Source organism: Trifolium pratense, linkage group LG7, assembly GCF_020283565.1.
Source record: "Trifolium pratense cultivar HEN17-A07 linkage group LG7, ARS_RC_1.1, whole genome shotgun sequence".
Lineage (NCBI taxonomy): Eukaryota > Viridiplantae > Streptophyta > Magnoliopsida > Fabales > Fabaceae > Trifolium > Trifolium pratense.
In genome coordinates, this window is record NC_060065.1 from 4,474,191 (window position 1) to 4,583,115 (window position 108,925).

Here is a 108,925-nt window from a genome sequence, read left to right on the forward strand (position 1 = left end):
ACTTATCTTGGGGAACTTTCTTCGGCGTTCTCATTTTCACGGAGAAAATGTTTCCATCTTCGATAACCGAGCATTTGGCAGCCCAAATTTAATAGATTATTTATTATTTTCCTATACATATTTTTTTTTACGGTTCATAGACACTTACATTTCATAGACATATTGTATGAATAATACTTTAAAATCAAATTGAGAAATATTTAATGTATAATGACAACCTCGCGTTTAAGAACTTTATTTTTGACATAACGTTTTTTAGCTAAATTTAACTAAATTTATCAAACACTTTACTTTTTTTTCGACGGACAAACAATTTACTTTTATTCAACTAGTTTTTCAATTATTAGTTAGTAGAAATTAACTTACCAGCTATTAACAAATTTTTCAGCTATCAGTTAGTTTATAACTTAATTTTATCAAAGTCTGAAATTAAAATAAAATAAAATAAAATATATACACACATATGGGCATTAACTTTAAATAATCAATTAGTAAAAAAAAAGTAAATAATAAATAGAATTGACAACAAAAAATATATATATATATATATATATATATATATATATATATATATAAATATAAATAAAAAGAATATAAGCTTAACCCTTTTTGTCCAATGAAGGCTTATTAGGGCTGGTTACTGTTGGATTAGTTGTTAGGGCTTTAAGTACTGTTAGGGTTAAGCACGTAACCGGGTCGAATATTTCCCGAACATTCTGATCCATTCTCATACGGGTATTGTGTTGTATGTACCCTTCTCTCTCTTTTCTAACTCTATTTCTTCTTTCTCCTTCTCTCCCACCATTCTCTGCAACACAATCCCTATACTTTCTTCACACCATTACCAAAAAAAAAAAATCAATAGCTAAAAACACATATATATTCATATAAAAAAAATCAACAATAATCATAATTCCATCATCATTATTATCATTATCAATAAAATTAATTACACGTTGTGATTCTGAGTAATCCTAATCTCTGTGTCGCCTCGCCGCCGATACGATACTCATATTCAATGGATAATCAACCGATTCAAAATCAAGTTCAACCGCCACGTGACGAAGAAGAAGAAGAAGAGGAGGAAGAAGATTCTTTGAAGATGGAAGAAGAAGAGTTGATTTCTAAGGTTAACAAACTCATGGATAAAATCACTTCTTCTCCCGATAACCCTAAACCTAATGTTCTTCATGCTCTTGCTTCAATTCTCGAAACTCAAGAATCAAAGTATGTTCTCGCCATTTTTTATTTTTTATTTTTTAAATTTCTTTCTTTAACGCACGTTTTATTTTTAATTAATTAATTTCTTAGCTGTTGCTATATGCATGTATGTATGAATTTTTATATTTGCATTGTATATTGTATCGTATGAATTGTATTCAGAGTTTAAATATTGAATACTGCACTTCATTTTTTTTTTTTGTGTTTGTTGTTAATGATAATATAATTTTTGAAATGTAGATACATGGATGAGAATGCTCATTCTTCTTCCACTAATGCTCGTGCTGCCCATAACATTGGTCGCCTAGGGAGTATGCTTCGGGTATTAATATACTGTCCTTTTTGTTTTCGGGTGTAGTTTTTTATTTATTAAGATTATTGAATTATCGAGGTAGTAATTCGGCTCTTGTTACATTTTACACAGGAGAACGATGATTTCTTCGAGTTAATATCTTTGAAGTTTCTGTCAGAAAGTGGATACTCGACTTCGGTTAGAGCTGCTGCTGTTAGACTTCTCTTATGCTGTTCTCTAACTTGGATTGTAAGTTTATTTTTCCCACTTTTTTCTGGCTGGCTTTGTGATTTTTTTATTGTTTTGTTCATTCATTGGGTATTATTAGTGTCTCGTGAATTTGATAAATTTTAATTGGACAGTATCCTCATGTTTTTGAAGAACCGGTCCTTGAGAACTTGAGAAATTGGGCGACAGATGATAATACTAAGTTGTCTGCTGTGGAGAAAAATCCAAAGCAGGGTCCCGAGAGAAAGGAGGCCTCAGAATCTGAAATGTTGAAAGCATATTCTACTGGACTGCTTGCCGTGTGTTTGATTGGGTATGTTATGCTGTTCCATTGATAAACTGTTACCTGTTTTAGATGTTGGGAACAGACATTTTTGCATCATTTTGTGTCTTTATTTTTGCATCTAGATGTTGCTGATGGTCTTGCTTATCGCTATTTGTTTGAATCTTATTTTTCTTTGTTTTTCTTGTTAAATTTGAAATGAGTTCAGGGGAGGTCAAATAGTGGAAGATGTATTGACAACTGGCTTGTCAGCTAAGCTCATGCGTTATCTTCGTTTGCGCGTGCTGGGTGAGACAAGTGGCAGCCAGAAAGATATTAGTCATTTATCAGAGAACAAACATTCATCTGGGAATAATTCTGTGAGAGGTAGAGAAGATGGCCGTGGAAGGTTTCGCCAGCTCCTGGAATCAAGTCATTTCGATGATACAAGAATGGTTGAAGAAGGATCTTTAGATGACCAAGCTCCTGAACGGGGTCAGGAAGATCATTGGATAGATGGTGAACCACCTGATGGACTCGGCGAGAGTGCTGATGTCTGTGAGGTTGATTCTGATGGGGAGGAAAGATGGCACTGTAGAGATATTCGTGATGGAAGGATAAAATATGGCGAGCATGAAGACAGTGCTAGAGACGAATCTTCAAAGCGGCGTACTAACCGTGGTTGGGGAAGATCTAGGGGAAAAGGAAGGGTCAATGAAGGGCCAGTAGAAGGTGAACCCGTTTTGTCATCTGCTGGTTCTGCCAGTCGATTAGGACAGGGGCGGAGTGTTAGAGATAGGAGCTCGTTGAGGAATTCTGAAGTTAAGCGGGTACCTGATTCTAAGAAGACTCTTACCAGTACCATTTCGGAGGCTTTGATTTCCGAAAGAGAGGATAACGATGATTGTTTCCAAGAGTGCCGTATTGGAAGTAAAGATATCTCAGATCTTGTTCGGAAAGCAGTCCAAGCTGCTGAAGCTGAAGCTAGATCAGCCAAGGCACCTGAAGAAGCTGTTAAAGCAGCTGGTGATGCTGCTGCTGACCTTGTTAAAACTGCAGCTTCAGAGGTATGCTGAAGCTCATTCGTTTTTTTCCAATATAAAAAATTATACTTTGTCCAGTTTGCGTGTGTCAGTACTGCATAACATATAATCAAAACTCAAACAATAAAATATTTTATTGCATTGTATATATTCAGGAATATAAATCCACCAATGATGAAGAAGCGGCTGTTTTAGCTGCTTCGAGAGCTGCCTCAACTGTTATCGATGCTGCATCTGCTGTTGAAGTTTCAAGGTACGTAAGAATATAATTACAAACAATTTGAGTTCTTAGACAAACAATTGCCAGATAGGGTGTTTTAGTCCTATTGACAATGTTCTTATTGTGTTGGTCGCAGGAGCTCTGGCTGCATCAATACTGAGACAGAGAATGTTAGTGGCAGAGAAACAGAATCTAGTGAGGATGTTGAAGATTATTTCATCCCAGACACTCCAACACTTACACAATTGAGGGAAAAATATTGCATTCAGTGTCTTTCGTTACTTGGAGAATATGTTGAAGTTCTTGGACCTGTATTGCATGAGAAGGGGGTTGATGTTTGTCTTGGACTTCTGCAGCAAAATTCTAAACATCAGGAGCCATCCAAGGTTGCTTTCGTGTTGCCTGATGTCATGAAGCTGATATGTGCTTTGGCTGCCCATAGGAAATTTGCTGCACTATTTGTGGACCGCGGGGGAATGCAAAAGCTTCTTGCTGTACCTAGAATGGCTCAAACATTCTTTGGTCTTTCTTCTTGTCTGTTTACTATTGGTTCCCTACAGGTATTCATTGTGTTTAACTTTCATAATCGTGATGTGAGATATGTAATAGTGATTAAGTGTCTTCTTCCTTGTTATTAATCTTCCTAAAATGCTATTACATTATTTTGACTCTAGATGATTATGTCAGGGTATAATGGAACGGGTTTGTGCTCTTCCATCCGATGTCATTTATCATGTGGTTGAGTTGGCTCTCCAACTCATTGAGTGCAATCAAGACCTAGCCCGGAAGAATGCAGCATTGTTTTTTGCTGCCGCATTTGTCTTCAGAGCAGTTCTCGATGCTTTTGACTCTCAGAATGGGTTACAGAAATTACTGGGCCTTCTCAATGAAGCTGCTTCCATAAGATCAGGAGTAACTTCTGGAGCCTTGGGCTCATCTAACTCAGGGTCTCTTCGAAATGATAGAACTTCATCTGCAGAAGGGCTGACATCATCTGAGAAGCAGGTCGCCTATCACACTTGTGTTGCTCTGCGGCAATATTTCAGAGCACACCTCCTATTATTAATAGATTCTATTCGTCCAAACAAAAGCAATCGTAGTGCTGCTAGAAATATTCCAAGTACAAGGGCTGCTTACAAGCCACTAGATATTAGTAATGAGGCAATGGATGCAGTATTCCTACAATTACAAAAAGATCGAAAGCTTGGTCCTGCATTTGTAAGAACAGGTTGGCGGGAAGTTGAAAATTTCTTGGCGTCTAACGGGCATATTACTATGTTGGAATTGTGTCAGGTATGGCATATTTAGTCTGTGTTCCCTTTGTAGTGTACTTTATTTATGAGAAAATAGTACATGCACAGACAGTGTAAACTAATTTTACACTGTCATTTAATAGCAACCGTGTATTCCGCCAAATCACCCCACTATACCCCATTTCAATTGTATGACATGGAGAAATGCTTGATTACTATTGGATGTCAGTGTAAAATTAATTTACACTGACAAAGCATATCCATTAAACTCTTTATTTATTTTGTTCATCTTGTTTTGTAGGCCCCACCTGTGGAGCGATATCTACATGATTTGCTTCAGTATGCATTGGGGGTTTTGCAAATTGTTTCATTGGTACCTAGCAGTCGTAAGATGATTGTAAATGCAACATTAAGCACCAATCGTGCTGGTATTGCTGTAATTTTGGATGCAGCAAATATTGTCAGTAGTCACGTGGACCCCGAGGTAAGTGTCTCGTGGTAGCAATTGTAGTGCTTGCCAAACTTCCGTTGTTGTTTAAGGGAAGTCTTTTACATTTTTGACATGCTGATATATGGTATTCTTCATTTCAGATAATTCAACCAGCATTAAATGTTTTAGTAAACCTTGTTTGCCCTCCTCCCTCAATCAGCAATAAACCACCTGTAGTGTCACAAGGCCAGCAAATCTCTAATGGGGCTCTCTCGGAGACTAGAGATAGAAATGCTGAACGTAATATCACAGATCGATCTGCTCAAGTCTCCGGCCATATTGATCCCAGGGAGAGGAATGGAGAGCCCAGTGCTGCTGCACTTACGACCCAATCTGTGAATGCTACTGCCCAGACTCCCGTTCCTTCTGCAAGTTCAGGCTTGGTTGGTGACCGAAGAATATCTTTGGGTGCAGGAGCACGCTGTGCCGGTCTGGCTACACAGCTGGAACAAGGATATCATCAGGCAAGAGAGGCTGTCCGTAATAATAATGGTATAAAGGTTCTTCTGCATCTCCTCCACCCGCGTATATATTCACCTCCTGCTACTCTGGACTGTCTTCGTGCTCTAGCTTGTCGAGTCCTGCTTGGATTGGCCAGAGATGATACTATTGCTCATATATTGACTAAACTTCAGGTGAACAACTTTAACTCTCTTTGTTGAACGTGGTCATTCTTGAACTGGACTCCATCCTTGATATGAACCTTGTATTTTAATCCAAGGTGCAGGGATAAACTCTCTAATTGTAGAAATGTTGCAGACATTTCAGGGTCTGCACCGCCATAGTCAAAGGCCCATTTATCTCATAAAATGACAATGTCCCTCTCATCCCCTTTTATTTATACGCTGTGTGCCTTATATGGCCAGCAATTACAGCCTAAAACTAACTCATTTACTAGCAGAAATTTAGTACCAATAGACACGCGACACCTAACAATTATTTCGATTAACTAAGGGGGTTGCCTAACAACTATTTAGTTGTATACCAGTCTGAATACTGTTATTTATGATGATGAGTCTTGAAACACAAGCATTTTCTATTGTCATTGGAATCTAATTTCCTGATATTGTCTGTTCCAGGTTGGGAAAAGACTGTCAGAACTAATTCGGGATTCAGGCAGTACGACACTCGGAACAGAACAGGGTAGGTGGCAAGCTGAACTATCCCAGGCTGCAATTGAGTTAATTGGGGTGAGCACTTCTTCTCTTTGCTGAAGCTGAAGTTTGTGTTTCAGTGCATCTAGTTGGTTTAAGTGAACTTGCTATGGACTAATGCTGTGTGCCTGTTTGGTGTCTGAGTTGCGTTAAAAAACCATAAAATTGAGGCTTAATTTTATTCGCTAGAAATTTTACTATATTAATGCATGGAACAAAACCCAGGATGGAATTGAATGGTATTAATGTTTTTTGTTGCCATGTGCATATTTTATTATTCTATACAGTTATATGCTAGCTAGACTAATATCATACAGTATAATGAGTAGGGTTTTTTTTTTTTTTTTGTATTTTCTTTTTCCTTGGAAATTTTATTTGTGTTATGATTTAGAAGATTAGTAGATATACATTATCAATATTTATTGAATTCTAAGTTGGTTCATTTAGAACCTTTTTATTTGAGCTTAAAAAAAAGTTAAGCTTTGCTTAGAAAGTTATTATATTTAACTTTCTAGAAAAACAAACTTTTAAGTATTAAATTGTTTACTCGGTAAATAAATCTTTGATAAACATGACATAGTGAAAACAGTGTAGTAATTTGTGATTAAAGCGCCGAAAATCGGTATCAATTATACTGTCCAATAATCAGTGATCTTGCTTAAATTAAACTTGAGTTACATAAATATGCTCGATAAAGGCTATTGATACTTATGTTGTAATTTCTTTGTAGATTGTGGCTAATTTAGGGCGTGCAAGTACATTAGTTGCCAGTGATGCAGCTACACCTACATTAAGGCGCATAGAAAGGGCTGCTATAGCTGCTGCCACTCCTATTACTTACCCTTCAAGGTATCCAGTCGCATATATTTTCAGTTCTTCCACCAAACCCCAATCTTCACTGTGGTATCCCTTCTGATGGCTTTTTTATTTGCTGTCTGTCTTATGCAGGGAACTCTTGCTCTTAATTCATGAACACTTACAGGCATCTGGATTGGGACAAACTGCTTCTTTATTGCTTAAAGAGGCTCAGTTAAATCCTTTGACATCTTTACTTGCTCCATCTTCTCTTGCACAACAACCCACAACACAGGAAGCTTCTTCAACACAAATTCAGTGGCCTCTTGGTCGTACTCCTGGTGGGTTTCTCACTAGCAAATTAAAGTCTAATTCAAAGAACGAGGCTGCTTGCTGGAAAAGCGATCCCGTCTCTTCAAAGAAAAAGTCACTAACTTTTTCACCATCTTTTGGTTCCCATACAAGACACCAAGTTGTTGAATCTCGGCAGTCATCATCCAAGAAATTGTTACGTACTGGGAAAGAGTCTTCAGAAACAAGTATAATAGAAGATCCATCTGAATCTTCAGTGAAACATAACGCTGAAACTCAGTTCAAGACTCCAATCACCTTGCCGTCCAAACGAAAGTTGTCGGATTTAAAGGATATATCAATGTTTTCATCATCTGCAAAGCGACTAAATGTTGGGGATCAGGGACTTCGCTCTCCTATTTGCTCAAGTACAGTTCGTAAAAGCAGCCTTCATACTGATGCTATTGGGCTTTTCACACCAAGTAATCTGAGGAGTCAACAAGGTCGTTGTCCAGCTGACTATGTGGATGAGAATCAGTACTGCATCTCAAATCTAGGTCAGATGACACCATCCTCCCAAGTAGTGAATGACCTTCAGCCCAACAACCCTGAGCGCGTGACACTAGATTCTCTAGTTGTTCAGTATCTGAAACATCAACATCGCCAATGCCCGGCCCCCATTACCACCCTTCCTCCAATATCTCTTCTGCATCCACATGTTTGTCCTGAACCCAAGCGAAGCTTGGATGCCCCCTCTAATGTGACTGCCCGGCTTGGTACCCGTGAATTTAAGTTTTCGTATGGTGGAGTACATGGTAATCGCAAGGATCGTCAATTTGTTTTTAGTCGGTTTAGGCCGTGGCGCACTTATCGGGATGACGCCGGTGCGTTATTGACGTGCATTACATTTGTTGGAGACTCTTCTCATATTGCTGTTGGTAGCCACACTGGAGAACTCAAATTTTTTGATTCCAACAACAATAATGTGGTGGAGAGCTTCACAGGTCACGAGGCTCCTCTGACCCTAGTTCAGTCTTTTGTTTCTGGCGAGACACAATTGTTGCTTTCTTCATGCTCTAAAGATGTTAAGCTCTGGGATGCAACATCAATATTAGGTGGTCCCACACGTTCATTTGAAGGGTGCAAGGCTGCCAGGTTTAGTAATTCCGGAAAATCATTCGCTGCCTTGTCATCAGAATCTGCAGGACGGGAAATCCTGTTATATGATATCCAAGAAGGCAAGTTAGAAAGAACATTGTCAGATACGCTCGCTACTTCTACAGGACGGGGTCATGCTTATTCTTTAATCCACTTTAGCCCTGATGATGAAAGGCTACTTTATAATGGTGTCTTATGGGACCCACGAAGGTCTGAGCCTGTTTATCGCTTTGATCAGTTCACTGATTATGGAGGTGGAGGCTTTCATCCTGCTGGAAACGAGGTATTTGAAATCCTGCACCTGTCTGAACATTATAATTATTTTATAGATAGATTTTAATTTGAATTGACTTCCAGTAAAGATTTATAGATATACTATTCATTACTCGGCAAGTATATTGAAGTGAGATGATGTTCCGAGGTTCAAGTATTTACCTCATTATAAAGAGTATTTCTTGTGTATCCATTAAGTGGTTGACTTGAAGATTGTGCAAGTAGGGTTCTGATTTATGCCCAAAATTCCATGATTGTTGAGTCTGACACCAAGACATCAGTATAGTTTGCTCATATTGTTTAAAATTGTTAAATAGGTTTTACATATGTCACATTAAAAATTTAAAATGTTTGAAGTAATATTTTGATTAATATGGTGAAATATGATTGCAATTGCATATTTTTGTAATTTATGTTTACAATGTCAAGGTGTAGTTATTAAGGGTTTTTAAATTTCAGAATTTGCACATTTCTAACCTTGGTTTTTGTTTTCCCAGGTTATTATAAACTCTGAAGTCTGGGATCTGCGCAAGTTCAGACTTCTACGTAGTGTAGCATCATTAGATCAGACAGCAATAACATTCAATGCTCGTGGTGATGTTATTTATGCAATGTTAAGGAGAAATCTTGAGGATGTAATGTCAGCAGTGCACGCGCGCCGCGTTAAGCATCCACTTTTTTCAGCTTTTCGCACAGTGGATGCAATAAATTATTCTGACATTGCTACTATCCCTGTGGATCGTTGTGTTCTTGATTTTGCAACTGAACCAACAGATTCATTTGTTGGTTTGATTACCATGGATGATCAAGGTGAGATGTATTCATCAGCCAGATCATATGAAATTGGTCGGCGGCGGCCAACTGATGATGATTCTGATCCTGATGATGCCGAAAGCGAGGAGGAAGATGAAGATGACGACGACGATGATGATGAAGATCCTCTTTTAGGCCCTGGTTTTGGTGGGGAAAGCGATAGTGATGCTGATGACATGAGCAACGACGATGATGATAGTGTAAGTGATCCCGATGATGATGATGACGATGGAGGTTTCATGATGAATGGTTTAGACTCTGAAGGAAATGGCTTGTTCGATATTATGACCGATGATGATGATAGTCAAGGACTTGATTCTGGAAGTAGTGATGATGATGACTTTTATGATTGATAAATGTGAGAGGCTGTAATTATAATCTCTTCATTATATTCATTTTTGGGCGAAAGGTATTTTTTTCTTAAAATTTTGTAGTTTTTCACATTTAACTCTTCCAACTTATCTGTGGTATAATCGAGAAGCATAGTTGTATAATTTTAGGAAACTGCATTTTTACTCGGGGCTGCGATATGGCTGAAGTATGTTTATGACTGACATCTTTTAAGTAGAGATGTCAATGGACGTAATAATAATGTCACACTGAAGAAAAAGAAGGAGGACAAACACCCTAATTGAGTTTTGTAAAACAGTTTTTAAATCTTCTATTCTTAAAACAAATTTAAACGCAGTACCCATCATTTTCTAACATAAAAGGATGTTACCTTGTCTTTGTTTGATATTTTAAGTCAACATTTGTATAACGATATCTGCACATTGTTATTGTAGTGTTGTCTTAAGACGAAACTTTGATTGGTTCATACTAAGCAAAGACAAAAGACCAAAAGTAGAATGTGTTTGTCAGTCATATTCGCAATTTCTTGTTGATATTGATTAGACTCACAACCTTGGCCTTTATGTGTTGTGGTTCATAGTTTTATAAAGTGTATAGGTCTTTTAGTTGAATAATTAAACTCAACCATGAGTAATGATTAGACTCACAACCTTGATAAAGAGGGATTTGGATTCTCTAAAGTCACGGTTTCCTAAATTTTTTATATTTAGGCAAAACTTTAGTGCGTTTTGGTTTTTACAACATACATAAATGCATTTAGATATGCAATATTTTTTTTTTCTCTCTCTCTTAGTTCATTTTTACTTGAATGTAGGTAAATATAGAGAAAACAAATTTAGAGAATCCAAATTTGATAAAGAGTATACAGATCTTTAAGCTACATCATTAATTAAAAAACATTCCAGTTGAATTTGTTATGAGACAGCAAGTATGACTGTTTATAAATTACTCCTATAATAAAAATAAATTTGTATTAACATTCTGGTTCTTGGGAAAAAGAATATCAGTAATTTGGAGTTCAGTTGAGATATAAGTAATCAAGAAATTTGTTTTTTCCAAAATTTGAATACGGATTCTTCTTGTATTTTTATCTTATTAGACATTTAGTAAGTATTGCATTTTTGGTAAAATATGAAGGCAAAGCAAAGCTTCCCCAACAAGCACAATTTTTTTCACATTGTTACACTGACACAAATATTCTTAAGCATGTAAATTCAATATCGTTAAAAAGTAAATTCTCTAAAGATTCAAAAAAATATTAAACTGTTAGCTGTATTTTAGATTTTCTTTTCTTTCAAATGCATGATGATTATGATATACATTTTAGTTATAATCTATAATATAAATACATTAATTATACCATAAAATTAATTTTTTTTTTATACTGTAATAGAGAATAGAAAGGGGTAATAATAAGTAACACTTGACAAGAAAAAAGAGACAGTAATAACGACGATAATGCTAAAGGAATCAATTTTTGGAAAAAGAAAATTAATAATTTAGTACTCTCTCCGTCCCAAAATAAATAACTTATTTTTGATTTTGTATACTATTTATATAATCTACTTTGACCATATTTTTCTACTAATATATAAATACAAATATTAGTAAATGAGATATTTGATTTGTCTCGATGAATATTTTCAAAATATATAATTTTTATAATTTTAAATAAAATATAATATAAGATATTAACAATAAAAGTTGTAAATTGGCAAACGCGACAGGCCAACTAGGTAATTTTTTTTTTTGCAATAAAAAGGAGCCTAGACCCAAAAAAGAAATTACACGAAGATAATACTAGGAGTAGGAACTGCCAATGCATTTGCCGAGCACAATTGCTCGAGATTAAAAGATGATTCTTCTACTACACTATACTCCTCCAATGAACATCCCCTCGTAGCCAAAACATCTGCAACACCGATAATGTTAAACCCAATTGGGTTGGTTTGATGATATTGACTTAGGACCTGAGAGTCTGCTTCTCCTTAAGGTTTCAGGTTTGATTCTCTAGTGCCAATTTGAGTAGACTAATTTAGCTTTTACTTATAAAAAAAATAATTAATAAAAAAACATGTTGATGGCACGTGGAAAAATGAGTTAAAAATAATTTATACTATTATATCCCTGTAAAATCGTAAACCCTTGTTTTTCATATTCTTTCTCTGAGTTCCTCACTTCACTTCACTTCAACTTGGTACTGCGCCACTGTAAAGCAATGTTGGGAGGCGCAGCAAAAACCTTCGGAGCTTCTTTCCCATTCTTCTCAACAACAAAAACCGAATCCAAAATCAAACGGCTACCAACCAACCTCTCATTCCCATCCAATGGCTGTCGTTGCACCACCATTTCAGCCTCGTTACAGTTTCCCGACTCAGTATCTCCGGGTCAATACCGAGTCGACATCCTCTCCGAATCACTTCCCTTCATCCAAAAATTCAGTGGCAAAACCATCGTCGTCAAATACGGTGGCGCCGCCATGAAGACACCGGAGCTTCAAGCCTCCGTCATTAACAATCTCGTCCTTCTCGCAGCCGTCGGCCTCCGTCCCATCCTGGTTCACGGCGGCGGTCCAGAAATCAATCACTGGCTCAACCGTCTCAATATTGAGGCCGTTTTCCGTGACGGCCTCCGTGTCACCGACGCCGAAACAATGGAGATCGTTTCCATGGTTCTCGTTGGTAAGGTTAACAAAAATCTCGTCTCTCTAATCAACAAAGCTGGCGCAACCGCCGTCGGTCTCTCCGGTATGGACGGAAAACTTCTCATCGCAAGTCCTAAATCCTCCGACCTAGGATTCGTCGGTGAAGTCGCGAGAGTAAATCCAACGGTTATCAGATCTCTCGTCGATAGTGGATATATTCCGGTTGTTACATCCGTTGCGGCGGATGAATCTGGACAACCGTATAACATCAATGCTGATACCGTTGCCGGAGAAATTGCGGCGGCGTTAGGAGCAGAGAAATTGATACTGTTAACTGATGTGGCTGGGATATTGGAAAATCGGAATGATCCAGAGAGTTTGGTGAAGAACATTGATATAAAAGGAGTAACGAAGATGATGGAAAATGGAAAAATTGGTGGTGGAATGATTCCGAAGGTTAATTGTTGCATTCGATCATTAGCGCAAGGGGTGAAAACTGCCAGCATTATTGATGGTAGGGTTCCGAATTCGTTGTTGCTTGAGATTTTAACTGATGAAGGTGCTGGAACCATGATTACTGGTTAATTTACTTGCTAATCATGTTTTGATACTTTTTTATTTATAAATTTGTGAGTTTCTTCACAATGTTAATTGTACCTTCAAGTGGCTATTGCTTTTAATTTGAGATCGGGAGTTGGTGTCCAGTGGCGTCGTTCTAGGTTGGGTTGGCTGTGAGCTGAGGGGTGTCTGTCTGATTATGGGATAATGAGGTAGACCTCGTTTAGGTGGTATTTTTTCAGCATATATACACCTTGTTATGTAGTTTTCTCGTTTAAGCGGAAAATTGAACATGTACTTTGTGATAGACCTTTGTAGTTTACCAAAACTTTCTGGTACAAGTGTACAACAATAAGAGTTCTGAAAATTTCTTTTTAAGAGCTTATTTGACCTCTTGTGTCACTGCTCTTTCTTTCTTATAGTATTAATTTGAATGTGATTTTACTTCATATCAATTAAGATAACAAACAAAGGTGATAGGTGTTTGTGTTAAAAAACAAAAGATGATGATGATATTCCACTTGAGATGCTCACACCTGTTAAAAAACATTTCAAATTTTAACCGAATTCGTTGTTGCTTGAGATTTTAACTGATGAAGGGGTCAAAAAAATTGTACTTTCAAGTTGTAAAACTTGGTTTTTGGTTGTTAGAATTTGGGGATTTTGATCCTACAAAACCTAAATTATTGTCAACGTTTAGGTGGTAGAACTAAAAATTGAACATGTACTTGTGATAGACCTTAGTACAACAATAAGAGTTCTGAACATTTCTTTTAAGAGCTTATTTGGCCTCTTGTGTCAACACCTTTTGAAGCCAAAATTCTGTCAATTGGAATAGCATCAACACTCTGATTAGCATCATCCTCTAAAATTAAAATAAATATACCATTTGTGTCTATTTCTCTCATTAATGGATCAAATGATACATGAATGAAGTAAATCTGAAGTTTATTACTGAAGCAACTACCAACCTGCATAGCTGAATATCTCAGTCACAACTTAGTGTGAAAAAACCATTGAACAGTGGATGGAGAATACTGGGTTGATTCCATGCATTTAATTTGTATATACTACTAGTATAAAGTTTTTCTTAAAAAAAATTACACTATCAATCAATCACTTAAACTTTTATATTTTTAAAAATGTTTTCACTTTGTGGTGAAGTTGATAAAACATCAAGCCAATATAGTTGATCATACACTTGCTAAGGTGGTCATTTTTTGATCTAGTCGGTATACTTTTGATTTGTTGCCTCTTTGTATTACACTTTTTTTGTTTTGTTTTGGTCTTGGATGGAGTGATAATCCACTGAAATTATAATTGTGAGATTCTGGGTTCGAACCCGGGTCACGACGTCCGACCTAACAATTTCGGCCTCTTTGTATTACACTTTTTTTAAATAATGAAATAATGAGTTTGTATTACACTTTTTTTGAATAATGAAATAATGAGTTGTTTGTAGAAAAAAATCTGCACTTTAATTGCAACTACTTATCAAGTCTCACTTCACTACACTTTTTTTTTAAACAAACAAACTTAATGCATTTCACTAATCAATAAAGCTTCAATGGCATAACATCAATATAGTGGTGACTAGCCCAAGAAATGGCCGCCCTCGCTAACGAATGAGCAACCATATTTGTTTGTCTCCGTACAAACTTTACCTCAAAGTTGGAAAATGATATTAAACTATTCTTAATACTAGAAAATAAGGGAGCCAATTTCAGTCTCTCCCACATTATTGGAATTAATAGCATGAACTAAGGATTGGGAGTCACTCTCAAATATTAGACAATCTCTTCCCTGTTGAATAGCAAATTGTACTGCATTGAACAGAGCTAAGCCTTCCCCTTCCAGTGTTGATAACTTCATATTGTAATGACTGGTCTGTGCATGTTGGAGCTCCCCGTTACTATTTCAAAAACAGCAAGCTACCGTTGTGATGCCTCGATTATTAAAGAAACCTGCATCTACATTACATTTGATCCACCCTTCATGCGGCTTCGTCCATGTTGTGATATTATGTGTCTGCCGACTCTGTTGGTTGCTAAACTGCATCTGTTTTGCATCAAACCACTGCTGCCAAATCTGATGTGATTTATTCCTTGCCTGCTCCGGCGACAACTTGGAATTGTTCCATACTTCCTCATTCCTATTCTTCCAAATATTCCATAGCACACTGTTGCTACCCGGCCTGCAACATTCTTGTCCTCTTGCCTGCAAATATCAAAGATCAACTCTGCTGCATTATTGAAATTATTCAGTTTGGGCATAATAATATTATTAAGACCAGCTGCTACCCAACTACTAACAGCATAAGGACATGTAAAAAATGCATGATAATCATTTTCATCATCCTCATTACACAAGGGACAAATCGGTATACACCCCACATGTTGTGATAACAACTGACCCCGTGTAGCTGTGCATCCATGACAAATTCTCCACAGCATACGACGCGCCTTGGGAGGAGCATTTGGTGTCCACAAGCTATTCCAGTTCTTGCGCCCTACCCCTTGGCTCCATTTTTCACTCATGAGCACACGATAGTCTTCTTTAACCGAGTACCTACCTTCGTTATTACCATCACATATCAGTTTGTCTTCCTTAACAGTTTAAAACAATGGCATAGACATAATTACTTCTACCGCGCCATTTGATAATAAATTTTGAATTTTATTTAAATCCGGTTTATAGACGCGGACAAGGTCTTTCATACATGGAACTGCCTTAACATGTCCCAGGCCTCGGCAGTTCCACGAAATAATATTCATGACTCCCGACAGGCCTGGGAGCCAGGCTCTGGCGATAAAAAAATGCTGCAATAGCTTGTCCTGATTTGTATTAGATCCTTGAACATCTTCCATTGGAGTGGGGGTGCAATTAGCATCATGAGTAGTTGTTCCATGTGCACTATGCATGACTTTGGAATCTTCACTTGACCTTTTCTTCTGTGTAACAATAATGTCTTCATTATTCTCTGCATTAGAATGTCTCTTCATGATTGGAGATTTTGTTGTTATCATTTGTAACCTCCTCATGATTGCTTCCTTGATGGTAGAATTAATTTTGGATTTCTCAATAACTCTGCAAGAACAGTTTTGGTAGGTTTTGATTGCACCATCAATGCCTTACTGTTACCATCATAATTTCTGCCGGCATGCTTTGTAACGGAAGCTTCAGAGGATGACGGCTGCCAATCCTTCCCCTCCTCTCGCAACCACCGTGCACCACTGCTGCCCTTGTTCCTCTGTCTGACATGCAACTCAGGTCCCCAATTACGAATGCCGTCATCACTCATCAGATTGGAGGGAGTAGAGCTTGTTGCAGTAGTCCTCAATATGTCCAAGCATTCCACAGTAATAACAGAAATTTCCCAGCCTTTCATATTTGAACTTAACCACATATGACTCGCCTCCAAGAACTCGTAATCTCATGAAGATTCTCAGGTAGTTGGAGTTGTTTTTGGTATCATACTCTAAAAACTCTCCAATAAAATTTGCAAGATCTTTCCCTGTCCTCTCTGACATACATCCTATTGGAATGTCATGAATTTGGATCCAAAATGGCACTGAATCGAGAGCAACATGTTTAGGGATTTGATTTTCCACAAGAACATCAAGGATCAGAAGATGATTATCAAAGTACCAAGGAAAGGACCTTTTGTGAGAATCCTTTGCATATCCAACGGATGGAAGATCTGGAAGGTGAACAGTCCCCCATCTATCTCTTTGATATCAACACCTCTAACCGGACACCAAAAGCCTGCTATGATATCCTTCATCATATACCCACGAACCGGTTTATTAGTAAGAAATAGTAAGTGCGGATCAGCTTGTCACCCAGAGTTCTCCTCGATTTGTATATCTAGCTCTTCTTCTTCATCACTGAGGGATAGTTGATTGAAGGAAGCCATGAGAGGATGTAAGTTATAGCTTCTCACAGTGGAGAGAATAGAAAAAAGACAATGCTTCTCACAGTGGAGAGAATAATAAGTGTTGTTAAAATACCTTAACTTTCTATTGTTTTATTCACCTATCCACCTTTAAATTTGAAAACTAGAAATTGTTCAATCATGAAAACATATAGGAACGTAAGAACGAAATTTGAGCTACAAACTTGCATGCTAAGCGAGAAAAGACAAACTATCACTCCAGTACACTTTATTACCACTAAATCTCAGCTTCACATATGTTCTTTTATTTTCTAACATTTATTTTTTAAACACAAGTTTGAGAATGTGACTTTCCAAACATATGTTTAATACTTGCAACATGTGGCTCTAATATGCAACTTTCAAAGTGATTGTAATAATTACTCACAAGTTCAATTTGACATTATATTTACAATGATTATGATTTTACATTTGCATATTCCACATTCCCTTTCAATCTCTTTACCTTCAAAGTTGTAAAGCGTTTGTTAGAATCAAGATAGTTGATTACGTGCACCATGAAATGCTTGAACAGAGCTGATGCATCAAGCAATGGACAAACAATCATTAGCCATATTATATATACTTAATATTTCAAAAACTTCTCGGATCATAACACCTAAGGACAGGTACAGGTTCATGAATTCCAAAAGATTAAATCAAACCAAAAAATATGTATACGCCTAGAATGAGGGATGTTTTCTAATAACCCCAAATTTTGCTGACAAACATTCTACACCACTGTGCTAGATACTTCCCCGAAATGTAAGCTAAATACTAGGCCTAACTAGACTCTGAAAGATCTGTCTTTCCTTCATGTTCTTCATCCTCTGAATCAGGTATCTTTTCTTCATGTTCTTCATCCTCTGAATCAGGTACAACAGTATATTCTATGGCAGTATTTCTGGTTGGTCTCTGTCTCACTCTTTGCTTTGCAGCCAAGCCCATGCTTTCTGGAACAGTATGGCCGGGGACTCCAGCTAATCGCTTACTACTGCGAACCCCCTTAGGATAAGAAACCACATGGCTTGAGTGTTCTTCTGAATTATCCATCTGATTCTCATGTTCATCATTCTCCTCACTACTGTGATTTTCATTTTCATAACCGGAATCGTCACTCTCAGATAAACGTTGAACGTCCCTTTCAGAATCATCACTCTCCGAGGAAACATCTACGTTGGAGTCATCTTCTGATCCTCTGTTTTTATCTTGGTCGGCAGGAGTGGACTTTTTTCTTTTGCTACACATCAGTTCAAAAGAGGATATCAGAGATTATAACAGTAAAGTCAGACTCAAAATCCAAAAATGTATCAGAGAATAGAAATTATTAACTTTGGCATGTTATACTTATGCAGCAAAGATATTGTTAGGGTAACCATTGTTAAAAGTTATCAACATTATAAGTCTCAGGAACATCCACTTTCATCTCAGCTTCTGTGTTTCAGCATGTATATCAGAGAGCAATGGTGAGAATAAGTAAAGTATTGTAGGCTTAAAAGTTTTACTTGCTCATTTTGTTTGGAGGAATTCAACGCCATTTGATAATAACAAAAACCTATAAACATTTTCCACAACGATAATGCAATGTGGCAAAGGCAAAATATAGGACATGAAGCAACGAGATAGAATATTAAGTAAAACATACTTCGTCAACTGTATAGCCTCCTTAATTGTTCGATCATAAGCTTCTGCAATATTTCCCAAAAAGAACTTGATTAATGACAAAATCCAACTGATGTCATAAAGAGGCAGAAAGAAGACAGAAATCAAAACAGTTCATATTCAATTGATTAATTGTGAGAAGCATCAAACAAAATGTGGTTACATACACGCGACGTGTCTAGTCAATGTTAATTTACTCAATCTAGTTTTCACTGTTAGACCTTTCATTCAGAATTACTAGTAAAGTCAGTTTTGTGACAGGTATGTTATTATGTGTGCAGTTTTTATTAATTATATGTTGCCAGTAATGTGTGTTAATTGTAATAAATAGGGGACTTGGAAGTTGTGGCAAAGGGAGGATCGTTGGGTTAATTGGATTGGGAACTAGAAATGAATTTATTTTATCGGATAAAATGTAGACAAAGTAATACTGAGCAATTCAAAAGATGGAAATATCTAATCACAATTCAATCCCTATGGATCATAATGCAAAATGAAGGGCACCTCACAAAGGCACAAACATCCTCATCTGCTCAATTTATATGGCCCAGGATCCTAACAATGCAAGTAATACACAATAGACAAAGAACAAAGCACAGTAAATTCGAATTCATTATATGCAAGAGAACATTGTCTTGTGAATTGGAATTTGTAGGTGTTGGAATACACTAGGCATATGCTACAAAATTCAAAAGATGGAAATATCTAATCACAATTCAATCCCTATGGATCATAATGCAAAATGAAGGGCACCTCACAAAGGCACAAACATCGTCATCTGCTCAATTTATATGGCCCAGGATCCTAACAATGCAAGTAATACACAATAGACAAAGAACAAAGCACAGTAAATTCGAATTCATTATATGCAAGAGAACATTGTCTTGTGAATTGGAATTTGTAGGTGTTGGAATACACTAGGCATATGCTACAAAATTGAACATAAAGCACACATCTTACCGAAACTGTAATTAATAGGCCTTCGAGTGCGACAAGAGCGTGTATTTCCAGAAGACTGGGAGTTCTGGAAATCTTTCAAGAGCTTATCCTGTCTCTGTTTCTGTTTCAATGCTCTTTCTTTCTTCTGCATGATTTGAAAGTAATATTACATTATATTAATAAATAAATAAATAAATAAAACAAATAAAGGATGTTCCATAAAATTGACATTTAATGGAAACCAAACAAAAGGATTTTGTACCTTTTGAAGTTTCTCAAGAACAGGAATAGCATCACTTTGAAGCCTGTTGCCAATAAAAGTTTCCACAGAAGATTTGCTAGATGATAATTTTTCCTGCAAATAACATTCAAAGACATTTACTTGAGGTTTCAAATAAGGGTAAATAAAGGAAGACAAAAGAGAGTTAGCTTGTTCTTACAGCTACTTCTGAAAATTCTTCAAGATTGGAGGCAAGTGTTTCCCATTGAAAGTTGACAATGGGAAGTGATAAACGTCCCTTGCCCTTACGGTTTGGAGTTGAGACTGTTGTGATTGTTTCCTTGTAGAATCTGTGACACTGTGTTTTTGTGTTTGCATTGTACCTACAATAGACATAGTCAGACGGATTAATAATGAACATTTTAACATTTATGGTTATGATAATCATGAGGAGACTGGAACATATTCAAAAAGTCACCAATAGGATGTGCCAGTTCCATCTCTTCCAAAGGCATCTTTACGAAAAGAAGATATCTCAGTTCCTTCTTTTAGAGCATCATTAACATATGATATCACATCATGTTGCTGAACATAAACAAACCATCAAAATAATCCATATCATTCAATATTGAAACATCAAAACTCAAAAGGGATTAAATAATAAAGGGAATGTAATCATGTGACTGTCAGACACCGACACATTTCTGACACGGGACACGCCTAATCCGAGGAGTGTATGTGCTTCATAGATCAGGAGAAAGCAGAACAGAAGTATACTATTGCATATATTAAAGAAACAAAAAAATGAAGGAACTAAACAGGAGGTCATAATACATCAGCTCTAACTTCACAAAGGGATTTTAGCAGTAGTAAACGATCCAATGGATCAAGTTCCTTGTACTTCGATATCTCCTCTCTGCATAAGCAATAATGACATCAGTTCCTTAAATGCCATATCAATTGTTATTGGTAAAACATGATCAGTTCATCTTGGTACCCTTTAGATGGTACAAGTGGATTCTTCCCCTCAGCAACCTAAACCAAAGAGCCAGCCAACAGAACAAAGCAATAAATCCTATCAGTAATGGGAAGGAAAAAAAAAAACCAAACTTAGCAAATCAATCGGTGACTCACCCATGGCCACCACGTAGTCAGTTTCTTAGAGAGAGCAGTCACCCATTTATCAGAATCATCCAGTGTCCTACTCACAGGCGGTATTCCCTGGTAGGAATAAAAATGAAACTTAAATTTACAGAGAAACTGAGGATGAACCAATATCTAAATAATAATGGATAGGAAGCCATCAGCAAAAAAGTACAAAATATATGAATGAGGATGATGTTTAGTTTTATTCAACCTCCAAGCTAAAAAAGTGCATTTGCCTTACATATTTTGGGCTTTCTTAATAATTTTACATTCAAAAGAAAAACAATTCCTCCTCTACAGTGAGATGATATGCACTATAGGGAATTCAATGTAAAGAATCAAACAATGCAGTTCATGACAGTTTTAACTTACAACTAAACTGTGTTTCTTCCAAATAAGATGTGAAAACAAAGTCATTAGTATAGTGCTACTGTAGTAGTTATAAAGTGTCTATATGTGGTGATAGCGACACCCACTCTAACACTTTCTTTCCAACACCCACTCTCTTATTAGGTGAAATTCATGCGGATTTCACCATTTTAGGCGGACCTAATAAAAAATTGAGTTTTGATAACATTCCTCATTCTCATTGTCTATAAAAAAATTTATAAATTGTGCAAAACATTACCCTAGAAACAATTAGATCAACATAGTGATTTTTACCCTCCAGTGTTTCTTTGCATGCCATATATTACAGACAGAGCAATCATAAAACTTATCCATCTTTTTAATAGTCTTTAATCATATCACACTCAACAATGTTTTACAACAAGTAAAATTCTCTGTACACAGAAAATATTTCATTTTAGGCATTACATTTACACAGTTTTAATGCGCAATCCACATCAATCAATAATATCCATCAGAGTAATAAACTAACCCTAACCAAACAAACGTAAACAAATACTCATTCGAAAAACAAGTACCTTCAAAAGTTGAATATGAAGCTTAGCAAGTAAAGCATTAGGCTTAACAAGTCCGATCTCAATTTCTTCAGCTGAAACCTTCAAATCCTTACCAAGTAATTCACTAAACACCTAAATCACATCATTACAAAATCAATTACAAAAATCGTAACCTAATAGAAACAAAACATCGCGCTATACGAAACTAAGCACGAAACTATAACCGAAAGAAGAAAAAAAAATCGAATATCTTACGTCAAGGAAATCAAGAACGGAAGCGAGTTCCCAACGTCGACGTAGGTTGAAAATCTGTTCCAAAACGCGTTCGTTTTGGTCTTCGCTACCACCACCTTCTTCTACGGCGTGCATTGTTATGGTTCGTTTTTCGTCGTAACCGTAACTGAATGGTTTCACGGTTAACGAAGGAAGGAACGAGTGAGAGATTAATTAGAGAGAAAAATGAGTTTTATTATGTGGTTATGTGATGTGATGTGATTAATGGGGTGAACTTTCCCGCCCAAGAAGAAGATGATTAGTTTTTAACAAGTTGAGTTTAGAATTGTTTAGTTTCTTAATTTTTGTTTAGTTTAGTTTAGTTTCTAGGGTTAATAATTTCAGGATCGCGCCTTTTCCATTTCCGTTTTTCCCCTTCCCTCCTTCCTTACTATAAAACGCAGCGTTTCATTGCTTTTTGTCTTTTGTTTTTACTGTTTACTGCTCACTCCCGCAGTGAATTGCGGTCATTTTGGATCTTCAACTATCACGTGTCTTTTTTTGTTTTTTTAATTATTATTACATGTTTTTTCACTTTTCAAAAATGACTAAAATAATAATGGATCGGTCTTTGAATATAAAATTTCATTCATGCTGTCTAAATAAATTGTTAGATAAAATCTAATGGCAAAATACACTTTTAACATGTTTTCTTGCATTTTGGGAAAGGTTTTTTTGTTCTCCTTACCTTTTCAACGAGGCTGGTATGTCTTGACATTAGTTATCACTAAAACTAATTCTTTTTCGTTGAAAATTACATAAAATCATAATAATATTGCTAGATGTACAAATACATCAAAATGACTCAAAACATTTAACGTTTTGACAGGTAATAATTCAAATATCAAATGCCTAATAACATCACTTAAACTATGCATCAATGAATCTAACAATAGGTTCGGCCAGCTAATAATAAAAGAAATAGAGAACTAACTAGCCACAATGTGAAAATTGAGCTCTTTGTAACTTTTTGAGAGTTTAGACCATAAAGCCTCTCACAAATTTGTGTACAGATATAATAGCAACTCCGCAAGAAGAAATAATAAGAAATTTTACAATGAGAAGCTGCAATCTCTTGAATATATGGTTCTAAATTTCCCTTTAACTATGTTTTAGCAGATGCTGCAGATGAACTCTGTTGTTCATATACAAATTAATTCTAAGATTTACCAATTATCTTTTAAGTATGAACCTATAACTATCTTAGGTGACAGTGGTCGTAGTGCACTCAGCAGCATGCTTTTACTATTGGCTAGCTTTTCAATACAAAATACCTGCAGAAACTTGGATCGGACGTCATCAAGAGAATTTTAAAGGGAAAGGTGTCTGGGTAGGCTACACCTATTCAATGTACTGGTCAATTGTGACACTTATTACAACAGTTGGTTATGGAGACTTGTACTCAAAGAATACAGGAGAAAAAACTTTCAACATATTCTATATGCTATTCGACATGACAAATCTCATAGTTCATGGTGCTGTTAGAACATCTATCATGCTATCACTTGTTCTGCTCTTTCTAGGTTCAAACATTTAAACTTTTGGCTATAACCGGAAAGTGATACTTTGATATCAGAAATATAACCGTGAAAATCTATAAGATGAGCCTATATGACTATATATACTGGCACTAAAATTTACACTACCTCATTATACGATGACCTTGCATAGGGATGCCATCAATGAAATATTACACTAAAAAGTTCTTGAAAACTTCTGTCTAGTAATTTTTTTTTTCTCCCCTTATTTTTAGAGATTTGATTTTAATTAATTACTAGATTTTTTTTTTACTAAATTACTAGTAATTATTTAATATATTAATTATGTGTAATTATGTGATTGGTTGTGTTTAATCATTAATTGTTAGGTGTAGACTCACTCAAAAATTTCTCGAGTTTGTTAATAAAAATTTTTTATTGTTAAAAAGAAGGTGTGTCTTACGTTATGGTGAGTTCGTTAATAAAAAAAATTGTTGGTACTAAAAACTCATCATAATCACATTTCACATGCACACAACACAATTAAGGATTAAATTTGCAGTGTATTTGAAAAAAAGGTTACCCTAACCCTAATCCTAATCCTGCTCAATTAGGTTGCCGAAATTAAGTGTATGCAACCGTAAAATTATTATCTCATGATGACAGGTATTTCAAAACAACTCCAAATTTATGCCAGCAGAAGAAGACCACATGTTGATAATAAGTTTATTCTGTCTAATAATTTTAAGCCTAAATTTACTAGCATTCCAATTGTTAAGAGTCCCACATCGGTTGAGAGATGGTCTGACTAAGTGTTTATATACTAGAGGCAATCCTCACCTTACAAGCCGGTTTTGTAAGGATGAGTTAGGCCCAATTTTTAAGATGGTATCAGAGCCTCTCCACGTTCCGTTGGGCCACCTGTTATCAGGTTTCCGCTATCGGACCACCTCCACGCACCAAGCCCAATAGTGTTGGGCGTGAGGGGGTGTGTTAAGAAGTGTTTATATACTAGAGGCAATCCTCACCTTACAAACCGGTTTTGTAAGGTTGAGTTAGGCCCAATACTCATTTCTAAGATGGTATGAGAGCCTCTCCACGATCCGTTGGGCCACCTGTTATCAGGTTTCCGCTATCGGGCCACCTACCGTTTATATCCACGCACCAAGCCCATCATTCTGTTATCAGGATGTTCCAATCTTTCCAATAAATTTACTAGCATTCCAATGTTGAATAATAATAATAATACTTGTTTTAGAAGTTGCTCAATATCATCATCTAATAGTAATAATCATCGATCAATAGTTCATTCATGCAGTCATTTGTATCCAATCTGCAACCTTTTTGATGATATTCGAAAACTAGTTTCTAGAATGTTGGCATCATCAGTATTACTCTTGGCAGTTATGACCTTGTCTCTGCTCTGTATACAAGTAGTTCCTGCAAGTGCAGCTTCATATGGTAGAATGGGAGGCGGTTCTGATGGATCATCTCGGTCCTCCTCCTCGTCGAATCATTATAGTTCAAGCTGCAATTGTAAAACACCAACTAAGAAGAATAGGCGGCCTAGGTCTTGTACTATTTGTGATTGCTATAAAGAAAAGAATCAAGGCAAGGGTAAAAGTTGTGCTGATTGCAGTTGCTATAAAGAAAAGGAGTGTAGTAGTAGTAGAGATCAACTTTTAACTTCTAATTGTAATTGCAATTGCCACACACCTTGTGAATGCTCTTGCCACATTCCGGAAAAAAACAATTGCCATACCACTCCTTATCATTTTTTGCATTGGTACAGTAATATGTGTAATTCTCGAGGAAGATAGAATTGGCGACAAACATCCAACATTGATGGATGAATTCAGATGGGGAAGTGTAATCATGCTTCAGGTTTGATAAATAAATTTTAGTATATAACTAACAATATTTTTTGTGCTTGTAGAATGTAGATATATATATGGATAAATTTTTTGTTTTCACTTCTTTTATATGTGTGTGTGTGTGTGTGTAATCAAGGTTGGGTTTTGAATGTTTAAGAACTTTTGTTGTTTAAAAAACTTCATTCTGTTGGTGTTTCTTCAGCTGCCCTCTCAAGCTTCACACAAACATCCTCAGAGTAATCATTATGAACCTACATGTAAAAGCCAAAAGCATTGGGACATGATGATTTCTCACTATGTACATTATATATCAAAATTGCTAACTAGCATATGGGTAAAACGTACCTCCATCAACTTCCCAGTGCCAAATTTCGGTGCTTTGAGGTTCTTAACTTTGCGAATATAGACATTTTGGAGTAGGAAAATTTTACAAGTAGTATTCTCAATCTCTCTGATTCCTCATGATTTTTAGCCTTTTGTGATGAATCTGCAAACGTGATATTTCATTATTACATTTGCCACTAGCTAGTACTTGAAACTAGCCAAAGTAATTATAAACAAAGACCAACCTGGTGAATCTGTCTGGACTGATATAGCAAGGCTTTCTTATTACTTTCAAAATGAAAATGGCTTGCATATATACTTGATCAAGAATGTAATAAGCAATAATTAGCTTATGATTTGGCAACTGTATCACACTAAATTAAGTCAATGCAAGTACATATACCTCTGCTGTTCACATTTTGAGCAATGTGGTTGGTTATTAATGGCAAGGAGAAATGTACTAGTGTAGCCATCAGTTTGTTGAGTAAACCTGAAGGTCTCTGGACTAATCTGTTATGGTCAATCACTCAAAACCATTTTCATTCTTGATCAGAATGTAATAAGCAATGAAAATGGCTTGCATATATACCAGTTTACTTTCTAAAGGCTGCTCTTCTTCAACTGTTTCCAGCCCTTGATTAGCAACTTGATTTTAGCACTTTCACTAAATCACTTCCTCTTTTGCGATTTTGTATAATGAATTCGTTTAGGCCTGTAACTTCTTCCCGTTTGAACCCCTCGATATATATAGTACTTCAAGTGAGAGCAATGTCTTATAATGAGAGATGAGAGGAATAAAAGATATTCATTAGATTAGATGTACGGTTTCGATTAGATTTATAGCTACCACCTTGAATAATCCTAAATAAACATATTGGGTCGTGCCATCGTCTATCAACATCCTTACTTCAAGACGTACTACGGTCTCTAAGTGTATAGATCGGCTAATACCTTAAGATTAAGTTGATTTGCTTCACGTAAATTTCTTCCATCAGCTCCATAAAGAAACCAATTATCATAATAATTATCCTCATCGGTCAAAAAAGTGTTATGGAGGGGGAAGATTGTCATTGCACATCCGGCTACCTGAAAATCACCATGCACGCCCAATGAAATTCCACGAATCAAATCATCATGAAGCTCAACTAAATACATCTCAGCCCGATATATGAACTTCTGCAATATGTCCGATCGGATGAGTTCATATATCGGACCCGATGTTCATATATCGGACCCATATCCCCAAGCTCAACCTGAATAGCATCTAAGGCCGCAAGATCGTTCACATACCGATGGTAGGCAAAAGTAAATAAAACATGCTCAACCAACGCTCTAGCTACCTCATCATAATCCATTGTTTGGGCAGATCTACATTGAAGTTGAACCGATAAACAAAAGTAAAAAAGATAATTAGTAAATCAAATACTAGTATTTTATTAGTAAATGGAATATACTTCTAAAAGAATATAAAAATCTAAAACAGTAAAAAGAAATATTACATATAATAGTCGTATATTTTAATTCAAAGACCAACACATTACACATATCTTACTGCTACACTGACGGATCATATATAATCTAAATGACAAGAATAAACTAATTAAAGAAAGATGGGGGGTGCGACATAAATCTGGGCGCTGAATTAATAAAGAGAGTATGGGCCCAATACAGGGAGGCCCAAAATATTTCAACAAAAAATACAGTCAAACAAGAACCAAGATTGAATCAGTGTTGTCGATCTAAAAATTCTAGGTAGTGTTATCGATCTAAAAATTCACAAAGAATCAAACAATCATTAGGTAGTGTTATCGATCTTCGAAATTATGAGTATTCAAATCGAAGCTTGTGATATGTTTAAAGCAAAATATTTAGTGTTTGATGAATAAGTAACTAAAAGTTAATGATTAAATTACGAGGGTAGTGTTATTAACATATATGTTTAAAGTATTTTACTTGGACTTTAAACATATACGTCAATAGATATCAAGTATACCATATCAATAAATTTTACTTGTACATTAAACATTCATGTCAATAGATACAATATACATTAATAACAATTTTACTTGGTTAGAAAATGTGGCCGAAATTTTGGCGATGATGAGAATTACATCATCGATCAAACAAATTTCTCAATTTTGAACTAAGGGGGTATTGAGGATAATTCAAAGTTGATTTGAAATTTTGAAACATATGTACTATTACTTCGTGATTATCGGGATAAGTAAAATAAGTTCAAATGATAGGATAAATAGGTTAATAGTGTATGTAAGTTTAGATTGCATTTACCACTTGTCTACTACTAAAAAGGTTAAAAAAATTAAATAAGGCCAAATTACACTACATGTCCATAAAAACGCGTACGAACCTCTTTATTTTGAGACATTATGTAGATAGTAATTTGTAGATATCTTGTAGGCCAATTCTTTTGTAGATAGTTTTGAAAGATCTCTTGTAGGCCATTTTACAAGAAGTAAGGACTTTGCATAATCTTGGCTTATCATGTGTAGCCAAATGCTAAAGATATATAGTGAAGCTCTTTCATCGAATTGCAGAGATATTGTTCAAATGATGCAGGTATACGGTCCCTACTTACCGCCAAAGTTTTTATTGATTTATTAATTCTTCCTATGATCTTTAAAGGTTATCCAACTCAAGTGTTATGTAAACTTCTGGAGCTTACGTGGACTAGGTTCGTAAATTTTCAACTTCTAATATTGAACATTTAACCTAACGTAAAAATAATATTAAAAAAGCAAGGCAGTTCCATAATAAAGCAAGGTATAATAATTAAATGTGAGTACAAGTCTTACGCACAACAATTACGCACAACAATAACAGAAGAGCACTATATGAACAGTTACATAGACAATATAATTAGTCCAGAAACAGAGCTGGGATTGGCTTGTTTTGAGTAGACAGCAAAAGCATGAGCATATTCGTGCTCTGGGACGCGGAAGAATGTTGGAGAGGGGTGACTGTCTAATGAAACAACATAAGTGCGGCAAGGGGATTCCCGGAAGGGAAGGAGGGTTTTTGTGAAATAATTTAAATATAATAACCTTAGATCAATAGATACAAGTTATAGCATATTGTAATATTAGAGAATATATGGGAACGGTTTACCTAGAATGGCAGCGGACCTGAGAGAGTAAGAGAGTTGAGACGGTGTTTCTACCTCTTACTGATGAGTCCTTATGCGTGTTATGTTTTCAGTGTGTCTAGCTTAATGGGATGGCTAGAATATATACTCATCAGTGGAGGCAGGGACCTCTCAATAGGCTGACTAGAAAGAACGGCCCAACTCATCACGGTCCGTTCAACATTAAGCCTTATAATAATGACAAGATAATATATTTGATTTTATACACATTTAAATTATTTTAATAAACTATTTAAAGTGAATCCAAAATATTCAACAATCTCCCACTTGGATTACTTTAATCAGTGCGAAAGAATAAAGCATCGAAGAATTCTGTTAGAAAGAATGGGTCACCATCTTGGTGATTGGGGGAGCCTTTGAGCTCTTGGGGCTGATAGCTATTGTTATCAGTTTGTTCTCTCTGTTATTTTACATTCCACCATTGCAGTACTTGTAATTGTTCACAGATTTCATTAATATAATTGCAATTTCCTTTTCATACTCAATTTTATTCTGTTCTTTGATCTGAATCCCATCACATAGCTGGAAACACAACACACCTACGACCCTAAACCCAACAAATACATATTTAATCGGCATTGTACAAACTTCTGTCCAGTCAGAAGATCGGAGTATCTATCAAGATGGCCAGATGCAGGATCAGATACAGGAGATCTCCCAACTGCTTAGTCAACACAAAACAATGAGATAACCCAAAACAATATGGAAGATGTGCTGATTATATATATATATATATATATATATATATATATATATATATATATATATATATATATATGGAATAAAAAAACAACTACAATACAACTGATTATATATTCCAATAATCAAGTCTAAAGATAATATATATCCAATGAAGTCACTGCATTTTGTTCAGATCGAAAAATATATATCCAATAAGCAACAAAGAAATTAACAACTTGTATATATAAATCATATAAGCAATCATTCACTTAACTATCAGAAAACTGGATTAATACATATAGAGTTTGGTCGAACTGGTAATGCCACTCAAGGTCAGACAGATAGACTACGGGACTATTGCCTGCAGGACAATATAGGGTTCTTAAAGATAATGTGAATAACTGTGCAGGACAAACTCACTTAGTTTTGGTATCTGCCCGAGCCTTTTTCTTTGGGTTTCGCCTGGTCGGAAAACTAGCCAGAGAATCACCTCTCTTCCTTGGTAACTTACCTTTGTCTGGTGAATCCAGCTTTTGCCTGCTGTAAATTCGCGCGAGATCTACTTGGGCTTTTTCCAAGGCCCCTGGCTAAAGACATGACATAAACGAATATTTAGAGGAGCTAGCCACTATCAAGAATCAAAATATAGGATTACAAGAAACACAAACCTTCATGTTTTTGAAGAATTTGTCAATATTCATCCGCACACCACAAATAGTCATTGTGAAACTCGAGTGATGAGCAAGCAATTTTGGCTTTACATACTATTTCATCCGCCGTAAATGGGTTAAAAAGTGCAAGTGAATAACAATGTTCACCACCATCCATCGCTGGTGGAAGATATTTAAGCAGGAAGTCTATCAATTCCTTGGGCACTCTGTCTACAAACAACATAAGCATTGCTGCCTAAATACAACAATTTATAAAAAAAAATAAAAAAATAGACAGTGTGATTACGAGGCTAGCTAGCATGAGTTACTATAATCTCTTGGGATATTACAAAGGTAACTTTAACAATTTTTGAAATATTTATATCATTAATTAGCGGTCAGTAGGATAAGAAAGATTAGTTCAATTACTTGGGATGTTGAAGATACTAGTGATGTTATTAAAAGTCATCATTGCTTTGCTGCTATCTAGGAAATTTGTAATTAATATGTCTTGGCCTAAAAAGGGCATACTTGTGTATTTAAAAAGTATAACCCTAAGAAATTGTATCATTTTTTCTACATATTATTTTATATATACTTTCTTTCATCTACGAAAATCAACAAATGCTTTCAAGAGCCTCAATGATCTTTAAAGGCGTATGAAAATTTAATAGGTATGACCTGCAACCATACATTAATTTTTTCTCTAGTTTTCAATGGTGAAAATTACCAAGTAGGCCTATCAAATGAAAGCTTTGTTGTACAACCTCTTCTTTGATGCCGAAAATTACCAAGTCCAGACTGTCAAAATGAAAACCTACTTGAGAGGCAGGGTCGGCTCATCCTATAGTAGTATTATAATTTTGAAAAATTAATAAATGGTAAAAAGAATTTACTTTTATTATTTTTTAAATTGAGAAACATTTTTTATAATCACATAGGCTATAAATGAGATGATCCTAACATTTGAGAAACATACCATTGCCGTCAGCGGTGAGGTACTTCAGAGCTTCCTCATCAGACAAAAAAGCATGACAAGCAACTAATTGAAAGAATTCATCAAATCTTTTGATATACACCTCAGAGGCTACATAATTTCTCTCAACGTTATACACGTCAAGAGCTCGGAAGACAAGGTATCCGCATGACGATTCAAACAACAAATATACGGGCAGGTTCTTCAAAAAAGAATAGTCAGATGGTTAAAGTCTAGGAAAAAGACAAAAATAATGATAAGAGACGAAAAATTATGAAGTGAATGAAGTACATAAAATTCGGTTAACCTTAAGCTGTTCATAAAGACAAATACGCCCCTCAGGACTCCTACAATCATAAATTCAAGAAATCAAATAAGCCAAATTTCAGTTAACTCACTTTTCATTAAGAACCAAAAGTTGGATTAGCGAAAAAATGAAGAAAAAAAAGGTACCTATGTAATTTTTTTGATGTCCAAAACTCGTCGCTCACTAGACAACTTTGATCAATCTTAGCAATCTGAAGTTGGATAAATAACCATATAAGACTACTTTTATTTCAATGATGATTAAACAAAGGTGAAATTGGACAAAGGGTTTGGAGAACCACTCATTTCTTCACAATCAAATCAATTCAAGTTCTTTTCCTACCAAAACAACAAAACGTTCTCATTGCTCAGCCATTGAACTACACATAATTAGTTGACCAGAACAACATAAAAACGATCTTTGTCAAACAGTTGTATCAAAACTTTCCACAAAAACATCGATGTAGTAGCAGGAACATATCTTCACAAGACAATTCAACTTGCAAAAAATTTTGGGTTAGGGCCATTAAATTTTGACGATTTAGGGAAACAGTGGTATGTATATCATATATGCACCTAAAAAACGATGGTATTTGGTGGTGCATATTTCTTATAAGATACCCTTGCTTCCCCCCTGTTACTTAGATTAACAAGATTAACACCACATCCCGACTTAAAATAGAAGTATGACCACTAATATGAAAATTTAAAACTTCAACCACTTTCTTAAAGTTTGGCCATAGAAATGCAATAGACTGAGATATATTCTTAGACTAATTGTTGGCACTAAACCAGCCTTGGCAAATTGAGTCATAGATCAAACACTCACCTCCAACGTGCGAAAAACACCACTAACATACGCATGGTCTCTATCAAAAGGTTCCAAAGTGACTCGCTCCATTCGCTGGAACTGAACCTGTTGCCCTTCGGTCAGGGAACTAAACACACCATCACCTCGGTTTGTTGATTCAATGCAATTGCCCTGTCATTTACACTGGTTTGTAACATGGTTCACAAAAAGTTCATGAATAAAATATTATCAAAAGAATACATCAAGATATAATAAGAAAAAAAACCTGGACATAAAGCATATAATGTCCACCAGTTTTAAGAAAAAACATAGCATTTGAATATGCCGCATGGACCTGACAAATGAAGACAACAGATGTAAAAAGGAATCAAACTTTAATGGATATCAAATGCACTATATATACAGTCAAAAATACAAATACTGTAAGACTAATGAATTGAGTCATGTCCTCCGTGTTGTCAATAGTTGGGTTCTATACTTTCTCTTATTATTTGGCTCCAAAATGATTTCTAAAAATTTAAGAGACACAACTCTTTCATTTTAAGGAGTCTCTCCTCCATCCTTCTTTCAATAAAATTTAAATTTTGCAGCAATGTTTCTGTGAGTTTTTCCTCTTTAATTTCAATCAAAGTAAAAAGTCTGAAGATATATTTATAAAACATCATGGACTACTTTTTAAGGCTAATCATTGACTTGTTTATTATATTGGTAACACATAAAACTGATAGATAATATATATATACATATATATAATTAACTCTAACTTTAAATTAAAAATTACATAAAATAATTTAACTTATAGTTTAACAACTAATAATCAATATTTTATTGAGTTTCACTAATTGAATTTGAATGCTGCTACTATTCTCTGATGAAAGGAAAAGATGAGCAAGACAAAACTTTGTAATATAGAAAATAATAATGATGAAGATTCAAAACACAAGATTAAAAGAGAGGGGAAAGTAACCTGTATTGGACGATCAAGAGCAGCAAACAGTACATCCACAATATTAATCAGCATGCGGTATTGCCATGGAGTCGGACTAGTATAAACAATTGGTACAATATTGAACCGTTTGTTTTCGTCTGCCATGTCTAGAAGAGAGTTGCCATTGGATTCCTCTACTACATACACCATGCCTTGCTGTGGCATACAAAACATAGAATAAGGCATATATAATAATAATAATAAATCGACAAAAATGAAGGGAAATATGTAATATAGGAATGAAGAAGAAAGAAGACTGACAGGGCCAACAATATCAGAGATATGTGATATTGTGATTCCAAACTGTGCATCATCTCGTGAGCGGACTACGAGTACACGTGAACCAGGTTTCTGCAAAACATATGGATAAATCACAGAAATGAGTGGATCTGGATAGCATAGCTAGCACCCTAGAAACAGTACTGCAGCAACTCAACTTACAATCCATATATTTTGTGAACCAGAAAGAATAGCAGCAGCCAATCTGGATTTAAATGGATCCCATTCTCTGTACTCCACTGTGCCACCATCCTCATCCTGAACACAATTGCATTATTATTATTAATATCTATAAAAAAGTAATTGCATTAATTAATTAATTGATTATTATACCTGAACAGAGAAAACCACGTCTTGGTCGAAAGATTTAACACCAGGTACGAGATTTCTAGTATAAAGGAAGCGGGATTCATGATCATCATCATCATCATGATCTCCAGCAACATAAACCCCTGGAATGCGTGGATGTGGGAGTATGATACAAGGTTGAGGCTTATAGGGTCTTTGGGGAACGTTAAAAGAGGGAGTAGGTGGAGGAGGAGAATTTCTCAAAAGGAATCGCAACAGAACCAGGGTAAGATTTCCCGGTAAGGAGGCGGTACTGCAAATGAATTTGTTCGATTGACATTTGTTCGATTGACATGATTTCTACTCTGATTAATGTTCTTCCGCGCCTAACCCTAGGGTTCCGACCCCTTTTTTCCTTTTATATTCAATTCAAAAATTATATTTATTTATAAAAATTCAAAATCTTCAATATAAAATAATCCTTACAACTTCAGATTATTAATAATAATAAATTATCAAAAATAACAATTATTATTATTAATATATAAAAAGTAGAATAAATTTTATTATTACAGTTTAAAATTAATAAATTTATTATGAAGAAAAATAATTTATAAAACATTCGTGCTTTTTATATTTGGAAATGGCCTCCTCGTTGTCTTTTATTTGACATTATCATTTTTGTTATAACACTCCAGCTAATTTGTCTAGAATATTAGCCGAGAAGTAAATAAAAGGATCGGGATATGTTAACATTACTGAATTAAACTCGTTGTATATACCCATAATGCATAAAAAAGCTTTGTCATTATACAAGTATCGACTAAACTGAATGATAACATTCCTGTCATAATGTAACTTAAAACTTACATCAGAGCCGTAAATAAACAGTCAATACTATGACACTAACTTATACAACAACTTAATAGAATATACAAATAAACAATGACAATAACATCCAATTCCACTTCATTTCTTCTAGTCCATAGCTCTCTACACTGCAACCTGTTTATCTGTATCAAAAGGGAGTGGGGTGAGACAGTCACTTTGTCTCAATGGATTCCTCGCTACCCAACTATCTCTTACGAACCATTTTGGAATCGATCGTTAATGCACTACATTCATAAAAATGGCTTAAACATAATAATAATTCTCTTAATAGAAACTAAAGATGTATCACACAATAGTTATCTTGATTCATTTTACAGGAAGCTTCCGAGGTGAGTATATCTCGAAAGGTCCACTAGGATGTTCTCCTCTTAGGATGTTCTCCACTACCCGTTGTGACATAGCTATGCCACGTTGGTCATTTACTCACATTATTTCCTTATCTTAACAGATTCCTACTAATGTATGGAAATCTTACTATAGTTGAAATTATAATGATTTGTGGTTTGGGTGTTAACCACTAATCTACTTGACTATTCTAATTTCTCAGTGTTCTTAACTTAACAACCATCCCGGGGTAATTCTAACTATCCTGAAGATCCTGATTCAATTCCTAAGTCTAACTGATTTCAATACATGTATGAAAGTCCGTATCGTGGAATTCTAGTCACTTATAGTTTTTATAAAATAAAGTTCATAGTTGAGGATTTTCAGTTGAAATAAAACAGTCATTACACCTCTCATATATAAGCCAAAAGGTTTTTCATAAATTATCTTTGCTTGCACCGGTTCAAGGGTCCTATGCATCGATGCACATAATCCAGTTTTTAAGAAAACAAGACATCTGACTTATATGCATCGACTCAAGTTTGCCTTGTACTGATTCAAACTCACTCAGGCCATGCTTAAGCCGGTTAACACAGCGTTTGTACCAATCCAACGTTTCCCAGATTTTTAGAAAACACATTTTGTGCTTACGCACCGGCTCATAAGGTGCAGAAAACAGATTTTTGCTTCACATGGAACCGATTCAACCATGGAATCCTGCATAACTCAGAATAGTGTTCAAGTCCAATTCAGCTTATATAATCATAATTCATACTGAATTCCACATATTACAGTAAATTCATCATGCAGGGCTTATTTAAAGTGATTAATTAATCAGTTAATGAGTTATCCTAGTTTAATCCTAAACATAACGTAACTTAAGTTGTCATGCATAATTTATATTTGGGGATAACTATGGAACTATTCTATTAAAGTGAGAATTTACTTAAAGGAACCCACCTGATATGGTTGATGATGAACTTAATGATGATTACTCAAAGATGCAAACTTTTTCTGCATGAACTCCTCTTAGCTTCAAACATCCAGTCATTAACTTCTTAAGATTTAGAAGCTACAAGTTGTACACTATCAAAAGACATCATCACCATCCTACAATTCTTTAAACGAAGCTCCAATCTGCCTCTTGTATCCTTAAACATACATATATGCAGCCCTTCATTTCCAAGAAAAGCAAAAAACAGAGGTTTTTCCCTTTCTCCCAACAAACCCATTTCGGCTAAGCCATGGAAAATGGAAAGAGAAATTGGAATAGTCACTTACTTTGATTCTTACACACCTAAAAGCTCAAACCCATAAGAAATTTGTGCATACAAGTTAGAATTTGAACAACATGAATTTAGGGGTTTAGTTTGGGATTCTCGTACAAAAGTGAGGGATAGAAGAAGCTATAACTGAAATTGGGTCTTCCTTGGGTGATATTGAAAAGGGCTAACATGCATTGGTTTTTCTTTTGAAGGATTAAAGGAGTAGAAACTTGAGTTGGTAGATAAGAGAGTTGGAAGGAATTGTTCTGACTTTTTGTTTTTTTTCTTACTAGACCAGGTTGATTAAATAACTAAAGATTCTTGACTTTTTCTCTAAATGGTGTCTCTAATTAACATTGTTATTATTAATTAGAGTTGGGTCGTTACATTTGTTGTATCAAATATCGATAGGCAAGGTGACCCTCTCTCACCCTATCTTTTTGTCTTATGTATTGAACGTTTATTTCAATACATTAATCTAGCCGTGGATCAAGGCGGATGCTAGCGTGAGGTAGTAGAGCATGTCTCCCACCAATGAGTCATGTGTTATGTGGATCAGATTGAATGTGTACGTGATATTATGGTGTACTGTCAGTATTATATTATTTTTTATTTTTAAAAAAAAAGTTTCCAATTTTTTTGGAAAAAAGTTTTCGATCTTTTTTGTGGAAAAAATTTTCGATTTTTTTTCGGAAAAAAGTTTCCGATTTTCGGGAGAAAATTTTCGATTTTAGATAAAAAATAATTTCGGAGGTTTTGTCTGAACAAAAAAGATTCCGTTCTTTTTTCGGGAAAAAAGTTCCGATATTTTATTCGGAAAAAAGTTTCGGATATTTTCCGGAAAAAAGTTTCCGATATTTTTCTGGAAAATTTCTAATATTTTATTCGAAAAAAAAGTTTAAAATATTTTCTGTTTTTTCACTCTTTTTTGTATCAGCAATACTTTTTCAGATGAACATTTCGAAACTATTTTCCCCAAAAAATCGTAACTTTTTTCCGGAAAACATCGGAACTTTTTCCAGAAAAAATCGAAATCTTTTTTTCAGAAAAATCCGAAATCTTTTTTTCGGAAAAATCCGAAACTTTTTTCCCAAAAATAGAACGGGAACTTTTTTTTCCAGAAAAACTCCGGAATTGTTTTTATCTGAAATCGAAACTTTTCCCCTAAAAAATCGGGAACTTTTTTCGGGAAAAAAAATTAATAATTTTTTCCCGAAAAAATATCAAAAACTTTTTTTTCAAAAAAAAAAAATTTAATACTGACAGTACATCATAATATCATGTACACATTCAATCCAGACCACAGAACACATGACTCATCGGTGAGAGACCTATCATGGTCTCCCACCCTAGAATCCGCCGTGGATCAAAACAAACTATCTCCTATCAAGCTCTCTAGAGGTGGTCCAAAGTTATCTCATTTGGTTTATGCAGATGATTTTATTCTCTTTGGTGAAGCTACTGATAGTGTATGTTTGGTTTCAATTCTGGAGCAGCCAGAATTGATTCTGGACTTGTAGAATGAATTCTGACTTGTTTGGTTCCTCAAAACTAGAATTGATTCTGCCTCCAGAATGGATTCTACTTGAAGCTAGAAATTGTAGCTTCTCATTCTAGAATTGATTTTTACACTCAAATTATTTGTTCAACTCACTTTTGTAAGAATATATCCAAACATAAATCAATTCTATCAAACTCAATTATATTAAAATCAATTATGTCAAACTCAATTATATCAAAATCAATTCTGTCAACCGCAGAACCAAACACATACTTAGTCGAGCTCAGAACATAAAGGATATTTTGGATACCTTCCGCATAAGCTCCAGTCAGAAAGTCGGTTCGAAAAAAAACTAATATTTTTTCTCCAAGAATGTGGGGTGGCATGTTCGTCAAGAAGTTAGTGAAAGATGTGGATTTGGTTGGACAGACAAGCTGGTAAGTACTTAGAGGTGCCGATTCTTCACAACAAAGCGTCTAGAGCAACTTTTCAGTCATCATGGACAAAGTCAGTTAGCAGTTGAGTAATTAAAAAGCTAAAAATCTTTCATTTGTCGGGAGAGACACTTTAGCAAAATCAGTAATCCAAGCTCTTCCGGTGTACACCATGCAATCTACCCTTCTCCCGAAGTAAATTTGTGAAGAGATCGATAAGAAGTGTAGATATTTTATTTGGGGAGATACAGATGAAAGTAGGAAAATACATTTGATTTCTTGGGACAAAATTGTACATGTGGGAATCTTGTGATGTCCAAAACTTGTTGCTCGTCAGACAACTTGGATCAATCTCAGCAATCTGAAGTTGGATAAATAACCATATAAAACTACTTTTATTTCAATGATCTTTAAACAAAGGTGAAATTGAATACAGGGTTTGACCGGTAAAAATGCTAAAATTGTTAGGTTTGACATTACGACCGAAGTTCTAATCTTATTTGTGTGTATGAGTTTATAATAATTTTGTCGTTTCGTCCGAATTTTCCGCCCTTCCACTTTCCACTCGTGTGTTCTAATATGCTTAAGGGGACCAATACAAGGTGGGTTGTCCACTAACCATATGCTTAAGGTGCCCAATACCCTTATCAATATTTTTTTTCCATAAACATGAGTCAGGAATCAAACCCTTAACCATATGCTTAGATCATCTTCAATAAGGGTATATAAGTGAGTTTCATAGACTAATGATACGATGTCTTGTTTTTTTTTATCATTTGATTCAATGACGTGACACATAGAGTATCAAAATTGATGATATCGGTACCTTAAATAAGGTATTGTATCATCAATTTAATGTGATTATTAGCTTCCATATATGTCAAAATATTACCATTGACATTCAATGATCGTATCTTCTTTTTTATTTTTTTTTACTATAGGAAGATTTTATTTCTTTGTTGCCTTTCATTTCATAAGTTTTCATTCAATTTCGTTTCTTCAACAACCGTGCAAAAAAGAATTTTTTTCTCCTTGTAGTTGGATGTTAATTTGATGATATTTCATATTATTTTATATATTACACAATTTTTATTTATTTTGTTCTCATTTCATATTTTATTTGTTTTCTTCACCATTTTTTATTTATTGTCATGTATTTCTCATTATATTTAATTATTAATTTATTTATCTACGTATTTATTAAATTAAATAATTTGTATTTTTATTTAGACAAAATAAAAAAATAAATATAGAAGAGACCACTTGTTATTAATGTATGATACTCAACTTAAAAAAAAAAAAGTATGATACTCAAAAAGTGATATCATCATTAGAACAAAATATGTATGAGTTGCATAAATATTACATGACATTGTAGAGACCACTTGTTAGTAATATATGATACCCAAAGTGATATCGCCATCGGGGATGCTCTTACCACTTAGACCAATTCATTGTTGGTAAAATAAAACTCATATTACCAACATAATGTGGCACAAGTGGTATTCATATCAGAAATAAATTAATCTAAGCAAAATTAATTTGCCTCTATTTTCTTCTACACCTGGCTTCTCAGGCCACGCCCAGGTAGTGTTTCATTCATATTAAATTAAACTCCATTTAACAAACAGTTGCTACAATCATCCATCATTTCTGGCTCCGATGCAGCAGCCCCGCCGCGATGCGATGGGCAAAGAAACCGAAATCCTCTGTCGTCTCATCGGGAACCATCTCCATCTTGCTCAATTCGAACCCTTACGTGGCGTTCTCCTCGCTCTACGAACCCGAAACCGTGACCTAACTCGCCATATTCTTCAATCCATTGTCGCTAGATCCGGTCGATTCCCTAACGTCGCTTGGTCTCCATCATGTTCATCTCCCGCTCTTCTCACCTACTTATCAACTCTCGAATTGCTTCAATTGGACGATGCTTCGTCGGTTTGGAATTTTGATTCCGAAACGCTGCGTTTACGTGCGGAGTTTCTGTTGTTAGTTCAGCATTTGATTGATTTGGTGTTAGAGGAGGAGATGGAAATGTGTAGGAAAGTTTTGGACAGGGTTTTGGAGATAGGTGTAAAGAGGTTGAGAGTTGATGATGAGGATGAGGATGGTGAAATTGAAAGTAGTGAGAGTTTTGTTGAAGAAAGTGAGTTGATGAGTTTGAGGAAGTTGGTTTTGGATCGTGCTGATGTTTTTGATGCACTGAGTGGGAATATAGAGAAGCAGATTGGACGGTGGGAACGTCAGGATTCTGGTTTAGCGGTAAAAAGTGGTGATGATGCTTTGGAGGAAGATGTTACTGTTAAGGTACTTTTTGGTATACAGAAGATGACTCAGTCTGTTCATTTGGATGCTATTAGGGGGAGTGTTGAAGGTGGTGATGTAGAAGGGGCAATTTCTCATTTACGTTTTCTTCATTTTGATTATGGACTCGATCAATCTGAGTACCGGTATGCTTCATTTTAATTCCCCTATTCAAATTGAAGCAATTTGTATTGTTTTATGAGGGTTGCTGAATTTAGAATTATATATGATGATATATGATTAGTGAGTTTTCTCTCATGATTTATCTCCATGTCGATGCATGTATTTGCTTAGGGAACTCTGCTTATTTTGATTCTTGAATGTAGAATTTAGGTCTCCCTTTTGACATCCAGTATATTAAATGAATGGAGGTTGGAAGGATAACTGGTTCACATATGTAGAGACTTAACAATGTTTGATCAAATCTCAATGAAGCTGTAAATCTGTTGTGGAAACTTATAGAGGTTTTGTTTCTAGGTTTTATTTGAACTATGGAATTTTAAAACACAATCAAAGTAAGACCAGTGTTACAGTTGCAGAGATGATATTATTAAGATGCATGAGTCCTTACACTGTTACAAAATACAAGTTTAACATAGGAATGCATCACCATACAGAAAAATAAGGTAGCCCTTATTGTAGAAAAAATGGTAGGGTCTGGTCTTAGATTGTTTGATTACGTGTGAAGACCCTAGAAACACAGAAGGAGGGTTAGTCTGAAAGATGGGGGTGGGGGGCAGTCCAATAGTTAAAGTAGAGATATTGGTAAATTATCTAAATGTCAACTTAATACAGGGCATGGTATTGTGATGCTGATTAATCTTATGTAACTGAGTGGGAAAAAAGCTTGGTTGTTGTATGGTAGGTAATAGAATGGAAGGTTGAAAAGGGTTAATGTACATTTCGGACACGTGGAGGATAAGAAGCCATACCAACAAAGGAAAATAAAACAGCGGGGGAAATTGGCTCAGAGAACTCTTAGGCTGCCGATTTCTTTGAACATTTGTAATTTGAATTCATGCAAGGTCACTCCAATAGTTAGAGTAGAGATATTGGTAAATTATGTAACTGTCAACTTAATACATGACATGGTATTGTGATGCTGATTAATCTTAAGTAACTGAGTGGGAAAAAAGCTTGGTTCGTTCTATGGTAGGTAATAGAATGGAAGGTTGAAAATGGTCAATGTGCATTTGGGAGGCGCGGAGGATAAGAAGCCATACCAATAAAACAACGGGGCAAATTGGCTCAGAGAACTCTTAGGCTACCAATTTCTTTGAACATTTGTAATTTGAATTCATGTAAAACAGTATCGACTATCAAGTAGCACCATTAAGAATAAAAAATCCAAATTCCAGACCTGATTCTCCAAATTAGAGGACACGTAGATAGATTTCATTGCTATTCCATTGCCCGAGCTTACAATATTCCTGTTTTTTTTTGCGTTTTTCCTCAAATTTTCATGATATGATTGGTATCTGTGCTACCTGCAAGTTCAAACAAATGATAAATCATGCAACATCTTTTATCTGTTATAGAAGCTGTTGCGGAACTTTCTTATCATTTGTTATCTTTGTGGATTTATTTAATTATTATTATTTTTTTGTTTTCTTAAAATACTTTTTTCAGTCCTAGTAGTTCATACCTGCATGTTCCCAATTCTTTTGTAGCATAGTTTTGAAAGATCTCTTGAAGGTCATTTTATCAAGAAGTGACGACTTTGGGGAATCATGGCTTATCATGCGTAGCCAAATGCTAAAGATATATAGTGAAGCTCTTTCATCGAATTGCAGAGATATTGTTCGAATGATGCAGGTATACAGTCCCTACTTGCTGCCAAAGGTTTTATTGATTTATATAATTATTCCTATGATCTTTAAAGGTTATCCAAATCAAGTGTTATGTAAACTTCTGGAGCTTACGTGGACTAGATTCGTAAATTTTCAACTTCTAATATTGAACATTTAACCTAATGTAAAAATAATATTAAAAAAGCAAGGCGAAATAATTAAATGTGATAGTACCAGTCTTATTCTTGTACAAGTGACTGAATCATATTTTTGTTAGGTGAAAACATCTAAAGCAAGCTAAATATTCACGATCTTCCAAATTAATAGTCTTTTAGTTGTGGACAAACTCAAAACTGTAAGACTGAGAAAAAAAAATTTGACGGTTGTAAGACTGAGAAAATGATGAATGGATAAAGCACATAACACATGGGCTGAACAAAAAATTGATAGTCACACACAACAATAACAGAAGAGTACTGTATGAACAGTTACATAGACAATAAAATTAGTCCAGTAACAGAGCTGGGATTGGCTTGTTTCGAGTAGACAGCATAAAGCAGGAGCATATTCGTGCTATGGGACGCGGAAGAATGTTGGAGAGGGGGGACTGTCTAATGAAACAACCTAAGGATGGGTTTGTAGTATGGGATGCTCACCAGACCATGAGTATTCTTTTAAATAAGTGCTGCACGGGGATTCCCGGAAGGGAAGGAGAGTTTTTGTTGAAAGGACCGAATGCTATGAGAGGAGGACAGCTTGGTTTGACTGCGAGTGAGCAAAAATGCAGAAGTCTTCTGAAGTTATGATTAAACACCATTGTTTTGCATGTTTTTGGCCCTAATTTGTAGGTTTCATAGACTAGCAAAATCTTGTTCTAACCACAATTTTGAGTGAGTTTGCACGAGTCCAAATGAGTTTTCTAAAACTGAGTTTGTATGTGATTCAAAATGATTTTACTACCTAGAAATATTAACATCTCCAACGAGTTTAGGAGTCAACTGGCAATTTTGACACAACAGAGCCATCCAAGTTAACATGTGAGTCTGACAACCATCTTACAGAGCCTTCAATAAGTAGCTCACTTCCATTTCTGCATGCATTGTTACATGTATTATTAGACTTGCTGAATCAGGCTCTAATCACAATTTTGGACGAGATTGCACTAGTTCACAAGAGTTACGGCTAAAAATATGATTCAAATTGTTTTTCTTACCTAAGAGATGTCTTTAGAGTTGCAATCCATCTTACAAAGTCTTCGGCAAGTAGGAGTGTAACAGGTCGGATTGCAAACCATCTTACAAAGCATTCTGGCTTCTGATCAGTAAGGTCATTACAAAAAAACTATTAACACATTTCCTGTGTCTCCCACTTTTTCCTTGCGTTTAATCGACTCGGAGAAAATGGTTTCACTATTACTCAACCCATATTAATGTAGATTGGTCATTTTGTCTCGGTATTATCATTTTCCTTTATTTAAAATTATTTCTAATAGTTGCTAGATAAGTATCGAGTTTACACTTAACAGCATAGAGTTTTTTCCTTAGCCATTATATGTAAAAGGATTTTTTTTTTGTTTAACTATATCAAATGTCAACGTTTCTGTTTAGAGCATTCATGACGAGATTTTGTCTGAAGAGGTCGAAATGGATCGAGTTCAAACTGACAATTTCACTCCACGACCTCTTGTACGTCTTCAAAACTATCTGGCAGAACTGAAGCCTGTTAAGAACTTAGATGATAAGACATTATCACTGAATGAGGTGATCAGATCATGCAAGACAGAGATGTATCATTATGCTCGTATTTCTGGACTACATGTTCTTGAATGTGTTATGGATACTGCCCTGTTTGCTGTGAAAAGGGAGCAGCTGGAAGAAGCTAGCAATGTATGTACCAATTTTTGTTTTACGCTTATGAATAAATATTTGCTGCTGTATCAATTATTATATCATGTCATTTAACTCTCCCCACTCCCTACACCGATATACTTTCAAATATAAACTTATGTAATTGTTTGTTGCAGGTCCTCCAATTGTTTCCACAACTTCAGCCTTTAGTAGCTGCCATGGGTTGGGATTTATTGGCTGGTAAAATAAAAGCAAGGAGAAAATTAATGCAACTTCTCTGGACAAGTAAATCACAAGTAATTCGGCTTGAAGAATCTTCTCTTTACGGTAATAAATCAGATGAGGTATTTTTCGTCTTTCTTTGTTTCAAATGTGATTTGTGGGTAGTAAAATTAAAAAAAATGAATAGGTGGAACTTCGCTAAAAATTTGATTTGATATTCTGACAGATGTCCTGTGTGGAGCATCTGTGTGATACTTTATGCTATCAGCTCGATCTTGCCTCTTTTGTTGCTTGTGTGAATTCTGGCCAGTCTTGGAATTCAAAATTCTCATTAGTGCTTTCTGGAAAAGAACAAGCTGCATTTAGTGATGAAGACACCTATTCTGATCATTTTGTTGAGAACTTTGTCTTGGAACGTCTTTCTGTCCAAACGCCTATCCGGGTAATACTTCATGTCAAATGTACAGAATTGTAGTTAGTGTTCTTGGAATTCATTCCTATCTTTGGAAGGGTTATAATTGCATATCAGTAATTATTGATGTCATTGACTTAAAACATATGTAATTTTTGCAGACTGTTATGTAATGATCTTAAATGGTAAGATTCCTCTTTTATGTTTGTAACAACCTTTGATGCTATCATGTAACTATGTAAGTTCTTTGATGACATTCCACACATAGTGGGCATATGTTTGATGAGGAAAACAGATTTGACTGCAAAATAATAATGTCTGTTGATGTGTAAAATCATGAAGGGAAGTTACTATTAGATTTTTATATTGGGCCTAATTCATCCTTACAAAACCGGCTTGTAAGGTGAGGGGTGCCACTCTTTATAAACTATAGTCAGACCTTATCTTTAATCAATGTGGCCATGTGGGACTTGGTTTTTCCAATACACCCCATCATGCCCAACACTATTGGGCTTGATGCGTGGATAGAAATGGCGGGTGGCCCGTAACGATAGGCTCTGATACCTATTAGATTTTTATATTGGGCCTAAATCCTCCCTACAAAACCGGCTTGTAAGGTGAGGGGTGCCACTCTTTATAAACTATAGTCAGAACTTATATTTAATCAATGCGGGACTTGGTTTTTCCAGTAGTTACCCTCCCTTCTTAAATTATCCGTAGTCACTACAAAATTGAAGACTATTTTTTAAATGAAAATACATACTGTATGTTTTTTTTTTAAATTTTAACAAAATCTATCAGAATTCATTTGAGATTCATTGTACTTTTAAGTTTGAACGTTAAATATGATAACATCATGTTCTGTTGTCTTATCATGACTGGAGAATCTTCTGTAGGTACTATTTGATGTTGTCCCAGGCATAATATTCCGGGAAGCCATAGAATTGATCACTATGCAACCAATCGCTTCTACTCTGGAAGCCTGGAAGATGTATGTTTATGATTCTCCTTTCTCTTTGAGTAATGGTCATCAGCTTTTGCCAAAAAATGTTACGGTAGCAGCGTCATTATCGGTTGTGTAGGACAGATAGGAACTCTAAGTGGATGGTTTTACTGAGTTTGTTTGTTAATTAATTATTGTATAAGAAAACAGAAACACTTCATTATGAGGTCTACTTTTTTTCCTGAAAAAATTACACGGTATTCTTCATACAATTTTTTCATTTTTGGAATTCACTCAACCACTACTGAAAAATAATCAATCTATATTTTTGGTCCTGATATGTGCGTATTGTACTTGCTTTACATTATGTTCATATATACTATAATACAGTAATGCACGACCCACCCCTTCTCTTTTCTACAGAATTCAATTTGCCTTTGTATTATTCTTTGTTATATCAAGACATTTTTGCACCGTATGAACATGTAATTTTATGTTGCTTGGCTGGATGAAAGCCACAAATTGCATGGCAATATTTTCTTGACATAAAATGTCCAAATGCTTAATGCTCATAATTACTGTGATGTCTATATCTTTCCTTGAGCCTTCTTTTCTTTTCTTTCTTTTTTTTTTGTTGCTGATTTTCCTTCATTTGACATAGGAAGCAAGATGTAGAACTCATGCACATGCGTTATGCTCTAGAATCAAGTGTTCTTGCTTTAGGAGCAATGGAAAGGAGTATGTCCGATGAAATAGAAACTCATCAAAATGTGGCACTAGTTCATTTGAAGGATTTGCGGAGCCATTTGGATGGTATTAGTAGTCTTCCACGCAAGGTTATTTCCTTTTCAAAGTTTTTATAATTTTTTTTCCAATTTCTTCCTTCTCAGAATGTTAATCTTTGCAAGGCAGAAGAAGTTTTGTTTATGTAGTTGGGTATAACCAGGGTTTTCTTGTAATCTTATACTCCTGAGTCCAGACATGCAATTTAATGTTTTCTCTCTGATCGTTTTTTGAAACAAATTTCTCCCACCTGAACTACATGGAACATCTGACCTGTGACTAGTGCTATGTGTGTATTTGGATATTTTGTCAAATACTTTCATTAATTGTCTCTCACAAAATAAATGTAAGGGAAAAGTTCATGTATGATGTAACACGTCATGTCATGTTTCAGTGACTAACAGTTGTAAAAGTGCATTTTCTGTGATGTTTTTTATTTTTATTTTTTTAATTTTTTTTTAAGTGTTGGCATCTATTGTTCAAAGATTGTATGATCAATATTTTTCTTTTTTTTACCCGACTTCAATTAAAGTTGAAATACCTCTCTGGTGACAAGTTCTATATACATGTTGTATTTGGATATTTTGTTAATTGCTTTTTTCAATATTACTTTCATTTCATTTGTTTAAAATTAAAAAAATATATTCTATGTACCAAAAAAAAAAACTATTTGGATCCTTCTGTTAATTGATTTTCAGAAAATAAATGTAAGAGTAAAACTCATATAGGTTGTAATATTCCATGTATCTTTGAATGGGCGAGTGAAAGTATTCAAGTAGCATCTATGTGGTATCATACACATTATGGAAAATGGTCCATGTGGCATCTTTTAAAATGGTCCGTGTGGTATCATACACATTTGTATTTTTAAATCGCAATATTTTAAAATGTTGGCATTGGTTGTTCAAACTTCAAAGAGTGTAATAATTTCCCTTTTCATTTGTTAATCATATACCATATCTAAACCAATTTTTTGATGGTGTAGGTTTCATTAAGTTGTCTCATTATCATATCCTCAGTCCACACATGGTGTAATTTTACTCTTTTCTCTAATGACTTTTATGATTCTTAGCACTAATTTAGGTTAAATGTTTGACCAGTGGGATGTGCTACATGTTGTCTATGTGTATTTGTATAATTTGCTCATTGCCTCGCTTTCTCCATTATTACCTTACTTTATTTGAAACCAAATAACTTTATGTTGTATTTGGATCTTTCTTTACCAAATAAATGTGGGAAAAGTTTATGTAGGATGCAATGTCATATATCAGTGGTTAGTTGTTGTAAATATTACCAAGTAGCATCTAAGTGGTATGGTACACTATAAAAAAGGGTCCATGTGGCATTGTTTTTGCATTTTCTGTGATACTTAAATATATCTTTAAATTTGTGTTGAAAAAAAATAAAAATATATCTTTAAATTTTAATATTATAAATTTTTGCATCAATTGTTCAAAGACTAAAATTCCTTTTCCATGATGCAGATTTTTATGGTGAATGCCATAATTTCACTGCTGCATATGGATAGTATCTCTGCCAATTTGATGCATTGTGGATCACGAGGGAGTGATTCTAAATCATCCGATGCATCCTCTTCGGGAAATAATTGCTCAACTAGAAGTGAAGTGGGAAATAAAATGGTTATATCCTTCACTGGTTTGTTTATTGATATACTGCGTCAAAACACTCCATCATCCGTGGGTGAATTAGAAAACACATTAGATGGTGGTGTCAGCACAACCAGCAGACAGGCCCTCGAGTGGCGAATGACAATCGCAACCCGTTTCATTGAAGAATGGGAATGGCGTTTATCAATTTTGCAGCATCTTCTTCCATTATCTGAACGCCAATGGAGATGGAAAGAGGCATTGACAGTGTTACGTGCAGCTCCCTCCAAGCTACTCAACCTGTGAGTGTTTCCCTCCTTATAATGCATATTGTTGAAGTTATTGGGTTTAGTTCTTCAGATAAAGAGGGAGAAAAAGGAATACTTACAATAGTAAAATTATGATAAAATTGATGTGAAAAATGTATTGCATGTTATTCTAGAAGACAAAACACTAATCTATATTTACATTAATACTGACTTCTAATCTTAATTGAATAAAGAATTTAATTTATATACACTGTCAGTGTAAAGTTATTTTACACATGCATCCAATAATATATTGACACGTCATGTAATGTGTTTTAAAACACATGAGATGTCACATTCATTAAATGATGTCACAATTAAACTCTTATCTAAAATACTCTTGTTACTTTTAAGATACGATAAAGACAAGAAATTGTTGTATATTCTAACTCTTCTTCGTCAAACGCTTTAGCTTACGAAGCTTTAAACTTTTTGCTGATATAATGTTGGGGAGGTCAAATCACATTTGAGATAAAAAGATGAGGGCAGGGTCTGAATTTAGGACAAAAGTCCTGGTTAGACTGTTTATGAAATGAAAGCGACGAGTTGGAAGGACAATAGACAAATTGATTGAAACTTCTAAAGACATGCATTTGCAGACAGTTTGGTTTACTCTTTTTAGTTGTTAATATCTATAGAATTTCCTGAGTATTAGATAACTCTTCGGGCTAATGTTCTACTATAAATTTCCTTTATTTTGTTGTTTCATGTGTTTTAGGGAAATAAAACCTTCCTTCTATTCACTTATATGTGTTAAATGTTTTTTCGTTCCAAAAAATCTGATATATTTCCCCCCTCCCCCTTCTGCAGTTGCATGCAGAAAGCAAAGTTTGATATAGGAGAAGAAGCAGTTCATCGATTTTCATTATCTGCCGAAGACAAAGCAACCCTCGAGTTAGCTGAATGGGTAGATGGTGCCTGCAAAGAAGCATCTGTATGTACTTTTATTTGGTTGAAATTTCCCCGATCTGTTGAACTTATGGTTTTGACAGATTTTCCCTGTCATTTCAATGCATTATTGACATATGAGTGCAGAACCAAGTATTTGGGCATGCAAAAATTTATATTTAAGTAGGAGGATACATGCTGTGCTTAAAAGAATAGCAAAGAGATTGTTCCAAAAAAGTTGTCTGCAACACGCAAAGCAGTATTGTGCTGTTTCAATTTTCAAAACTAGATTGCACACAACACACTTAAGGTGAAAGAGAAGATGCCCGATATTATTCTTTAGGCTGTTGGAAACTTAAATTGGTTGTAATTTGTGAGGTTGATCGGTAGGAAAACCCCTCTGAGACAATTGGCCTGAATGATTTGTTTCCCTATCCCTACCTCCATCCCTTTCGTTCGTTTTCATGATGTACGGGACAATTAAATGAGTGTGATATGGGTTATGCACTATATCCTTAGAGTTGTAGATGCTGTTATCAATTTTCAAATTACCAGTTCCTTATGTTCTATGACAAATATACTTTTATTCTTTTATCAGTATAACACGCCAAGTTGAGTTGTTGTGGTTGCAACTTTTGTATGGATTCCTTTTTAGCATTTTTTTGATTATTTCTAGTTGCTTGTCATGAATGTTTGATCATTTTATAAATGCAGGTAGATGATGTGGTGTCCCGTGTACAGGATCTAGATTTTTCCTCTTTACGCTCCCAATTGGGACCCTTGTCTACAGTAAGCTACTAAAAATGCTAAGAAAGCAATCTAGATTTTGTCATTTCAACTGATGGGGAATATAATGCTTTGTGTATATCTGGTTCTGAGAATGTGCATTTCTTGCCAGATTCTTCTTTGCATTGATGTTGCTGCAACCTCTGCAAAGTCTGCAGGGATGTCTCAACAACTGCTGAATCAGGTGCCACAATCATTTCCTTAATTGATTCCAGTAAGCTGCCCCCCCCCCTCCACATAAAAGAAATTAGACTGTGGAGAAGGGAGGGAGAAACAGCAAAACAATAGTAGCAAAAATATTTTTCCTTTTTCACGGACGACAAATAAATCACATCCAGAAAAGAACAAGCTCATGATAACAATAGAAATTTGGATGCAAACTTGGATTACTGTTTGGCTACTAGGTTAGGAAAGTTAATCTTTTAGTTTTTCATTTTCTCTCTAATACGTTGCAACTAAGATGCCTTTAAAGAGAGACCAGAAAAACCAATCCGATTTCATAGCAGGGCCTCAGAACCGTAATCTTAAAAGTATGGGCACTCTACTCTGCAGTTCTGCTAAATACACCTAATAACAGTGAGTTGATCACTGCCACGAAGCTCTGGCCTCCTTAATCTTTTAAAAGGTTTTGAAACTAAATAACTCTAACCATTCAAATTTAATTAAAAAACTCCAAAAACCTATGTTGGACGAACTGCTTAGTTGTGTAAAAACAAATGAACAGCCATCTTGGCTCTGGAGCCACAGATGATGCCGAGATAAGGGAAACAATATTATGTAATTTTCAAATATCAATATACAATTCATACCATACCCTGTGGGCACCACAGTCCAAATGAGAGACTTGTCCATGGAGATTTCAATTTCCAAACTGGATGATCATGGAGCTTTTCACTCCGTTTATAGTGCGTTAAAACAAGAGGGTGTAGATAACATGCTTATCAAAGAAATCAGTAGTCCAAAAATTGAATTGTTAAGATCCCAAATTGACAGCCAGAATAGTTCCTATAATGCTTGAGTAATTCTCACCCTTTGAGTTAACTTTTTAGTTGACTTAGGTATAGCGTGCATTCTAATATGTTGTCGGAGCCTATCCTAAATATGTTATTTTGGCCACCTGCATTTGTCCACACACTAGATGTCCAGTTCTAGATGCGAGGTGTCTTGAAATCTCACAGTGGTTACAAATATATGATTAAAGTAGTTACTGGGAAATCCTCACTCATTGGGCTAACTTTGATGGTTTAGTTAAACATCCAAATTCTAAGAGAAATCAAGCAGGGGTAAAAGATATTGTCATGACACCTATTTAAGGGATTTATTTTAACATTCTTGGTTTTACAATTATAGGTTTATAGAAAACTTGTTTGCTAGTTGTAGAATCTATGTTATTATTTGTTCTCACTTCATATTCCTTGTTAGTATACTGTTAACAATTAACATTAATTGGGTGAGACCAATATTTCATTAGATGTAAGAAGTTATCCAAGGTTTGTGTGCATGTTTATGAAAGAACAAAGAATTAAACTTTGTCATTTATGATATAATTAGGAACTAAGGTTTGTGTGCACGTTCATTGTTCCATTATTATTGTTCACCAAGATTGTCATCCATTTAGGCATATTTTCTTTTTGTGAAATGCTATTCAATATACCCTTGATCTCCAGTCCTTCTTTATTCTTAAAAGCTTTGTCCTCATGACTAGATAGTGGTTTTTATTATTCAATGTGTAGGCCCAAATTATGTTATCTGAGATATATCCAGGGGGCTCTCCCAAAGCTGGCTCTACTTATTGGGACCAGATCCTTGAAGTGGGAGTCATCTCTGCGTCACGACGTCTTCTAAAGCGCTTACAGGAGTTCTTGGAGCAGGTGAGGCTTGAATATTATTTGTAAGAATCCTTTTCAAGAAAACCAGTTGCAGTATGCCCCATGGAATAATTAATTTCCTTTTCTGGTTTTGAGCATCGACATAAGCCAACAATATTTCTATGTCCGCATCTGTTATTCCCATTAAGTTTGTTCCATATGTAGATATAAAATTCTTTTCTGGGCCTTAACAGTTCATGTTTTCAATTTATGTGATTATTGACATGTTATCATAGCTTTGTTGAGCAACTAATTTAGTGTTCAATACTATCTTGCTTGGTAAAGCACAAGATGGTACTTTTGCATCAATGGCTTTTCACTTTACATCCTTAATGACACTTTGCAGAATGAATAGAGGTGACAAATACAATCCCACTCTCTAATAGTGTAAGGACAACCATTTTTTAACACAACTAGCAGCGTTTTGCTGTAATCAAATACACCAAAGAATACTTGCCTTTCCTATCATATTAAATAAAATATGATGAAAAGACACAAAAGTTGTGGAACCCTAGTTTCAATTGATCTAATACCATTTCGTTTTGTTGAGGATATTAGAAAAATTAAACACAACTAAATCTAATATGTCAAAACCAAAGACAAAAATTGCAAACCCTCTGAACTTAAGCAAAAACAAAATTCTCCATACATTGAGGCAAACATGATTGCAAGCTTCAATGAATAATACTTTGCATATTGCCTTCTCCTTCCCCTTATTTATAATACTTAGCATATCACCTTTCCTTCCCCTTTTTTTGAAATTTGGTAAATCATATTGTACCAAGTAGATTTGGGTTTTTACAATTTTTTTTTTTAATGATTTTCCCCCTTCTCTTTTATTTTTTTATGGAGATTCCAACGTTCTCCTTTACTTTCGTGGTCTTATTAGAGTACAATACAATGCCATACCACAAAAAACGTACATGCAAATGCTGCAGAAGGCTGTGATCTTGCTAATGATGTTTATTTGATTTATTCCTCCAGGACAACCCTCCAACACTGCAGGCAATCCTGTCCGGGGAAATTGTTATCACATCTTCAAAAGAGTCGTACCGGCAGGAGCAGAGGGAACGTGCTCTGGCTTTGCTACATCAGATGATTGAAGACGCTCATATGGGCAAGCGACAGTTTCTGAGTGGTACTTATCTATTGGCATTTTATTACTTTTGTTGTAAAATCTATATGATTGAAATCTGTGTCCATCAAGTACAACTTCAATGGTTATAACATGTTTTTATACCAAAATCAGGTAAGCTGCATAACCTTGCAAGAGCTGTCACCGATGAAGAAACTGAACCAAGTACTACTAGAGGTGAAGGATTGTATTCCGAGAGGAGTGTTATTTCCAACGGTGACAAGGAAATTATACTTGGGCTCGGCTTAAGAGTTGTTAAACCAATACCTTTAAGTTCAGCTGGAGGAGAAACTGGCCTGCAGTCTTCTGGTTTTGACATTAACGACTCTGGGAAGATAATATTTTCTCCCTTGAGTGCCAAACCAATGACATATTTATCACAATTCATTCTTCATGTTGCTGCAATTGGCGACATAGTTGATGGGACCGATACTACTCATGATTTCAACTTTTTCTCTGTCGTTTATGAGTGGCCTAAGGATGTAAGGCTTTTAAAATATTTAAACTATTTGATAGTGTTTGATTTTAGGTGCAACTACCCCCATGTTTATGAGTGTCTAAGCCTTTATTTTCTTTATCAGAAGTTAATCATATATCTCTCTTATCCCTCCACATTCCAATCAAACACATGAATTTTTAAAATTTTTGGGAGTAGTATCAATGTTATCATATTTTAATCAAGTGAAAATCATGTTTCTGTGATTATATGCTCAGCAATAACAATATTCAACTTAACTTTTTGTGCAACTATCGCAATATACTCATACTTAACAAAGTCTGCCATCTTTTAAAGGCTACATGGTTATTTATTTAGTTTAACAAAATATAGTTAGGGTTCTGGAAATGGAGGGTAATATTTGGTGCAGTGATAAGGTTGCTTCCTTGAGATCTGACGGTCATTGATTCTACTTGCTAAAATAGCCTTCCATTCACGTGGTCTTTCTTAGGCCAAACTCAACCTCACAACACCAGCTTGTAAGGTGAGGATTCTCGAAGTTTTATAAGCTTTGTTTAGGGCTTATCTCCAATCAAGAGGAGATTTGGGTTTTTTGAAATAACCCCTCATGCCATGACAATTAGGCCTGGTGTATGGATAATACTAGTGGTCCAATGATGGTTCTAGGATAGACTTTAATACTATCTGAAAGTTTTGTGCATAACACAACCCCACAAAATCAGGTTGTAAGGTGGGGAAGAAACTTGAATTTATTCTATTAATAGAGTTCAGACTGCATAGATTTGACTCTTCCCATACGCAGCAAGGACAGAGCCTTATGCATTAGGTCTCCTTTGATGGAGCCATTTAGAAATATTTATGAAAATTTAATATTTTATATGATGAGGATGTCTTGCTTTCCTTTAACCACGTTTTACTGTTCTATCTTGCAGCTTTTGACTCGTCTTGTTTTTGAAAGAGGCAGTACTGATGCAGCAGAGAAGGCAGCTGAAATCATGGGTGCTGATTTTGTACATGAGGTGATTTCTGCATGTGTACCTCCAGTTTATCCTCCACGATCTGGACATGGATGGGCATGCATTCCAGTTGTTCCTTCGTTCCCTAAGAGCAGCTCTGAAAATAAAGTACTTTCTCCTTCATCTAAAGATGCAAAGCCTAATTGTTATTGCCGTTCTTCAGCAACTCCTGGAGTCTCATTATATCCTCTCGAGTTAGATGTGGTGAAACATTTGGCAAAAATATCCCCAGTGAGGTCTGTCTTGGCATGTGTATTTGGGAGTTGTATACTGTATGACAGCAGTAGCTCCTCAATTTCAAGCTCCTTGAGTGATGGATTACAGCAAACTCCGGATGCTGATCGTTTGTTTTATGAGTTTGCTCTTGATCAATCTGAAAGGTAGTGTACCCTATTTTTGTGTATTGGTTGTCAGTTTCATACATATTTTAGCTATTTAAAAAGCCTGTTTGGTTCATTTTAGTTCAGATACTTGATACTGTTAACAAGTGATCATTAATATAAAACTTCTAATTAATTTTGATACTGTTAACATGTTGCTCTCGAACCATGACTCCTTATGAACATCATTCTAACTCATTTTAACTGCCAACATTCACATTGCATGTCTCATAGCTATGCAATAAAACTTTCCTTTATGCTTCTTGAGAGGTACTTCTGTCACAAATCATGTTTGACGCATACCTCAATTTCATCCGCCTTAATTTGAAGTCTTGGGTCTATTTCTCTCTCTCTCTCTCTCTCTCTCTCTCTCTCCCCTATTGTTTTTATGAAGCTTTTCAAGAGAGCCCTTACATAAAATTACATAAAGATTAAAACTTAAAAAAATAAAATATTAAGCTGGATGGTAGAAAGGAATTTGCATTTCTGAATTTTCCCCCTCGAGTGATGTGGTTTTTCGGCCTCTTTAAGCCACTTTTCTTCCATTCATATTCATGGCTTTGTATCAAGGAAATTTTTTAAGTTCTTTTGCTAGCCTGCCATCCTTGTGGTTTTTGTACTTGCCAATGGAGTGTTACCACACATTTCTTTATTCACATCTCAATCTCATGTTAGCATATGATATTTGCTTTTTTTGGGGGGTGCATACTTTCTGTCAGTATTATTCAATAATTTGTTCAGCCATTTCTCCTGATGTACAGGTTCCCAACTTTGAATAGATGGATACAAATGCAGACAAACCTTCACCGAGTTTCAGAATTTGCTGTAACTGCTAATGAAACAGCGGATGATAGCAACCTTGAAGCAAGATCGTCTGTTAAGAGAGTTCGTGAACATGACACTGAAACAGAGTCAGATGCTGATGACATTAATAGCAGTACAATCCCTGTATCTCTGACAGACCTAAATAGCCAAGGGATTGAAGCTGCAGACCTCTGGCACGATTCCTCAAAATCTGAAGCTTCTCAACTTGATACAACCGTTTTCCTTTCTTTTGATTGGGATAATGAAGAACCATATCAGAAGGCAGTGGAACGGTATTATAGTTAATAGTTGTTCAAATGATAGTTTTTTTCCCTTGTTATTTTTTTTAAAAAATAGGGGAGGGAGAATATATATTTTTTAAATAGTGTTTTTCCCTTGTCAAGTTTCATTGCACTAGCATTAGAATGTTGCAAAATTGGTGCAGTCATGTCATACCCTATTTTGTCAATTTACTCCATATTAGTTATCAATGGTTATTTTCTAATTGTTATTTTGCTTTATTCTAGGAAATCTGGACTTTGCATTATTTAAACATTGACTTATTTCCCGATTCAGTTGTGTTAACTTCAAATCAGATTGTCATTGTCAAACCTTTTTATTATGTGATGTTGTTTGAGATTGACAATGGGGAATAGTAGAAAACACCCATACTTTCTTAATCACGATCATTGTCTGTACTAAGTTTCTGAATGTTCTCATTTTATTGTTGGTTCAAATAGGTTTAGGCCCCTAAATAATTACGAGTTATCTGTCTTTAGCAATGTACATGTGATGTGACAGAGTGTTCTTCTGTTATAGACTAATCGGCGAAGGAAAGCTAATGGATGCTCTTGCACTTTCTGATCGTTTTCTACGTAATGGGGCCTCTGATCAACTTCTTCAGCTGATCATTGAGCATGCAGAAGAGATCCATTCAAATTCTTCACAGCGTCAAGGATATGGAGGACGGAATATTTGGAGCAATAGTTGGCAGTATTGCTTAAGGTTGAAGGACAAACATCTGGCAGCTAGACTTGCCCTAAGGTGTGTATATCACTTGATCATATCTATGTAAAATGGGTTTTTTCTTCTGACTGTCAAACGGTTAGACTTGCCCTGAGGTGAACTAATAATTTCATGTTCTTGATTTTGGCAAATGTGAATGGACATATTTGGTAAAAATTCAATCCATGCTTCTCCAATTTCCGTAACTAAATTAAATTTCTACAAATGTGGGTTTGTGCATTGTTCACGCTTCAATCTCAAGCGGTTTTGCATGAAGGGAACATGTGGGAATCTATATTTTCATATTGAAATTTCACACAATACTGTCATGTTTGAAATTTGCTTGTATCTCTTTTTTGATATATATTAAATAAGACTTTCAAAAGTGAATCTTTATTTGGGGAGAGAGAACTTTTACATAACAAGGTGATACCAAATTTCTAAATTAGATGATTCACTCCTGGGTATGTTGAGATATAGAACTATTCATGGGCTTCCGCCTCACTACTTAAGATTTTAGGCTGTTAAGTGTGAATATATCTCTATGTTTTGTTGCATGCTTATGATTTTGAATTTATGATCATTATTAAATCATGTTGTCCAGTATTTGTATCAGCCTGTGATGTCTCTTCTAAATTTCTTAATTTCATAATAGATATGTTCACACATGGGAACTAGATGCTGCTTTGGATGTTCTCACAATGTGCAGCTGCCATCTACCTCAGAATGATTCTATTAGGGAAGAGGTGCTGAAGTTACACTTATTTTTCTTTTAATACTGTATTGTTATATATTGTCTTGCACATGTATATTCTTAAATAGTTGCTGTATGCATACATATTATGTACCTATTATCCAATGAGAGTTTTGTTATTTTGAAACCCAAACGTGACATCAAATTTTTGGCAACAAATTAGTTGGTTAACATATTTCAAAGATGATGTTAATTATGTTCATTCACATGTATTTAGGGAGTTTGTGAAACCCTGAAATTTTTTCATACTACATATATTTAGGGAGTTTGTGAAAACCTGGGATTAGAAATATTTTGATTTTACTATCTTGTTGTTTTTGGTATTATATTTTTCCTTAATACACTCTTATTCCCGTCCCGTTGTTTAAATGTTTTAGAAATATAATTTTTAATATTTCTACTTAATATGTAACACTAGAAGTACTTCGACCTGTTTCCATACTATTTTTAATCTTAAATGACATCATTCATTGTAATGCTTAGGTTTTGAAAATGAAACAAGCTTTGCAGAGGTACAGCCACATACTAAGTGCAGATGATCACTATACGAGTTGGCAAGAGGTTGTGATCTCATCCTTGAACTGTTACATGTCTAATGCTCAAAAGCTATGCCAGATTCATGATTTTTTTTTTCTTCAAGTTTCTATTGTCTGTGTATATGAGCTTAAATAAAACTTCCTGTAAAGGATCATTTTCTATATTTTCCTTTTTCTCATGGAAACTCAATAACAAATCATTGCATTTCAGGTTGAAGCAGATTGCAAGGAAGATCCAGAGGGGCTGGCACTTAGATTAGCTGGAAAAGGGGCTGTTTCTGCTGCACTTGAAGTGGCAGAAAGTGCTGGATTATCAATTGATTTAAGGAGAGAGTTGCAAGGGCGACAACTTGTGAAGCTTTTAACAGCGGATCCTCTTAATGGTGGAGGACCAGCCGAAGCTTCACGCTTTCTTTCTTCATTACGGGATACAGATGATGCTTTGCCAGTTGCTATGGGTGCAATGCAGCTTTTGCCCAATTTGCGGTCAAAGCAACTTCTTGTAATCAGACATTTATCTAGCATAATTTTTTCCTTGTTAAATGATATAAATTTCTGTAAACTGAACTTTATTGATTTTTGAAATTCCATCATTTTGATGACCATTTCTTTGTGCACTGTTTAAGGTTCACTTCTTCCTGAAGCGAAGAGAAGGGAATCTGTCTGATGCTGAGATTTCCCGGCTTAATTCATGGGCTTTAGGGCTTCGTGTGCTGTCTGTCTTGCCAGTGCCATGGCAGCAAAGGTGCTCTTCCCTGCATGAACATCCTCATCTGATTTTGGAAGTGCTACTGATGAGGAAACAATTGCAATCTGCTGCACTGGTAATGTAATTTAAACTTTAATTAAATACTTTCATTAACATGCATTTTTTCCTTACTAATTTATTTGGAAGTTCCAATAGCAAAGCATTAGGGGATACCCTTGTCTCATATATGGATAGTTTTTGTCTTTCGTTTTTACTTGTTTTCTTCATCCTTTTTGATTGCTTTTCTTTCATTCAATGTAATGTTTTCCTGTATTTTTGTAGATATTAAAGGAATTTCCTTCTTTACGAGACAACCGTGTAGTTACTACATATGCAACTAAGGCTATTGCTGTAAGTATTAGCTCGCCTCCTAGGGAACATCGCATAACTGTCTCAGGTTCCAGACCAAAGCAGAAGGCTAGAGGTGCTCCGCCGAAGTTGTCTTTTTCAAGCAGTTTAAGTAACTTGCAGAAAGAGGCTCGGAGAGCATTTTCATGGGCTCCAAAAAATGCCGTGGAAAAAAATGCTCCAAAAGATGTTTATAGGAAAAGAAAAATTTCTGGACTGTCTCCATCTGATAGGGTTGCTTGGGAAACAATGACCGGAATTCAAGAGGACCGTATTTCATCTTTTTCAGCAGATGGACAAGAACGACTCCCTTCCGTTTCTATTTCCGAGGAATGGATGCTTACCGGTGACCCACTAAAAGATGAAAACATCCGCTCATCTCATAGATATGAAAGTGCCCCTGACATTACACTGTTCAAGGTGTAGTAATGAGTTGATCTTCATATTTAATACTCCCTTTGTCCCAATATATAAGACCTTTTTGCAAAATTTGGTTGTCCCATTTTATAAAACCCTTCTCAAAGTTCAAGATACATTAATTAAACTTTCACAAAAATACCCCTAACTAAATGAAAAATAAAGTAAAAGATCATTATTTCTCTTTCTTACTAATCGAAGGGTAATTTTGGAAATAGAAGGTATATTGTTGACAACTTTAATGCAAAAACCACTTTTCTTAATTCTTGTGTTTTTGTGAAGGAGGTCTTATATATTGGGACGGAGGGAGTATTGTGTTGGAGCTTGATAGCCCATATTTCATAATTTGGAGTTTAGGGATGTTGATTTGGCACTTCATAGACTTTTTCTACATTTCTAATTTTCAAGTTTGTATTTAATTGGAGCCATCATGATTGGGAGCCGCTGGGTGCTGATAATTGAAATCATTGTAATTACTTAGTGTCAGATTTTATATTGGGCCTAACTCATCCCTACAAAACCGGCTTGTAAGGTGAGGGTTGCCCAAGTTATATAAACGCTACACAGGCCATATCTCTTAGCAATGTGGGACTAAATCCACCCCTTCACACCCAACACAATGAAGGTGTTGGAGGCTGCAATGAAGGCAACCCAAATGCCGCAATTAGGCGGATAGGGGCGGACCGCAATGAAGGCGGAATATCCAACACACCCCCTCGCGCTCAGGCCCAATGGGCCTGAAGCGTGGACGATGCGGGAAGCCCAACAATAGATCTAGGATAGGCTCTGATACCATGTGAGATTTTATATTGGGCCTAACTCATCCTTACAAAACCGGTTTTGTGAGGATGAGTTAGGTCCAATATAAAATCTGACACTTAGCGGCTTAAAAGAATATATGTAGTCTGTACTGTTTTTATTAATCTCATTATCTCTACTGAATGCTTGGTTTTGCCCTTTGTAGGCATTGCTTGCTCTGTGTTCGGATGAATCAGTCTCCGCCAGGATTGCCCTTGACTTATGCATTAATCAAATGAAGAATGTCTTGAGTTCTCAGCAGATACCTGAGAATGCATCTATGGAAACAATTGGGCGAGCATATCATGCCACAGAAACATTTGTCCAGGTATAATAGGAATAGATTAAAGTATTGGCTACAGTTTATGTTAGTGGTTAATAATGATAGGTCTTAAGTAATATATTTATTTGTTTTTTTTTTTTTTTTGGGGGGGGGGGATTAATATGTTTATTTGTTTTACTTGCACTGGAAAGACAACAGCATCACAGTCAATTTGCATCGCTGAATTTTTCTTGCAATGAGAAATACAATCATTCTGATGTGTTGCATATGCAGGGTCTAATTTACGCCAAGTCCTTGCTGAGAAAGCTCACAGGTGGTAGTGAGTTTTCAAGTAATTTGGAAAAAAACAGAGATGCTGATGACACGTCATCTGATGCTGGTAGCTCTAGTGTGGGCAGTCAATCCACAGATGAGCTATCTGAAATCTTGTCACATGCAGATGTTTGGTTGGGACGTGCGGAGCTGCTCCAAAGCCTTTTGGGATCTGGGATTGCTGCGTCTCTTGATGATATTGCTGATGGAGAATCATCTGCCCGTCTCCGTGACAGGTTGGTTGAGGAAGAACGGTATAGCATGGCAGTGTATACCTGCAAAAAGTGTAAGGTAGACAGATGACCTGCCACTCGTTGATTTACTAGAACTGCTACATTTCAATTATTTTGTGTTTTAAAAACAATGTTGTATTTTTTTAGATTGATGTGTTCCCAGTGTGGAATGCATGGGGTCATGCATTAATTCGGATGGAGCGTTACGGACATGCCCGTGTGAAGTTTAAGTATGTTAATGTTTATCTTTTGCAACAATACTTCAGCGCAGTCATTTTAAAAGCTTGAAGTTCGAATTACTAGTATATTTTTTAGTGACCGGCAAGCATAAACACGACTTAAGATCTGTCAAATATTGTATATCTATTTCATTTCAGGCAAGCTCTTCAGTTGTACAAGGGTGATCCTGGACCTGTGGTTTTAGAGATTATTAATACAATTGAAAGTGGCCCACCAGTTGATGTTTCAGCCATTCGTACTATGTAAGATGTTATGCACTTATTTTAGTTTTATTGTTATTATCTACTCCCTCCGGTCCTTCTATAAGAGACAACCTGGTCAACAAAAGTTGATGTATTTAGTCCTTATTATGAACCAAATACATTAACTTTTGTTGACCCATTTGTTTCTATAAAAAGGACTGGAGGTAGTATTTGAGTTTTCAATTTTATGTTAGTAGACCATAAGCTGGAGTGATTGTGTTCAAGAGTCAATAACATCTGTAATATTTGTATTGAATAATTACATTATTACTCCTATGTTAGTGTGCATCTGTGTGTGTGCGTCTGTGTCTGTGTAGTTGTCCAGGTTAGATATCTGACCAAAAGGCTATCTAATGTATTATCACATACTTTCATGTACTCTACTAGAAACCTAAACCTAAATATGTTTATGGTTTGACTGCTGGCCAATCAAGCTGGTTACATTTTTTGTATGTATTGCTTGCAATTTTTCCTGGAATAATGAGCTAAAGAAGTAAACCGATGGGGAAAATTAGGGAATGAAAAAACCTTTAGTATTGGTCATTGCACAGAAATAACCTCTAATTATATTTTTCTTCAGGTATGAGCATCTGGCTAAAAGTGCACCCACAATCCTGGATGATTCTCTCTCTGCTGATTCATATCTTAACATCTTATACATGCCATCAACCTTCCCCCGTTCAGAAAGGTCTAGACGATCTCAAGTATCTGCAAATAATTCTACATATTATCGAGATTTTGAAGATGGTCCTCGGAGTAACCTGGATAATGTTAGATACACTGAATGTGTTAATTACTTGCAAGATGTAAGCGTAACTCTCCTTTATCTGCAAATAATTGACTCATGCTTACATTATATGCAGTTTGCTAACTGTTCTTGTTGTCAAATATATATATATATATATATATATATATATATATATATATATATATATATATATATATTACATTTTGCATTTATATAAAGTTTAAGTGTGTTTCTGCTTTATATTATTTCTTAAACAAAGATTATTATACAGTTGCAAGTTTCTTTGTATGTTTTGAAGTATATTTAAAAGGTGCCTTTTTAATTTGCTTCTAAATTCATTTTCCTAATTTTTGTTATAAATTTTACAGTATGGTCGTCAGCATTTGCTCCGTTTTATGTTTAAGCATGGTCACTACCATGATGCTTGCTACTTGTTTTTCCCTCCTGATGCTGTCCCACCACCACCACAACCATCAAACATCAATGGATTGTCTTCTTCATCACCCCAAAGACTAGATTCTTTGGCAACTGACTATGGGACAATCGATGATCTATGTGAATCGTGCATTGGTTATGGTGCTATGCCTATTTTGGAGGAAGTCATTTCAACTAGAATGTCTACAACTACATCCCAGGATGCAGGATTTAATCAATATACTGTTACAGCCCTTGCTCGTATTTGCCTCTACTGTGAAACTCACAAACATTTCAATTATTTATACAGCTTTCAGGTAACTTTTTCCACTTAAGTATGTAATTAATTATGTTATAACAGGTTGTGGGTAATTGTAAAATTTAAATCAGGGCTAAATATTTACAAGGGGATAAACTTTTGTTGGAATACCATCAGAAATGAGTCTCATACTTTGTGGTGCTTTCAAGAAGTTCTTGTTTCCTCCTTATATACACAGCCTCACACCTTAACTCGATATTCTCCAAAAGTCTATTAGAAAATAAAATAATATCTTTATATTATTCTAGAATATCTTTGGCGAGCAATTTTCAATCTTAGTGTATCGTAGATTATTTCGTAGGATTATTCTCCATATCTCTTATATTATTATTATTATTATCTCTACTCATTTTATCTAAAATCCACAACTTCAACATTGTATTGTATCTAGAGCTTGGTTCGACCCTTTGTTACCTGTCTCGTCACATTCCACTGCCGAGTTCCCAAAAAAGTTTGGGAATGTATTAATAGTTTCCCTTTTTCCGGCTGCTGTCACTTCCGGCGACCATTATCACCTCTGCCGGCATTTGTTTCCCCTCTTTCCGACGGCCTTTTTAGCAAACAACATTACCATCATGGTCACATTCTCAACACTGATTAGCCACCAAAAACTCACTACAAGGGGCCTACTAACACACTTACACAATATTAAAAATATACTATTTACAACACTCCCCCACAATGGCAGGGAAACTATGGCACTGGAAAGTAGGTTAGAATAGCCTATATAAACACATTAGTGGTTGTACATTATTCTTCATAACTTGAAATATATTATTCAGTTTTTACAATGCCCAGAACTCATGTTCTTCAATATAATGTTCTATAGTTTTCTCTCATTTGTGGGATTTGGTTTTATAATGTTCACCTGTTCAGGTAATTAAAAAGGACCATGTTGCAGCTGGACTCTGTTGTATTCAGTTGTTTATGAATTCTTCTTCACAAGAGGAAGCCATTAGACATTTGGAACATGCTAAGGTATGCCCATAACTGTTAGAATGGAAAGCTGGGGTTATAATACTTTAGCTTGCATAAGACATCTATATTTATTTTTCCTTAAAAATTTGTTACTGTTTTTTTTCTTTTCAAGTTGCTATAGTTTTGGATTATTAAATATTATGTTTTTTCTGCTATTCTTTTAAGCACATTGTTGCTCTAAAGTATAGAGTTTAAAGGAGCATAAGTAGCGCGAGATAAGTTCAAATAAGCTCTTCTAAACGTCCCTTAGCTGATATGTATTGAAGTAATTAATATTTACAAAGGTATAGCTATGAGATTCGCTTTATCATGTTGGTTTATTGAAGACTAATTCCTGGGTGAGAATCCTGTTAGCTGATCCAACTGTTTTTTTAATAACAATAGAGCTAACATGAATGTGGGATGAATTTGGAGTTGAATTGATATACCGTTAAGCTGTATATAGAGTAAGAAAATAGTTTTGAAATTCCCGAAATTAAGGGATTTGATTATGAAGTTATTTTTTAAGACATTGTATAATGCTATGTACTATAAATTCAAATTCAATGAGAATAATTCAGATTTCTTCTCATACTGTATGTCATCCATACCAATATCGATTCACTAAGCATCTGAAAGAGATTTGTACTTTGGGAGACTAGATGCCATGGTTTACTTTCTGTAACAACCTTCTTGATTTTCTTCAAAATTAAAAGAAGCCTACAACTGCCATCTTTGGATCTTGTACATGTACATCTAAAAAAAAAACTAAATTACACATTTTAATTCTCTAACTCTATATCAATTTCTATAAGCTTGTTTCCCTTGCTCTATTTTTTGTTAGTAATTCTGTGTGTTTATGCTTGTTTTTATAGATGCATTTTGATGAAGGGCTATCTGCAAGGCACAAAGGTGGAGAATCTACCAAACTTGTCACAAAAGGTCTTAGGGGAAAAAGTGCATCTGAAAAGCTTAGTGAAGAAGGTCTTGTCAAATTTTCTACTCGGGTATCAATTCAGGTAATTGGATATACTCAAACCCAACACTGAAATGACAGTGCTTTCGAATTTTAAAGTAACGGAATATTTACCTTTGCTATATGGACAGTAACACATCTTTGAAAAAACATGCAAATATTCGTGACTTCTAAGTTGTAGACATGTTTGTGTCGGAAAGTTTTGACTTCACATGCCATCATCTCTTATTTTAGAAATTCCAGGAAATATTCCTGGCTTCTTTGTTGTAGTCAATTTTTTGAAAACCACTTATTTTAAATGTTCTGCTGTTCGATATATTCTCATGAGTTTTGTTAATCATATCCTGTGTTTACTCCTCACCTCACAATTGCTGACGGTTTATTGTATTTGTAGGTTGAAATTATTAAAGCTTTTAATGACTCAGAAGGACCACAATGGAAACATTCGCTTTTCGGGAATCCCAATGATCCGGACACATTTAGGTTTGTATAATTGTTAAAGCCTAATTACTTAGTAACTTTGACCATCCATTTCTCTTCTTGGAGTCGGTTTGGTATTTCTTCAATATTGTGGATGCATTTTCTACAATTTTTTGAATAATCTTCATGAATTCGTCAACCCAATTTACACACTCCCAATTCAGAGCTGCAAGGATTGAGGTCATAGTGGCTTTTCTAATCTATCGTGAAACAGTTCTCTCTAGTATAAGCTGTTTGGGGAAAGCATTTACACACAACTTAGAAATCATGTCAACTTAAGTTTTTTTTATGGTGTATGTTATTAGTTTCACATTAGATAAGGCCTCCTGAAAATGTGTTTATAAGTGGGGGCAATCCTCACCTTATAAGCCGGTTTTGTAATGGTTGAATTAGGCCCAACCCAAATTCTAAGATGGTATCAGAGCCTATCCAAGATTTGTTGATCCATTTGTTGTCAGGTCACTGCTATCAGGCCAATCAAGTCACACTCCAGATGTCAAGTCCTGGGTGTGAGAGGGGTTGTTAAGACTTAAGAGTCCCACATTAGACAAGACAAGGCCTGAAAATGTATTTATAAGTGGGGGTAGTCCTCCTCACCTTATAAGCCAGTTTTGTAAGAGTTTAGTTTAGCCCAACTCAAATTAAAAGAACGTAATTCAATCTACAATTTTTAAGATTTGATAATTTGGTGCTGATTGTTCTTATAGTCCTCTTAATGACTGCTAAAGCTTCATCCAGATTTCTCCATCGTCCCTATTGCATGCATTAGAAAAATATTCTGATTTTTTATGTACTAATAGTTATTACTAATGCTCCTTATGTTATAAATATTTTAGACGGAGGTGTGAAATTGCAGAGTTTCTTGTTGAGAAATTTTTTGATTTGGCATTCCAAGTGATCTATGAATTCAATCTTCCTGGTAACATTGATAATTTATTCTCTACAATCTTGTTTTGCTGTCTTGCTTTAACTGCACAAAGTGTTATCAGCATACTTAGCTAGATCATTTAATTGTATTAAGCAGCTGTTGATATATATGCTGCTGTTGCTGCATCTTTTGCTGATAAAAAAAAAAGCACCGAATTGACAACAATCTTTAAACACATCAAGGGCACAATAGACGACGATGACTGGGATCAGGTAATCTATTTACATTTACTTTTCTCTACAACTTGAAGTGGAGGTTTTGTGTCTACCTAATCATTTAATATGACTTATAAATAACTAGAACTCCTTTAGAATGTTTTGGTTGGTATAAGCTTTAATGAATATCTGAGAAGACACATGGTTGCAAACTGCAATCCATGTACATGGGAAGTACCTTAACTGCCAATAACTTAATGCTGAAGTCAGTCAAAATGAATTGAGGAAGCAATTTGAAGTTTAGAAGGGTCTTTTTGGTTTGAGCAAAATTTTCTCCTTTCATTCTTAATTTGAACTTTTAATTGCAAAATCACCCTTCTTTTCACACCTGTTGCTGTCCTCAAATATTTCTATCGGGAACAGTGAAAACAATTTTAGTGGTTTTTATAGTTTCTTCTACAAATATAAATTATTTGAATACAGGAGGTTAGTTTTGCAATTATAAGTTATGTTGAATGAGAAAAAGATAAAGAGCACAAGAGGCATATGGTGAAAACCGTGTGTCTAAGAGCATCACGGACATTCTATTATATAGTCGATTCCACAATTAAGAGCATTGATTACAAAAGGAATATGTGCTATGGAATATGCTATGCTAAGAATAATCTAGGATATTCTAGAGTATATTTACAATAATTATTAAATATCAACAAGTTTAAATATGAAATGAAAGTACAAAATGTTTCTAAAACCAAACAAATCCTAAGATGTTCCATTCTAACAAGTTTTAATGATTCTCTATCCTGCTACAGGATAAAAAATCATGTCTATTTTGAACAAGTGAGCATATTTTAAGAAATTCTTACCAGCTTCAACGATTTTATTGGTGTAGGTATTGGGTGCTGCGATAAATGTATATGCCAATAAGCATAAAGAACGCACAGACCGTCTGATAGACATGCTAACCAGCAGCCACAGGTGATTTTTTTTTTTAAAAAAAAAAAAAAAAACTTGTCTTCATGCATTTTCAAATATGTTGTTATTTGGGAGTTTTACATAGAACTGTTATATATTTTTATAAATCATTAGAACATAGGCATTAGGTAATTCGTGTAGCTGACTTCACTAATTATAGTTAATTTTCATATATCCTTTCCGCTCCTTTATTATTTTATTTGGTTTTCATAAACAATTTAGCTGTTGCGAATTTGCTCCTAAACTTGAGGGATTCCAATCCTTGTACTCTCTTCCTTGTATATTTAGTTATAAACATTCATTCCAAAATAATAATACAATAATTCTATTGTCAAAAAATAATACAATAATTCTGATTATTTGGTGACGTTATCAATCATTATTCATTCACTAATTTTTTTGTTGTTGAATATCTATTGTTATTTTTTGTTATTGTTCGAAAGAGAATTATACAATCTGCATGCAGCTCAAATGCTTCAATACATCATGTTGTGCACCTTCCCCGTAGCTTTATTTCAGTAGTAATACAGTAACCATGATGACATTTTCATATTTTTGAATTGGGCATGCAGGAAAGTTCTTGCTTGTGTAGTTTGTGGTCGTTTAAAAAGTGCATTTCAAATTGCTTCGCGGAGTGGAAGTGTGGCTGATGTTCAATATGTTGCTCATCAGGTGAAGTTTTGATCAATTTTAGCATTCTCTTTTGGATTTTATAAGCTTTTTAAGCGGAATTAACTAACCAACATTAAAAAAAGAGGATTGTATTTTACTGTTACTGAAATAACAATTCAAGGTCTTTCTTCTAGTTATTTACGGCTATACTTTCAAATTGGTAGTGACCATAGGAAAAATTCCTATGTCTCATCCCTTCTCTAGGTATTTGGACTTAATTACAAAAAGAAAGTTGTAGATGACATAACTAAAAGACATGACATATCCTTTAGTTCCCACAGTGTATTATCAGTTTCTTAGTTTTGGTGGGTCCTACTTGCCCTTGAGTTATCAATGTTACCGACACCTAGCATATTAGGGTTTTACTGTTGCTTGTTGCTACTATTTTCATGGCTTCAAAACGTTTATTGTTAATGAAGTGTTCCACTTTTCTTACCTTTATATCGATGTTGTTGCAGGCACTGCATGCAAATGCACTTCCCGTGCTTGATATGTGTAAGCAATGGTTGGCACAGTGCAATGTGTAATCTATTGTTGTCAGAATCTGTGAGCTATCCAATGTGGATTTTTTGGTTTATTGATGCGCCAGATGTCGATAAAGCAGGAGCTAGATCATGGCCATTAATCAAGAAAAGTGGATAAAACCAAAGCAATGAGAATAAGTATTAATCTAGAGACCTTTTGTTTCATTGATTTCAAAGCTTCTAGATTTGTTGAAGCGGGTTTCTGTGATCTGTGGTATATAATCATCCAAGTTGGTCCAACATATATGTTTGGTACTGCTACGTAGCTAGGTTTGGAGGATCGTAAAGATAAATCATACCCAGCTTAAGCAAAAATTGATGTTTTTCTGTTCCTGGATCTTATTCAAGTACTGAATTTAGGAACACCTGGATGCCAACAACGACGATGCCCGAAGGTTTTTCAGCCAGCTCAATTTATTTCTCTATGATATATTGCATTGGAAAGGAGAATGTATATTGTAAAGCATAATTTTATTTTATTTTTGACAAAACATAGTATGGATGTTTTATAGTGTAGAATATTTGTACATGGAATTTTGAGTGTGTCAATGTATCATCAAGAATAAGTTGTTGTAAAGATGTCGTTAAATTGAATTTATTTTGTGAATAGTTTGATTGAGTTTTATTTTTGTTTTTAGAACATATATAAATACACTTGCCATGTAATGTTTTCTCTTTCTAATACTTGTATCAAGAATTATCTATAAAAAAACAAAAAGAATATCCTCTGGTGCCGAATACACCCGATCTAATTCTGTTAGACTTTCTTTGATGTTTGGATACACAGTTGGAAACATATTATATTTTCTTTACGCAAGTGAACATATAATTTGGAAGAGCTGGATGACATTATATTGTGAATTATATTCAAATTTAATTGAAGTTTAAATTTGTTTAAGTAAATTAGAGAAAATGTTGGGAAGCTTTTATTCACATTACATCTCTAACTTTTTTTTAGACGAATTGATAAATACCACTTAAAATGTATACAGGCAGTGATAAAAAAAAAAAAAATTATACATACAATTGTGATGTTTCAGGCCAAACTTAGATAAAAATGTTCAATTTAATCATATTGTTATTTTTAGTTATGTTAGATGTGTTTTGCTTTAGAATGAATATTCTCAGGTGAAAATCTTTCCTGTTTACTTTAGCGGGAAAATTTACACAAATAACGATTAAAATTTCAATAGACCCCCTCTAATTACTAGAGAGAATCAAGTATTTATGGCCCTTATGACTTTTAGATATTTTACACTCCATATTTCACAAGTTTTAAAGTAAAAATATCTTATTAGGAGCTTGGATGTTTTATAAGTAATAACATAACATTATCAGGAAAATAACTAAATTAATATTTTAACATAAATCATATATACAATAGAAGAAGAAAAAATAATATCTAATTTATACAATTTAAAAATAAATTGTGTATACCACGCTCCTTGTGAACATAATTCAATCGGTAGAGACTTTGCAATATGGGTGAGAATAGAAGTCAAATTATGATTAAATAAATGTAGAATTTATTTTTGCACTAATATTATACGGTATATCAATTAAACTACTAAATTAATGTTTTAAAATTTAATAAGTCATCAAAATAGTATTTTATTTTATCATTATTTTTTATCTTCCCTTTTATCATTATTTTAATTCACCCCTAATATATAAAATGATTTTTTTTTTTGAATGGCAAATATATAATATATAAATATAGAGGTACCAGAAGTACACTTCACCGAAATATAACAATCTCTATTCTCTTAGGTAAAACAATGAATATGTTAACATTTTGAGAGGGCGTCAAATATTGACTTGGTCTAAATGTGGGCTTTGCTATTTTTTGGTAAATTTTAATAAAATATTAAATTTTATAACAATTTTTTATTAAGAATTATAAGAGTCCACCTTTGTACCATTTTTGAAGGTCTATAAATGGCAATAGTTGATATAAGGTTCATCTGTTAGGGATTCATTTAGGGACAAATTATTGACTTTTTCAAAAAGATAAATATGGACATATCGTTTCAATTCTAGAAAATAAAATAAATAGTAGTAGTAGTTTTTTTTTTTTTGACAAAAAAATAAATAGTATTGTATTAGTTAAATACATTTGTAATTCGAAAGAGAAAAAAAATATTTGTAATTTACTTTTCTATAAACTTCTAAATTATTGAATATCAAAAACAAACAAAAAAATATTAATCTGTAACAAAACGCACCAATATCTAAAAATACACCACTCCGTAATTTGAGTGTCACTAATAAGTGTCTTTAAAGACACATTAAAAAAACATAAATAGAAGTAAGAAAAATATTGTAAAGAACAAATTTTGTGCCATTAAGAAATTAATATGATTTTTAAAATATCATTTTTATTTTTTATTCTTTGACATGTGTCATCACTCATCAATATATGAAGGTATTATGCATTCAGAATTGGTGCAGATAAACACAAAAAAATTATTGCGTTTTCGTCTCAAATGGTTCTCCATTAATTACACAAAGCCACTACATCAAATTCTTAATAAAATATGCTGACAAACCCCTGGATCACCCACGTCTATATCATCCAAAATATATTAAGTTATCCCTATGCATAATTATGCTATTAGAGTAGTATATGTGACGAAAGCTCCTTGCCACCCTTCTCATATTTTTATTAGGTTCATGGAGATTCACGAACACAAAGTTGACTTTTTAATATTTGAATAACTTAAATTTTCAGGGAAATTCACGCAAGAAGTTGAATTATTGATACTTAATTGAATAAGTAAACAGATAATTATTGGTAATTAAATAAGTAGACATAGCATTGCCGAATGCTATGTGTGTTAAAATTCCACTTGTGTATATAACAACGTTGATAACAAGAAGTGTTAACTCTCTCTCTCTCTCTCTCTCTCTCTCTCAGGAAAACAATTTGTTGGCTCTAAAAATGTCGTTACCATCTCTAGTTAGAAGACGTTCAAGTGGAGAAATAAGGAACTTGGCCTCAATTTCTAGCAGTCTCTTGCCAGCATTTGGCACTAGCCCTGATGAAGGTTACTTCAACCTAAAAAAATATACAATTGCTCCCTATGATCGAAGATATCGGTACATATACATATTTAATTTAATTTACCTTAACACAATTTTGAATTAATTTATATCATTAATGTGTTGTCACTACAACATTTTTGCTGTTAGACAACAATTCAAAAATGTAGCCTAAACCATGAAAATTGTTGTCTAAAGGTATAGGGAACAGTTTTTGACTGTTTTATAAGCGAGCGTTACCTAATATCTATGGTTACAGTTTTTTTCGCTTTTTGGGCACACTCTTTAAAACTGTCGCCTAAGCTATCGGGTAAAGGGAACAGTTTCGATGCAAACTTTAGGCAACAGTTTTTACGTGTTGCCATATTTATTTACAGTTTGTAACTGTCGCCTACAGATTCAGCAAAGGGTACGGTTTTCTAGTGACCCCATTAGATATAGGCAACAGTTTCTAATAAAGACAATAATTTTAAAAATATTTTGACAAAATTTAATATTCAAATTATATATTTGAAATAAAAGTGAGGCAAATATATGATCCTTTATTCAAATGTTTGTAGTTTTACATAAATGCATAGTGGATTACCTCCATTCTATGGATACTACAAAGTACCTCCTACTATAAAAACCTAAAGTAATGGTTACTGCTCCCATGATAGACAATATTTACTCAATAATAAATACAACTAAAATTGGACATAATCCCTTTCTTTCAGTGATCATTATCAATTCCAACCTTTCTTTGATCATAATCCCTTTTCACCCTAGATAATGTTTGTACTCCCCCCGACATGGTTGGCCTTGTACAGCTTCTCCATAGTCCATAATGTTGTTGTCTCTGCATTGCAACCTCATCAATAACCACAATGAACTCTCATAACCGCTTCCGCTAAATTGTTTTCATCAAACCTGACAAACAAGTATATAAAATTATATCACAAAGTGGAAAATACTATTATTGCATAATGTAATTGAATCTAAACCATCAAGTTAATACAACATTCACATAAATGAGAAGGAAAACATCAAGCTTGATAGCACTGAAGATACAATAATTCAGTTAAGAGGAAATAGAAGAAACAAATATAAGTAGAAATAGAAGTACCAAAATCCAATTCAATGTTATGTGCATAGACAAGAAACAAAACAACACTAATTGACTTTGGTCTACAATATATCGTCAAGAGGCTTCTATGTTTTAAATAGATTGTTTATAACCTAATTGCAAAACACACGACACCTTCCTCTATGAAAAACAACAGTAAAAACAATAGTGTCAAGTGTAAGATTCAAATAAGCTACTCCACTACACTTAAAAAGAACACTATTTTGTGGATAACTAATATATGCAATGAAAGTGGCCCTTCTTAGTCCCCATTGGGATAAATAATCAAAAGTAATAAAAGGCTTTAGATTCTTGAAAAACATATAACAGTGTTAAAACTTCAAATAAAAAAATAAACATGAAATGCATACCGAACACTTGAAGGGTAGGCACAACCACTTATGAAGGCTTCAAAAGAACATGAAGAACTTGTTGTTGAAAAAAATGCATACCTAACACTTGAAGGGCAGGCACAACCACTTATGTCTGTTCATAAAAAACAAAATGAAATTAAGAAAGAACCAACAAGGAGTTAGCTACTATTATTTTCAAAGGAAAACAAGAAAAACAAAGAGAATTAGGATTTACTTTGGTCATATGGAGTAACAACAGTTGTTCCTGTTAAGATTCAAAAGCTTCACAATTAAAATTAACTTTGGCACCTGAACCACACCAAGTCCTAATCCTAAAATAACAAAAATAGCTTTGGTACCTGAACCACGCCAAAACCTAAAACTGAACTGAAGTGTGGCATCTTGCTCCAATTTTGATTCCTTTTTGTAGGTTTTGTTGCAACCCAATTCATTCTTCTGCAGAACATCTACTTTGGTCAAAACAACACCATTGCTCTTCAACCCGCTGCAAATAATCTGTTTGAATCCAATCAGGTGAACTAAAAGCTAGAGAACAATCAATAAACTTAACTATCTACCGACTAGAACTATAAAATGAGATTAGGTGGACAGATTTCAGTATAACTCACAAACCCTAGGTGCTATTCTTATTAAAAAAAGGGGAAATCGCGATTCAAGAAAAGGGGGAATTCACCTCTTATCTAAGAAGAAGAAGAGCCCACGATGAGAAGAAGAACGAAAAATAGGAGAAACACGGCGCCGGTGGTTAGCAAAGAGCACTTGAACAGGGAACAACGCTGCCACCTGTGGAGAACGAAGAGATAGAGAGATCTGAAATCCGCCGTGCGGGGAGGACGAAGAGTGAATCAAAGAATAAACGAGCCAGCAGAAAGGAGAAGAACCCCATTTCGTTATCTCTCGCTGTTGTCCTAGTTGCGGGAGAAAACGCAGAAGAAGACCTTGTGAAAACAATTGGAATTGGAATGACAAAGGGTTTTCTACTTTACTTTTTGACGATAAAGGGTCTTTTTTATTGTTTATTTTATCTCAGTTTACCCTTTTTTATATTTCAATCTGATTACTTAGTTTCTATTTTTTTTTTGTTGCAATACTTAGTTTCTATTTTATATCTATAAAAATAAAAAATATAGATCAGTAATAAAAAATATATAAATATCTTTTTTGATATTATCATTTTTCTCTCGGGAGAGAAACCAATTTAATTGACACAGTTGACTGTTGTGCACTATTCACATATGATGTTTTGACCTTATTTTTTTACTGATAAACAAAAATAAATATTAGCATATAAGATGTTGTTTGATTCGTCTCGATGAGTATTTTCAAAATATCAAATTTTTATAATTTTTACTATTATACAATTAAAAATATTAATCGTCAAATTTATGCATTGACATGCGTGAAACAGTCAACTGTGTCAATCAAATTGGGACAAGGGAGTAATAAAAATTCCTTCAAAAAAAAAAAAAATTAATAAAATTATACTGCCACATTTTTTTTTGTCAAGTTATGCAGCTAGATTTTATAAAATAAAAAATTCTACTGCTAGAAAATTCCTTATCGTTGAACTTTATAAGCAACCATTCCTAAATTGTAGCCTTTTGTTACAAATAATGTGACATTTGAAAAATGTTCCCAGAGATAGTTAAGGGAACGATTATGAACTATTCCCAAAATACTTTGTAGTTACATCTTAAAACCGTCCCCTATTTTAGTTCAGGGAACAGTTTTATAGTGATACGAAAACATAATTGGCAACAGGCACAAACCGTTGCCTATGCTACTTTTAGGTTACAATTTACACATGTTGTATAAAAAAGTGTTGCTAGAGACAGTAAATGTTGTAGTGTGTGGAATGACAAAATTGTGTGTAGATTGTGGCAAACGTTCCTAGTGGCATTGGTGATGTACTCAGCATGGGCATCTTCATTCGAGTTAGCTTTCAGAGAGATGTCAATTGGGTCTCTGTTGGTGGCTGATCTCTTTGTGGATGCATTCTTTGCATTTGATATAATCCTAACTTTCTTTGTGGCTTACTTAGATACATCAACTTATTTCCTTGTTGATGACCATAAGAAGATTGCTATCAGGTGCGTGCGTGCGTATATGCCATACTTTCCACATCCAAATAAATAAATTGCTAATCCACTGTAATTAGGGTTTTTGAGCCTAAATAGGTGTCTCAAAGTATTCCCATAATTTAGGCACTTTTGACTTGCTATGAGACTAATCATTGGTTCAGCATGGAACATCATCCATTTTATAGTTGTTTGTTTGGTAGATTAATATTCGTTGTTAGTTTGTCTGTCTTCATTTTGGAGCAAATTGAATATGAAACCTGCTGCTAGTGTTAAAACACTTTTGGGGTGTAACCTATTTTATTTTGACACCTAAGAGTTAATTGACTCTCTTTGTCTTGATTTTGGTCTCCTACATGTATTTTGATCTAATATTTTCTCATGATTAATCATCGCATTTTTACAATATATAGGTACGTCAAACATTTACACTTTCCCATGGATCTAGCCTCCACTCTTCCATTTCAGCAGATATACCGACTTCTATCAGGCAAATCACACGATAGAGGGGAAGTCTTTGGTTTTCTAAACATGCTTAGACTCTGGCGATTGAGGCGTGTTAGTGAGCTCTTCTCAAGGTATGTATATTTACAAAAGTTAACTCATAAAGAACTAATGCAAAACAAACGAAAATTAAAAAATTCTGCATCTTAATTTTCAAAATTTTAAAAACTTTATATATATATTTACAAAAGTTGACTGCATCTTATAAATATGAAATGGCTGCATCTTATAAATGAAATGGCTGCATCTTAATTTTCAAAACTATTTATAAAATATTTGAAAATGAAGCAAAAAGAAATAAATGAAAATGAAAATACTATAAATGAAGCAAAAGAAATAAATGAAAATGAAATGACTGAAGCAAAAGAAATAAATGAAAAAATAAATGGCTGCATCTTAATTTTCAAAATTTTCTACATGTTCTTATATTTGTAATTGTAACTAAAGCTGCAAGCTGTTTTACAGGCTAGAGAAAGACATAAGGGTTAGCTACTCGTTAACAAGAGTCTGTAAACTATTATGCGTAAGTAACTCACTAAGGTTTCTCTTTGAGTATAGATTCAAATAAGATATAACCATCAAATTGTCTAATTTAGATTCTTAATTTTGTTCTTCATTTTTGTTGGTTTACCATAGGTTACGCTATTTGCAGTGCATTTCACAGGCTGCGTGTATTTTTGGTTGGCTTTCCATCACAAATCACCCGAAAACACATGGATCGGGAAGCAGATAGAGGATTTTAAGCACAGGGGCGTCGGGTTGGGTTACACTTACTCAATGTACTGGTCTATTGTAACCCTTAGTACTGTTGGTTATGGAGATTTACATGCAGAAAATACAACGGAGAAGGTTTTCAATATTTTTTATATGCTGTTTAACATCGGCCTTGCTGCATATATTATCGGAAACATGACAAATCTGGTGGTTCATAGCTCTGTCCGAACATTTGCCATGGTAAATTTTATGAATATTTACATGGTAGTTTAACCCTTAACTTTGTGTTGCACTTGATAACACCAATATGGTTTTATGTCTTCTTAGTGGAAGTTAAAGGAAGAAAACACATAATAACATTCAGTTTCAAAATAGAGACTAAAGTAGCTAAAAAAAATCAAGGAATAAAATTGCATATAACCTAAACTAGAAGGATTCAAAATAAGTTAAAAATATATGCAATAACATATACTTATGTGCTTCACCACCTTGCTTCACAGAGGGATGCCTTCAACAAAATATTACAATATGCAAGCAAAAATGGACTCCCAGAAGGTTTGAAGGACCAAATGTTGGCACATACACAACTGAAGTTCAAGACAGCGGAGTTACAGCAAGAAGAAGTGCTACAGGACCTACCTAAAGCAATTAGAGTCGGTATTGCTCAGCATCTTTTCCACGATGTGGTTGAAAAATCATATTTATTTAAAGGAGTCTCAGATGATTTTATATCCCAGCTGGTAATGCTTCCTTTTTTTATCTCTTAACAATAGAAAAATAGAATAGTAGGTTCTAAACATCTCAACAGCTTCTAAACATGGCATCATACACTACACAGGTATCAGATATGAAAGCAGAATACTATCCATCAAAGGTTGACATTATCTTACAAAATGAGATGCCAGCAGATTTCTACATTTTGGTATCTGGATCGGTGGTAAAACATTTCTATCTTAATCAAATCCTACTCTAGTACCAACCTTAACTACTTAGCTTCAGACTGAAGAGTATTTCTAATTGCAGGATGTGTTGATATACAAGAATGGGTCTGAACAGGTAAGATGGAATCGTAACAGACAATTGATTTTAGAGTGTAAGTTAAGTAGCATGTCTAGAGTAAAATAAGCAATAACTGCTGACACTTAGTGAGTCAGTGACATAGAAATGATTCAAGAAGAAATAAAGACAACCAAAAATTCACCCCACTTAGACAAAAGGAACTAAAATTAGAGAAATCTTGCATTTATTATAACTTCTGTACAATGGAGATTGGGAAGTATCTTATAGACATGCATAACAATAACAAAACACATTGCATTGCATCAACCGGAGGTAGAAGTCATACGGGAAGGTCGTGTTTACTTTAAAGAGTGAAGAGTTCATTATCATCAAGCAATTCCAAGCAACCTGCTGAAGCAAATACACCAAACTGAGTTAAACTCTTTGAGCTGTGTCCAGAGAACATCTTCATCAAACATGTAAATAGAACAGATGGTCGAGCGGCAGTAAGAGAAACAAGTGTACATAGCAACAACACATTTAGAGGGCTAAAAGTAGAGAAATAAAAACCAATGATTTAAACAAAGTATTTGTGTTTCTTAGCTAATGACAATTCTCTCATTGCTTGACTAAGCTCATAAAAGTTCTTTCAGTTTTTGTTCAAACTAGATCCTGGAAGCATGACAGGAGAAATAGGTGTGATGTTTAATATCCCACAACCTTATACAGTGAGAAGTAGAAGACTCTCCCAGGTTATACGAATCAACCATCATCATTTCAAGCAGATGGTGAAACCATATAGTGAAGATGGGAAGGCAATCATCAGTAACTTTACTCAGGTTTGCAGATTCGTCCATTATACACAAATAGCAAACCAAAGACACAGACAAATACTTTCGTTTGAAAGTTGGCTACTTTATTTACATTCTTCAAATTTGAGAGCAATTGATAACCCAAATCCCCATATTTTTTCCTGAAATTTCTAAAAATGGACATCAAATTTTTAGATCAAATATCATTGTAGGCCACAATAACTGCAGAAATATGTCGAAATTCCCTTATACAAACTTCATGTCAACAAGTCCATGTATTTTTATGTTAACGTTGGTTCTTCTGTTGAACTCAGTTTTTGAAGGGCCTCAGAGGCGGGACGCTGGAAGAAATACCATATGTCACAGATTTCCTGAGTGACCTGCAAGACGAGGTACATCTTTTCCTCTGAATTTCAATCACTAAAATTCTTAACTTTCCTATTGAGGATCACAATTTTATTTTTTTTACTAATCCTCTGATATAAATTCAAAAAAGATGCTCAAAACTCCATGGATATTAAATGTTGCATGTGCATAGCTAATATATATATATATATATATATATATATATATATATATATATATATATATATATATATATATATATATATATATATATATATATATATATATATATATATATATATATATATATATATATATATCAATTAGTGTGTGGGAGAAAGATAGCGGCCACAAGCAGAAAGTTATACCTGAAATTCCAAAGGACCTTGGCTATCCTTCAGTTTTAAACCATGTTTTGAGTTAAAAACAGGAACCCCCCCCCCCCCCCCCCCCCCCACTCCCCCCAATCCCCTCCCTTGCCCCTTTTTCCCAAGTAGGACATTGAGGTCACGTAATGATGCATATGTTAACATCTCAAGGACAAAAATTGGGCTATATTATTTATTGTGGATCAACTCTCCTAATGGTTTGCATACATGGATCGGCAAAACTAAATATACAATAACAACAACAAAATTTGAGACGTTTTACAGTGGATAACATCCCTCCAGAAAATAAAGACTAGCAAACAGATCTATTATAATTTTGGCCACATATGTACATCTGTACCAATCCTGTCATATATGATGAAAATTGTTTGCTTCTTGCAGCAGCAGACACAAAATGAGGGCACAAACAATGAAGATTCAAAGTATCATGAAGAAGATTCAAAGTATCATGAAGAAGATTCATATGAAGAAGGTAACCTTAATCCTATGTCTAGTACAAACAATAAGAGATGATAACAGTATACTAGTGGATACTGGGTAGCATGACATTGTGTAGGAGCATTAAAACAAGAATCAATTGACATTCTAGGTTTTTGTAAAACACAGCACCCCAGAAACATTTACATGCATGATTATGAGAGTGTGCATGAAAGAAAAAGAAACTAATTAAATCTTAGAGTGTCATTCAAAGGCAGACTATGTGCTTATCCATCAACTTACAACAACTTGTATAAATATTTAACACATACAACACTTGTTAAATGGTGCAAGTGTTAATATTTGACACCTAGCCGTTCGATCATATCCGAGTCAATAACTGAAGCAAGATACATTACTCGGGGTGACGTGCGCAAGATCGCTCCTTGGTAAAGAGGCACAACACCAATCCTGGGTCATTGATGAAAGCAGCGTTCCTTGTTTGTGCCAAGGTTAAAAGACATCCTTAACGAAAAAACTGTACCAGCTTGATTGCAAACGAAGTTCAATACTTCAATTGACAAGTTCAAACTCTAAATGACAGAAATATATTGATATGGAAAGGCAGCCTAGGTTGCTTTCTTCAGTTTATTTTCTTAATTGTAGTGTCCCAAAATGATAATGATAAGTCTGTGGAATTCATCAAAAGAATTCATTATGATTTTCTTAGATAAATGCTATTATTTACCTGCTTACCTATATTAACTCATAGCCTCGTGCTAATTACTGCAGGACAAACAGAAGATTTCAGTCCACTATCAAGCCTAGTCCCCATCAGAGTCAAAATCCATGGACATCACCCCAATGAAAAAATTGAAAATAGAACAACACCAAAGCTCATTATTCTACCAGATTCAGTCGAAGATCTTTTCAGCATAGCAGGTATGATATAACTAGTAAACTAGCAACATTCAAAATGCATGCATGCCTAAAAAAAATTCTTCATGGTTTCAAGGTTTAATAATATTGTAAAATAGACAATTATAATCCAAAAATCGGAAGAGAGAAAGAAAAAAAAAAACGCCACTCATCATCTTTGATTTCCTTCCACGCACAATTCTTCATAATAAATACCAATTACTCGTAACATTATGATTTTATTATTACAATAAAAATATGAATATGTTGATTTGTGGTTTGTGTATGCAGAGAAAAAATTTGGAAAAAGAGGAAGCAAAATTCTTATGGCCGAAGGCTCGGAAGTAGAAGATCTAAGCGCCTTAAGAGAGAATGACGAGTTATATATCATCTAATCATCGCATCAAAAAGATAAAGAAAATCTTCTCATCCAAACAAGATAGGATTACAAATGTATAAAAGTAAGAAAACACACACCGAAATTTGAAATATGCAGAATTAAAATTCTTGTAGTATACTGTATTAAAATGAAATAGGTTGTAATAATTACCCTAGAGCTTTTTAATCTCTGTTTAGCATATCGAGAACAGCATAAGCAGCTTTTTGAACATGATCTTTCTCTTCCTCTAATGCGCTTTTCCTCTCCATAGCAGAACCTTTACATTTCTCTATTTCCTCCTCAATCACTGCAGAATTTTGATTAATCTCACTGCAAAATCAGTACAAAAAACAGTTAGATCTGAGATCTCTATAAATAATCACTTAATTTTTACCTTATAAGTATAACATAACATAACAAATCAATAGTAATTTTATGGAAAATGAATAAATAGTGATGATTATGTAACTAACGCGATCATCTTAAGCATGTTCTCCATTATAGTTTGAGCTTCATTTGATATATCTGGACGATTAAGCAATTTAATCAGAATTCAAAGAGGAAATTCAATAATCAATTAAACCTTGATTTTACAATTAGGTTAATCAATAGCAGCGATTTTGAGTTGTTTATACGCACCGTAGATGAGAGAAGAGAGGTGGTTTTCGGTTTCTTCTGCTGGTGGTGCTAACTCTGAACCCGCCATTGATTTCAATCTTTTGCTTCGGAGGGAAAATAACCGTTTTGCGCACTTTTGCCTAATCTTTTCAATTTATATATCAGATTCAAATGCTATTTAATTTGACAGGATCTTATTACTAGTGACTGGGCTTCATTTTCTGAAGGCCCAATGCGATTCATTGGGAAAATTTTACCCTGCACTCCTGCACTTATGTCTTCACCCCCTACAAATCATAAAATTTTCAATTTGAACTATTTTTTAGCGAGGGGGGTAGTTTTGAAATTTCTGAGGGCGAACGATGACTTCCAGGGAGCACGAGAAAAAAGTCTTAGGGTGTGTTTGGTAACACAAATAAGCTAGCTTATAGCTTATTATATGAGCTTATAAGCTTGTTTCAAAAAATTAGAGGTGTTTGGTAACAAGTTTTTTGTACTAGCTTATAGCTTTTTTTCAGATGCTATTTCAAATAGCATTTGAGCTTATAGCTTATAGCTTTTTACACTTTATTCCATTTTTACCCTTTAATTTAATAACTACCCACTCTAAAAAATAAACTACCCACTATCAATTATGTAATTTTATATTTAATAACCACTTTAAAAGCTAATTTTACCAAACACTTTAATTTCAATAAGCTAGCTTTTCAGCTATCAGCTATAAGCTAGTTTTTCAGCTATCAGCTAGCTTATCAGCTAGCTTATAGCTTATTTTTACCAAACCCTTAATTGTTCTTTTGGTATTTGTACTTCTCTTTTGTGTTGTTCAAACATATAATAGTATTATGCTTATAAAAAGAATGTAATACTATTACCACCAAACAAACATGTAATGCTATTAAAAGATATTTTCCGGTAGAAAATACATTATTGGAAATATCTTCTAGTAAAATACTATATCTTTCGGTGAAATTGGTAGGATTCTGAACAATATGAAAGAAGAAGAAGAGTGATTATTGTTATTTCAACGACAATTTGGCCTCACATTAGTCCTTATTTATCTTGATTATCGTTGTAAGATATTTTTCTCAAGTGTGTATTAGGTTTTAATACAGGACTTGGATCATTCCTATAAACTACTTGAGTATTTTTCAATAGTATAATGCTAATTGCTAATATAACCAGATAAGCTCCAAGAAATTTCTTCCAAACACACATTATTTGTGCTGCCTTCTAATCTATGTCAAATTGCTTCCTTTAATCAATGCCAAGAAGACCATATTGGTTACAGTCCATTCTGAATTTATTTTTATTTTTTCTCTTATTACTAACTAGTACTGTAATTAGCAACAGCCAAAAACCACGCACATCATTCAACTCATTTTGTTTTTAAGTACGTTTGGTGGACAGGTTCAAACAAAAGATGACATATGATTTTGTTTTGTGTCTTAGTAAATGTCAAATTTTGTTTGTTCATAAGTTTTAGATACCTTTATTCCACTAAAAATAGTAAAACAAAAAATAACAAAAATACCAATCTTTGATTCAAAATAATAACAAAAATACTAATCTTTTTTCTTTCTGTATAATATATATCACGCAACCTTAGATTATTGACACTTGGTTTAAAGGGTTCGTTTTTCAGTTTTATTGTAAACCCAAAAAAATAATATTAATTTTTTTTTCTGTCAAGTTTTTTTTTTTTGAGATAATTTTTTCTGTCAAGTTAAATAATACTCTTTAAGTTACTAAAAAATATGCGTGAAAAAGAAAGCAACTAGAAAATAAAGAACATTTTGTTATATTTTTAAACAATAATAGCAATATATATTTATAATTATTGTATGAGTTTTTTGTGAGAGTTTCAATGTTCAATTTTTTAAAATAAAGTACTAATATTACTTGAGTATTGAGTAGCATATATTTTAATGTTCACGTGTAATATTCACCAAACCGACGGCAGTGTTCACTAAAAAATACTCCAAAATAGTTTAAAATAATATTGCGTCTCGTAATCCCCCTGCAAGAATTTTTTGATTCCTGGGAACATATGAAGCCTCAAAAAGACGTTGGAGATAATGGATAATGATACCATCAAGAGATTTGTTAATAAAAAATTATGATGACGACACAAAATTGTTTTCAAAATTATTAATCAAACAACTCCTAATGCTCAAAAATTTATGAGTGATAAATTAGATGATGACTTCTAGTTGATAAGCTGATTGAAGTGTTTGGTAAAATTAGCGGTTCAACTGACTGATAAATGTAAAATAACATAAAAGGACATTTTTAATTCAATAATTTTTTTTATCAAATTAATACTATTTAAGATACTTAGAATTTTTTGTCAAAACAAAAAGATACTTAGAATTTAATATTTTAAGTTTTTTTTACAATATTTGAAGTTTATTAATTCAATAAATATATCTTTCAAATATTATTACTAAACTAATTTTTATATGCTGAATTTTAAAAAAATATATATATATTTTCCTTTCGGTTGATATACTTTGTGAAAAAATAACAACAAAATACATTCACAATATCATATAATGGTTAATTATAATAAGGTATGTTGTTTCAAAAAAAAAAATATAGTAAGGTACGTACCTGTGAATTGATAAAAAAAAAATGTTTTAGCTTTCATATTTGAAAATAGATAATAATGCAAAGTTGAAACGTACTATATACATGTAATTTTAAAAGAAGCAACGTTAAAACATACATTTAGTTATTTTATTTTATAAATTCTAATGATAATAAATTATAAAGGTTTAATATGGATTTTAGTTAAAATAAGGGTAAAAGAGAAAGAAAAAATGAAAAGCTAGAAGCTATAAGCTCATAAGCTACTTGAAATAGCTTCTGAAAATAAGCTATAAGTCAGTAAAATAAGGTAAAAGCTCTTTCTGAAAATATTGTTACCAAACAGGTCATTTAGCTTATATGTTATAAGACAAAAATTAAAAGCTAGCTTTTTTAGTTTGTCAAACAGACCATAAATAACCTTTGCAGTTTTTAATTAATTTATAAAGTGATGGATGATAAATTATTAGTATTTATTTTGTGCCTCCACCGAAAGTGTGTCTGGTAAATGCCCAACACTTGAATATTTTTTAATTAATATTGGACTTACCAACCCTCATATTATTTTAATTAAGATTAAGATTAACAGAATATATACTACGATGGTCAATATAGAAACTGCAGCAGCAGGTAAGAATTCGAATTAGAATGGCTAAATGTTTAATTAAGAAATTTAAAATTGAAACTAAACTATTTAATTATATTTTTTTGAAAGGGTGAAAATATATTATTTATTTTTTTGAAAGGGTGAAAGTCTTTGTTAGAAATCACACATTTTAGATCTAGCTTAAATATTTGCACACACGATGGGATGGGATGAGACTTGACCTCAAAGTTTCACTTTCAAAACGATAACAATAACTTGTAGTAAATTTAAATTCATATTTGGCTGTAACAAAAAAAAAACTAGTATATTTATAGAGGCGGGAGTAGAGATTATTGAAGATTATGAGAGGTTATGTAATAAATTAATAATTTAGAGATCGATATATTATATGAGATTAGAACACACTTACTTGATAATCATAATCACAAAGCAATGTTACCGGAATTGCACCAATATCGAAAACATCGATATATTAGACAAGGTCTTCCTTTGCCTATCACTTGCTCCGATCTTTGAGATCTTTTATGGGTAAGACAACAAATGAGCTTACTGTGTTTGTACGTGGCGGCAAAGGGGACCTAGCCAATCTTATATATAAAAGATCTCAACCTAGTACCACCCATCATGGACCCTAGAGTTGGGCCTACACTTTATTTCTACACAAATCAAAATTAGTGTTCAAGCCCATTATTACTGATCACAATTATCGGGCTTAAGCATCATCAAATGGATCACAACAACATCAACCCGTTTTTATTAAAACCAAAAGCCACAATTGATTGCAGCCCACACAATATTAGAAAATATTCTAACATTCTCCCACTTGGGCAAAATCAATTGTGTATATTTAATTTAAAGAAAACACTTTGAAAACGACTCTCGGGTTGATAACATATTTATTAACGTGGCCCCAATGATCCCAAGATGCAACATCTAATTAAGACTCCGTCCAACAAAAGTTAAATAATATCGAATCATAGCGGTAATTATATCATTATCGATACAACACCTTCCATAGTTACAAATACCACCAAACTCCGTCGACTAGTCATCTGTGTAGAGTGTAGCGAGAAAATGATATGTTTGTGATCTCAACCATACTATCATTTTCTTCGTCAGTCCTCAATTTCTCTCAAATGCATTAAAGTCAGAGAAATTCAATGGTCCATAAGATACCACAAGTCCAAGCTCCAAAACAATGTTGACTACCGCGGTATAATGATCTAATCAACATCGAGCTCCAATATTTTAGACATAATTTCTCTCAAATGCCTCAAAGCCAAAGAAATTACATGGTTCTTAAGATACCGTAATGCCTCAGCTCCAAAATAGTGTTGATCACCGGCTAAGTGATCCCGACAACACTGAGCTTAATTTATTTATTTATGTTTACACATAATGCCTCAGCTCCAAAATAGTGTTGATCACCGGCATAGTGATCCCAACAACACTGAGCTATAATATTTGTTTATATAATGCCTCAGCTCCAAAATAGTGTTGATCACCGACATAGTGATCCCAACAACACTGAGTTATAATGTTTATTTATATTTGATTAAAATAATTTCAACATGATGAAGGAGTTAATATAAAATTTTAAATTCCCACTAAACAAGTATATCAAAAGAATATAAGTTATCTCCCACTAATCAAGTGATATATGATGTTCAACATTTCAATGGAAACATAACTGGAGAAATTCATTTTTTTTTTTGAATCAAAACCAAATTGGATTAGTATTATCATAAGAGGCCAATATAATAGTACAATCACCTTTGGGCAGAATGCACCAACTAAGGTCAAAACCTTAGTCAAAACCTCAGATGAGTTAATCAATGAGTATACATTGAACTTTGAAAGTTGTCACCTTTAGGCAGACAAATTCCTCCGATCAATACATCCTCCAATAACTTCATCTCAAATTAATTTTTAATCGTAACATATAATAATCACCTTTGGGCAGAAAATTACATGTTATAATTAAAATCATTCCTCAAACTACAAAGAAAATCTCATCAATCAATATAAGCGGTCCTACTTTGGTGGTAACGGCCTATACCAACCCACAAAATCTCTTGCATAGGAATCAATAATTAAAAGTTTTCAGATATAACTATATGTATTTAGTTGGGGAGAGAGATCATTACTATGAAACAGTCAACTCATAAGAGATCATTACTGTAAAACAGTCAACTCAATATAATAAATAAATAATTTATGCAGCGGAATAATATGAGACTTTATTTGAATATTATTGAGGATATAAAGCAAACAGTCCCGAACTTTTATAAATAACATAGGACTCCTCAATATAAGTCTCTATAAACATTTATAAATAGTTGACATGTAATACTCTCCCACTTGATAGAGAATTATAGTTGAATTACAATCCAAAAGTGTTAAAATATTTAAACAAATATTCAACTATTTTCTCTATCACACAAACACAATGGACATGTCAAACAATGTCACACTAAATTTATATTTTTCCAGAATAGAACTCTCAAAATATTAAACTTGAAATACTCCCACTCAATATAGTAAAATTTAAAATAATGGAGTATGTAACAAATTAATTAATGATTATATTGAGAGTTTCTAATTTAGAATATTCTGGAAAAATAACAAAACTTTAGTATATAATTGCACATTTATTATTTCAAAAGGAGTAGACGATATTGAAAACAAATTTCTCCTTATATGCAATTATATATAATAAGTCACAAGAGAATAAATACTTGCACAACTAACCTCCAAAAGTGCGACATCCATCTTTGCAATTAGAGTCAATGAACTTTAATGATTTGAGAGTATAATGAAGTTTTTACAGTGTCATCTCAAACAGCTCACAAATCAACAGTAAACCGTTATATCATAATAAAAGACTATAATAATAATCAATGCAAGAGTAATTCAATTTTTAATTACCTTAAGAGTTGCTCAGATTATTATCTCTAATGATATTTTACGATTGAGCATGTAAGTAACAAGATAACTTATAATTCGTAAAATTAACCAAACACGGTAATTCATGCATCTAGCAAATATGGATCATATATGCGATTGATCAACATTATTCTAGGATTGGCTGGTTTAATTAACAATATCTGCTGCATCATTATTCAATCAACTTTGGAGTACATATAGAAACAACTAATATCCATGCCCAAAATATCTGATGCATTAATTTTAGATTTCCAAAAAGAAAATATATTGAATTAGCCAAAACCTAGATCCATTCATCATGAACAGGAACCATACGGCATACATAAAACCAATATTTATAAAATTGCATCACGATCCAAAGCACAATCACACCTTATTAATAGTCACACAAAATTTGATCAAATAAAAAATGTGATCAAAGTTCAAATATTAGAAAATAGATAGATGGACCAAACTCTTATCACATAAAAGTTAGGGAGTAGACTATATCAAAATTGTGACTATATCAAACATTCCTTAGATGGTGCCAAAATTAATCAGAATATTAATTATTAATCATATGCCCAAGAAAACAAAATATTGGAAATTTTATATTCTTCACCTGATTGACTGAAACTGGATCATGATGACACGAAGTGAATTCCGGCTCGTTCTTGCTCAATATTGTTGAAGCAGTGTATCACAATAAAGAAAATAAAGAATGACAAAACAAATAATTGATTTTAAGAGTACTGTCACAAAGCCATACTACATTAACCTCTGGAACAATATAAAGCGCATTGCCTCAAGTCCCATATGATGTTGTTTGCCAGTTTGCTTATCATACTAATTGTGCAGTATTAATAACAAATAATTGTTTTATCATACAAATTTCAAGGACAAATACTGCAGCCCATGTTCATATAATGACACCTCATCGTAAAACTAATAATAACACAAAGGTATAATCCTGTTTTATACTTTTGTCAATGGCGGCATAACACATATGATCCGAAACCACATACCAAAATTGTATGCAATTTTATCAGAGAACAAATTCATGTAAAATTGTGGTAGGTAGGGTCATTAAAAGTTTCAATGCCACCAGATTGATAAAACGTGATTGATTGAGAAAAACAAAATATAGCCGAATAAAATTTCTCATTGATCAAACATGGCTATGAATCTATGATTCATTATATAGTAGCATAACATGAAACAAAAAGGCAAATTCGAAATTAGGGTTCTATAATATAATATTACGCACCGCACATCTTTTTCTTAAGATTCATTGATAAAACAATGTTTCATTCAAGCAAATTAATTGGTTGAGCAAAAAATTTGATTCGTGCAAATTAATTATAAGCCCTGGTACTGCAAATAAAATCGATCGCAGCATATCCACAAATTGGAGAAAATATCACCGACATGAAAACCGATTTGCCAAAGAGATTAACGATAGCCATGATATGCACAAAAGCAGGTATTAGGTGATCTTTCAACTCATCAAAATTAGGGTTCTAAATCATATAATAGAAGCTCTGATACCACATGTAATAAATTAATAATTTAGAGATCGATATATTATATGAGATTAGAACACACTTACTTGATAATCATAATCACAAAGCAATGTTACCGGAATTGCACCAATATCGAAAACATCGATATATTAGACAAGGTCTTCCTTTGCCTATCACTTGCTCCGATCTTTGAGATCTTTTATGGGTAAGACAACAAATGAGCTTACTGTGTTTGTACGTGACGGCAAAGGGGACCTAGCCAATCTTATATATAAAAGATAGAGTTGGGCCTACACTTTATTTCTACACAAATCAAAATTAGTGTTCAAGCCCATTATTACTGATCACAATTATCGGGCTTAAGCATCATCAAATGGATCACAACAACATCAACCCGTTTTTATTAAAACCAAAAGCCACAATTGATTGCAGCCCACACAATATTAGAAAATATTCTAACAGTTATCAGGCGTAGTGGAAAATTGAGATGTCTCGTGGGGTTTAACCTCCTATGAAAAATGCTCAAGACAATAATCCCACATTAAAAAAACATAATGCTTGTAAGAGTGGGAGGATTGACATCATGGTTTAATTTTATCATGTCCAATATTACGACTTTGTTAGGTCTGACTTACACATTTTAGGTTAAATTTTTAGGTACCTATATTTTTCTCATTATTATCAAAGAATTACAACCATCAATGCAATATATATAAATTTTTTGACGTCTCATAAATGGGCAAGTCTAACATGCACAAGTGGAGAAAATCCTCGACGGTGCACAAGTTAATAATTATACTATAACGAATACGAATTTTACAAAATTCACCGTTGAATTGAAAGTTTATATCATATAGATCATTTATAAAATTTTTGAAAAAAAATTGAAAATCATTTGATATGTCATTGAGACCCATCAAAATTAACAGTTCATGGTTTTTATTGCTAACTTGTGTACCGTAAAAGACTTTCTCCAATTATGGAGGTTAGACAAAGCCCTCATAAATATAATTTAGATAAGAAAAAGTTGCAACAAAATTTGATATGAAACAACTTGAATTGAAACTCAAAATTAATTACTACTCCCTATTGTCACTTTTTTATGTTGCTAAAAGCCTATTTTCACTTTCTTTTTTTGTTACACCCTATTTTCACATTTAATTTAAGAGTTTATTTACGGAACATTTTATTTAAGAGTTGTCAGTTGATATTTTTTAAAAACTAAAAAATTCTAAAAGAGTTGAAAAACTTGGTTGACAAGCCACTCATATTGTCACACATGTGATGAGCAATGGTCAGACCTCATAAAGGCCGTATAAGAGAGAAAAAATACTCAAGAGTTTTTTATCTAGCAAATAAAAAATATAGTACTCTCTTTAGTCTTATTAAAAAAAATAAAAATTTAGATTCATTAAAGAATTGATGTATATAAATTATAATATAATCATTTAAGGTATATGTTAATATTTTGGCAAAATTATATTTTTAGTCATTTAACTTAATCTCAGGTAATGTTTTGGTCCTTTATTTTTTTTGTGGTCATTTTAGTCCTTTTTTAATATTTAAATGTTTATTTCAAGATTTGAATCTATGATTTTCTTTCTATGTATGTTCAAGATTAAAAAACCATTTTCAAACATAGATGAAGGATTGCGTCAAAAAAAAAAAAAACATAGATGAAGGATCAAAAAGGACTAAAACAACGTAAAAAAAATAAATGATCAAATCATTATCTAAAATTAAGTTAACGCACTAAAAATGTAATTTTGCCTACCAGTTTATAATTTAAATATTAAAAAAAAATATAAATTAAACCGGCACAAAGTTAACCAAAATTAAACCAAACTACGAATATTTTTAACTCAAAACTAATCCAAACCAAATGTTTTTTTTACCATGATATTGATACGAATTTTTCACCGTCGTTAGCGATAATTAATCTTCATCGAGGAACCTGTGGGTACATAAGGTGGTTCTCTCCTTTCATGCATTAATTTTCGTAATTTTCTTTTCTCTCACTTTCTTTTCATAGAATCAAACGGACCCTAAAATTCTTACAGTATCAGTTAAAGCAATTCATTTTTGTTGATCCAAACCAACCGTTAAAATAAGGGAAAGTAAAAGAAACGATATGGTAGTAGTACTAGTACTACATCATCATTGTAAAAAGAATCTTGAAAGGAGGAGCGTTGGATTACACGCACACGTGGCAGATATCTATTGAGTATTTGTTCTGTCTATTTACTAAAAATCAAGAAAAGCATTCATAAAAAAATATGCAGTGAACTGGTGTGAAAAGCAGAGTCACGCAAAACGACAAAGAGTACTATGAGTACTGTACAGAGCATCTTAAAGTTACTGTACAAAAAGGCCATAAAAGCCAGTTAACTCCTGATCACTGATCAGTATTCATAACTCGATGGCAAAACACTTTACACACGCTATTCTCTATATTTACCCCATCACATGAGGATTTTCAGTGTCCAAATTTGATTGACACAATTGATTGTTTTATGCATGCTGATGCATAATTTTAACGATTAATATTTTTAATTGTATAATAGTAAAAATTATAAAAATTTGATATTTTGAAAATATTCATCGAGACGAATCAAACAACTTATATGCTAATATTTATTTTTGTTTGTCAATAAAAAAATAAGGGCAAAGCAACATGTATGAATAGTGCACGACAGTCAATTGTGTCAATCAAATTGGGACGGATGAAGTAGTAAAATACTCCTATAAATAACAAATTAACAATGCCACTAATAATGAAACGATTCAACAGTACACTACTCCATTTGTTAATTTAATTTTAATTTTAGTCTCTTTATCTCATCTAATGTTGGTAATTTTTGTTTTATCCTCTGTAATTTTATTTTTTTTCTTTTATCCCCTGTAATTCAAAGATTTTTTGTTTAAGACTTTGCTGCACATGTAAGCATTTGACTGGACATTTAGATGACATGACTTGCCTACATGTCAAATTATTTTATTTTTAATTTTTTTTAATGCTTGTTGGATATTCCCTTTTTTTATTAAAAACAAAAAAATATTAAATTTCTTTTTTAAAAAAAAAACAAAACTGTAATACAAAATAAAAAATTGATACGTTCATATTTCTCCTTGTTTCGTAGAAACCCAGAACAACTTGCTCCTTCATCTAACGACATTCCTCCTTAAGTAAAAACCCAGGAAATGAAAATTTATTCTTCATCTAACAACAAAAAAATTCAAACGACAACCACCAAGAGCAAAGATAGTTGCAGCAAGAGGAAAAATTGAATCATTCCTTTGAGGCAAATCCAAAACACCATATGAAACATTACTCCCCAAAATCCTTAATGAACAGATTTGCAAAACTGAAAATCATAAAACACATACATTAATCAAACCCTAAAACACCAAAAACAACACAAATCGAAATTAATTAACAGATTTTGATGAAGAAGATCCGTCGTCGCCGTCGATTTTGTTTTCGCCGTCGTCACTGTCGATTTCGTGGTATGGATTTAGGTTACTGGTATGGGTCTCTATTTTGACGGTGAAAGGAACATCACAAATCGAAATTAAACCCAAAAAATGGTAGCGTTGGTGCGAACGCTTGCGAGAAACAGACGGAACGCGTGCGAGAGAGAAGAAGGTTTTGGAGATGATGAAAATACAGATCAAAGAAGATGGAGAAGATGTGACAAGATGAAAAGGTAGGTTCGAGGAATGTTGTTGTTAGATGAAGGAGCAAGTTGTTTCAATTTTAAACAGAGGTAATGTTCTGGGTTTTTATGGAACAAGGGGAAAGATGAATGTTTTAATTTTATTTTGTATATTCTAATATTTTTTTGATTTGTTAAAAAAGGAAATTTAATATTTTTTTTTGTGTTTGTTTAAAAAAGTGATAATATATATTTTTGTGTTAATGAAAGAGGAAATATTCAGCTAGCATTAAAAAAATATTAAAAATAAAATTTGACATGTAGGCAAGCCATGTCATCTAAATGTCCAGTCAGATGCTTACATGTGCAGTGAGAGTCTAAAAACAAAAAATCTTTGAATTGCAGGGGGTAAAGAGCTATTAACCCTTATTAGTATTAGTACTACTTTGGTATGTATTTTAAATTTTTTTTTTATAAACATAAATTTATACATTTTATTCAAAATTAAAACTTGTCATAAAGTTGTCTTTTAACTATGTTTTAATCCAATTCTTGTGGGTTTTAATTAATTGATAGAGACATCATATATATTATGTAAGAGTCAAGATTCAAATTTTCGAACACTCTGCTCAGGTGAAGTTTCTTGTCACTAAACTACTAGACAAAAAAAATACGTTTTAATCTACTAAATAAGTCGATTCTATTAAAACTTGTCAAAAATAGTTGACATTTATCGATGATCCTTAAAATTCATTCCAAACCCCCCAAAAAAAATAGAAAAATTTATCAACTTATTAATCATTTTTATTACCAATATAAAAAACTTCACCACATTCATCATTAAATCCAAATTATCTTAAAACTTCAATGTCTAATTTCATGAAAAATTCTAATATGGACAACTCTTACAGGTGGTTCATTGTGTATCAATTTTTAAAAAATGGTTAAAATTTTGACGATGACATATATTATTGTTTGAAAGTATAAGTTAATGACGATTCTCATTTTTACGACTAAAATAATAACTTAATTGATACTGATTTGACTAAAATAACGAAAAATAAAAATGTAACATGTATTGAACTGACTTCAATCATGTAATTATTTTAGCTATACGTAAGACTATGAGAGTTGTGAGTTTTTATTCTAAACAATTTTAACGATAGTCATTGGAATTTTTGATAATTTTTTAAGTACTAGTCCACAGTGATCCACTGTAGCACTAACCGTAATTTATCCCAAATTGAAAGACCTTACCCACACAAATTCTTAAATGAATCTCAATCTTCAATTAATAACTTTTAGATCATGTACATGACACTTCAACCCAAAAACTATTTTCATTAACTTGGAAAGTCACGGTAAAAGACTCCTCAAAAATAAAGAAAAGTTCATATAGATTCCTCAAGCGCATATATGTGAAAATTTCTTCAAAGAATCAAAGAGTTTTGGGAAGAGAAAAGATAATTGGTGGTTGTTCTTTAAAGAATTGAATTTCCTTAGAAGAATTTGAATTCTTTCAAAAAAAAAAAAAAAACTCTTTACTTCAAATAATTCTCATATCTAATTAAGTACACTATAAGAGCACTTGTCAGCATTTTTCGTAAAATATTATTCATGACCCTTCTAAAATCAAAATAATCACTTGATATTTTTTTAAATTTATTAAAAATAATATTTTTACTAAAAAACAATAACGTTGTTTTTAAACTTGAGTCAGCTAACCCCAAAAATGTTTAGATAATACAATATTTTTCTTACAGCCTAATCAATGTCATAAGTTTGACCACTAATTTGAGCATGCAATAACGTTTAAATTATTAAAAAGAATTTACCATCTACTTAGATCTCATAGGATTCGAGAGATTAATTTTACTCAATCATGATAACAAGTCATTGGTTAAATTAGAAAGTCATAGAGTCAAATAATATTTTTCTTACAAAAAAAGAGGGAGGAAACAACAATACTCCTAAAGAGTAAATGGCCCTTGAGAAATAACATTATCTTAGAAGAACCAAAACCAAAAGACTTAATTAGTAAAATGATCCCTTAAAGATATTTTTGGTTTTAGATTGGTCCCTTAAAGAAAAAAAGGTCGAATACGTCCCTTAAAGAAAAAAATGTCCGAATAGGTCCTTAAAGACATCTCCGTTAATCAGTTTGTCCCTAAAAAAAGGTCCGAATAGGACCAAACTAATTAACGGATATGTCTTTAAGGGGCCTATTCAGACATTTTTTTTCTTTAAATGACCTATTCAAACCTTTATTTCTTTAAGAGACCAATGTAAAACAAAAAATATCTTTAAGGGACTATTTTACTAATTAAGCCAAACCAAAACTATCACCTCAAATGTCACTTCTCTTCTATCGAACCCAAAAAACAGTGTCATTACATATACTCCAATATACAAGCTCTCAATCTTGTCAAACTTCTCCTGCGGATTTAAAACTTGGATCTCACATAATTACATGAACATCACAACGAAACAACAATTTCAAAATAAAATTTTGTTATCTCAACTTCAATCTCTTCATTTAAACCGTAACGTATTGCTTGATAACAACGCTCTCTGCGCTCTTTGTACATCTAAACGCTTTGAAGCACTTTCTTTTTATTCGCTGAAGTCATCATTGGTAATATATTCGATTATAAATTTTATAATGCGATTTACGCCACTTCACTTTTCGATGAATTTGTGGGTTTTTGTGATGAAGATTTTTCTGAGTTTTAAGTTTTTTAAGAGTTAACGACATAAATTAACGTCGTGATTAATATAGCTAACAGATTGATGACAAACTATTTTGTATTCTGGTGTGAATGAGAAATTACTATGACAACAAAGGTGCACATTGAGTCATTGACATACCAAAATGACTGTTTTTCATTTTTAAAAATAATAGTAATAGTAATAGTAATAATAAACCAACATACAAATATTTGGCAAAAAAATAAACAAATTAAGGTTTTAATTTTGCAGGTTTGTTATACAGAATTATAACTGATGCAGCAGTGAGAGAGTCATCTCATTATCTATTGCGTGTAGGAGTTGTGTGGGCCCTGTTAGCTCAGTCAACTGACCCATTTGTCAGTTCTAATTCAATCATCACACCTTGTTTTGTCGTTTTGTGATTACCCTCTTTTACCCGTTTTTACTTTCCCTTCAATGCTTTTCTTTCCTTTGCCACAAATCTTACACATGCTGATGATAATTTTTTATTCTTTACCAAATAATACTAAGAAAAAGGTCATGCTATAATGCCTTTAAATTTTTCAAAAAGGAATTAAAGAAAAATAAAAGATAAAAATTAACTCATTTTGAATTTTGTTTTTTTTTAATATGGAGTATATGTATATTTCAAAGTATCAAGAAAAAGTATAATATTTCTATTTGAACTTTTTAACAAGTGTTTTTAAGACACTTTTTAACGTTTTCTTTATGGAAATTTACACTCCTATTTTTACTTTTTTTAAAAATCTTTATTATTGTCATAATTTTCTTATTCTGATTTATTTAATTTCTTTTTTTATCATGGTAATCATTCTTCTCCATTCCCTAACTTAAGATTTCGTTTGGTTGAGCCGAAAGAAAAAAGAAGAAAAGAAAATTACGGATTATAATGGGTGAACTTGGGCTAACTTTAATCTAAATTCATATATTGAAATTCGTAATTTTCTTTCATTTATCTTTCTTTACACTCAACCAAACAGACCTTAATGGTAGTCACATTTCGTAGTTGGAATTGTTTAACATTAATTTTAGAGCATTTATTAGTATTTTGTCTTTGCTTTAATATGTTTGCCGAAAAAAAAGCTTGTAGAACAAGTTAGTAGTACGTAGGCTAACAATTTTTTTTTTTTTAATATGACCGCGTTCAACATAGACCATTATTTAAAAATATTTAAAATTTAACGATAATAAATATTGTCTCTTGAAAATAGACTATACTGATTATTAATTTATTATTATTTTGACGACACAAAGGAAATTAAATATGTTTCTTATTAAATTTAGCTAAGGGTTAAGGAGCAGGAGGTCAAGAGTTCAAGTCTTGACAAAGGAGAAAAAAAACTAACATAATATTATAATAATAATAACTAACCTTGCTTATAAATAAAAAAAAAATCCACCAACTTATCCACAAAAATTAGAAGAGTCTTAAATTATTACTTCTGAAAGTACCGTTTACTATTAGAAATTTTAATAATTTTTAGATACAAATCCGCATTGAAGAAAGTAATCCACTGTATAAGTCACGAATAATAAAGTCTAGACTAATATTTGCCATATTACTATATATTAATTACTTTATCTGTTAATTTTAATGTTATACTCCTATTAATTATTTTTAAAAAGAAAGACAAGACTCATATATGAACTATTGTTCGAATCACGACTAAAATAATAATACTTATATTTAATGTCCGTCACACTTCAAATTATGACGGAAGCCATAGAAAAAATGACAACTATATATTACTACTTAAATCATTAACTACATAATTGTTTTTTTTTTCCCTAATATAGATATCTTTAAAAAAAGATACAAAATGGACGTTTACAATCATGGTAACTCAAAAAAATATTTATAATTTATAATTAGTTTTAATAAAATATTTGTAGAGTTTAGCTCAAGTGCTCAACTGAGAAGTGACAAATGTTGATAGTGTTAAGCTTAATATTTCTTATACGAGTTTGAACTTAAGACCTAACAATTGTTAATGAGATTCCCCTAATTTTTTAATAGGAATAATTTTTTATCAAATTTTATTTATTTCATAGTTAAACTATACCGCGACTCCCTTCCCATAAAAACTAATAAAAAAACAAAATGTGTGACCAATATTTGAACGAGTGACACACACAAAATGAATTGTTCTGCATAATTTTTTATGGCAGAATTCTTCTACATAATTGAAACATCAGCAATTTACTTAATGGTTCATATTTAGTCAAAATGCGTGACCCATATAGTATTACGAATTTACGATTTATATTTAGTCAATCTATACTAGTAGTACTATCTCAAACTAAAACTGAAATGCCAACATTATAAACGAATGCATTAACTATATGTACGCATATATATGTAGAGCAATTAATTTATGATTCAGGCACAGCCAATAAATTTAGCAAGGAAATAATTGTTACACAAATAGTGTACAAACAGTTGTCTTAATTTAATTAACATTTTTTTTTGTTAGTTTTCATCACCAGTTTAATTTGGGTCGGAGATTAATTCTGACATCAAGTGGTTTCAGGTTAGAAGTCCCACATTGACTAGAGATATGACAAAGATAACATTTTTAAGTGTAGTGCAAACCTCAACTCTTAAGTTAGCTTTTGTGGTTGAGTATAAGCCTCTAAAATTTAAATATGGTATCAGAGCCTATCCTAGATCCATTTGTTATTTGTTGTGGAGACCTCCCATATTTGGGTCACCCGTTGTTGTTGATCTCACGTTCCACCAGCTTGTTCAGTTCTGAACGTGAGGGAGTGTGTTAGAAGTCTCACATTGGCTAGAGATATGACAAAGATAGTTTTATAAGTATAGTGCAAACCTCAACTCTCAAGCTAGCTTTTGTGGTTGAGTATAGACCTCTAAAATTCTAATAAGGTCCTCCCGATCACAGTTATGAGGATCGAAATGTGGTTATCCATATCAAATTTAGCGTCAATCACTACTGAACCGATTAATGATTAGTTAATTAAAGTAACATTTTTTTATTTAATTATAATTTTAACCCTTCATCTAATACATACATAAATCAACATTACTAAATTCAGTCTTAACTTTTCAACAAAAAGTAGCACCGTTTTTACAATGAACCATTATGCAAAAACGGGTAAAGTACACTCAGAAAAACAATTTCAATTTCATGGGCAGATACATCCAAAAAATTGTACAGTACAGTAATTTTCTAGAGAGAGAGAGAGTGGTGTATTTCAGAAGCTCACTGTTTCGCTGATTTTGAGGTATGCAAGAGAGAGAAAGAGTGAAGAGAGAGAAGTGTCGTACTACACAAGTTTCATACATCTAGTCTTTTCTTTTTACTGCTTTTGGGTCTCTCTCTCTCTCTCTCTTCTCTTCAAAATCAAAACAATCTCTCTGTGAACTTTCCAGAACACAGAGAAACAACAACAACCCAGGTGGTTTTTTTTTTCTTCCTTTCTTTTACTATGATGTTCTTTCACTCTTTGGTTTTTCATTTCTCATCACTGATTATGCTTTGTACTGTTATCTATTTTCATTTTGGTTTTCAACTTCTCTGTGCTTGTTCCATTTGGGGTTAATCAATTATTCATCTTTTAGTACTCTATTTGGTAAAAAAGCTATTTTTTTTTGTTTCCCCTAACTTTATGCATTTGGGGTTAGATGGATTTTGATTTTAGCTTCAGTATTTGTAAATTTAGATTTCTGGGTCTCTAGAATCATCATGCAATCAGTGACATTTGATTTTTTTATGGGTTAAAGTTTTAATTTTTTTCCGCAGATGTGATGAAACTATATATGTAGCATTGTTTGTTGATTTTCAGAATCAATTTATTGTTAATTTTTAATGTGTGTTGGGCTGTTTGATTTATACATTTTGTTTTCTGGGTCTCTTGAATCATGCAATCAGTGACCATTGATTTTTCTGGGTCAAAGTTTTAATTTTTATTTTCATAGATGTGATGAAACTATTTATGTAGCATTCTTTGTTGATTTTCAGAATCAATTGATTTTTCATTTTTAATGTGTGTTGGGTTGTTTGGTTCATCATTTATACATTTTGTTATCTGGGTCTATTGAATCATGCAATAAGTGACAGATGATTTTTCTGGGTTAAAGTTTTAATTTTTTTGCTTAGATGAGATGAAATTATTTATGTAACATTTTGTTGATTCAGAATCAATTGATTATTTCATTTTAATGTGTGTTGGGTTGTTTGATTTATGTTAAAAAAATGGGTTTTTAATGAACAGGTGTGTTGAGATAATGCTGAGGAAGAGAAGTAGATCAATCCAGAAAGATCAACACAAGATGGGTCGTTCCGATGCTAATTCTGATGCTAATACTGATCACTATTCTCAATCTCATGCTTTTGGGCGAAATATCAAAGGCAACTCAATTTTCAATGTTCCTTGTTTGTTTGTGGGTTTGGGTCCTAAAGGGTTGTTGGATTCTGATTCAGTTAGAAGTCCAACTTCACCTTTAGATACGAAAGTTCTTTCGAATTTAGGTAACCCTGTTAGGAACCAAAGATCGTCACTTCTTGAGGGGAACCAAAGGAGTTGGGATTGTTCCAAAGTTGGTCTAAGTATTGTTGAATCTTTGGAAGATTGTAGTAACTGTTCTAGGTTTTGTGGGAAAATTCTTCAATCACTTGATGGCAAGAGTGTTAATCTAAGTCCTCAAAGGATGATCGAAACTCCAATTTGTCAAACTTGTATGGATTCTTTTGAGTCATCTAAGTCTTTGCCTAAAGATTTTTGTACCGAAAATGGATCTGTTATCCAAAAGGGTGAAAGTGAATCCAATGTTCTTTTTGAGATTGGAGAAACTAGCTTAGAGCTTGATGAACCATTTGGGAGAACTAGGTCTTGTTCATTGGATTCATGCAAACCATTGAAAGCTGATTTTGGATTAGCTAATTCCAAAATTGATTCAGATATCGATGATTTTGCTATGAAAGACACAACATTTCAAGTTAGCTCTTCTCCTCATTTTATTGGAGGAAGCCAGAACTCAAATCCCTTTGCACCGGCAGAGTCGAAATCAAACACTCTTCCCTTTTCCAATGAAATCTTGAAGTCTCTATCAACTAGTGATATTGAGCTTTCTGAGGATTATACATGTGTGATTTCCCATGGTCCTAATCCCAAAACAACTCATATTTTTGGCGATTGCATCTTGGAAACTCGTCCTGATTTATTTATTAAAAACCATTTTAAGAATGAAGAGACTGAGAAGGAGAAAGGAATGACTCTGATTGGTTTACAGACTCCAAACCAATATCCCTCTGTAGCCTTCCTAAGTTTCTGTGACCATTGCAACAAGAAACTGGAGGAGGGGAAAGATATTTATATCTATAGGTGAGTTAGTACTAATGCGTATCTTCCAATGTTTTGAATTGCGGTCAAATGCAGCCTCAACTGCAGTTGCAGAGACCTTAAAAACCACATTGTTGTGTCTCAGATTGTGGCCGCAGACCTTTTTAAAATTCTTTATCTGTTATACTTTGACATACATTTTCTTTGATGGATCTGAGACTGGTTTTCTTTGATATTATGTAGAGGTGAAAAAGCATTTTGCAGCTTAACTTGCCGCGAAATGGAGATTATGATCGATGAGGAGCTTGAGCAATCCAACCCTCCTTCCGAAAACTCTCCAAAACTTAAACTTGGTGAGCAAATTTTTGAAACAGGCATCCCAACAACTACATAAGAGGCTTGCTTATCGATGAGAAAAGGGTAGACGCAATTGATCATCTGTTTACAACAATTGAGCTGTTTTATGTGCATCGGTTAGCAGCCATTGGATGATCGTTTTGTACATCATTGTGTTTGCCTTGACTATAATAATTTATGGTTTTTGGTGGATTATTATTTTAATTTATAGCTCTCATATATGAAGCTAGTTTTGTTTTTCTATATATAGAGAGATATAAAATGTTGTCAAACTATTGATAGCTTGTAGAAATTAAAGGGTTGAAGCCTATTTTTATGGCTCTCCCTTTTGAAATTTTCTTGCATTATTATCTCTATATTAATACTACTATGTTAATGTTCACAACCCAACAAAGTTTTTGACTTTAATGATATTATTAGTACCATAGTTTATGGTCCTACAAATTTTTGGACTGAAAATCATGACATTTAGCAGAGTGTTGATTCCTTTTTACAGTTCCATTTCACCTGTTATCAACAACTTTGATGGAATATGCTTTATTTAGACGAATCCTATGGTTACTATTTTGGCAAAAGAATCTATTGTAGAGTGTAGAGTTCAAGAAAATGCATTTTTGTACAATATAGGGAGTATATTAGAAATGCTGTGTAATGTCTCTTCCCTGTCTTCTCATCTTTATATCAAGTCAATAATCTCCAAAGTGTATTAACCTCAAAAGTTGCCATAATCTCTTGATGGACTAACATTATACATAGGAAAATGTTAACATGTGCACCAAAGGCACATGTTAAGGAAGCAAAAGTAGAAATAATATATTGAAATTTGTGAATGACACAAACTAGTTTGACACCAAATGTTACACCTCTCAATAACGTTTTAACCGATATGAATTTTATAAAATTCACCGTTGGATTGAAAGTTTATATCGTATAGATCATTTATGTAAAATTTCAGACAAATCCAAAATCATTTGATATGTTATTGAGATACATCAAAATTAACGGTTTGTGTCTTTTATATGCCGTTAATCTTTATGTGTCGCAATAACATATCAAATGATTTTAGATTTGTCTGAAAGTTTTACATAAATGATCTATATGATATAAACTTTCAATCCAACGGTGGATTTTATAAAATTTATATCGCTGAAAACGTTATTGAGAGGTGTAACATTTGGTGTCAAACTAGTTGGTGTGATTTGATCCTGACCCGTATATATATATATATATATATATATATATATATATATATATATATATATATATATATATATATATATAGCTGATGAGTTTCTAATAAAATTATGCATGACCTTTACTCATTGATTTTTTCATGCTTGAAGAATATGAAGCAAAACAATGATTGCTTCCAATATCCCTTCTTTCTCTTTATACTAATCTAAATTGTCTTTGCATTGAATAATTTATAGCAACAAAACTTCTCATTGCTTTTTGAAATATAATTAATATAATTTAGCTTTAGTATGGCGCAGTTTCAGAGTATATTGAAATTCAATACCTGCCTATACTTCTTTATCAGCCAAGAGCTAAAATAGTAAATGGTATCTTTTTCTTTTGAGCAGGAGCAAAACAATTTCTAAGGAAAAAGTTCTGCAATGTGAATAAATGTACAAACTCTAGTTCTGTTTGTAATTATTTTTCCATTATTTTAGCTTTAAGTTCATCAATACCAGTTGTAGGTAACATAGACTCCTAGCAGAAGCCAAAGCCCAAAATCACTATAATCATAAGGCTATGCTGCTTTTTCAGTGAAGATGGTAGTCAATTACGACGACTGAATCATTAGGGAAACGATTACAAGGGATATATGTTTATGGTGTTGTATCATCTGTGCATCACCAATGCATCATGCTCGACCGACCTCACCACACCTCAACTTAAACAAGTCCTTTTTATACAAGCCAGTAACATATTTCACGGTCAGTCTCTTACGTAGATCCTTCTCTGTGCATTGCAATGCCAATAAAAACCTTGTTGTGACTTGCTTGGTCAGTTCTGCGGAATTGGGAAATGCTTCTGCAAGATATGAATCAGCAATGTACTCAATTTTGCCTGTTTCCAGCCATACAGATCTAGCCCAGCTCACTCAAGAGGTCACATTTGTCTCATCGTTCAAACAAGGAACTACCACTTTCTTTCTGGTTATTATCTCGAGCAAAACAACGCCGTAGCTATATACATCAGACTTTCTACTCTGCACTATTACATATGCATTCTCCGTCACAAGTGACAATGTAAACATGTTAGAGAATACTGTCTATCTTGCAATACTATTTTGCACAACTCCACTTTCATGATATGTTGAGAAATAACAAAGTTATCATTGCATCCTATTAGTCACAACACAAGTTACTATAAGCTATCAACGAGATGTCTAAATAAATAGTACGTGTGGATGAAGAACTGTTTACCTGGTGCAATATAGCCAGGGGTACCAACAACGATTGTCGAAAGCATTTTCCTGGTTTCTGAATGACTATAAGAATCTTCAGACAACTTCCTGTATAGGGCAGTACCAAAATCAGCTATAATTGCATCCATATTGTCATTAATAAGAATATTTTTTTATTTAATGTCTCGGTCCACGTTAAGGGTGGCGGGGGACTCTTTTCATGCAAAATATCACGAAGGCTTCCATTTTCCATGAATTCATATAAGACTAAACCATAGGAAGCACCAATCCAATAGTCTGCGTATTTGATTATGTTTCGATGCTTATACGTTCCAAGCACTTCAATTTCTTTGCGCATCATAAGTAGTTGCTTTTCCATTCTCCTTGTGAATTCAAACTTTTTCACAGCAAAAACATGTTGTCCAAGTAATGCTTTGTACACAATACCATGTGCTCCTTGTGAAAAATTTCCTTCACATCATTCCCTCGTATATGTGCTCTCGATATCCGACTCACTGTGACTTCTTTGGTGTCGGCTAAATCCATGCCCAAAAAGCACGAAATTGCAAGTTAAGTGCACAGACTCACTCCCCAGAAGCTTGAAACTTAACTGGAAGGCCATATTTAAAGTTCACTTAGTAAAATTCATTTTCAATTGTTGTCCATAAACAAAGAGAAACAGAAAAAGAAAATCCAACCAATACAACAATACCAAAGCTAAGAAAGATTGAAAATGGAAAGATCAACAGAAACACACCACAAAATAAAATCAGAATGGTAGAGGGGCAGAGGCATCATAAAGATAAAAATAAGTGAAATATCGTCACTCATGGTATGCGACATGAATGGCTTGCGCACCGTTAAAACTGCTACTCCCTCTTTGAATCAAATCAAACAATCTATAAATGAGAAATCACCAGGTAAAACTTATCAAGTCCATTGTTTTCAACATATTGAAGTAAAATTACAACACCTTTACATAGACAGACCTTAATCAAACTAGGAATGTGGCAATCTTTCAAGACAAGGAAACAACAACGGAAATGATAGTTGAACAAAGTAAAGTGTTGGCATGGAAATGGTTACATTCTAAAGTGAAGAACTTTAGTTATCCTATCGCTATGTGGATGAGATGACTAATCCTCTCAACTGTTTGGGTTGAATCCAATTTATCAAGTTATGGCCGGGTCTGTTTTCTGTTTCTTGCTGGTTTATGCAGGTGTTTTTCTTGGTGGCGCAGTGGTATCAATCAAGCAGGGCGAAGATTTGGCTTGTTATATGGTCGACCGGATTCTTTTGTCAACTTCGGCTGCATCTGGCTTGTTATAGTGTCGATCAGATTCTTCTCTTTCGGCTTGGTGTTGGATTAGTTTCTTTGCTGTATGGATGCTATCGCGGTAGTATCTCACAATCCTTGTCCATGTTCCACCCAGTCCCGTAGTAGTTGCTTATAGCGCAGCTGTGCTTCTGTTGATTGTTGGACTATTTCGTGACTTGGAATGAGACCTCATGATTTACATTCCCTTCTCACCAACATCCTTTTAGGCCATTCAATCCTGTGTCTGGTATGGGAGGTAGCCTTAGTTTTTGGAGTATGGTTATTGCATTGTCTGAATCTAAAGTGAGTCATGGTTGGAATATGTGTTCATAGTATCACACTCATTATTATATTCTAGTAGTAGATAGTCGTTTCTGGTGTTGAGATTATTGCAATAATCAGGTTCATAGTCATAGTCAATTGGCTGGTGGACTGTTGGGAGTAGATCTTTGGTGTTCTGGTGTGATAGATTGTTGAGGCAGTACCTATCATTCATGTGGACTATGAGGCCACATTTTTACCTTGACTTGTTCTTATGGCATACCTTATGCCTCTTTTAATAAATTGCTTTTGGCCTTTCCAAAAAAAAAGAAGAAGGAAATAGAAAAAGACTTTTAAAGTGAGTTATCGTGATGGAAAAAAAGATAAATGTCACTGATGGAAAAATTATAAAATACAAGTTCAATCTTCTGACCAAGCGAAACCGTGCTGATTTTTCAACCAAGACTCCGACAATATAATTATAATTGGTGATCCAACACTAAGTGATAATAGTTTATGACGTTTATTCTGTTCAAAAATGCCTTTCTCAATAGAATCATTTACCAATGTTGTAGATTTTCTTGCAAAATCTGCAAGTTATTATTTTCAGCGGTAACTAATGTTTCTCTTATAACGGTAGGAATTTGCTTTCCGAATGAAGTTGAAAACCATGAAAGACACATAGTAGTTACTAATCCATAAAAAATTATAACTAGGAGTTTTGATAGAGTCAAAATGTAATACGAAAGGAAAAACAACAAACTAGAGTAGCAGTAGCACTTAGAATGAACAAAAGACAATTTCATCTTAAATCTAATAACGCAAAATAGAACTCCACTTATAGCAAAATCAAAGGATCTAATCATCACCAAACAGACCCATTCCAATGTCGTCATCGGACTCTTCTTCGGGCTCTTCCTTCTTTGCCTCCTCCTTGGCAGCAGCAGGGGCACCACCAGAAGCAGCAGCAGCTGGTGCAGCAACTGCAGCTACGGCAAATTTACTTGGGTCCTGCATTGAACAAATTCAACGAGTAAGAAATATGGAAATATTGGACAACTATTATAGTATTAGATCATTAATATGTAGAAGCCAATACCTTGAGGTACTCCTTAACCTTATCTGCCTCAGGGAAAGAATATTCTGTAACAACAGCCAGTGCAAGAACATTCTTGTATGCATTGACAAACATATGAGGGGCAGCTGCAAGTGTTGGGTAGGAGATGGCCAATGAAAGTGAAGCAACCATTGACACACCACTAGCAAACTTCGCAACAAGGTCATCGTCAGTAAGGTCAAGAACCTCGGGGCTAAACACTGAACCATTATCGTAAACAGAGAGGACAACGAGCCCGTATGAAAAGGGCCTAATGGCTAACTTGGATAGCAATGCAGCTTCAGAAGATCCAACCTTGTCTCCTTTCTTAATAAGTTCCACAGGGGTAATGATTTCAACAGTACCCTTGTTAATCTTGGTTGGGATATTGAGCACCTATAGAGTGAAGAATAAACATAAGTTTGGCATTTGCATCGCAACAATAAATAAATCTCAATGTTTAAAATAAGAAGATTACAAACCTGGAAAAAAGAGGTCTGAGAGGGGTCGAGCCCTGTGTTGCCCGGTTGAACAACCACATCAATTGGAGCAACCAAACCAACACGAGCAGGAGCTCCAACCTATTCAAATTCAAGACAGTTAATTAGTCGATGAACATTCAATCACATTGCTGCAATTTCCATAATCAAACAGTTTTTACAATCAATGATAACAAACATATTGCAATTTTTATTTACAATCAATATCTAATTAATTGGTGGAACACCAAAAAATGCAAAATCAAGATTGCATAAAAACAGAACACCATTACAATAATATTGTACATAACACTCTAAAACATGAAATATGATAATTATGGAAAGACCACTGCACCTTGTACTTAGCAACCTCTTCACTAACTTCCTTCAAGTCACCTTTTGTGAAAATCAAACCTACATTTCCCTGGTACAGCAAACAAAAACATTAAACATATCCTTAAAAGAAGAGTTAACAATAGTAACCACAAATCCGAATGAGTCATGATTGAGTAACTAAAACATAAAAATTCAATTCAGATTATAAAAAATAGCACTTATTGACATGTCACATGTCTATGACTCTGTTTGGATAAACAACTTAATTAAGCTTCTTATAGCATAAGCAATAATCAAATAGGTGCTTATGCATAAGCTATTTCTACAACACAAGATAAATAAAACACATATATATATATATATATGACATAAAAATAAAACACAAAATAACCAAAATTTTCCATATATCTTTATTCAATCAAAATTCATGCATGGATCAATAAAACAACGACACAAAAGTACCATTACTGAATCAAAATTCATGCATGGATGAATAACACAATTAAATCTAAAATGAAGGAAAAAAAAAACTCACAACAAGAAGAGGAATGAGGTTAAGAAAAGCATTGTTTCCGGTTTTCTCAGCATGAATACGAACAGAACGTTTCATCATGGTATTCTTCCCCATGAGAACAATGGAGTCACCACGTAAACCTCTACGAATACTCTGTAACTGATTTGATCCAACATTGTCAGCATTAACAACAAGGATTTGGTTGAATTCATCGAGAAGTTGGCAGAGTTTAGCATCGTAATTCTGCTTCTTCTCAGCTTTTGTAGGTTTCACTGCCATTGATGATTTTGGTGTTGATCGGAAATGAAAGTTTTGGAAGAAATGGTTTAAGCCTTAGGGTTCGGTGGAGATGGAGAAAATATAAGGAGCCATGAAGAATATATATTATATATATTAGGGTTTTGTGTAGTACTTTCTAAAACACTTTTTTAGGCCCAATGGGTTTTCTAAGTGCTATTTTTTAAATAATAAATTAAGTGTTTTTTTAGTCATAAAATAAGTAAGTGTTCTTTTTGAGTAAAATAATAAGTGCTTTACTTAGTACTAAATTTATTAATCTGTAATTTTTATTTTCTCCACATGTGTGAGAGACTTTTTTTAAAAAAAAACTAAATGTGAGATATTGCATATAAGATTTATATATTTGATCTAATGTGACTCTTGAATGAAGTCTGAGAAGCTTGCAAAGTGGTCGAAAGAACTACTACTAAAAAACCTAATTTGTCCTCGTTAATTTTTAATAATATTTCAAATCTTGTACCCTTAAATATAATTTTACCTTTGGAGATTAAAAAAAAAAATTTAGTTGAAATAAATCTACAAGGAACTACTACTAAAAAATCTAACTTGTCTTCATGAATCTACTAACAATATATTAAAAGTAATTACTACTAAAGTACAAAATTTATCCTCATTGATTTTAATAGTAATATTTTAAATCTTTTACCATTAAATTTTTAAAAATATGAAAAATAACATATAACAACTTGTTCTAAGAGGAACTATTAGATGGGCACAAACCAAAGACATATATTTTCTTAATTAACACCTTAATATCTTTTAAAAAATTTAGATTTATATCTTTTAAATAGATATTATTAGGATTTAAGATTTTAATTTATGTTTAAAATATCTAAGATTTGTATAGAATC

The 108,925-nt window shown here is 33.7% G+C and overlaps 9 protein-coding genes and 2 long non-coding RNA genes across 25 annotated transcripts; 5 read left to right on the top strand and 6 right to left on the bottom strand.

The window, feature by feature from the left end:
- The first annotated feature begins 626 nt into the window (after nt 1–626).
- On the top strand, nt 627–9,973 carry LOC123894334 (DDB1- and CUL4-associated factor homolog 1). Its single transcript, XM_045944301.1, has 14 exons — nt 627–1,227; nt 1,462–1,543; nt 1,646–1,762; nt 1,876–2,054; nt 2,233–3,070; nt 3,202–3,299; nt 3,403–3,826; nt 3,954–4,559; nt 4,821–5,003; nt 5,111–5,644; nt 6,089–6,199; nt 6,894–7,012; nt 7,112–8,690; nt 9,178–9,973. Exons 1-14 carry the CDS (start codon nt 1,019–1,021, stop codon nt 9,844–9,846), a joined length of 5,748 nt encoding a protein of 1,915 aa, XP_045800257.1. The 5' UTR covers nt 627–1,018; the 3' UTR covers nt 9,847–9,973.
- A 2,013-nt stretch (nt 9,974–11,986) lies between these two features.
- On the top strand, nt 11,987–13,431 carry LOC123899498 (acetylglutamate kinase, chloroplastic). Its single transcript, XM_045950645.1, has one exon. The coding sequence runs from the start codon at nt 12,063–12,065 to the stop codon at nt 13,071–13,073; it is 1,011 nt and encodes a 336-aa protein (XP_045806601.1). The 5' UTR covers nt 11,987–12,062; the 3' UTR covers nt 13,074–13,431.
- A 4,061-nt stretch (nt 13,432–17,492) lies between these two features.
- On the bottom strand, nt 17,493–22,485 carry LOC123899543 (DDT domain-containing protein DDR4). The gene is made up of 11 exons (XM_045950707.1): nt 22,108–22,485; nt 21,874–21,984; nt 20,936–21,022; nt 20,799–20,836; nt 20,636–20,717; nt 20,280–20,386; nt 20,022–20,184; nt 19,844–19,936; nt 19,603–19,726; nt 18,626–18,668; nt 17,493–18,220 (listed from the first exon to the last, which is right to left on the bottom strand). Exons 1-11 carry the CDS (start codon nt 22,219–22,221, stop codon nt 17,764–17,766), a joined length of 1,419 nt encoding a protein of 472 aa, XP_045806663.1. The 5' UTR covers nt 22,222–22,485; the 3' UTR covers nt 17,493–17,763.
- Nucleotides 22,486–24,839: 2,354 nt separating this feature from the next.
- On the bottom strand, nt 24,840–26,556 carry LOC123898367. Its single transcript, XR_006805308.1, has 4 exons — nt 26,205–26,556; nt 26,047–26,119; nt 25,823–25,964; nt 24,840–25,728 (listed from the first exon to the last, which is right to left on the bottom strand). It is a non-coding gene; the product is annotated as an uncharacterized LOC123898367 (long non-coding RNA).
- Nucleotides 26,557–29,808: 3,252 nt separating this feature from the next.
- Nucleotides 29,809–36,864, bottom strand: LOC123898520 (rRNA 2'-O-methyltransferase fibrillarin 1-like). 8 transcript variants are annotated; one of them, XM_045949501.1, is made up of 12 exons: nt 36,119–36,864; nt 33,989–35,058; nt 33,818–33,913; nt 33,638–33,727; nt 33,356–33,532; nt 32,654–32,722; nt 32,407–32,559; nt 31,725–31,789; nt 31,579–31,618; nt 31,275–31,473; nt 30,314–30,526; nt 29,809–30,232 (listed from the first exon to the last, which is right to left on the bottom strand). In XM_045949501.1, the coding sequence occupies exons 5-11, from the start codon at nt 33,524–33,526 to the stop codon at nt 30,336–30,338; spliced, it is 888 nt and encodes a 295-aa protein (XP_045805457.1). In that variant the 5' UTR covers nt 33,527–33,532; nt 33,638–33,727; nt 33,818–33,913; nt 33,989–35,058; nt 36,119–36,864; the 3' UTR covers nt 29,809–30,232; nt 30,314–30,335. The 8 variants fall into 8 exon arrangements, 6 of the variants coding, with proteins under 6 accessions (XP_045805457.1, XP_045805454.1, XP_045805453.1 ...); XM_045949498.1 differs by having other exon boundaries at nt 29,809–30,228; nt 33,989–34,956; nt 36,119–36,862; XM_045949497.1 differs by having other exon boundaries at nt 33,989–34,956; nt 36,119–36,862.
- Nucleotides 36,865–39,858: 2,994 nt separating this feature from the next.
- On the top strand, nt 39,859–69,597 carry LOC123899109 (protein DDB_G0276689). 3 transcript variants are annotated; one of them, XM_045950166.1, is made up of 36 exons: nt 39,859–40,808; nt 42,333–42,477; nt 44,060–44,338; nt 44,476–44,643; nt 44,748–44,963; nt 45,830–45,924; nt 46,538–46,712; nt 48,144–48,568; nt 49,385–49,508; nt 50,177–50,251; nt 50,361–50,432; nt 51,982–52,119; nt 53,101–53,254; nt 53,366–53,733; nt 54,641–55,104; nt 55,866–56,201; nt 56,728–56,952; nt 57,569–57,659; nt 58,151–58,228; nt 58,415–58,705; nt 58,830–59,027; nt 59,234–59,719; nt 60,681–60,842; nt 61,071–61,400; nt 61,490–61,572; nt 61,720–61,824; nt 62,405–62,630; nt 62,941–63,303; nt 64,182–64,283; nt 65,138–65,281; nt 65,633–65,721; nt 66,555–66,637; nt 66,743–66,858; nt 67,694–67,779; nt 68,349–68,448; nt 68,907–69,597. In XM_045950166.1, the coding sequence occupies exons 1-36, from the start codon at nt 40,021–40,023 to the stop codon at nt 68,973–68,975; spliced, it is 7,449 nt and encodes a 2,482-aa protein (XP_045806122.1). In that variant the 5' UTR covers nt 39,859–40,020; the 3' UTR covers nt 68,976–69,597. The 3 variants fall into 3 exon arrangements, with proteins under 3 accessions (XP_045806122.1, XP_045806123.1, XP_045806124.1); XM_045950167.1 differs by having other exon boundaries at nt 39,901–40,808; nt 42,338–42,477; XM_045950168.1 differs by lacking the exons at nt 39,859–40,808; nt 42,333–42,477; nt 44,060–44,338 and having other exon boundaries at nt 44,491–44,626.
- Nucleotides 69,598–71,807: 2,210 nt separating this feature from the next.
- Nucleotides 71,808–81,277, top strand: LOC123898316 (potassium channel KAT3). 3 transcript variants are annotated; one of them, XM_045949238.1, is made up of 13 exons: nt 71,808–72,071; nt 75,368–75,583; nt 75,985–76,149; nt 76,541–76,598; nt 76,712–77,029; nt 77,290–77,529; nt 77,628–77,726; nt 77,813–77,845; nt 78,442–78,627; nt 78,915–78,992; nt 79,719–79,806; nt 80,544–80,693; nt 80,961–81,277. In XM_045949238.1, the coding sequence occupies exons 1-13, from the start codon at nt 71,914–71,916 to the stop codon at nt 81,062–81,064; spliced, it is 1,893 nt and encodes a 630-aa protein (XP_045805194.1). In that variant the 5' UTR covers nt 71,808–71,913; the 3' UTR covers nt 81,065–81,277. The 3 variants fall into 3 exon arrangements, with proteins under 3 accessions (XP_045805194.1, XP_045805192.1, XP_045805195.1); XM_045949236.1 differs by having other exon boundaries at nt 71,809–72,071; nt 79,716–79,806; XM_045949239.1 differs by lacking the exons at nt 79,719–79,806; nt 80,961–81,277 and having other exon boundaries at nt 71,814–72,071.
- On the bottom strand, nt 72,537–74,491 carry LOC123898318. 3 transcript variants are annotated; one of them, XR_006805300.1, is made up of 5 exons: nt 74,167–74,491; nt 73,832–73,988; nt 73,708–73,737; nt 73,491–73,605; nt 72,537–72,923 (listed from the first exon to the last, which is right to left on the bottom strand). It is a non-coding gene; the product is annotated as an uncharacterized LOC123898318 (long non-coding RNA). The 3 variants fall into 3 exon arrangements; XR_006805301.1 differs by having other exon boundaries at nt 73,708–73,977; XR_006805299.1 differs by having other exon boundaries at nt 73,832–74,490.
- Nucleotides 78,011–81,864, bottom strand: LOC123898317. 2 transcript variants are annotated; one of them, XM_045949241.1, is made up of 4 exons: nt 81,688–81,864; nt 81,522–81,573; nt 81,220–81,378; nt 78,011–78,199 (listed from the first exon to the last, which is right to left on the bottom strand). In XM_045949241.1, the coding sequence occupies exons 1-3, from the start codon at nt 81,752–81,754 to the stop codon at nt 81,231–81,233; spliced, it is 267 nt and encodes an 88-aa protein (XP_045805197.1). In that variant the 5' UTR covers nt 81,755–81,864; the 3' UTR covers nt 78,011–78,199; nt 81,220–81,230. The 2 variants fall into 2 exon arrangements, with proteins under 2 accessions (XP_045805197.1, XP_045805196.1); XM_045949240.1 differs by having other exon boundaries at nt 78,011–78,196; nt 81,688–81,836.
- Nucleotides 81,865–98,931: 17,067 nt separating this feature from the next.
- Nucleotides 98,932–101,691, top strand: LOC123899344 (FCS-Like Zinc finger 10-like). Its single transcript, XM_045950455.1, has 3 exons — nt 98,932–99,116; nt 99,933–101,042; nt 101,244–101,691. The coding sequence occupies exons 2-3, from the start codon at nt 99,946–99,948 to the stop codon at nt 101,392–101,394; spliced, it is 1,248 nt and encodes a 415-aa protein (XP_045806411.1). The 5' UTR covers nt 98,932–99,116; nt 99,933–99,945; the 3' UTR covers nt 101,395–101,691.
- Nucleotides 101,692–106,007: 4,316 nt separating this feature from the next.
- LOC123898375 (60S acidic ribosomal protein P0-like) lies at nt 106,008–108,177 on the bottom strand. The gene is made up of 5 exons (XM_045949311.1): nt 107,796–108,177; nt 107,280–107,348; nt 106,928–107,026; nt 106,449–106,841; nt 106,008–106,360 (listed from the first exon to the last, which is right to left on the bottom strand). The coding sequence occupies exons 1-5, from the start codon at nt 108,051–108,053 to the stop codon at nt 106,208–106,210; spliced, it is 972 nt and encodes a 323-aa protein (XP_045805267.1). The 5' UTR covers nt 108,054–108,177; the 3' UTR covers nt 106,008–106,207.
- Between the last annotated feature and the right edge of the window lie 748 nt (nt 108,178–108,925).

Excerpts from the sequence above, each read along its gene's own strand:
- LOC123899498 (XM_045950645.1), top strand. The coding sequence starts at position 12,063 with ATGTTGGGAGGCGCAGCAAAAACCTTCGGAGCTTCTTTCCCATTCTTC.
- LOC123899109 (XM_045950166.1), top strand. The coding sequence starts at position 40,021 with ATGCAGCAGCCCCGCCGCGATGCGATGGGCAAAGAAACCGAAATCCTC. Across the intron at positions 65,722-66,554 it reads AATGATCCGGACACATTTAG|ACGGAGGTGTGAAATTGCAG; the intron begins GTTTGTATAATT and ends TAAATATTTTAG. Across the intron at positions 66,638-66,742 it reads CTATGAATTCAATCTTCCTG|CTGTTGATATATATGCTGCT; the intron begins GTAACATTGATA and ends TGTATTAAGCAG.
- LOC123898375 (XM_045949311.1), bottom strand. The coding sequence starts at position 108,053 with ATGGCAGTGAAACCTACAAAAGCTGAGAAGAAGCAGAATTACGATGCT. Across the intron at positions 107,027-107,279 it reads AAGAGGTTGCTAAGTACAAG|GTTGGAGCTCCTGCTCGTGT; the intron begins GTGCAGTGGTCT and ends GAATTTGAATAG. Across the intron at positions 106,361-106,448 it reads AGGTTAAGGAGTACCTCAAG|GACCCAAGTAAATTTGCCGT; the intron begins GTATTGGCTTCT and ends TGTTCAATGCAG.
- LOC123899543 (XM_045950707.1), bottom strand. The coding sequence starts at position 22,221 with ATGCACGCCGTAGAAGAAGGTGGTGGTAGCGAAGACCAAAACGAACGC. Across the intron at positions 21,023-21,873 it reads TTCATATTCAACTTTTGAAG|GGAATACCGCCTGTGAGTAG; the intron begins GTACTTGTTTTT and ends TATTCCTACCAG. Across the intron at positions 20,387-20,635 it reads TTTGTGAAGTTAGAGCTGAT|CAACATGATGTGATATCATA; the intron begins GTATTATGACCT and ends GTTTATGTTCAG.
- LOC123894334 (XM_045944301.1), top strand. The coding sequence starts at position 1,019 with ATGGATAATCAACCGATTCAAAATCAAGTTCAACCGCCACGTGACGAA. Across the intron at positions 5,004-5,110 it reads GTAGTCACGTGGACCCCGAG|ATAATTCAACCAGCATTAAA; the intron begins GTAAGTGTCTCG and ends TCTTCATTTCAG. Across the intron at positions 5,645-6,088 it reads ATATATTGACTAAACTTCAG|GTTGGGAAAAGACTGTCAGA; the intron begins GTGAACAACTTT and ends TGTCTGTTCCAG.
- LOC123898316 (XM_045949236.1), top strand. The coding sequence starts at position 71,914 with ATGTCGTTACCATCTCTAGTTAGAAGACGTTCAAGTGGAGAAATAAGG. Across the intron at positions 77,727-77,812 it reads TTTTGGTATCTGGATCGGTG|GATGTGTTGATATACAAGAA; the intron begins GTAAAACATTTC and ends TTCTAATTGCAG. Across the intron at positions 77,846-78,441 it reads ACAAGAATGGGTCTGAACAG|TTTTTGTTCAAACTAGATCC; the intron begins GTAAGATGGAAT and ends AAGTTCTTTCAG.
- LOC123898520 (XM_045949501.1), bottom strand. The coding sequence starts at position 33,526 with ATGGTGTATGTAGTAGAGGAATCCAATGGCAACTCTCTTCTAGACATG. Across the intron at positions 31,790-32,406 it reads GTGTTTTTCGCACGTTGGAG|ATTGCTAAGATTGATCAAAG; the intron begins GTGAGTGTTTGA and ends ATCCAACTTCAG. Across the intron at positions 31,619-31,724 it reads ACATCAAAAAAATTACATAG|GAGTCCTGAGGGGCGTATTT; the intron begins GTACCTTTTTTT and ends TTATGATTGTAG.
- LOC123898317 (XM_045949241.1), bottom strand. The coding sequence starts at position 81,754 with ATGGCGGGTTCAGAGTTAGCACCACCAGCAGAAGAAACCGAAAACCAC. Across the intron at positions 81,574-81,687 it reads CCTCTCTTCTCTCATCTACG|ATATATCAAATGAAGCTCAA; the intron begins GTGCGTATAAAC and ends TTAATCGTCCAG. Across the intron at positions 81,379-81,521 it reads AACATGCTTAAGATGATCGC|TGAGATTAATCAAAATTCTG; the intron begins GTTAGTTACATA and ends CTGATTTTGCAG.
- LOC123899344 (XM_045950455.1), top strand. The coding sequence starts at position 99,946 with ATGCTGAGGAAGAGAAGTAGATCAATCCAGAAAGATCAACACAAGATG. Across the intron at positions 101,043-101,243 it reads AAAGATATTTATATCTATAG|AGGTGAAAAAGCATTTTGCA; the intron begins GTGAGTTAGTAC and ends GATATTATGTAG.